Source organism: Vitis vinifera, chromosome 12 (genome assembly GCF_030704535.1).
Source record: "Vitis vinifera cultivar Pinot Noir 40024 chromosome 12, ASM3070453v1".
In the NCBI taxonomy this organism is placed as follows: Eukaryota; Viridiplantae; Streptophyta; class Magnoliopsida; order Vitales; family Vitaceae; genus Vitis; species Vitis vinifera.
Window position 1 is genome coordinate 20,086,099 of NC_081816.1, and position 144,179 is coordinate 20,230,277.

At 32.2% G+C, this 144,179-nt stretch overlaps 8 protein-coding genes and 2 pseudogenes across 16 annotated transcripts; all 10 read left to right on the top strand.

Moving 5' to 3' along the window:
* The first annotated feature begins 7,779 nt into the window (after positions 1–7,779).
* On the top strand, positions 7,780–17,554 carry LOC100254961 (glutelin type-A 3). 3 transcript variants are annotated; one of them, XM_059740958.1, is made up of 6 exons: positions 7,787–7,857; positions 8,096–8,334; positions 8,822–9,548; positions 9,645–9,810; positions 9,845–9,854; positions 17,374–17,554. In XM_059740958.1, the coding sequence occupies exons 2-4, from the start codon at positions 8,139–8,141 to the stop codon at positions 9,796–9,798; spliced, it is 1,077 nt and encodes a 358-aa protein (XP_059596941.1). In that variant the 5' UTR covers positions 7,787–7,857; positions 8,096–8,138; the 3' UTR covers positions 9,799–9,810; positions 9,845–9,854; positions 17,374–17,554. The 3 variants fall into 3 exon arrangements, with proteins under 3 accessions (XP_002269868.1, XP_059596941.1, XP_059596940.1); XM_059740957.1 differs by lacking the exon at positions 17,374–17,554 and having other exon boundaries at positions 9,845–9,979; XM_002269832.5 differs by lacking the exon at positions 17,374–17,554 and having other exon boundaries at positions 7,780–7,857; positions 9,645–9,979.
* LOC132254736 (11S globulin seed storage protein 2-like) lies at positions 16,351–17,554 on the top strand (annotated as a pseudogene).
* An 8,656-nt stretch (positions 17,555–26,210) lies between these two features.
* On the top strand, positions 26,211–36,008 carry LOC100854631 (glutelin type-A 3-like). Of its 3 annotated transcripts, XM_059740960.1 has the most exons (5): positions 26,217–26,309; positions 26,548–26,786; positions 27,282–28,008; positions 28,105–28,270; positions 28,305–28,439. In XM_059740960.1, the coding sequence occupies exons 2-4, from the start codon at positions 26,591–26,593 to the stop codon at positions 28,256–28,258; spliced, it is 1,077 nt and encodes a 358-aa protein (XP_059596943.1). In that variant the 5' UTR covers positions 26,217–26,309; positions 26,548–26,590; the 3' UTR covers positions 28,259–28,270; positions 28,305–28,439. The 3 variants fall into 3 exon arrangements, with proteins under 3 accessions (XP_059596942.1, XP_059596943.1, XP_059596944.1); XM_059740959.1 differs by having other exon boundaries at positions 26,211–26,309; positions 28,105–28,439; XM_059740961.1 differs by lacking the exons at positions 27,282–28,008; positions 28,105–28,270; positions 28,305–28,439 and adding exons at positions 34,854–35,562; positions 35,659–36,008.
* Positions 36,009–45,803: 9,795 nt separating this feature from the next.
* Positions 45,804–48,038, top strand: LOC100260054 (11S globulin seed storage protein 2). The gene is made up of 4 exons (XM_002269428.5): positions 45,804–45,916; positions 46,147–46,385; positions 46,881–47,607; positions 47,704–48,038. Exons 2-4 carry the CDS (start codon positions 46,190–46,192, stop codon positions 47,855–47,857), a joined length of 1,077 nt encoding a protein of 358 aa, XP_002269464.1. The 5' UTR covers positions 45,804–45,916; positions 46,147–46,189; the 3' UTR covers positions 47,858–48,038.
* A 14,201-nt stretch (positions 48,039–62,239) lies between these two features.
* On the top strand, positions 62,240–76,465 carry LOC100265260 (glutelin type-A 3). 2 transcript variants are annotated; one of them, XM_059740962.1, is made up of 4 exons: positions 62,240–62,453; positions 74,459–74,820; positions 75,308–76,034; positions 76,131–76,465. In XM_059740962.1, exons 2-4 carry the CDS (start codon positions 74,625–74,627, stop codon positions 76,282–76,284), a joined length of 1,077 nt encoding a protein of 358 aa, XP_059596945.1. In that variant the 5' UTR covers positions 62,240–62,453; positions 74,459–74,624; the 3' UTR covers positions 76,285–76,465. The 2 variants fall into 2 exon arrangements, with proteins under 2 accessions (XP_059596945.1, XP_002269304.1); XM_002269268.5 differs by lacking the exon at positions 62,240–62,453 and adding an exon at positions 74,251–74,343 and having other exon boundaries at positions 74,582–74,820.
* A 1,262-nt stretch (positions 76,466–77,727) lies between these two features.
* Positions 77,728–78,875, top strand: LOC100263489 (13S globulin basic chain). The gene is made up of 3 exons (XM_002269756.3): positions 77,728–77,757; positions 77,865–78,442; positions 78,542–78,875. Exons 1-3 carry the CDS (start codon positions 77,728–77,730, stop codon positions 78,693–78,695), a joined length of 762 nt encoding a protein of 253 aa, XP_002269792.1. The 3' UTR covers positions 78,696–78,875.
* A 9,032-nt stretch (positions 78,876–87,907) lies between these two features.
* LOC100246341 (cocosin 1-like) lies at positions 87,908–94,624 on the top strand (annotated as a pseudogene).
* Positions 94,625–96,378: 1,754 nt separating this feature from the next.
* Positions 96,379–106,570, top strand: LOC100242971 (kinetochore protein NUF2 homolog). 2 transcript variants are annotated; one of them, XM_019223256.2, is made up of 11 exons: positions 96,379–96,780; positions 96,944–97,162; positions 98,813–98,903; positions 98,998–99,177; positions 99,682–99,771; positions 102,530–102,637; positions 104,613–104,666; positions 105,116–105,230; positions 105,304–105,461; positions 105,523–105,654; positions 106,123–106,570. In XM_019223256.2, the coding sequence occupies exons 1-11, from the start codon at positions 96,620–96,622 to the stop codon at positions 106,210–106,212; spliced, it is 1,398 nt and encodes a 465-aa protein (XP_019078801.1). In that variant the 5' UTR covers positions 96,379–96,619; the 3' UTR covers positions 106,213–106,570. The 2 variants fall into 2 exon arrangements, with proteins under 2 accessions (XP_019078801.1, XP_002269064.1); XM_002269028.4 differs by having other exon boundaries at positions 96,400–96,780; positions 105,559–105,654.
* Positions 106,571–112,525: 5,955 nt separating this feature from the next.
* Positions 112,526–118,897, top strand: LOC100251484 (pentatricopeptide repeat-containing protein ELI1, chloroplastic). Of its 3 annotated transcripts, XM_059741232.1 has the most exons (4): positions 112,526–114,966; positions 115,068–115,127; positions 115,215–115,261; positions 118,394–118,897. In XM_059741232.1, exon 1 carries the CDS (start codon positions 112,635–112,637, stop codon positions 114,648–114,650), a length of 2,016 nt encoding a protein of 671 aa, XP_059597215.1. In that variant the 5' UTR covers positions 112,526–112,634; the 3' UTR covers positions 114,651–114,966; positions 115,068–115,127; positions 115,215–115,261; positions 118,394–118,897. The 3 variants fall into 3 exon arrangements, with proteins under 3 accessions (XP_059597215.1, XP_059597214.1, XP_059597213.1); XM_059741231.1 differs by lacking the exon at positions 115,215–115,261; XM_059741230.1 differs by having other exon boundaries at positions 115,068–118,897.
* A 3,474-nt stretch (positions 118,898–122,371) lies between these two features.
* Positions 122,372–127,032, top strand: LOC100261714 (putative disease resistance protein RGA1). The gene has a single exon (XM_059741351.1). The coding sequence runs from the start codon at positions 122,436–122,438 to the stop codon at positions 126,411–126,413; it is 3,978 nt and encodes a 1,325-aa protein (XP_059597334.1). The 5' UTR covers positions 122,372–122,435; the 3' UTR covers positions 126,414–127,032.
* The last annotated feature ends 17,147 nt before the right edge of the window (positions 127,033–144,179 follow it).

Below are 144,179 nucleotides of genomic sequence, written 5' to 3' on the forward strand. Positions count from 1 at the left end.
CCTAAATAATTTCCAATGCTAATATTATTATCACTAATATTATTTTCAACTTCCTAATCGATAACAATTTAATTAAAGAATTTCCAAATTTCCATAAAATATATGTTCTTTCCAAAAATCTATTACCAATAATCACTCATATCTATATATTTTAAACAAAAACTCCTAAAATTGTTTTCTTTTTGTCTTTTATTAAATTATTATTATTATTATTATACCAACTTTGTACTTCACCAAATTCTCAAAATTTATTTATTTTTTTTTTAATTTTTCACTCACCCATGTCAGGTTTAGTCCTCTAAACTTGACATATCTGAATCTTGAAAAAAAATGTAGATGCTTCTCTCATCTCCTCATCTAATTCCCAAGCGGCCTCTCGAATACTGTAATTACTGCATTAAACCTCTACCAACTTGGCAATAGCATAACCTAGTACCTTATCTATTGCACCTACAATTAGAACATGTACTTCTTCATTAGTCAAATCCTTTGACATTTGAATAGGCTCCAACTCTACAACATGAGAGGGATAAAAAACATACTTCCTCAAAGCTGATACATGAAACACATTATGAATCTTAAACAATTTTGGGGGCAAGGACACTTTATATGCCAAGGTGGCTACTCTTTCTAAGATTTCAAATAGTCCCACAAACCGAGGATTAAGCTTTCTGTTTCTCTCAAATCCTATTGTAGACTTTGTAGGCGAAACTTTTAAGAGAACATGATCACCAACCTCAAACTCCAAATCTCATATGTGATTATCAGCATAACTCTTTTGTTTACTTTGAGTTGCGTTCAATCTTTATTTAATCAAGTCAACCTTTTCAATAGTTAACTGCACAAGTTCAAGCTCCAAAAGTTCCCTCTCTCTGACATCATCCTAATAAATATGAGATCGACATCTCCTACCATACAACCCCTCAAAAGGTGTCATTCCAATGCTATCTTGAAAGCTATTATTATAGGCAAACTTTACTAAAGGTAATTAATCATCTCAATTACCTTTCAGGTCTAAAGTATAAGCTCTCAACAAATCTTCTAAAACCTGAATTCCCTCTTTAATTGACCATCAATTTGAGGATGGAAACCAATATTAAAACTCAACTTAGTAACCAAAGCTTTTTGTAAACTATGCCAAAATCTAGAAGCAAAATGAGGATCCCTATCGAATACTATAGAAATAGGTACCCTAGGCATTCTTACAATCTCCTTGACATAAAGAGAAGTCAATTAGTCCATGGAGAAAGTAACTTTCATAGGTAGAAAATGAGTAGACTTTGTTAATCGATCAACAATCACCTAAATAAAATTATTACTGCCTAAGTGGCAACCTTATCACATAATCCATGGTAATATGTTCACATTTCCATTTAAGAATAGAAAGTGGTTGCAAAGACCTTATTGGGCATATATGCTTAGCTTTCACTTGTTAACACACCAAACACTAAGCCACAAATTGTGTAATATCTCGCTTCATGCCTGACCACCAATAATTTTGCTTCAAATCTTTGTACATCTTTGAGCCTCCTATGTGGATTATAAGTCTAGGACAATGAGTTTCCTTCAAAAACTCTCTCCTTAAGTCTCCATCATTTGGGACACAAAGTCTAGTCCCAAATATTAAGATTTCATCATATGACAACATAAAGGCAAGCTTACCGCTCTTTTTAACTTCCTTCATAAGTTGGACCAATTACAAATCATTCTTTTATGGGGTCTTAATTATCCTAACCAAGTCTTGTTGTACTATGAAATTCACTACAAGAGATCTTGAGTTCTGAACAATGATATGGATTTGTAAACACCTCAAATCCTTTAGTAACCGCCTCTAACAACTTCTAATAGTTGCTAAGGAACCAATTGATTTCCTGCTCAAGGCATCAACCACAACATTTGCTTTCTTTGAATGATATTGAATAACGTCGTCATAGTCCATAAGTAACTCTATCCATTTCCTTTGTTTCATGTTTAATTATTTTTAGGAAAACAAATACTTCAAGCTCTTATGATTTGTAAATATCTCACAAGTTTCATTGGAAAGGAAATGTCTTTAAATCTTAAGTGCAAAAACACCATAACTAGCTCCCAATCATGAGTGGGGTAGTTTTGCTCACAAGGCTTTAACTGTCTAAAAGCATAAGCCACAACTTTCTTATTTTGCATAAGAACACACCCCAAACCCTAATGAGAAGCATCATTATACACTCATGTTCCTCTACTTCTCGAGTACACTAAAATATTATCTATAAAAACCATGACAAACTAATCTAGATAAGGTTTGAATACCCTATAAGTTCATAAAGGCAGTAGGTGCATTAGTTAAACCAAAAGGCATAGTAAAAAAATCATAATGCTATCTAGTTTCAAAAAACATTCTTGGGTACATCCTCATTTCTAACCCTTAATTGATGATATCTAGATTGAAGATTGATCTTAGAGAACACACATGCACCTTGAAGCTGATCAAACAAATCATTAAACTGAGAAAGAGAATACTTGTTTCTCACCATCACCTTATTCAACTCTCTATAATCAATGCAAAGTCTTATTAATCCATCATTCTTCTTCACAAATAAAATAGGAGCTCTCTTCACAAATCATCAATCTGAGGAAGAGAATACTTGTTTCTCACAATCATCTTATTTAACTCTCTATAATAAATGCAAAGTCTCATTGATAGGTAATTCTTCTTCACAAATAAAATATGAGTTCCTTAAGGTGAAACATTGGGCCTAATAAAACCTTTATTTAACAACTCCTAAGGTTGAATCTTCAACTCCTTAAGTTCTATAGGTGCCATCTTGTGTGAGGCCTTAGAGATAAGAGTTCTTCATGTTACCAAATCAATGGTAAACTCCACCTTCCTCTAGGGGGAAGCTAGGCAAATTGTCTAGAAAGACATAAGGATAATTCCTTACAATGGGTATCTTCTCCAACCTTAAATAATTTTCATGACTCACCACATATGCCAAAACGCCTTAATAAGCCTTCCTTATCGGGCAAATAACTAGTTTGCAAGGCTGAGATCATACACAATGGTCTATCCACATGTTTCCCCTCACAACTAAACTCGAGTTGACAAAAAATGTGAAACATCACCCTTTTTCCAAAACAATCAATAGAGGCATGATAGGAAGCTAATCAATCCATTCCCAAAATCACATTAAAATGCTAAAGGTCAAGGAATACTAAGTTAACTAACATCTCCCTATAACCAATATATCATCATAAGATAATCTTTAAGCATTCTATTGGCCACATCAGAATCTCTTAAAAGAGTAGCAACATTAATCAAATCAAAGTCCATGCTAGCCACTAACGTACGTAAAAAACTAATGAAAGATATTGAAACAAAATAGTGCATTGTGCTTGAATTCACCACTAAGAAACCAATTAGGCAATTTAAAACCATCAGGAAGAATATGTAGGATTAATTTGTACTAGATGAAGCTAAAACTTAAACTAATGTGTCACTCTTCTATCCCTAAAGTAAACTAAATCAAGTTCGCAACAAGATCATAACCTAATGCTCTGATACCATTCTATCACGCCCCAAAACCTACTCTAAGGGTGTGATGGTCATTTTACACCTCAAGATTAAAGGCTTAAAGTGAGAATGACTCAAATAGTCATCTTATAACTAGAAGGTTAACAATTACTAAATTCTTGTTCAAAGTATTAAAATAAAACATTTCTATAATCCTTAAATCTCAACTTTAAAACTAACACATCAATCAAAGTACTATTGTCCAAATAACTTCAAACTCAAATAATTCAAATAATAATTAAATTCTAACATCTAAATAATATCCAAAATAAAGTTTAAAAAAAAAATCCTAACAAAGACAATTTCCTAGCCTAACCATCACTCCTCGCTTGAATTGAGAATACTAGAAAAAAATTATCAACGAAAGGGAATGAACTCAAAACCCAATAAGAAATACTAACATAGTTTCATAAATCAAACAATTTCAATTATGATTACAAATTAGCAATGTTTTCATAACCAGACTAGTCATTGAACCGAAAAAATTACCGGTTCACGATTCACTGATAGGATCGGCGGTCGTATCGTGGTTGAACCGGTGATGCAATAAATATATAATTTATATATTATTTAAAATTAAAATAATTATAAAAAATTAAAAATATATAAAATTAAAAATTTTAATAATGTTTGATTTTTATATTTGGTATATTAAATTAAATGATAAAGTTTAATATTTTAAATTTTATTAAATAGAAATATGTAATATTTAAGAATGAAGATATATTTAAGATGAAAAAAATTTATAATATTTAATTTTATCTTTTTGTCTTTGTATTTTATTGTTTTAAAATTATTATATTAATTAATTTATATTATTTTTTATTATAATTATTATCATATTATTATTATAAAAATAAACAGGAATTTAAATATTTACATTTCTTTAAAGATTTTATATAATAAAAATTTGAGATAAAAACATTAATAATAGATTCTTAATATATATATATATATATATATATATATATATATATATATATATATATATATATATATATATATATTATTTTTATTTTTTTTTAACAACATCATTTAATAAATATGGTGCAATGCTCAATGGTTCAAAGACTTCAAACTTTAATATTTAAGAGATCTGTGCATCCAGTCCTTCAAGAAGCAATGTTTTACTTCTAATTAATCCCAATCCTAGTCCCACATTGGAAGCACATGAATTCTATGTGCTCTATAAATACCTTGCAACATCCCTTATAAGCCAAACTTGCCAGCATATTGGGCCTGGAGGCATGACCCAAATATAAGTTTTATAAGCATTTCTTGTCATTGGATTGGGCCTAGTGGTTTGGACCAAATATGGGCTTATAATTAGTTTTAGTTTTAAAAGTAGTGGGCGTGGAATGGGCCTCTTAATAGTAAACAAATATTTGTAGCAATTGAGGTCTGACCAGTTTATAAAAAATTGGACAGTTTGTCTGATTCGGTGGTTCAACCGTCGGTTTGAACAGTTTCATGCCAATTTGACCATGAAATGGTTCATTAAGATGGACTGAACTGGAAAGTTCACCAGTTGACGATTCGAACGGTCGGACCGGTTGGTTTGGTCCAATTTTTAAAACAATGCAAATAAGAGATACAATATACAATCTTTTTCATAAAATGAGTTTGAATATACTAAAGCATCCAAATCTTTTCATTTTTTTTATTATATATATATATATATATATATATATGTCAAAACAATTTCATACAAATCATGCATTCAAAATATTTTACTTTGGTTATTAGATAAGAAATGATGCCCAGTTAAGTGAGACTATACAAATGGGTGGCTAACCTCAAATTTATTTTTTTTAAGGTGGACGAAACCAAATACTACTATACTAGTAACCTCTAACCAAACCCTTAAAGGTTGAGATTCAAAGCAATTACATTCCCCACCAATAAATATAAAGGTTAACTATTATATCTCGTTGATAAGGACAATAAATGTTAACTATTATATCTCATTAATTAGGGCAAAAAATGTCAACTATTATATCTTGTTGACTAGGGTCAAACAAATCAGAATCAAACACTTCGTTTCATTTATTCAAACATACATAACATAATATCTCTATATTTTTTTGTTATAATCAAAAGAAAAATATTTTAATATATTTTTCATGCAAAATATATTTGATCCATAAAACAAAAATAATATTTTACATATTTGAAAATAACATATAAAAAGAAAGTCATTTTCTTTTACAAAATTCACATTAATTTCTCTTACCTCAAATATGCACTCAAAAACCTTAAAGAAATTAATTGTGTAGAATCTACTCCTTACATCACATAAAAAAAAAAAAAAAAAAAAAAACTATTACTATTGACTATTTATCTAAAATTTATAAATTAGGCAAACCTAATAATATTTTATGTTTGTATTAGTGATTCTAAATAATTTCCTATGCTAATATCATTATCACTAATATTATTTCCAACTTTCTAAACCATAACAATTTAATTAAAGAATTTCCAAATTTCCATAAAACATATGTTCTTTCCAAAAATCTATTGTCAATAATCATTCAATCATTCAGCCATACATTTTGTTCGATATTTTGGGACAAGAGCATCTATTTTCAATCCCATGTGTAGCAAGAAGGGAGAGCTTTGAATTTACTTCCATTATCAGATTATAAACATTGTAATCAACAATTGAATTGATTTTCAGCTAAGGTTTTGAACTTATGGAAGGTAGGCAAAACTTGATCTTTAGTATGTAAGGGATAAAGCCAAGAAAACTAAGAAAAATTATCAAGGAATATTAAGAAATAACTTGCACCAGTTGTGGAGATAACAGTGGCAGGACCTCACAAATCGGTGTGAACTAAAGCAAAAGGATGAGAAGCTCTAGATTCAGATAATGGAAAAGGTAATCTCTGGCTTTATGCATATTAGTAAGCACAACAAACATTATGTCTATGGCAATCATTAGAGATATTACAAGATGTAAGAATTTGCTTCAAAGTATTATCAACATGATGACCAAGATGGGAGTGCCAAAGTTCAGCCAAGTTATCCAAATTCATAATAGAGAAGCCATGACTGGAAGTAAATTAAGAGGGCTGAAGGTGCATCATAATATTTATTGTGTTTCCAAAAATACATTAATAGATTAAATCCAAAATCTTTTATTTATTTATTTATTAATAATTTTAAGAAGGTAGCTATGAATTGGATATTTAAAAAAAATCATTTTACAATAATTAATCCCTCTCTAATTTATTTTGCATGCAATGTGATATTTCATCCTTATTAATCAAAATAAATGTCCACAAAAATAATCAAATTAAATAATATAAACTTCAAATTATCAACTATCAAGGTGTTCATTTTGTTAGATTCATTAAATCGAGGCCAACATGTATTAAACGATAAATTTAATTATTTTTATATTTGTCCAAATAATTCAAAAAATTAATAAAATATTTACAAGCTATTGCATGGTGGTAGAACAAGAAGTTTAGGTGGACCTTATCCCATGGGGGACGTTGAGAAGCTACTTACAAAGATAAGGTTCCTGATAAACCTTATCTCACACATCATTCGTGCTTATAATTCCTTTACTTTTCAACTTTGTGAAGATATTTTTTTCATTGAATAAGAAAATGTTACGATAATAATTTCCAACGTGTGATAATTGGAAAATTCGAGAAGGAAGAACAAGGGCATCAATTTTTAGGCAGTAGACAAAAATGTCAAATTTCCACATGTCCAAAAATGTTGATTCGCGACAAAACATACGTCTCTTTTAGGTATTATCAGTTTGTTTGATTTTGAAATTTGATTTTTTTTATAGGGGCTTTTTGGATACAAAATTTTTACTTGTAGCGTTTTCTCAAGTAGAAAATTTTTACAAGATAACACTAATTTTAGATATACTTTGCCACCATCATCTCTCCAAGGGAATGTCTCATGCACCATTCAAACTTTATGGTTATATTTATCTTTTGATTAATTGTATTGCATGCAATTTTGTAAAAGCCCAATATGAACTCAAATTCTATAGAAATATTAGTTTGTAAAGAGTTTGAAAACCAGGAAGAGATGATGAATTTGCAGAAGTCAAAAGAAAAGGATAAATCTTCCAAACTCTAGAAGATGGATTGTGTGAAAAGCAAAGAGAAAAATGTATTATACAAGTAAAGTCCAGAAGATGGGCAATTTTCCTACTCAACCTCCTCCCGAACTCTATAAATACTCCCCTAATCTTCCTCATATATTCATCTCTCAAAAGTCTCTCTTCATCTCTTTCATAACATTCAACTTAGTCTCTTTCTATTGTTTCTCATAAAATCAAGGTTTGTACTCACTCTTATCTATCTATCTATCTATTTATATGTATATGTTAGTGGCCTTCAATGTACACATCTGAGAACTATGGATGAATGATATGACCTGAATTTCAAAGATGAAGGTTGAGCTTGTTTTTCCACATTAGCCCACTTTGTCTACTCTACCCCATTACTCCACCTGATTTTCATTATCTCTCTACATGATCTTAATTGTAGTCTTAACCTTTTGATCTGTGTTTTGCAGGCAGTCGTTCATTTGCTTTCTTTCAAATATACAGACATAATCCATGGAGTTGAACTTAGCACCAAAGTTTGCACAAAAGATCTTCGAAGGAGAAGGTGGAACATATTACCGTTGGTCAAGTGCTGAATATGAATTGCTCAAGGAAGCAAAGGTTGGTGGTGGAAGGCTTGTTCTGCAGCCTCGTGGCTTCGCCCTCCCTCACTATGCTGACTCCAACAGAATTGGTTATGTTCTTCAAGGTCTGTAAATCCCCGAGCTTTTTATGTCTTATTCTTAATTAGAACTCTTTTTCTATTTCTTTTTTTTTTTTCTTTAGAGAATTGTTAATTATTCCTCCCTAAAATATCCACCTCAATTTTCTTTTCTTTCTCAAAAATTAGAACAAAAAGAGTGCACACAGCCATGGTAGTCGGCTGTGACTGGTGTGAGAGGGAGAGGGAGTCGCCATGACATGCAAGAATGAAGAAGAGAAGAAAGGAACAAGACTAGAATTGAAGAAAGAAAAGGGATAAGAGAGAGATGAAAGAAGTTGAGGGCTAGGGTTATATTTGGGAAAAGGAAAAAGAAATTGAAAAGAGAGAGAGAGAGAGAGAGAAAGTGGGCCCTTCAATATTTCTCTTTTATTTTTTTTATGTTTCTGTCAAAATGATTCTCCGATATTACCCACTGTGCCATCAAACCCTATCCAGTGGCTCATTTATGAAAATATATTTTGTCCACATCCAGGCAGCTGTGGAGTAGTTGGAATCGTACCACCCAAAGCATCCCAAGAAGTGGTGTTGAGGCTCAAGAAAGGAGATATAATACCAGTGCCCTCTGGAGCAGTTTCATGGTGGTACAATGATGGAGACTCAGAACTAATTATCGTATTCCTTGGTGAAACTTCCAAGGCTTATGTTCCCGGAGAATTCACAAACTTCCTACTAACCGGAACTCAAGGAATCCTTGGAGGTTTTTCCACTGAATTTAACTCCAGAGCCTATGATATCAACAACGAAGAGGCCAAAAAGCTTGCAAAAAGCCAATCTGGCGTCTTGATAATTAAGCTACCAGAGGGCCACAAAATGCCCCACCCCTGCAAGAACAGTACTGATAAATTGGTGTTTAATATTGATGCTGCATTACCTGATATCCATGTCCAAAATGCTGGATTGCTTACTGCATTGACAGCAAAGAAGTTTCCCTTCCTTGGAGAAGTTGGGCTCAGCGCCACCCTTGTGAAGCTGGATGCCAATGCCATGTCCTCACCGATGTACGCTGGTGATTCGTCGGTTCAAGTAATTTATGTTGCAAAAGGGAGTGGAAGGATTCAAGTTGTTGGTATCAATGGTGAACGTGCCTTGGACGCGAAAGTGAAGGCTGGTCACTTGCTGCTTGTGCCAAGGTTCTTTGTGGCTTCTGCCATTGCAGATGGTGAAGGACTGGAGTACTTCTCATTGATAACAGCTACAGAGTAGGCATCAATCTAATAAATTGTTTTCTCTTTAAACATCATCGATTGTAGGGTTAATTACTAACTATTTGTTATTTGTCTTTTGTTCGTTTACAGACCTATATTTGGCGAATTTACTGGGAAAACATCAGTATGGGGAGCATTATCTCCACATGTTTTACAGGCCTCTCTCAATGTGGCTCCAGAGTTTGAGCAGCTTTTCAGGGCAAAGATCAAAAAGAGCACCATTCTTGTTCCTCCACAGAACTAGATTGATTAATAACCAAGGTCCCTTATGATGTATTATCATTTGTTTTCAGGAGTTACAGGGCTATTAAAATACAATAATTGTACTCCTAAGTGTGTCTTTTATATGTACATCTGTGAGATGGAAAATGTTGTACAACTATTAATTATATGGCAATAAGTTGTTCCTTTGTGTGATCAGAAAATCTATTGCTGCATTGATTTTGAAAAATTTCAAGAAATAGCCTATTAGAAGCCTTAAATTAGGTTGTGAACCTTCTTGTACTCATTGCGAGTGCATATTTGTCTATGAGAGTGATGGGTTCATTCCCATCATTTACCTAATTGACCAATGAATGTTGACAATGCTATCATCTCTTTGCTTCAATCAAACTCTGTATGTAAACTACACCATTCAAGTCATCATCAATAAATCTCCTAAAAATGAAAGAGAGATTTAAATGTGCCTACGCTTTATGGTCTTATACCAATCAAAACCTACACAATCATTCATGTTCTTGACACAATATCTCATGCTTCTTAATGAATATTTCAACTTCATACCGAGAGTGACAAATTATATGTATCCTCTATTTTTGTTCAAAGAATCTTTCAAGATTGGTCTTAAAATTAAACTTGAGAGGTGGGGAACTAAGGCTAAAAGGATGACTACATTCACGTGTATGCCCCTCAATTCAATGAAGTAATTTATTTATTTTCAAACGGTTGAAGATAAATTTGGAGAGCTACATCATATTGTGGACCACTAATTTTTTCCTAACATGGGATAGAATAAGAAAAGAGATACTATATCTTATCCCATGTCTGGATGGTGATAGGATAGAATCAATTATATCATCAATTATCCTATCCTATATTCAACCAAACATTGGATATGATAAGTGTTGAATATATTATTCCTGAGATATGTTAATTTCATACTAAGATATGAAATATGCATATCCCATATATCATAAATTTATTTTTTATTTTTTTATACTCATTTTGTAAAATATTTTTTTATTATAAATTAAATTCATGATTAAAAAATAAAAAATATTAATATAGAATATATAATATATAATTTATTTTTATATATCAAATAACATAATATAAAAATTTTAATTTATAAAATTTAAATAATTTAATCATGAATATTGTCAAATATAAGAGAAACTTCATTTTTTAAAATAAAAAAATTAGAATGTGATATAATTTTTATTTTAAACATTAAAAATAATACATATTGGTGACTTTTTAGTGATAACAGATGAAGAATGGGTAGAATTGTCAGGGTATAGGTAGGATAAAAAGAGGTATGAGATGACAAAGAGATGGAGTGGTCAAATGATTGGTGAAATGGAAACACCACTTCATCAAAGATGATATGCCGAGTTATATGCATTCTGCCAGAATTGTAATCTAAGCAAAACTAACCTTTGTGAATTGTGCAAAGTGATGTTAGGCATGCGATTAATAAGGAATATGACAGTATGGAACGCATAGAGCCAGAACTTCCAAGGTAAAGAAGTAGTAGCTAAGAGAGCCAAACCAGTTTCTACTATGTGCCTCATCTTTTCTGTTTTGGGGTAGAAGCATCTGTTTTCAATCTCACATGTAGCAAGAAAGAGGGTGAAAGCTTTGAATTCACCTCCATTATCAAATTATAAACATTATAATCGAGAATTGAATTGATTTTCAACTAAGGTTTTGAACTTAACAAAGGTAGGCAAAGCTTGATCTTTAGTATGTAAGGGATGAAGTGAAGAAAAATGAGAAAAATCAGGGAATAATAAGAAATAATTTGGACTAATTGTGGAAATAACGGTGTTAAGATCTCACAAATCAGTACAAACTAAAGCAAGAGGATGATAAAAAAGCTCTAGATTCAAATAATGGAAAAAGTAATCTATGACTTTTTGCATATTGGCAAGCACAACAAATATTATGTCAATGAAAGTAATTAGAGATATTACAAGATATAAGAATCTGCTTCAAAGTACCAACAATAGGATAACCAAGGCGAGAACACCAAAGTTTGGCCAAGTTATTCAAATTCCTAGTAGAAGAGCCATGACCGGAAGTAAGGAGGGCTAAAGGTGCATCACAATATTTATTGTGTTTCCAAAAATACATTAATAGATTAAAAATTAATCCAAAAAAAAAAATCATTTTACAATAATTAATCCCTCTCTAATTTATTTTTCATTACTGCGATATTTCATCTTTATTAATCAAAATAAATGTCCAAAAAAAATATCAAATTAAATAAATATAAACTTTAAATTATCAACTACAAAGAACAATCAAATTTAAGAATCTTTTATGTATCCTCTATTTTTATTGAAAGAATCTTTTAAGATTGCTTGCTTGGGTTGGGTGAGAATAAGAATGGGGTTTAATATCCTTCATTCAATAATCCCATGTCTAATAAGAATGGGGTTTAATATCCTTCCTTCCTTCGTTCAATAATCCCAAGTCTTATGATTTATGGTTTATTATGTTATTAGAATTTTGTGGGTTGCTTGATTATTATGATTTTTATGATTTGTTGGGTTATTGGGATTTTGTGGTTTGTTTAATTGTTAAAACTTAATAGAAAATAGTTTTTTTTTTTTTTAATTTAATCTTAGCGCTTTGGTGTTAGATAGAGCACTTTTTATTTTTAAGAAGTGTATCCTAATTTAAAAAATAAAATAAAAGTCTCACAAATTTTTGCATTTTATATAAAAATTATTATTATTATTATTTATTTTTAAGAAATGTATCTCTTAGTCTCTCTTGGTATGATTTTCTTTTTCATTTTGGTTTTGAATTTTTGGGAACGAGCATGTGCTAGCATGAATATGGGAAATGATCAATTATAAGGGAAATAATGAAATAGAGAGATAAGGAGATGCATAGAATTAAAAATAACAAATAAAAAATAAAAATAATCAAGAAAATGCACCATACCAAGATTCCGCCCTAATCCACATTCCCATAAATTAATGACAATCAAATATTAATAAGGATTAAATACACTTACCTTCCTCTTCATTGTTAGTGTATTTCACACTTTTCCCTCTTATATTTTTAGGTCAAAATTTTACTCTAAACTTGTTAAACACCAACATTTTGCACCTAATTGCAAACTCTTTGTAAAATTATAAAAGGGATCGTTTTTTTTTTCACTATCTCGTTCAAGCACTGATTTAAACTTGGATAGAAATAACTTTGAATTAACAACTTTCAAGTGAAATTTCTTAAATGCCTTTAAAATATAGTAGTTACTAATTTTGATTTTTAATTTTATATAGATGTTTGCATGACTAGTTGTGATTTTTATATGTCATTACACAGTTTGGCAACTTCGAATTTAAATAATAAATATTTTTTTTTTATTACATTTTCAACTTTGTTTCTTTACTTAACAACTTATTCATGAACTTTTTAATAAGTTTAAGAGGTAAATTGTTATTTTTTAACAAATCTAGGAAACAAAGTGTTGACTTTTGAATGTGAAGGGTCAAAATGTAAAATAGGCCAAAGATTAAAAGGGTAAATTGTATTTAACCCTATTAATAATATTTGTTTCTTTTAATTTTAGGGTATTCATTATTATTATTTTTATATAACTTACTATATAAAGTTTGAAAAAAAAGGGATTTAATACATTCATTATTAAATTATCAAACTTTTTAGCATGTACACTTGGGTAAATATAGACTCCTCTTTGTAGTTTATATAGGATAATATTTACGTCTTCTAGTGAATTTGATAACAAAAGGAGTAGAATAATTTTATTTTTATTAAAATAAGGATAAGTGTGATGTTTTAGATAATTTAATTAAATAAAAATCTTCTTTCTATATTGCATTTGAGGAAGAAAAATGATAGGTCTCTTCCAAGGATGCCAAGAGGCCACCTCATAATTTATCTTCTACATTGTCTTTAAGGAAAACTTGATAGGATTAGTTAACTTATGTCTAGGTTTGCTCATTGTCTTTAAGGACAACTTGATAGGATTAGTTGACTTTGGTCGGATATAATCATGTTTCAATCAAATTCATGTCCATTTATATAACATGTTTAACAAAAAAATTACAAATTATTTTTTGATCAACCTACATAATATAAATTTGAATAGAATTGATCCATTTAATAATTATGTTGGTTAACCTTATTATAACCACATCATATTTAACTTGCATTTAACTCATTAAAAATTTGATTTTAAATAACTAGATTAATTGAGTAAAAAATGTATAATATTGTTTGGAGGTTAATTTCGTCTTGATTATTAAATAAGATTTTATTGGAAATCTTTAGATTATCTTTTGAAAAAGTCTAGGATTCAATATATAAAAAAAAAGAGTTGTTTCACCGTTCAATTCTTCACCCTAGGTCGAGAATGGAACCATAGTAAAATCGGGAATCACTTTGTTTCACATCACAAAAAGCCTTTCACCTCTTTTCAGATAACTTTTCTTCTAGAGTTCTCTTTGTCTTTTTTTTTCAGAGAAGAATTAAAAGTAAGCAAGAGAGTGAGTGAGAGAGATCTCTTTTTATTATTATTATTTATTTAGTGGGTGGTTTCTAACTGTTCCAACTCCCACAAATTGCTCCCCGCAATCTCTAATTTGGTTGGATCGGGTTAGGTCAACCTAACTTAGACAACCACCCAACTCCAATAGATTTCATTACTAAATGGGCTACAAAACTTGGTATCTATTTGATAATTGGTTGATATTTGATACTTTTAATTCAATTATGGTTCGTATCCTATTTGAAATGATTTATTTATGACCCATCAACATAAATTGTCATCCTTACAACTTCCTCATTTAATTTTTTAAAATTATTTTTATTTTTATTTTATATTTTAGTTATATTAAAAGTAAATATAATTTAAAAATAAATAAGTATTATTAATTTTTATAATTTATTTTGATAATAATTTTTTATATATGTTTCTAATTTTTTATTTATGGTATATATAATCACAATAAGGCAATAGGTAAATTCGCCCTAGGTTAAAAAAAAAATTTCTAAATGAGACCTGAACTTATATATATCTCTTTGGCCAATATCATGTTTATTTTCATCCCTAATTTGTCCAAGTCTAAATAATTTAGTTTCTTTAGGCCTAGCACTTTAAAAGTTCCAATTGAATTTAAAATATTACTTTTAGCATTTGAAAAGCTCTATGAAATAAGATTTATATGTCTTATTATTTATAATGCTTAAGAAAACTTTCAAATTTAGAAAGACATTATTACATCCATCTTAGATATGATTTAACATTATTTAGAGTGTGTTTGAAAGTGATTTTAGAAAACGTTTTTAACAATTATAACACTTGAATGATAAAATTTTTTAAGTATTAAAAATATTAAAAGCTCTTCTTAAAATCATAACCAAATTAGTTTTTACAGTATGTTTAACACTAATTATAAGTTCTTTTTAACTTTAAAAGTGTTTTTGAAAAAAAATTAGATGTTTGACAAAATTTTAAAAATTACTTGTAGTAATTTTTTAGAGAAATACTTTATAAGTGATTTTCCTAAAAACTCTTTTTGAGAAAACACTTCTATTAAAAACACTTTGAGTAGAAATATTGTCAAACATACTCCTAGTATGTTTCAAAAAATATATGAAAATATTAGATCCAAAAATCTATTTTTAACATTATATTTGATTACAACAAAATACTAAAGGGAGAAAAAAAAAATTAAGAAAAATGATTTTGTTTGATTGTACTATAAAAAATATTAAAGAAAATCAAATATAATTAAAACTAATTTAGAAACTTATATATTTTAAAATTATTTAATCTTTATATCGATGAGTTGAAATAAATAAAATAAGTTTAAAGAATAAAATGAAAATGATTTATTGAGTTTTACTTTACCTTTTTTTATTTTTTTTTATTTTTCTTTTTTTCTACTTTTTCTTACATTTTCCTTTAAATTTTTTTGAACCAAACATAGCCTAAGGAATTATCTACAAAGTGGACATTTTTTTATAATTTAAATTCATTCTAAAATAAATATTCGTCGTTACTCAAAATAAGTATTGTCCACAAAAAAAATGATCAAATTAAATAATATAAAATTTTAAATTATTTGATACAATTGCAACCAAGATGTTAAGAATAAAATATTTACAAGCTATTGAAAGTCGGAGACGTGACATGTTGGGGTGGACCAAGACTTGTTCCCGCTAGAGTTGCTGACAATCTATTTATAAAGATAACGCTTATCTGCAACATCATTTCCTTATTTTTTTTTAACATCTAAAATCTTAGTTGTGAAGATATATATATATATATTGTTTCATTGACTAAGAGATTTTTTGGGAATAAAGAAAGAAGAAAACATGGTAAAAATGAAAGAGGAAAAAGAAGAAAATAAACGAAGACGACCAGAAATGAAGAAAGAGAAGGGAAAAGAGAGAGAAGCAGCGAGGAAAGTTCGGGGTTAGGGTTATATTTTGGGAAAAGGAAAGATAAGTTTTATTTTTATGTTTATTTGTTAAAAAAGAGAGTGACACACCGTGACAACGAGAGACAAAGTGGGCCCTTTAATAATCCTATCTACAAATCCAGTGGCTCATTTATGAAAATACATTTTGTCCACATCCAGGCAGCTGTGGAGTAGTTGGAATGGTATTCCCTGAAGCATCCGAAGAGGTGGTGTTGAAACTCAAGGAAGGAGATATAATACCAGTGCCCTCTGGAGCAGTTTCATGGTGGTACAATGATGGAGACTCAGAACTAGTTATCGTATTCCTTGGTGAAACTTCCAAGGCCTATGTTCCCGGAGAATTCACATACTTCCTATTAACTGGAACCCAAGGAATCCTTGGAGGTTTTTCCACTGAATTTAACTCCAGAGCCTATAATATCAGCAACGAAGAAGCCAAAAAGCTTGCCAAAAGCCAAACTGGTGTTTTGCTTATTAAGCTACCAGAGGGTCAAAAAATGCCCCACCCCTGCAAGAACAGTACTGATAAATTGGTGTACAATATTGATGCTGCATTACCTGATATCCACGTCCAAAATGCTGGGTTGCTTACTGCCTTGACAGCAAAGAAGTTTCCCTTCCTTGGAGAAGTTGGGCTCAGCGCCACCCTTGTGAAGATGGATGCCAAATACGCGGCAGATTCGTCGGTTCAAGTAATTTATGTTGCAAAAGGGAGTGGAAGGATTCAAGTTGTTGGCATCAATGGTGAACGTGCCTTGGACACGAAAGTGAAGGCTGGCCACTTGTATGTTGTGCCAAGGTTCTTTGTGGCCTCTACCATTGCAGACGGTGAAGGACTGGAGTACTTCTCATTGTTAACAGCTACACAGTAAGCATCAATCTAACAAATTGTTTTCTCTTTAAACATCATTGATTGTGGGGTTAATTACTAACTATTTGTTACATGTCATTTGTTTGTTTACAGACATGTATTTGGCTAATTTACTGGGAAAACATCAGTATGGGGAGCATTATCTCCACAAGTTTTACAGGCCTCGCTCAATGTGGCTCCAGAGTTTGAGCAGCTTTTCAGGGCGAAGATAAAAAAGGGCACCATTCTTGTTCCTCCACAGAACTAGATTGATTAATAACCAAGGGCCCTTATGATGTATCATCATTTGTTTTCAGGAGTTACAGGGCTATCAAAATACAATAATTGTACTCCTAAGTATTTCTTTTATATGTGTATCCGTGAGATGGAAAATGTTGTACAACTATTAATTATATGGCAATAAATTAGGTTATGAACCTTAGTGTACTCATTCTGAGTGCATATATATTTGTCTATGAGAGTGATGGTTTTATTCCCATCATTAACCCTAATTGACTAATGAAAGTGGACAATGCTATCATCTCTTTCCTTCAATCAAACTGTCTATGAGATGTAGATGATCTTATACCGATCAAAACCTACATAATCATTCATGTTCTTGACACAATACCTCATGCTTCTTAATGAATGAATATTTCAACTTCATACCGAGACTGACAAATTTTGTATCCTCTATTTTTGTTGAAAGAATCTTTCAAGATTGCTCTTGAAAACTTGAGAGGTGGACAACTATGACTAAAGGGACTAGTTTGCATATAAATTTCAAAAGTAGTACAATCTTCATATTATGCATGCACCGAAGCCTAATTTGCCCAAAAATTCATCAACTTTAAACACAAAAGGAGATTCACATGTTTTATTTTATGTGGACTTTAAACTATATACCAACTTTAAGAGTACTAGCTTTGCACAAAAAGAGATTCGCATGTTTTATTTTATATTGACTTTAGGAAACAAGAAATGTTGACTTTTGGGGCATGAAATTCATATTAAAAGTCACCATCGATCTTTTTTTTTGAGTTTTTGATATTTATATAGCTTTATTAAAAAAATAGTATTACAAAATTACAATTATAAGAATATTTAGGATTTCAAATTTATGACTCTTTGTGAAATTTCAATTGAAAGTTTTTTGTTTAAAGAGATAACTTCACTAGGAACTTATCTTAAAATTTAAAAAAAGAAAAAAAGAAAAAAAAAAAGAGGAAACAAAAGATTGGACAGCAGGAGATTCTTATGTTTTATTATTTTATGCCACCATTTTGTACTAAGGAAATGAGACAAGAAATGTTGACTTTCGGTATGAAATCCATATTAAAAAGTCACCACTGTTTATTGGTTACCCTAAACCCATTTTAAGGGCATGATAGTTATTTCATATCTCAAACTTGAAGCTTCAAAGTGTAAATGATTCAATCAATCATATTGTAATCCGAACGTTACTTAGTACCAAAATGTCAACTTTAAAACTAACGCATCAACCAAGATACTATTATCCATATAACTCCAAACTCAAATAATTCAAATATTAATTAAATTCTAACATATTAACAATGTCCAAAATAAAGTTTGAACCAAAATTCTAATAAAGACAATTAATTCCCAGCCTAAACATCACTTCTTGCCCAAATTGAGAGTATCTGGAAAAAAAAAATGTTAACGAAAGAGAATGAGCCCAAAGCCCAATAAGAAATATTAATACAATTTTATGGATCAAACATTTTTAAGTATGATTATAAATAGGATATATAAAGTACTTTTTTTTTATAAAAACTTTTGAGTTCAAATATGCTAAAACATCTAAATCTTTTCAACATTTTTTTTTCTTCATATTTATGTCAAAACAATTGCATATCAAATCTAAATCAAACACCTTCAATATATTTTTACTTTGGTCATCAAATAACAAATAATGTCCAATTAGGTAAGACTTTACAAATGAGTGATTGGCCTCAAATTTGTTCATTTTAAGATGGACAAAACCAAATACTACTAATTCTAGTAGTCTTTAACCAAATCCCTAGAGGTTGAGATTCAAAGTAATTACATTTCCACCAAGAAATGTGAAGGTAAACTATTATATCCACTTGATAAGGGCCGAAAATGTCAACTATTATATCCCGATGACTAGGATAAAATAAATTAGAGAGTCAAACACTTTGTTTCATTTATTCAAACTTACAAAAGCATAATATCTCCATATTTTTCTATTATAATAAAAAAGAAAAATGTTCTAATATATATATCATGCAAAATATGTTTGATCTATGTATAAAAACAAAAATAATATTTTATACATTTGAAAATAACATATAAAAAGAAAACCATTTTCTTTTACAAAATCTGCATTAATTTTCCTTACCTTAAAGAAGCACTAAAAAACCTTGAAGAAATTAATTGTCAATAATCTACCCATTACCTAACATAACAAAAAAAATAAAAATAATAAAAATAACTACTGCTATGAGCTATTTATCTAAAATTTATAAATTGGACAATCCAAATAATATTTTATATTAATATTAGCAATCCTAAATAATTTCCAAAGCTAATATTATCTTCACTAATATTATTTTCAACTTCCTAATCAATGACAATTGAATTAAAGAATTTCCAAATTTCCATAAAATATATGTTCTTTCCAAAAATCTATTACCAATAATCATTCAATGTCTATATATTTTAAACTAAAACTCCTAAAATTGTTTTCTTTTTTGTCTTGTATTAAATTATTATTATTATTATACCAACTTTGTACTTCACCAAATTCTCAACATTTATTTTAATTTTTTTTTTCACTCACCCATGTCGAGTTTAGTCCTCTAAACTTGACATATCTGAATCTAAAAAAAAAAATTGGATGTTTCTCTCATCTCCTCATCTAATTCCCAAGTGGCCTATCGAATACTGTAATTGCTCCATTGAACCTCTACCAACTTGGCAATAGCATAACCTAGTACCTTATCTATCACATCTACAATCAAAATGGGTACTTCTTCATCAATCAAATCCTTTGACATTTGAATAGGCTCCAACTCTACAATATGAGAGGGATAAAAAACATACTTCCTCAAAGCCGATACATGAAACACATTATGAATCTTAAACAATCTTGGGGACAACTCCACTCTATATGCCAAGGTACCTACTCTTTCCAAGATTTCAAATAGTCCCACAAATCGAAGATTAAGCTTTCTGTTTCTCTCGAATCCCATCGTAGACTTTATAGGCAAAACCTTTAAGAGAACATGATCACCAACCTTAAACTCCAAATCTCACATGTGATTATAAACATAACTCTTTTGTTTATTTTGAGCTGCTTTCAATCTTTATTTAACCAAGTCAACCTTTTCAATAGTTAACTGCACAAGTTCAAGCCCCAAAAGTTTCCTCTCTCTAACATCATTCTGATAAATAGGAGATCGACATCTCCTACCATACAACCCCTCAAAAGGATTCATCCCAATGCTAGCTTGAAAGCTATTATCATAGGTAAACTTTACTAAAGGTAATTAATAATCTCAATTACCTTTCAGGTCTATGGTATAAGCTCTCAACAAATCTTCTAAAACCTGAATACCCTTTTTAATTGACCATCGATTTGAGGATGGAAAACAATACTAAAACTCAACTTAGTAACCAGAGCTTTCTATAAACTATGCCAAAATCTAGAAGCAAAATGAGGATTCCTATCGAATACTATAGAAATAGGTACCTTATACATTCTTACAATCTCCTTGACATAAAGAGAAGCCAATCAGTCCATGGAGAAACTAACTTTCATAGGTAGAAAATGAGTAGACCTTGTCAATCGATCAACAATCACCCAAATAAAATTATTATTGCCTAAGTGGTAACCCTATCACATAATCCATGGTAATATGTTCACATTTCCATTTAGGAATAGAAAGTGGTTGCAAAGACCTTATTGAGCGTATATGCTTAGCTTTCACCTATTGACACGCCAAACACTAAGCCATAAATTGTGCAATATCTTGCTTCATGCCTGACCACCAATAATTTTACCTCAAATATTTGTACATCTTCAAGCCTCCTACATGGATTATAAGTTTAGGACAATGAGCTTCCTTCAAAAACTCTCTCCTTAAGTCTCCATCATTTGGGAAACAAAGTCTAGTCCCAAATCTTAAGATTTCATCATATGATAACATAAAGTCAAGCATACCACTCTTCTTAACTTCCTTCATAAGTTGGACCAATTGCAAATCATTCTTTTATAGGGTTTTAATTCTCCTAACCAAGTCTTGTTGTATTATGAAATTCACTATAAGAGCTCTTGAGTTCCGAACTCCGATATGGATTTGTAAACACCTCAAATCCTCTAGTAACCGCCTCTAACAACTTCTAATAGTTGCTAAGGAACCAACTAATTTCCTGCTCAAGGCATGAACCACAACATTTTCTTTCTTCGGATGATATTGAATAATGTCGTCATAGTCCTTAAGTAACTCTATCCATTTCCTTTGTTTCATGTTTAATTCTTCTTAGGAAAACAAATACTTCAAACTCTTATGATTTGTGAATATCTCATAAGTTTCACCGGAAAAGAAATGTTTTTAAATCTTAAGTGCAAAAACACTACAACTAGCTCCAAATCATGAGTGGGGTAGTTTTGCTCACAAGGCTTTAACTGTCTAGAAGCATAAGCCACAACTTTCTTATTTTGCATAAGAACACACCCCAAACCCTAATGAGAGGCATCATTATATACTCACGTTCCTCTACTTCCTGAGTACACTAAAATATTATCTATAAAAACCACAACAAACTAATCTAGATAGGGTTTGAATACCCTATAAGTCCATAAAGGCAGTAGGTGCATTAGTTAAACCAAAAGGCATAGTAAAAAAGTCACAATGCCATCTAGTTTCAAAAAACATTCTTGGGTACATCCTCATTTCTAACCCTCAATTGATGATATCCAGACCAAAGATTAATCTAAGAGAACACACATGCACCCTGAAGTTAATCAAACAAATCATTAATTCGAGAAAGAGAATACTTGTTTCTCACCATCACCTTATTCAACTCTCTATAATCAATGCAAAGTCTTATTAATCCATCCTCCTTCTTCACAAATAAAATAGGAGTTGTTTTCACAAATCATGAATCTGAGGAAGAGAATACTTGTTTCTCACAGTCACCTTATTTAACTCTCTATAATCAATACAAAGTCTCATTGATAGGTCATTCTTCTTCACAAATATAATATGAGCTCCTCAAGGTGAAACATTGGGCCTAATAAAACCTTTATTTAACAACTCCCGAAGTTGAATCTTAAACTCTTTAACTTTTATAGGTTCCATCCTGTGTGAGGCCTTAGAGATAGGATTTCTTCATGTTACCAAATCAATGGTAAACTCCACATTCCTTTAGTGGCAAGCTAGGCAAATAATCTAGAAAGACAAAAGGATAATTCCTTACAATGGATATGTTCTCTAACCTTAAATCATTTTCATAACTCACCACATATGCCAAAAAGCATTGATAACCCTTCCTTATCGACCAAATAACTAGTTTGCAAGGTTGAGATCATATGCAATGGTATGTCCACATGTTTCCCCTTAAAACTAAACTTGAGTTGACAAAAAAATGTGAAACATCACCATTTTTCCAAAACAATCAACAGAGGCATGATAGGAAGCTAATCAATCCATTCCTAAAATCACATTAAAATGCCAAAGGTCAAGGAGTACTAAGTTAACTAACATCTCCCTATAACCAATATATCATCATAAGATAATCTTTAAGCATTCTATTGGCCACATTAGAATCTCCTAAAGGAGTAGCAACATTAATGAAATCAAAGTCCATGCTAGCCACTGACATACGTAACAAACTAATGAAAAATATTAAAACAAAATAGTGCATTGTGATTGGATTCACCACTAAGAAACCAATTAGGCAATTTAAAATTATGAGGAAGAAGATGTAAGAATTTATACTAGATGAAGCTAAAACTTAAACTAATGTGTCACTCATCTATCCCTAAAGTAAACTAAATCAGTTTCCCAACAAGATCATAAGCTAATGCTCTGATACCATTTTGTCATGCCCCAAAACCTACTCTAAGGGTGGGATGGTCATTTTACATCTCAAGCTTAAAGGCTTAAAGTGCGAACGATTCAAACAATTATCTTATAACTAGAAGGTTAACAATTACTAAATTGTTGTTCAAAGTAGTAAAATTAAACATTTCTATAATTCTTAAATCTCAACTTTAAAACTAACACATCAATCAAAGTACTATTGTCCAAATATCTCCAAACTCAAATAATTCAAATAATAATTAAATTCTATCATCTAAATAATATCCAAAATAAAGTTTAAAACAAAATCCTAATAAAGGCAATTTCTTAGCCTAACCATCACTCCTCGCTTGAATTGAGAATACTAGAAAAAAAATTGTCAACAAAAGGGAATGAGTTTAAACTCAATACGAAATACTAAAATAGTTTCATAAATCAAACAATTTCAATTATGATTACAAATAAGAGATACAATATACAATCTTTTTCATAAAATGAGTTTGAATATACTAAAGCATCCAAATCTTTTCAATTATATATATAATTTTATATCAAATCATGCATTCAAAATATTTTACTTTAGTTATTAGATAAGAAATGATGCTCAGTTAAGTGAGACTATACAAATGGGTGGCTAGCCTCAAATTTATTGTTTTTAAGGTGGATGAAACCAAATACTATTGATACTAGTAACCTCTAACCAACCCCTTAAAGGTTGAGATTCAAAGCAATTACATTCCCCACCAAAAAATATAAAGGTTAACTATTATATCTCGTTGATAAGGACAATAAAGGTTAACTATCATATCTCATTAATTAGGACACAAAATATCAACTATTATATCTTGTTGACTAGGGCCAAATAAATCAGAATCAAACACTTTGTTTCATTTATTCAAATATACATAAACATAATATCTCTATATTTTTTTGTTATAATCAAAAGAAAAATGTTTTAATATATTTTTCACGCAAAATATATTTGATTCATGCATAGAAACAAAAATAATATTTTACATATTTGAAAATAACATATATAAAAAAATAAATTTCTTTTACACAATTCACATTAATTTCCCTTATCTCAAATAAGCACTCAAAAACCTTCAAGAAATTAATTGTGTAGAATCTACTCCTTACATTACATAACAAAAAAAAAAAAAAAAAAACTATTACTATTGACTATTTATTTAAAATTTATAAATTTGGCAAACCTAATAATATTTTATGTTTGTATTAGTGATCCTAAATCATTTCTTATGCTAATATGATTATCACTAATATTATTTTCAACTTCCTAAACCATAACAATTTAATTAAAGAATTTCCAAATTTCCATAAAACATATGTTCTTTCCAAAAATCTATTGTCAATAAATCATTCAATCATTCAACCCTACATTTTGTTTGATATTTTGGGACAAGAGCATCTATTTTCAAGCCCATGTGTAGCAAGAAAGGAATTTACTTCCATTATAAGATTATAAACATTGTAATCGACAATTGAAATTATTTTCAGCTAAGGTTTTGAACTTAAGAAAGGTAGGCAAAACTTGATCTTTAGTATGTAAGGGATAAAACCAAGAAAAATAAGAAAAACTATCAAGGAATATTAAGAAATAACTTGCACCAGCTGTGGAGATAATAGTGGCAGGACCTCACAAATCGGTATGAACTAAAGCAAGAGGATGAGAAGCTCTAGATTCAGAAAATTGAAAATGTAATCTCTGGCTTTATGCATATTAGCAAGCACAACAAACCTTATATCTATGGCAGTCTTTAGAGATATTACAAGATGTAAGAATTTGCTCCAAAGTATTATCAACACGATGACCAAGATGGGAGTGCCAAGGTTCACCCAAGTTATCCAAATTCGTAACAATAGAGAAACCATGACAGGAAGTAAAGAGGGCTGAAGGTGCATCATAATATTTATTGTGTTTCCAAAAATAAATTAATACATTAAATCCAAAATCTTTTATTTATTTATTTATTTATTAATAATTTTAAGAAGGTAGCTATGAATTGGATATTTAAAAAAAATCATTTTACAATAATTAATCCCTCTCTAATTTATTTTGCATGCAATGTGATATTTCATCCTTATTAATCAAAATAAATGTTCCCAAAAATAATAAAATTAAATAATATAAACTTTAAATTATCAACTATCAAGGTGTTCATTTTGTTAGATTCATTAAATCGAGGCCAACATGTATTAAACCATAAATTTAATTATTTTTATATTTGTCCAAATAATTCAAAAAATTAATAAAATATTTACAAGCTATTGCATAGTGGTAGAACATGAAGTTTTGGTGGACCTTATCCCACGAGGGACGTTGAGAAGCTACTTACAAAGATAAGGTTCCTGATAAACCTTATCTCACGCATCATTCGTGCTTATAATTCCTTTACTTTTCAACTTTGTGAAGATATTTTTTTCATTGAATAAGAAAATGTTATGATAATAATTTCCAACGTGTGATAATTGGAAAATTTGAGAAGGAAGAACAAGGGCATCAATTTTTAGGCAGTAGACAAAAATGTCAAATTTCCACATGTCCAAAAATGTTGATTCGCGACAAAACATACGTCTCTTTTAGGTATTATCAGTTTGTTTGATTTTGAAATTTGATTTTTTTTATAGGGGCTTTTTGGATACAAAATTTTTACTTGTAGCGTTTTCTCAAGTAGAAAATTTTTACAAGATAACACTAATTTTAGATATACTTTGCCACCATCATCTCTCCAAGGGAACGTCTCATGCACCATTCAAACTTTATGGTTATATTTATCTTTTGATTAATTGTATTGCATGCAATTTTGTCAAAGCCCAATATGAACTCAAATTCTATAGAAATATTAGTCTGTGAAGAGTTTGAAAACCAGGAAGAGATGATGAATTTGCAGAAGTCAAAAGAAAAGGATAAATCTTCCAAACTCTAGAAGATGGATTGTGTGAAAAGCAAAGAGAAAAATGTATTATACAAGTAAAGTCCAGAAGATGGGCAATTTTCCTACTCAACCCCTCCTGAACTCTATAAATACTCCCCTAATCTTCCTCATATTCATCTCTCAAAAGTCTCTCTTCATCTCTTTCATAACATTCAACTTAGTCTCTTTCTATTGTTTCTCATAAAATCAAGGTTTGTACTCACTCTTATCTATCTATCTATCTATCTATATGTATATGTTAGTGGCCTTCAATGTACACATCTGAGAACTATGGATGAATGATATGACCTGAATTTCAAGATGAGGGTTGAGCTTGTTTTTTCCACATTAGCCCACTTTGTCTACTCTACCCCATTACTCCACCTGATTTTCATTATCTCTCTACATGATCTTAATCGTAGTCTTAACCTTTTGATCTGTGTTTTGCAGGCAGTCGTTCATTTGCTTTCTTTCAAATATACAGACATAATCCATGGAGTTGAACTTAGCACCAAAGTTTGCACAAAAGATCTTCGAAGGAGAAGGTGGAACATATTACCGTTGGTCAAGTGCTGAATATGAATTGCTCAAGGAAGCAAAGGTTGGTGGTGGAAGGCTTGTTCTGCAGCCTCGTGGCTTCGCTCTCCCTCACTATGCTGACTCCAACAGAATTGGTTATGTTCTTCAAGGTCTGTAAATCCCCGAGCTTTTTATGTCTTATTCTTGATTAGAACTCTTTTTCTATTTCTTTTTCTTTTTCTTTAGAGAATTGTTAATTATTCCTCCCTAAAATCTCTTCTCCTCAATTTTCTTTTCTTTCTCAAAAATTAGAACAAAAAGAGTGCACACAGCCATGGTAGTCGGCTGTGACTGGTGTGAGAGGGAGAGGGGGTCGCCATGACATGCAAGAATGAAAAAGAGAAGAAAGGAACAAGACTAGAATTGAAGAAAGAAAAGGGATAAGAGAGAGATGAAAGAAGTTGAGGGCTAGGGTTATATTTGGGAAAAGGAAAAAGAAATTGAAAAGAGAGAGAGAGAGAGAGAGAGAGAAAGTGGGCCCTTCAATATTTCTCTTTCATTTTTTTTTTATGTTTCTGTCAAAATGATTCTCCGATATTACCCACTGTGCCATCAAACCCTATCCCAGTGGCTCATTTATGAAAATATATTTTGTCCACATCCAGGCAGCTGTGGAGTAGTTGGAATGGTATCACCCAATGCATCCCAAGAAGTGGTGTTGAGGCTCAAGAAAGGAGATATAATACCAGTGCCCTCCGGAGCAGTTTCATGGTGGTACAATGATGGAGACTCAGAACTAATTATCGTATTCCTTGGTGAAACTTCCAAGGCCTATGTTCCCGGAGAATTCACATACTTCCTACTAACCGGAACTCAAGGAATCCTTGGAGGTTTTTCCACTGAATTTAACTCCAGAGCCTATGATATCAACAACGAAGAAGCCAAAAAGCTTGCAAAAAGCCAATCTGGCGTCTTGATAATTAAGCTACCAGAGGGCCACAAAATGCCCCACCCCTGCAAGAACAGTACTGATAAATTGGTGTTTAATATTGATGCTGCATTACCTGATATCCATGTCCAAAATGCTGGATTGCTTACTGCATTGACAGCAAAGAAGTTTCCCTTCCTTGGAGAAGTTGGGCTCAGCGCCACCCTTGTGAAGCTGGATGCCAATGCCATGTCCTCACCGATGTACGCTGGTGATTCGTCGGTTCAAGTAATTTATGTTGCAAAAGGGAGTGGAAGGATTCAAGTTGTTGGTATCAATGGTGAACGTGCCTTGGACGCGAAAGTGAAGGCTGGTCACTTGCTGCTTGTGCCAAGGTTCTTTGTGGCTTCTGCCATTGCAGATGGTGAAGGACTGGAGTACTTCTCATTGATAACAGCTACAGAGTAGGCATCAATCTAATAAATTGTTTTCTCTTTAAACATCATCGATTGTAGGGTTAATTACTAACTATTTGTTATTTGTCTTTTGTTCGTTTACAGACCTATATTTGGCGAATTTACTGGGAAAACATCAGTATGGGGAGCATTATCTCCACATGTTTTACAGGCCTCTCTCAATGTGGCTCCAGAGTTTGAGCAGCTTTTCAGGGCAAAGATCAAAAAGAGCACCATTCTTGTTCCTCCACAGAACTAGATTGATTAATAACCAAGGGCCCTTATGATGTATTATCATTTGTTTTCAGGAGTTACAGGGCTATTAAAATACAATAATTGTACTCCTAAGTGTGTCTTTTATATGTACATCTGTGAGATGGAAAATGTTGTACAACTATTAATTATATGGCAATAAGTTGTTCCTTTGTGTGATCAGAAAATCTATTGCTGCATTGATTTTGAAAAATTTCAAGAAATAGCCTATTAGAAGCCTTAAATTAGGTTGTGAACCTTCTTGTACTCATTGCGAGTGCATATTTGTCTATGAGAGTGATGGGTTCATTCCCATCATTTACCTAATTGACCAATGAATGTTGACAATGCTATCATCTCTTTGCTTCAATCAAACTCTGTATGTAAACTACACCATTCAAGTCATCATCAATAAATCTCCTAAAAATGAAAGAGAGATTTAAATGTGCCTACGCTTTATGGTCTTATACCAATCAAAACCTACACAATCATTCATGTTCTTGACACAATATCTCATGCTTCTTAATGAATATTTCAACTTCATACCGAGAGTGACAAATTATATGTATCCTCTATTTTTGTTCAAAGAATCTTTCAAGATTGCTCTTAAAATTAAACTTGAGAGGTGGGGAACTAAGGCTAAAAGGATGACTACATTCACGTGTATGCCCCTCAATTCAATGAAGTAATTTATTTATTTTCAAACGGTTGAAGATAAATTTGGAGAGCTACATCATATTGTGGACCACTAATTTTTTCCTAACATGGGATAGAATAAGAAAAGAGATACTATATCTTATCCCATGTCTGGATGGTGATAGGATAGGATCAATTATATCATCAATTATCCTATCCTATATTCAACCAAACATTGGATATGATAAGTGTTGAATATATTATTCCTGAGATATGTTAATTTCATACTAAGATATGAAATATGCATATCCCATATATCATAAATTTATTTTTTATTTTTTTATACTCATTTTGTAAAATATTTTTTTATTATAAATTAAATTCATGATTAAAAAATAAAAAATATTAATATAGAATATATAATATATAATTTATTTTTATATATCAAATAACATAATATAAAAATTTTAATTTATAAAATTTAAATAATTTAATCATGAATATTGTCAAATATAAGAGAAACTTCATTTTTTAAAATAAAAAAATTAGAATGTGATATAATTTTTATTTTAAACATTAAAAATAATACATATTGGTGACTTTTTAGTGATAACAGATGAAGAATGGGTAGAATTGTCAGGGTATAGGTAGGATAAAAAGAGGTATGAGATGACAAAGAGATGGAGTGGTCAAATGATTGGTGAAATGGAAACACCACTTCATCAAAGATGATATGCCGAGTTATATGCATTCTGCCAGAATTGTAATCTAAGCAAAACTAACCTTTGTGAATTGTGCAAAGTGATGTTAGGCATGCGATTAATAAGGAATATGACAGTATGGAACGCATAGAGCCAGAACTTCCAAGGTAAAGAAGTAGTAGCTAAGAGAGCCAAACCAGTTTCTAATATGTGCCTCATCTTTTCTGTTTTGGGGTAGAAGCATCTGTTTTCAATCTCACATGTAGCAAGAAAGAGGGTGAAAGCTTTGAATTCACCTCCATTATCAAATTATAAACATTATAATCGAGAATTGAATTGATTTTCAACTAAGGTTTTGAACTTAACAAAGGTAGGCAAAGCTTGATCTTTAGTATGTAAGGGATGAAGTGAAGAAAAATGAGAAAAATCAAGGAATAATAAGAAATAATTTGGACTAATTGTGGAGATAACGGTGTTAAGATCTCACAAATCAGTACAAACTAAAGCAAGAGGATGATAAAAAAGCTCTAGATTCAAATAATGGAAAAAATAATCTATGACTTTTTGCATATTGGCAAGCACAACAAATATTATGTCAATGAAAGTAATTAGAGATATTACAAGATATAAGAATCTGCTTCAAAGTACCAACAATAGGATGACCAAGGCGAGAACACCAAAGTTTGGCCAAGTTATTCAAATTCCTAGTAGAAGAGCCATGACCGGAAGTAAGGAGGGCTAAAGGTGCATCACAATATTTATTGTGTTTCCAAAAATACATTAATAGATTAAAAATTAATCCAAAAAAAAAAATCATTTTACAATAATTAATCCCTCTCTAATTTATTTTTCATTACTGCGATATTTCATCTTTATTAATCAAAATAAATGTCCAAAAAAAATATCAAATTAAATAAATATAAACTTTAAATTATCAACTACAAAGAACAATCAAATTTAAGAATCTTTTATGTATCCTCTATTTTTATTGAAAGAATCTTTTAAGATTGCTTGCTTGGGTTGGGTGAGAATAAGAATGGGGTTTAATATCCTTCATTCAATAATCCCATGTCTAATAAGAATGGGGTTTAATATCCTTCCTTCCTTCGTTCAATAATCCCAAGTCTTATGATTTATGGTTTATTATGTTATTAGAATTTTGTGGGTTGCTTGATTATTATGATTTTTATGATTTGTTGGGTTATTGGGATTTTGTGGTTTGTTTAATTGTTAAAACTTAATAGAAAATAGTTTTTTTTTTTAATTTAATCTTAGCGCTTTGGTGTTAGATAGAGCACTTTTTATTTTTAAGAAGTGTATCCTAATTTAAAAAATAAAATAAAAGTCTCACAAATTTTTGCATTTTATATAAAAATTATTATTATTATTATTTATTTTTAAGAAATGTATCTCTTAGTCTCTCTTGGTATGATTTTCTTTTTCATTTTGGTTTTGAATTTTTGGGAACGAGCATGTGCTAGCATGAATATGGGAAATGATCAATTATAAGGGAAATAATGAAATAGAGAGATAAGGAGATGCATAGAATTAAAAATAACAAATAAAAAATAAAAATAATCAAGAAAATGCACCATACCAAGATTCCGCCCTAATCCACATTCCCATAAATTAATGACAATCAAATATTAATAAGGATTAAATACACTTACCTTCCTCTTCATTGTTAGTGTATTTCACACTTTTCCCTCTTATATTTTTAGGTCAAAATTTTACTCTAAACTTGTTAAACACCAACATTTTGCACCTAATTGCAAACTCTTTGTAAAATTATAAAAGGGATCGTTTTTTTTTTCACTATCTCGTTCAAGCACTGATTTAAACTTGGATAGAAATAACTTTGAATTAACAACTTTCAAGTGAAATTTCTTAAATGCCTTTAAAATATAGTAGTTACTAATTTTGATTTTTAATTTTATATAGATGTTTGCATGACTAGTTGTGATTTTTATATGTCATTACACAGTTTGGCAACTTCGAATTTAAATAATAAATATTTTTTTTTATTACATTTTCAACTTTGTTTCTTTACTTAACAACTTATTCATGAACTTTTTAATAAGTTTAAGAGGTAAATTGTTATTTTTTAACAAATCTAGGAAACAAAGTGTTGACTTTTGAATGTGAAGGGTCAAAATGTAAAATAGGCCAAAGATTAAAAGGGTAAATTGTATTTAACCCTATTAATAATATTTGTTTCTTTTAATTTTAGGGTATTCATTATTATTATTTTTATATAACTTACCATATAAAGTTTGAAAAAAAAGGGATTTAATACATTCATTATTAAATTATCAAACTTTTTAGCATGTACACTTGGGTAAATATAGACTCCTCTTTGTAGTTTATATAGGATAATATTTACGTCTTCTAGTGAATTTGATAACAAAAGGAGTAGAATAATTTTATTTTTATTAAAGTAAGGATAAGTGTGATGTTTTAGATAATTTAATTAAATAAAAATCTTCTTTCTATATTGCATTTGAGGAAGAAAAATGATAGGTCTCTTCCAAGGATGCCAAGAGGCCACCTCATAATTTACCTTCTACATTGTCTTTAAGGAAAACTTGATAGGATTAGTTAACTTATGTCTAGGTTTGCTCATTGTCTTTAAGGACAACTTGATAGGATTAGTTGACTTTGGTCGGATATAATCGTGTTTCAATCAAATTCATGTCCATTTATATAACATGTTTAACAAAAAAATTACAAATTATTTTTTGATCAACCTACATAATATAAATTTGAATAGAATTGATCTATTTAATAATTATGTTGGTTAACCTTATTATAACCACATCATATTTAACTTGCATTTAACTCATTAAAAATTTGATTTTAAAAAACTAGATTAATTGAGTAAAAAATGTATAATGTTTGGAGGTTAATTTCGTCTTGATTATTAAATAAGATTTTGTTGGAAATCTTTAGATTATCTTTTGAAAAAGTGTAGGATTCAATATATATATATAAAAAAAGAGTTGTTTCACCGTTCAATTCTTCACCCTAGGTCGAGAATGGAACCATAGTAAAATCGGGAATCACTTTGTTTCACATCACAAAAAGCCTTTGACCTCTTTTTAGAGAACTTTTCTTCTAGAGTTCTCTTTGTCTGCTTTTTTAGAGAAGAATTAAAAGTAAGCAAGAGAGTGAGTGAGAGAGATCTCTTTTTATTATTATTATTTATTTAGTGGGTGGTTTCTAACAGTTCCAACTCCCACAAATTGCTCCCCCTAATCTCTGATTTGGTTGGATCGGGTTAGATCAACCTAACTTAGACACCCACCCAACTCCAATAGATTTCATTATTAAATGGGCTACAAAACTTGGTATCTATTTGATAATTGGTTGATATTTGATACTTTTAATTCAATTATGATTCGTATCCTATTTGACATGATTTATTTATGACCCATCAACATAAATTGTCATCCTTACAACTTCCTCATTTAATTTTTTAAAATTATTTTATATTTTAGTTATATTAAAAGTAAATATAATTTAAAAATAAATAAGTATTATTAATTTCTATAATTTATTTTGATAATAATTTTTTATATATGTTTCTAATTTTTTATTTATGGTATATATAATCACAATAAGGCAATAGGTAAATTCGCCCTAGGTTAAAAAAAAAATTTTTTAAATGAGACCTGAACTTATATATATCTCTTTGGCCAATATCATGTTTATTTTCATCCCTGATTTGTCTAAGTCTAAATAATTTTGTTTCTTTAGGCCTAGCACTTTAAAAGTTCCAATTGAATTTAAAATATTACTTTTAGCGTTTGAAAAGCTCTATGAAATAAGATTTATGTCTTATTATTTATAATGCTTAAGAAAACTTTCAAATTTAGAAAGACATTATTACATCTATCTTAGATATAATTTAACATTATTTAGAGTGTGTTTGAGAGTGATTTTAGAAAACGTTTTTAACAATTATAACACTTGAATGATAAAATTTTTTAAGTATTAAAAATATTAAAAGTTATTCCTAAAATTATAACCAAATTAGTTTTTAGAGTATGTTTAACAGTAATTATAAGAAGTTCTTTTTAACTTAAAAAGTGTTTTTGAAAAAAAAATTAGATGTTTGACAAAATTTAAAAATTTATTTGTAGTATTTTTTTAGAGAAATACTTTATAAGTGATTCTCCTAAAAACACTTTTTGAGAAAACACTTTTATTAAAAACACTTTGAGTAGAAATATTGTCAAACATACTCCTAGTATGTTTCAAAAAATATATGAAAATATTAGATCCAAAAATCTATTTTTAACATTTTTTTTATTACAACAAAATACTAAAGGGAGAAAAAAATATTAAGAAAAATGATTTTGTTTGATTGTACTATAAAAAATATTAAAGAAAATCAAATATAATTAAAGCTAATTTAGAAACTTATATATTTTAAAATTATTTAATCTTTATATCGATGAGTTGAAATAAGTAAAATAAGTTTAAAGAATTGAATGAAAATAATTTATTGAGTTTTAATTTACCTTTTTTATTTTTCTTTATTTTTTCTACTTTTTCTTACATTTTCCTTTAAATTTTTTGGAACCAAACATAGCATAAGGAATTATCTACGAAGTGGACATTTTTTTTTAATTTAAATTCATTCTAAAATAAATATTCGTCGTTACTCAAAATAAGTATTGTCCACAAAAAAATGATCAAATTAAATAATATAAAATTTTAAATTATTTGATACAATTGCAACCAAGATGTTAAGAATAAAATATTTACAAGCTATTGAAAGTTGGAGACGTGACATGTTGGGGTGGACCAAGACTTGTTCCCGCTAGAGTTGCTGACAATCTATTTATAAAGATAACGCTTATCTGCAACATCATTTCCTTATTTTTTTTTAACATCTAAAATCTTAGTTGTGAAGATATATATATATATATATATATATATATATATTTTGTTTCATTGACTAAGAGATTTTTTGGGAATAAAGAAAGAAGAAAACATGGTAAAAATGAAAGAAGAAAAAGAAGAGAATAAACGAAGAGGACCGGAAATGAAGAAAGAGAAGGGAAAAGAGAGAGAAGCAGCGAGGAAAGTTCGGGGTTAGGGTTATATTTTGGGAAAAGGAAAGATAAGTTTTATTTTTATGTTTATTTGTTAAAAAAGAGAGTGACACACCGTGACAACGAGAGACAAAGTGGGCCCTTTAATAATCCTATCTACAAATCCAGTGGCTCATTTATGAAAATACATTTTGTCCACATCCAGGCAGCTGTGGAGTAGTTGGAATGGTATTCCCTGAAGCATCCGAAGAGGTGGTGTTGAAACTCAAGGAAGGAGATATAATACCAGTGCCCTCTGGAGCAGTTTCATGGTGGTACAATGATGGAGACTCAGAACTAGTTATCGTATTCCTTGGTGAAACTTCCAAGGCCCATGTTCCCGGAGAATTCACATACTTCCTATTAACTGGAACCCAAGGAATCCTTGGAGGTTTTTCCACTGAATTTAACTCCAGAGCCTATAATATCAGCAACGAAGAAGCCAAAAAGCTTGCCAAAAGCCAAACTGGTGTTTTGCTTATTAAGCTACCAGAGGGTCAAAAAATGCCCCACCCCTGCAAGAACAGTACTGATAAATTGGTGTACAATATTGATGCTGCATTACCTGATATCCACGTCCAAAATGCTGGGTTGCTTACTGCCTTGACAGCAAAGAAGTTTCCCTTCCTTGGAGAAGTTGGGCTCAGCGCCACCCTTGTGAAGATGGATGCCAAATACGCGGCAGATTCGTCGGTTCAAGTAATTTATGTTGCAAAAGGGAGTGGAAGGATTCAAGTTGTTGGCATCAATGGTGAACGTGCCTTGGACACGAAAGTGAAGGCTGGCCACTTGTATGTTGTGCCAAGGTTCTTTGTGGCCTCTACCATTGCAGACGGTGAAGGACTGGAGTACTTCTCATTGTTAACAGCTACACAGTAAGCATCAATCTAACAAATTGTTTTCTCTTTAAACATCATTGATTGTGGGGTTAATTACTAACTATTTGTTACATGTCATTTGTTTGTTTACAGACATGTATTTGGCTAATTTACTGGGAAAACATCAGTATGGGGAGCATTATCTCCACAAGTTTTACAGGCCTCGCTCAATGTGGCTCCAGAGTTTGAGCAGCTTTTCAGGGCGAAGATAAAAAAGGGCACCATTCTTGTTCCTCCACAGAACTAGATTGATTAATAACCAAGGGCCCTTATGATGTATCATCATTTGTTTTCAGGAGTTACAGGGCTATCAAAATACAATAATTGTACTCCTAAGTATTTCTTTTATATGTGTATCCGTGAGATGGAAAATGTTGTACAACTATTAATTATATGGCAATAAATTAGGTTATGAACCTTAGTGTACTCATTCTGAGTGCATATATATTTGTCTATGAGAGTGATGGTTTTATTCCCATCATTAACCTAATTGACTAATGAAAGTGGACAATGCTATCATCTCTTTCCTTCAATCAAACTGTCTATGAGATGTAGATGATCTTATACCGATCAAAACCTACATAATCATTCATGTTCTTGACACAATACCTCATGCTTCTTAATGAATGAATATTTCAACTTCATACCGAGACTGACAAATTATGTATCCTCTATTTTTGTTGAAAGAATCTTTCAAGATTGCTCTTGAAAGCTTGAGAGGTGGACAACTATGACTAAAAGGATGACTATTTCTTGTGTATGCTCCTCAATTCATTAAAGTAATTTGTTTATTTTCAAATGCTGGAAGATAAATTTGGAGAGCTACATCAAAATTGTAGACCACTAATTTTTTCCCACCAATATGGCATGAGCCCATTTTTATGCCTTTATTGAATCGGGCATTACACTTTGGCAGCATTCTAAAGTCATCTTTCTATTATCCTTTTATCTTAATCTCATTTATGACTTCAATCCCGTCTCCAATCTTATATATTTTGTAGATTGATGCACACATATATGACGCATGGATTCTGATACACGTACTTTCTTATTAATTTTATCTTTTATTTTTTAATTTTAATTTTTAAATTTCAATTTTTAATTTTTCAATTTTGATTTTAAGCTTTCACTTTCAATTTTTAATTTTTGATTTTAAGCTTTAACTTTCAATTTTTAATTTTTATTCTTAAATTTTAACTTTGAGCTAAGTTTTGGGGCAAAATAGCCCTTTTATAGAAAAAAAAAAAATATGGTTTAACTCATTTGTAAAATTTATGTTCAAACTAATCATTTTATTGCCACGTAGGAGTCATATTATAAAAAATATTTTTTTAAAAAAAAATAAGTTGAAACCTCAATTGTCAATTGATGCTTTATTTTTTTTAATTAAAATTGCAATTAACAATTGATGAGTCATTTTTGAATTGAAACCTCAGTTGTTGATTAAGGCTTCATTTTTTAACTGAAACCACAATTGATAATTAAAACTTTATTTTTTGATAAAGAGTGAGAATGAGATGGAGAGAAGGGGGGAAAGGTGGGGGAAAGTAAAGTAGATTAAAAGAATATATATATATATATATATATATATATATATATATATATATATATATATATATATATATATAAGGTTGACGTGAATCTAGAGGGACTATTATCCATATAACTCCAAACTCAAATAATTCAAATATTAATTAAATTCTAACATATTAACACTATCCAAAATAAAGTTTGAACCAAAATCCTAATAAAGACAATTAATTCCCAGCCTAAACATCACTTCTTGCCCAAATTGAGAGTATCTGGAAAAAAAAAAATTGTTAACGAAAGAGAATGAGCCCAAAGCCCAATAAGAAATATTAATACAATTTTATGGATCAAACATTTTCAAGTATGATTATAAATAGGATATATAAAGTACTTTTTTTTTATAAAAACTTTTGAGTTCAAATATGCTAAAACATCTAAATCTTTTCAACATTTTTTTTTCATATTTATGTCAAAATAATTGCATATCAAATCCAAATCAAACACCTTCAATATATTTTTACTTTGGTCATCAAATAACAAATAATGTCCAATTAGGTAAGACTTTACAAATGAGTGATTGACCTCAAATTTGTTCCTTTTAAGATGGACAAAACCAAACACTACTAATTCTAGTAGTCTTTAACCAAATCCCTAGAGGTTGAGATTCAAAGTAATACATTTCCATCAAGAAATGTGAAGGTAAACTATTATATCCAGTTGATAAGGGCCGAAAATGTCAACTATTATATCCCGATGACTAAGATAAAATAAATTAGAGAGTCAAGCACTTTGTTTCATTTATTCAAACTTACAAAAGCATAATATCTCCATATTTTTCTATTATAATAAAAAAGAAAAATGTTCTAATATATATATCATGCAAAATATGTTTGATCCATGTATAAAAACAAAAATAATATTTTATACATTTGAAAATAACATATAAAAAGAAAACCATTTTCTTTTACAAAATCTGCATTAATTTTCCTTACATTAAAGAAGCACTAAAAAACCTTGAAGAAATTAATCATTAATAATCTACCCATTACCTAACATAACAAAAAAAATAAAAAAATAAAAAAACTACTACTATGAGCTATTTATCTAAAATTTTTAAATTAGACAATCCAAATAATATTTTATATTAATATTAGCAATCCTAAATAATTTCCAAAGCTAATATTATCTTCACTAATATTATTTTCAACTTCCTAATCAATGACAATTTAATTAAAGAATTTCCAAATTTCCATAAAATATATGTTCTTTCCAAAAATCTATTACCAATAATCACTCAATGTCTATATATTTTAAACTAAAACTGTGATGTCCCACATCGGATAGGGGAGGAAGTTCCTGGCGCTATATATGTAGAGGCTCCTCTTAACCAAGTAGACGCGTTTTAAAGCCGTGAGGGCCCATTTCGGCCCAAAGCGGATAATATCTACATGGTTGGGTGCGGGTCGTTACAAATTTGTGATGTCCCACATCGGATAGGGGAGGAAGTTCCTGGCGCTATATATGTAGAGGCTCCTCTTAACCAAGAAAACGCGTTTTAAAGCTGTGAGGGCCCCCTTGGGCCCAAAGCGGACAATATCTACATGGTTGGGTGTGGGTCGTTACAAATGGTATCAGAGCCGATCCCCGACCCCGGTGTGGGGGTTTGTTTGGCTTTGTCTGTTTGGCCCCGCAATCCCATGGGACACAACGAGGACGTTGTGTCTGCATGGGGGGGTATTTGTGATGTCCCACATCGGATAGGGGTGGAAGTTCCTGGCGCTATATATGTAGAGGCTCCTCTTAACCAAGTAGACGCGTTTTAAAGCCGTGAGGGCCCATTTCGGCCCAAAGCGGATAATATCTACATGGTTGGGTGCGGGTCGTTACAAATTTGTGATGTCCCACATCGGATAGGGGAGGAAGTTCCTGGCGCTATATATGTAGAGGCTCCTCTTAACCAAGAAAACGCGTTTTAAAGCCGTGAGGGCCCCCTTGGGCCCAAAGCGGACAATATCTACATGGTTGGGTGTGGGTCGTTACAAATGGTATCAGAGCCGATCCCCGACCCCGGTGTGGGAGTTTGTTTGGCTTTGTCTGTTTGACCCCGCAATCCCATGGGACACAACGAGGACGTTGTGTCTGCATGGGGGGGTATTTGTGATGTCTCACATCGGATAGGGGAGGAAGTTCCTGGCGCTATATATGTAGAGGCTCCTCTTAACCAAGTAGACGCGTTTTAAAGCCGTGAGGGCCCATTTCGGCCCAAAGCGGATAATATCTACATGGTTGGGTGCGGGTCGTTACAAAAACTCCTAAAATTGTTTTCTTTTTTGTCTTGTATTAAATTATTATTATTATTATTATTATTATACCAACTTTGTACTTTACCAAATTCTCAACATTTATTTTATTTTATTTTTTTCACTCGCCCATGTCGAGTTTAGTCCTCTAAACTTGACATATCTGAATCTAAAAAAAAAAAAAAAGAAAGTGGATGTTTCTCTCATCTCCTCATCTAATTCCCAAGTGGCCTATCGAATACTGTAATTGCTCCATTGAACCTCTACCAACTTGGCAATAGCATAACTTAGTACCTTATCTATCACATCTACAATCAAAATGGGTACTTCTTCATCAATCAAATCCTTTGACATTTGAATAGGCTCCAACTCTACAACATGAGAGGGATAAAAAACATACTTCCTCAAAGCCGATACATGAAACACATTATGAATCTTAAACAATCTTGGGGACAACTCCACTCTATATGCCAAGGTACCTACTCTTTCCAAGATTTCAAATAGTCCCACAAATCGAGGATTAAGCTTTCTGTTTCTCTCGAATCCCATCGTAGACTTTGTAGGCAAAACCTTTAAGAGAACATTATCACCAACCTTAAACTCCAAATCTCACATGTGATTATAAACATAACTCTTTTGTTTATTTTGAGCTGCTTTCAATCTTTATTTAACCAAGTCAACCTTTTCAATAGTTAACTGCACAAGTTCAAGCCTTAAAAGTTTCCTCTCTCTAACATCATCATAATAAATAGGAGATCGACATCTCCTACCATACAACCCCTCAAAAGGAGTCATCCCAATGCTAGCTTGAAAGCTATTATCATAGGTAAACTTTACTAAAGGTAATTAATCATCTCAATTACCTTTTAGGTCTATGGTATAAGCTCTCAACAAATCTTCTAAAACCTGAATACCCACTTTAATTGACCATCGATTTGAGGATGGGAAACAATACTAAAACTCAACTTAGTAACCAGAGCTTTCTATAAACTATGCCAAAATCTAGAAGCAAAATGAGGATTCCTATCGAATACTATAGAAATAGGTACCCTATACATTCTTACAATCTCCTTGATATAAAGAGAAGCCAATCAGTCCATGGAGAAACTAACTTTCATAGGTAGAAAATGAGTAGACTTTGTCAATCGATCAACAATCACCCAAATAAAATTATTATTGCCTAAGTGGTAACCCTATCACATAATCCATGGTAATATGTTCACATTTCCATTTAGGAATAGAAAGTGGTTGCAAAGACCTTATTGAGCGTACATGCTTAGCTTTCACCTATTGACACGCCAAACACTAAGCCACAAATTGTGCAATACCTTGCTTCATGCCTGACCACCAATAATTTTACCTTAAATATTTGTACATCTTCGAGCCTCCTACATGGATTATAAGTCTAGGACAATGAGCTTCCTTCAAAAACTCTCTCTTAAGTCTCCATCATTTGGGAAACAGTCTAGTCCCAAATCTTAAGATTTCATCATATGATAACATAAAGTCAAGCTTACCACTCTTCTTAACTTCCTTCATAAGTTGGACCAATTGCAAATCATTCTTTTATAGGGTTTTAATTCTCTTAACCAAGTCTTGTTGTACTATGAAATTCACTATAAGAGCTTCTGAGTTCCGAACTCCGATATGGATTTGTAAACACCTCAAATCCTCTAGTAACCACCTCTAACAACTTCTAATAGTTTATAAGGAACCAATTAATTTCCTGCTCAAGGCATGAACCACAACATTTTCTTTCTTCGGATGATATTGAATAATGTCGTCATAGTCCTTAAGTAACTCTATCCAATTCCTTTGTTTCATGTTTAATTCTTCTTAAGAAAACAAATACTTCAAACTCTTATGATTTGTGAATATCTCACAAGTTTCACCGGAAAATAAATGTTTTTAAATCTTAAGTGCAAAAACACTACAACTAGCTCCAAATCATGAGTGGGGTAGTTTTGCTCACAAGGCTTTAACTGTCTAGAAGCATAAGCCACAACTTTCTTATTTTGCATAAGAACACACCCCAAACCCTAATGAGAGGCATCATTATACACTCACGTTCCTCTACTTCTTGAGTACACTAAAATATTATCTATAAAAACCACAACAAACTAATCTAGATAGGGTTTGAATACCCTATAAGTCCATAAAGGCAGAAGGTGCATTAGTTAAACCAAAAGGCATAGTAAAAAAACTCATAATGCCATCTAGTTTCAAAAAACATTCTTGGGTACATCCTCATTTCTAACCCTCAATTGATGATATCCAAACCAAAGATCAATCTTAGAGAACACACATTTACCCTGAAGTTAATCAAACAAATCATTAATTCGAGAAAGAGAATACTTGTTTCTCACCATCACCTTATTCAACTCTCTATAATCAATGCAAAGTCTTATTAATCCATCCTCCTTCTTCACAAATAAAATAAGAGTTGTCTTCACAAATCATGAATCTGAGGAAGAGAATACTTGCTTCTCACAGTCACCTTATTTAACTCTCTATAATCAATGCAAAGTCTCATTGATAGGTCATTCTTCTTCACAAATAGAATATGAGCTCCTCAAGGTGAAACATTGGGCCTAATAAAACCTTTATTTAACAACTCCCGAAGTTGAATCTTAAACTCTTTAACTTCTATAGGTTCCATCCTGTGTGAGGCCTTAGAGATAGGAGTTCTTCATGTTACCAAATCAATGGTTAACTCCACCTTCCTTTAGTGGCAAGCTAGGCAAATAATCTAGAAAGACAAAAGGATAATTCCTTACAATGGATATGTTCTCTAACCTTAAATCATTTTCATCACTCACCACATATGCCAAAAAGCATTGATAACCCTTCCTTATCGAGCAAATAACTAGTTTGCAAGGTTGAGATCATATGCAATGGTATGTCCACATGTTTCCCCTCAAAACTAAACTTGAGTTGACAAAAAATGTGAAACATCACCATTTTTCCAAAACAATCAACAGAGGCATGATAGGAAGCTAATCAATCCATTCCTAAAATCACATTAAAATGTCAAAGGTCAAGGAGTACTAAGTTAACTAACATCTCCCTATAACCAATATATCATCATAAGATAATATTTAAGCATTCTATTGGCCACATCAGAATCTCCTAAAGGAGTAGCAACATTAATCAAATCAAAGTCCATGCTAGCCACTGACATACGTAACAAACTAATGAAAAATATTAAAACAAAATAGTGCATTGTGATTGGATTCACCACTAAGAAACCAATTAGGCAATTTAAAATTATGAGGAAGAATATGTAAGAATTTATACTAGATGAAGCTAAAACTTAAACTAATGTGTCACTCATCTATCCTTAAAGTAAACTAAATCAGTTTCCCAACAAGATCATAAGCTAATGCTTTGATACCATTTTGTCATGCCCCAAAACCTACTCTAAGGGTGGGATGGTCATTTTACATCTCAAGCTTAAAGGCTTAAAGTGCGAACGATTCAAACAATTATCTTATAACTAGAAGGTTAACAATTACTAAATTCTTGTTCAAAGTAGTAAAATAAAACATTTCTATAATTCTTAAATCTCAACTTTAAAACTAACGCATCAATCAAAGTACTATTGTCCAAATATCTCCAAACTCAAATAATTCAAATAATAATTAAATTCTATCATCTAAATAATATCCAAAATAAAGTTTAAAATAAAATCCTAATAAAGGCAATTTCTTAGCCTAACCATCACTCCTCACTTGAATTGAGAATACTAGAAAAAAAATTGTCAATGAAAGGGAATGAGCTTAAAACCCAATACGAAATACTAAAATAGTTTCATAAATCAAACAATTTCAATTATGATTACAAATAAGAGATACAATATACAATCTTTTTCATAAAATGAATTTGAATATACTAAAGCATCCAAATCTTTTCAATTATATATATAATTTTATATCAAATCATGCATTCAAAATATTTTACTTTAGTTATTAGATAAGAAATTATGCTCAGTTAAGTGAGACTATACAAATGGGTGGCTAGCCTCAAATTTATTGTTTTTAAGGTGGATGAAACCAAATACTATTGATACTAGTAACCTCTAACCAAACCCTTAAAGGTTGAGATTCAAAGCAATTACATTCCCCACCAAAAATATAAAGGTTAACTATTATATCTCGTTGATAAGGACAATAAAGGTTAACTATTATATCTCATTAATTAGGGCACAAAATGTCAACTATTATATCTTGTTTACTAGGGCCAAACAAATCAAACACTTTGTTTCATTTATTCAAATATACATAAACATAATATCTCTATATTTTTTTGTTATAATCAAAAGAAAAATGTTTTAATATATTTTTCATGCAAAATATATTTGATTCATGCATAGAAACAAAAATAATATTTTACATATTTGAAAATAACATATATAAAAAAATAATATTCTTTTACAAAATTCACATTAATTTCCCTTACCTCAAATAAGCACTCAAAAACCTTCAAGAAATTAATTGTGTAGAATCTACTCCTTACATTACATAACAAAAAAAAAAAAAAAACTATTACTATTGACTATTTATTTAAAATTTATAAATTTGGCAAACCTAATAATATTTTATGTTTATATTAGTGATCCTAAATCATTTCTTATGCTAATATGATTATCACTAATATTATTTTCAACTTCCTAAACCATAACAATTTAATTAAAGAATTTCCAAATTTCCATAAAACATATGTTCTTTCCAAAAATCTATTGTCAATAAATCATTCAATCGTTCAACCCTACATTTTGTTTGATATTTTGGGACAAGAGCATCTATTTTCAAGCCCATGTGTAGCAAGAAAGGAATTTGCTTCCATTATCAGATTATAAACATTGTAATCGACAATTGAAATTATTTTCAGCTAAGGTTTTGAACTTAAGAAAGGTAGGCAAAACTTGATCTTTAGTATGTAAGGGATAAAGCCAAGAAAACTAAGAAAAACTATCAAGGAATATTAAGAAATAACTTGCACTAGCTGTGGAGATAATAGTGGCAGGACCTCACAAATCGGTATGAACTAAAGCAAGAGGATGAGAAGCTCTAGATTCAGAAAATGGAAAATGTAATCTCCGGCTTTATGCATATTAGCAAGCACAACAAACCTTATATCTATGACAGTCTTTAGAGATATTACAAGATGTAAGAATTTGCTTCAAAGTATTATCAACACCATGACCAAGATGGGAGTGCCAAGGTTCACCCAAGTTATCCAAATTCGTAACAATAGAGAAACCATGACAGGAAGTAAAGAGGGCTGAAGGTGCATCATAATATTTATCGTGTTTCCAAAAATAAATTAATACATTAATTCCAAAATCTTTTATTTATTTATTTATTAATAATTTTAAGAAGGTAGTTATGAATTGGATATTTTTAAAAAATCATTTTACAATAATTAATCCCTCTCTAATTTATTTTGCATGCAATGTGATATTTCATCCTTATTAATCAAAATAAATGTTCCCAAAAATAATAAAATTAAATAATATAAACTTTAAATTATCAACTATCAAGGTGTTCATTTTGTTAGATTCATTAAATCGAGGCCAACATGTATTAAACCATAAATTTAATTATTTTTATATTTGTCCAAATAATTCAAAAAATTAATAAAATATTTACAAGCTATTGCATGGCGGTAGAACATGAAGTTTTGGTGGACCTTATCCCACGAGGGACGTTGAGAAGCTACTTACAAAGATAAGGTTCCTGATAAACCTTATCTCACGCATCATTCGTGCTTATAATTAATTCCTTTACTTTTCAACTTTGTGAAGATATTTTTTTCATTGAATAAGAAAATGTTACGATAATAATTTCCAACGTGTGATAATTGGAAAATTCGAGAAGGAAGAACAAGGGCATCAATTTTTAGGCAGTAGACAAAAATGTCAAATTTCCACATGTCCAAAAATGTTGATTCGCGACAAAACATACTTCTCTTTTAGGTATTATCAGTTTGTTTGATTTTGAAATTAGATTTTTTTTATAGGGGCTTTTTGGATACAAAATTTTTACTTGTAGCGTTTTCTCAAGTAGAAAATTTTTACAAGATAACACTAATTTTAGATATACTTTGCCACCATCATCTCTCCAAGGGAACGTCTCATGCACCATTCAAACTTTATGGTTATATTTATCTTTTGATTAATTGTATTGCATGCACTTTTGTCAAAGCCCAATATGAACTCAAATTCTATAGAAATATTAGTCTGTGAAGAGTTTGAAAACCAGGAAGAGATGATGAATTTGCAGAAGTCAAAAGAAAAGGATAAATCTTCCAAACTCTAGAAGATGGATTGTGTGAAAAGCAAAGAGAAAAATGTATTATACAAGTAAAGTCCAGAAGATGGGCAATTTTCCTACTCAACCTCCTCCTGAACTCTATAAATACTCCCCTAATCTTCCTCATATTCATCTCTCAAAAGTCTCTCTTCATCTCTTTCATAACATTCAACTTAGTCTCTTTCTATTGTTTCTCATAAAATCAAGGTTTGTACTCACTCTTATCTATCTATCTATATGTATATGTTAGTGGCCTTCAAAGTACACATCTGAGAACTATGGATGAATGATATGACCTGAATTTCAAGATGACGGTTGAGCTTGTTTTTTCCACATTAGCCCACTTTGTCTACTCTACCCCATTACTCCACCTGATTTTCATTATCTCTCTACATGATCTTAATCGTAGTCTTAACCTTTTGATCTGTGTTTTGCAGGCAGTCGTTCATTTGCTTTCTTTCAAATATACAGACATAATCCATGGAGTTGAACTTAGCACCAAAGTTTGCACAAAAGATCTTCGAAGGAGAAGGTGGAACATATTACCGTTGGTCAAGTGCTGAATATGAATTGCTCAAGGAAGCAAAGGTTGGTGGTGGAAGGCTTGTTCTGCAGCCTCGTGGCTTCGCTCTCCCTCACTATGCTGACTCCAACAGAATTGGTTATGTTCTTCAAGGTCTGTAAATCCCCGAGCTTTTTATGTCTTATTCTTGATTAGAACTCTTTTTCTATTTCTTTTTCTTTTTCTTTAGAGAATTGTTAATTATTCCTCCCTAAAATCTCTTCTCCTCAATTTTCTTTTCTTTCTCAAAAATTAGAACAAAAAGAGTGCACACAGCCATGGTAGTCGGCTGTGACTGGTGTGAGAGGGAGAGGGGGTCGCCATGACATGCAAGAATGAAAAAGAGAAGAAAGGAACAAGACTAGAATTGAAGAAAGAAAAGGGATAAGAGAGAGATGAAAGAAGTTGAGGGCTAGGGTTATATTTGGGAAAAGGAAAAAGAAATTGAAAAGAGAGAGAGAGAGAGAGAGAGAGAAAGTGGGCCCTTCAATATTTCTCTTTCATTTTTTTTTTATGTTTCTGTCAAAATGATTCTCCGATATTACCCACTGTGCCATCAAACCCTATCCCAGTGGCTCATTTATGAAAATATATTTTGTCCACATCCAGGCAGCTGTGGAGTAGTTGGAATGGTATCACCCAATGCATCCCAAGAAGTGGTGTTGAGGCTCAAGAAAGGAGATATAATACCAGTGCCCTCCGGAGCAGTTTCATGGTGGTACAATGATGGAGACTCAGAACTAATTATCGTATTCCTTGGTGAAACTTCCAAGGCCTATGTTCCCGGAGAATTCACATACTTCCTACTAACCGGAACTCAAGGAATCCTTGGAGGTTTTTCCACTGAATTTAACTCCAGAGCCTATGATATCAACAACGAAGAAGCCAAAAAGCTTGCAAAAAGCCAATCTGGCCTCTTGCTAATTAAGCTACCAGAGGGCCACAAAATGCCCCACCCCTGCAAGAACAGTCCTGATAAATTGGTGTTTAATATTGATGCTGCATTACCTGATATCCATGTCCAAAATGCTGGATTGCTTACTGCATTGACAGCAAAGAAGTTTCCCTTCCTTGGAGAAGTTGGGCTCAGCGCCACCCTTGTGAAGCTGGATGCCAATGCCATGTCCTCACCGGTATACGCGGCAGATTCGTCGGTTCAAGTAATTTATGTTGCAAAAGGGAGTGGAAGGATTCAAGTTGTTGGCATCAATGGTGAACGTGCCTTGGACACGAAAGTGAAGGCTGGTCACTTGTTTGTTGTGCCAAGGTTCTTTGTGGCTGCTGCCATTGCAGATGGTGAAGGAATGGAGTACTTCTCAATGATAACAACTACACAGTAAGCATCAATTCAATAACTTGTTTTCTCATTACACATCATTGATTGTAGGGTTAATTACTAACTATTTGTTATTTGTCTTTTGTTTGTTTACAGACCTGTATTTGGCGAATTTACTGGGAAAACATCAGTATGGGGAGCATTATCTCCACAAGTTTTACAGGCCTCTCTCAATGTGGGTCCAGAGTTTGAGCAGCTTTTCAGGGCAAAGATCAAAAAGAGCACCATTCTTGTTCCTCCACAGAACTAGATTGATTAATTACCAAGGGCCCTTACGAAGTATTATCATTTGTTTTCAGGAGTTACAGGGCTATTAAAATACAATAATTGTACTCCTAAGTGTGTCTTTTATATGTACATCTGTGAGATGGAAAATGTTGTACTACTATTAATTATATGGCAATAAGTTGTTCCTTTGTGTGATCAGAAAATCTATTGCTGCATTGATTTTGAAAAATTTCAAGAAATAGCGTAATGGAAGCCTTAAATTAGGTTGTGAACCTTAGTGTACTCGTTGTGAGTGCATATTTCTCTATGAGAGTGATGGTTTCATTCCCATCATTTACCTAATTGACCAATGAATGTGGACAATGCTGTCATCTCTTTGCTTCAATCAAACTCTGTATGTAAACGACACGATTCAAATCATTATCAATAAATCTACTAAAAATGAAAGAGAGATTTAAATGTGCCTACTCTTTATGGTGTTATACCAATCAAAACCCACACAATCATTCATGTTCTTGGCACAATATCTCATGCTTCTTAATGAATATTTCAACTTCATACCAAGAGTGATAAATTATATATGTATCCTCTATAATTTATTGAAATAATCTTTCAAGATTGCTCTTGAAAACTTGAGAAGTGGGGAACTAGGGCTAAAAGGATGACTATATTCACGTGTATGCTCCTCAATTCAATAAAGTAATTTATTTATTTTGAAACGTTGGAAGATGAATTTGGATAGCTATATCATATTGTAGACTACTAATTTTTTCCTACCAATATGGCATGAACCCATTTTTATGGCTTTAGGCCATGTTTGGTTGGTTGGATATATAGTATGAGATAGGATAAGAGAGAGGATATTATATTTTATCCCATGTTTGACTTGTGATGGGATAAGATAAGTTATCTCATCACTTATCTTATCCTATGTTCAATCAAACATAGGATAGGATAAGTGATGACATATATTATCTACTATTTTTTTATCCCTTCCTATCCTATCCTATGAATTTGGAGAGCTACATCATATTGTAGACCACTAATTTTTGCCCACCAATATGACATGAGCTCATCCCATGTCTTTAGACGATGTTTGATTGACCATATAACATGTAATAGAATAAGAGAAGAGATACTATATCTTATCCCATGTTTGGATGGTGATAAGATATGATAAATTATCTCATCACTTATCATATCCTATATTCAACCAAACATGGGATAGGATAAGTGGTGAAATATATTATCCACTTTTTTTCTTTATTCCTTTTACATAGGATATATTAATTTCATGCTATGATATAAAATATGCATATCCCATGTATCATAAATTTATTTTTTAATTATTTTTTTATTTTTTTATACTCATTTTGCAAAATAATTTTTTTTATTATAAATTAAATTCATGATTAAAAAATAAAAAATATTAATATATAATATATAATTTATTTTTATATATTGAATGATATAATATAAAAAATTTTAATTTATAAAATTTAAATAATTTAATCATAAATATTGTCAAATATAAGAGAAATTTCATTTTTTAAATAAAATTTTTTATTACATGATATAATTTTTATTTTAAACATTAAAAATAATACATATTGGTGACTGTTTAGTGATAACGGATGAAGAATGGGTAGAATTGTCAAGGTCTAGGTAGGATAAAAAGAGGTATGAGATGACAAAGAGACAGAGTGGTCACATGATTGGTGAAATGGAAACACCACTTCATCAAAGATGATATGCCGAGTTATATACATTCTGCCAAAATTGTAATCTAAGCACAACTAACCTCTGCGAATTGTGCTAGAGCCAAGAAAGATGCAGTAGACTTAATGATATAGGAGTATAATTGTGTTTATTATATGGGAGAACATAGGGATAGTAGAGATGGTAATTTGGTGTTTTTCCAAATAGAATTTGAAAAGGATCTAGATTGAAGTTGGAGTACCTTGGAAAGCATTTGATTAATAAGGAATATGACAGTATGGAACGCATAAAGCCAGAACTTCAAAGGTAAAGAAGTAGTAGCTAAGAGAGCCAAACCAGTTTCTACTATGTGCCTCATCTTTTCTGTTTTGGGACAGAAGCATCTATTTTCAATCTAATATGTAGCAAGAAAAAGGGTGAAAGCTTTTGAATTCACCTCCATTATCAAATCATAAACATTACAATTGAGAATTGAATTGATTTTCAACTTAGGTTTTGAACTTAACGAAGGAAGGCAAAGCTTGATCAATAGTATGTAAGAGATGAAGTGAAGAAAACCTAGAAAAATCAAGGAATAATAAAAAATAATTTGCACTAATTGTGGAGATAACAGTGGCAAGAGCTCACAAATCAGTATGAACTAAAGCAAGAGGATGAGAAGCTCTAGATTCAAATAATGGATGAAGTAATCTATGACTTTTTGCATATTGGCAAACACAACAAATATTATGTCTATGATAGTCATTGGAGATATTACAAGATGTAAGAATCTGCTTCAAAGTATCAATACCAGGATGACCAAGACGAGCACACCAAAATTTGGCTAAGTTATTCAAATTCCTAGTAGAAGAGCCATGACCGGAAGTAAAGAGGGCTAAAGGTCCATCATAATATTTATTGTGTTTCCAAAAATACATTAATAGATTAAATCCAAAAATCTTTTAAAAAAAAAAAATTAAGAAGGTAGCTATGAATTGGATATTAAAAAACAAATCATTTTACAATAATTAACCCCTCTCTAATTTATTTTTCATTTACTCTTATATTTCATCTTTATTAATCAAAATAAATGTCCACAAAAAATATCAAATTAAACAATATAAACTTTAAATTATCAACTACAAAGAGCAATCAAATTTAAGAATCTTTTATGTATCCTCTATTTTTGTTGAAAGAATCTTTTAAGATTGCTCTTGAAAACTTGAGAGGACTATATTCTTGCGTACGCTCCTCAATTCAACAAAGTAATTTATTTATTTTCAAACATTGGAAGATCAATTTGGAGAGCTACATCATATTGTAGACCACTAAGTTTTTCCTACCAATATGGCTTGAACCCATTTTTATGCCTTTATTGAATCGGGCATTACACTTTGGCACCATTCTAAAGTCGTCTTTCTATTATACTACTATCTTAATCTCATTGATGACTTTAATCCCCTCTCCAATCTTATATATGGTATATATTGATGCACAAATATATGACACGTGGACTCTCATACACAGACACTTTCTTTTTATCGTATCTTTTAGTTTTTAATTTTAATTATTAACTTTCAATTTTTAATTTCTATTTCTTAAAAATTAACTTTAAGCTATCAATTTTAAGAGTACTAGCTTTACACAAATGGGTTTTTCTCACTAATTTTAAAAAATATAGGAAAAAATAATTTCAAATTTTATAAATCAATAGTTCTTTCTCTATTTAAAAGTATTTTAAAATATATATACTTTTCATAAGTTAGATAATCATTTCCTAAAATAATCCTTTTACTTGTTAGGTTAATAACATTAATTGACAATTTTTTTTACCAATTGTTAGGTTAATAAAATAAGAAAATTTAAAAATTAAAAATACAATTAAAACTTAAAAAAAATAAATAAATAAAAAACCTTTAAAGGTAAAAGTATAAAAATAAAATACAATTAACTTTCACTTCGCTAAAACACACTAGCAAAAAATATAAATTTGGAGAAAGAATTGGAAATACAATGGGAGTTAATTTTTTTTTTAATTTTCAAGTTTTTAATTTTAATTGTATTTAATTGTTAATTATTTTGGTTTAAATTGTATTTTAAATTTTTAAATTTTTTTATTTTATTGTTGATGTTAACTAATAAAATTTTTATTCAATTTTATTAAAAAAAAAGAAGAAAAAAAAAAGAAGATGAGTTGATTTATATAATACAAGATATAAAATCATTATTAATCATGGAATTAGAAAGATTTTATTTATCAACTGAGGATCATAATTTTTCCACAATGATTTTTATCTCATATTATATAATAAAAAATTTATAATATATTTATTTGTAAGGGTATTTTAGGAAATAATTATCCAACTTATGAAAAAATGCATGTATTTTAAAATATTTTTAAATAGATAAAAATAAAATTGATTTATAAAAGTTAAAGTTCATTTTCCTATACTATCACTTTTCCCATAAAAAAAATTATAAAATTACAATTTTAAGAATATTTAGAATTTCAAATTTATGACTCTTTGTGAAATTTCAATTGAAAATTTTATGTTCAATAGGAACTTATTGTTGAAAAAAAAAACGAGGAAACAAAAGATAAGACAACATGCAATCAAGTTTCATTACATTCTCTTTCAGAGTTTCTATATGCATAGGAGCCCATGGTTTTTTCTTTTTCTTTTTCCCTAAAAAAAAAAATTATGCCACAATTTTGGACTAAGGAAGCAAGACAAGAAATGTTGACTTTTGGCTTGAAATCCATATTAAAAACTCATCATTGTTTATTTGTCATGTCCCAGAAACCCTGTAATGTTCATTTCATACCTCAAACTCGAAAGTTCAAAGTGCAAATGAGTCAAACGATCATTTGGTGATTAGAAGGTTCCTAATTACCAAATTCATTTTCAAAATAGTAAAATAAAAAATTTCTATAATTCTCAAATCTCAACTTTAAAATTAATACATCAACCAAAATACTATTATTCAAATAATTTCAAACTCAAATAATTCAAATAATAATTAAATTCTAACATCTAAACAATGTTCAATGTGATTATGAATAGGAGATACAATGTATTTTTATTTTTTTTTCTAAAAAACTTTCGAGTTCAAAAAATTCATATTTATATGAAAACAATTTTGTATCAAATTCAAATAAAATATGTTCAAAATATTTTTATTCTGGGTTTAAAATAACAAATGACACCTAATTAGGTGAGACTTTACAAATGGCAAACTAACTTCGAACTTGTTCATTTTAAGATGGACGGAGTCAAACTTCTTAGTAATCTCTAACCAAACCCCCAAAGGTTGGGATGTAAGATATCACATGCAATATATATTCGATCCAAGTATATAAACATTTGCAACATGAATCAAATCTAAAAAAGACTTAGAATCGTTTACTTACCTCCAGCCATTGTTTTGAGTTACTGTAATCAGTGCAAGCCTTGATTTCCAAATTCTGATATCTTCTTTTAGATGGTGTTGAAGATAAAAACAGCAGAGAAACGAGTTCAGGACCATGAGAGATCTATATAACTGTGGCTTCCCATCATACCACGTTGCTTCTGATTTGCCACACTATGAGCAGTTTGTAGAACATGCTCCTTAACCGCAGCAGAAGTGAGAGATGGTAGAGGACATGGTCAAGGTGTTGGACCACATCAGTGTGGTGAACGTGTGTGAACATGTAGCCGATAACATTCTCCCACTTGGTCCACACTTTTAACCTAATGTCCTATCTTAGTCTATCAATTATCCGCATTAAGTAACAAATACATGAATCATGGCGATAAGTCCTCTATATAACGAGTGTTACCTTCCATGTATTACAGTGTATTCATTTCTTAACATTATTCTTTATGTGGCAATATTACGTAATGAATAAACCCTATATTCATTCTTGGTCCAATGAAGTTGAATTTTCTCAAAATTAAATAAATGTGCACATTAATATGAGAAAACATCATAATAAGAGTTTGTACAATAAAAACTAAATAAGGGAACTAAGTCCCATGTTCACTAGATGATCTTTGAATTTCAATGGTGGCATGCCCTTAGTCAAAGGATCAACAATCATCAATTCAGTGCTAATATGCTCAATAACCACTTTCTTTTCTTTAACATGTTCTCTTATGGCTAGATACTTAATGTCAATGTGCTTGCTTTGACTTCCACTTTTATTGTTCTTTGCCATAAAGACTACAGCTGAATTGTCGCAATATATACTCAATGGCCTAGATATTGAATCCATAATTCTAAGCCCGAAAATGAAACTCTTAAGCCATACACCATGTGAAGTAGCCTCAGAACAACATATGAACTCAGCTTCCATAGTAGAAGTAGTAGTCAAGGTTTGCATAATGCTTCTATAAGATATAGCTCCACCGGCTAATATAAAAATGGATCCAGATGTTGATTTACGCGAATCAACACAACCAGCAAAGTCTGAATCTAAGTAACCAACAACCTTTAAATTGCTTGTCCATCTGTACATAAGCTTGTAATCTTTGGTTCCTTGAAGATACCTCATCACTTTCTTTGCAGCTTTCCAGTGGTCCAAACTTGGGTTACTCCGATATCGTCCTAACATTCCAACAACAATTGCAATGTCAAGCCTTGTGCAGACCTGAGCATACATCAAACTTCCAACTACAGAAGCATATGGAATGTTCTTCATTTGTTCCCTCTCAATATCATTTTTTGGGCATTGGTTCAGATTGAACATATTATCCTTCACTATAGGGGAAACACTAAGTGAACAATCCTTCATCCAAAATCTCTCTAAAACTTTATTGATATAGGTTTCCTGAGACAGACCTAAGATACCTTGAAATCTGTCTCTATGGATCTTAATGCCAATGACATAAGATGTCTCACCCATATCCTTCATGTCAAAATTTTTAGAGAGGAATTGTTTCACCTCATGAAGTAAACCCTTATCATTGGTTACAAGTAAGATGTCGTTCATGTATAAAACAAGAAAACAAACTCTACTCCCACTGACCTTAAGGTATATGCATTGATCCATAACATTTTCTACAAGGTCAAATGAAGAAATTATGTTATGGAATTTTAAATACCATTGGCGGGATGGTTGTTTTAAACCGTATATGGATTTCTTAAGCTTACAAACCAATTGCTCACCATCATTAGAGGGAAATCCTTCAGGTTGTTTCATGTAAACCTCTTCCTCTAGCTCTCTATTAAGAAATGTTGTTTTCACATCTATTTGTTGCAATTCCAAATCAAAGTGGGCTACTAATGCCAATATAATGTGCAAGGAATCTTTCTTAGATATAGGAGAAAAGGTTTCCGTGTAATCGATTCTTTCTTTCTGAGTGAACCCCTTTGCAACAAGTCTGGCCTTGTATCTCTCAATGTTGCCTAATGAGTCTTTCTTTGTCTTAAAAAACCCATTTACAACCAATGGCTTTTGCACTGGATTGTAGATCCAGAATCAATCCACCATGTGTTGGTATTTACATTAACCATATTAGATTCATAACAAACAAATGAGGTAGGGTTACCTTTCTTCTCAAGCTATTTCTGAAATTTCAGACATTTCTTCTTCATGTGTCATTTCTTTTTATAGAAAAAACACTTTTCGTCTTTCTTAATGTCAAATTTGGGAGGAATTTGTTGCTTCCCTTTTTGACTGGCTTGAGATTTTCCTTTCTTTTGCGTCACCAGCATGACACTTTCTCCTTGTTCCATCAATAACCTTCCTTCCTCTTGAACACACATGGTCATCAATTCATTGATAGACCACTTATCCTTATGTGTGTTGTAAGAGATTTTGAAAGGTCCATACTGAGGCGGAAGAGTGTTAAGGATAAAGTGCACCAAGAAGGATTTGGACATTTCTACCTCGAGCTTCTTCAATTGAGTCAGTATGTCCATCATTTCCATGATGTGTTCACGTACACCTCTTACACTAGTGAGCTTCAGGGATGTGAACATAATTAGGGTGCTTGCCAAGGCTTTATCTGAAGTGACGAATTGCTCGTCAATAACCTTTAGAAAATCGCGGACATTCTCATGTTGCTCGATTGAACCATGTATATCAGCATTAATTTTTGTCTTAATGTACATTAGGTTGAGGCAATTAGATTTCTCCCAGCATTCGTACAATAGAATTTCATCAGGTGTGCTGGTATCAGTGATCTTATGTGGTTCATCTTTCCTTATGGCATAGTCTATGTCCATGCACCCTAATTGAAGAAGAATTCTCTCCTTCCATATCTTAAAGTTATCTCCCCTGAGTTCGAGAACCTCACAACAAATATCAGATATGCTAGTAAAACTGCACAAAAAGATTACAAGCTTATTAAAATTTGAGGCTTTAATTTAAATTCATGTTTTACCAATGTAGAACATGCTTAAAAATTGAATATAATTTTATTAAAAATTACATGTTGGCTAAATCTTTAATTCAATCAGATTCATTATCTTTATGATATACTTTATCAAACTATTTTACTGAATTTATGAAATTTATTATGAATATAGTTTAATATTTTCTATCTATAAGCTTTATGATAAACCTATTAAATTAATTCTTCCTAACTCTTGTGGGTAAATTAGGAAAAATCAATTTTAATATTTTATCTTAATTAATTATATAAACATAATGAAATCCCCGTGGGGTAAAATCGTCATATTTATATAATTAATTACAATTAATGTCCATAATGTGATCCTTATTTACTTAATATATAATTTTATAGAATTAAGGATGTTGTGGCTATTCCTTAATTATTTAAAATTATATGGTTCATTAGATATTAAAACTATATGATATAAATTTAACATATCTAACACAAATTTAGGCAACAATTGCATGCAACTAAAGCTACAACTTTGAGTTATCTAACTCAAATTTAGGCTACATTTTTACACATACAAACATATAAATTAGAACAAAATAATTTAATTTGCATGTATAAAAATCACATAATAATTTAAAATTAATTTAAAAGGATTTCAAATTATGATTAGGTACCTAAACCCAACAAAATTATTTCAAACAGGCCATAAGGGCCTAAACTGGTCCAATTTTTAACAATCAGTTACAAGCCCAATCAAAAAAATAATTTAAATTGGGCTATAAGGGCCTAAATTGGTCCAATTTTAACAATTACCCCATGGCCCAACAATTAAAGCCCTTTATTATTATTATTTTTTTTGCAAAATGGGCCATTGCCCATGCATTAAGCCCAATGGGCCCAATAGCCACTTATATTAAGGCCCAAAACAATAGTGGGACCAATCTCTCTCTAGGTTCCACAAATTAATAACACCTACACCGAAACCCACCATCCTAATTTTTCGCCACCCCGTAGACTGCTTCATCCCCAACAGCGCCATGCACGCTGCGACCCGCATGGACTGCATCATCACTGACAACGACGTGCTCGCTACCACCCACATGGACTGCACCATCACCGACTAGCTATGGAGCCGCCTACATCACATGGCAGGAAGAGCCCCACCACACGCGACAACATCACCAGCAAGAACAACTTCTGTTTTCATCGACCAGATCAAGATGGTTGGCCGCGACGGCGTCAACAACCATCACAAACGGGACAGTTGCATCCACCGGAGTGCAGCCCTGATTCCTCCATTCTCGCCTTTACGCGAGCTCCTCCACGCCGATATTGATACCGTGAAGACCAGTGGCGTGGGGTGGTGGGGCTGGTGTTGTGCGTGGTAGGCGATGAGCGGAGGGATTGGTACAGAGGTCGACGGACACTCACAATGGCCTCTGTACCCACACCCACCAGATTGCAACCCTAGCCCTTACCATTGTCACCTTCGGAAATGGGTGTACCTGAGGCAGACCCGCTTTAACAACTTAGATTGTCGTCTGAGTTCCATTTTATCCCATTGATGAGGAGCTTCTGGTGCAGTATTTTTTTTTTTTATTAGGGGACTAGTTAGACTACTGGTCGGAGCCTAAGCATTTATAAGGGCCTGAATGGTGATGCTTCAAGCGTTTCATATAAGTACCAGTTCACAGAAAGCATCGAAGGTTGCGACCTTTTAGCCGTGAGAAGATGCCTTGAGTTGGAACCCGAGTGGCTGCGCCTCTTGGATGTTTCTATCAAGCATGGGTATTTCGTTTTTAAAATAGTGATTTGAGATATCAACCAATGGATGTTTCTATAAAGCACACCGTATGATTGTATCTTACAACCAGAAGAGAAACCATTAACTAAGCAATTTTGGTACAAAACAAATACCAAGGCAGAGGAAATATTAAGTTTGCTCTGATACCAAATGTAAGATATTGCATGCAATATATATTCGATCCAAGTATATGAACATTTGCAACATGAATCAAATCTGAAAAAGACTTAGAATCATTTACTTACCTCCAACCATTGTTTTGAGTTACTGTAATCGGTGCAAGCCTTGATTTCCAAACTCTGCTATCTCCTTTTAGATGGTGTATTTCTAAAGATAAAAACAACAGAGAGATGAGTTTGGGACCATGAGAGATCTATATAACTGTGGCTTCCCATCATACCACATTGTTTCTGATTTGCCACACTATGAGCAATTCGTAGAACATGCTCCTTAACCGCAGCGGAAGTGAGAGACGGTGGAGGACGTGGTCAAGGTGTTGGACCACATCAGGGTGGTAAACATGTGTGAACATGTAGCTGATAACATGGGATTCAAAGCAATTACATTTCATCAAGAAATGTAAAGGTCAACTATTATATGCTATTGATAAGAATCGAAAGTGTCAAATATTATATCCCATTGATTAAGGATGAAAATGTCAATTATTATATCTCATTAATTTTTCTTACCTCAAAGAAACACTCAAAAACCTTGGAGAAATTAATCGTGAAGAATCTAATTCTCATATAACATAATAAAAATTAACTATTACTATTAACTATTTATCAAAAATTTATAAATTACACAATCCTAATAATATTTTATATTATTATTAGTAATCCTAAATAATTTCTTATTTTAATATTATTATCACTAATATTATTTTCAACTTTCTAATCGATAACAATTTAATTAAAAAAATTCCAAATTTCCATAAAACTTATGTCCTTTTTAAAATTCTATTCCAATAATCATTCAATACCTATATATTTTAAACTAAAACTCCTAAAATTGTCATATTAAATTATTATTACTATTATACCAGCTTTATACCTTACCAAATTCTCAACATTTTTTTTTAAATTTTTTATTTTTCATTAAGGAGACTACCTTTCTTCTTTCTTTTTTATTTTATTTCTTTTCTTTCCTTTATATATAGTAAAGACACCACATTCTCTCCTCATTACAATCTTTCCTTAACTACAAAAGTATCTTTTATTCATTTATTATTTTTTCCATTGCCACATGCATTAACCAATACACCATTCTTATTTTCTTGTCTTTTTTTTTCTTCCACCTTACACCCTAAACTCTCTACGTTTTTTTTTTCTTTTTCTTTTTTTCTCTTTTTTTCCCTTCAAACTGAGCCTATCATATTCAATTGCATGTGTAGCAAGAAAGAGGGTGAAAGCTTTGAATTCACCTCCATTATCAAATTATAAACATTATAATCAAGAATTGAATTGATTTTCAACTAAGGTTTTGAACTTAACGAAGGTAGGCAAAGCTTGATCTTTAGTATGTAAGGGATGAAGTGAAGAAAATTGAAAAAAATCATGGAATAATAAGAAATAACTTGCACTAGTTGTGGAGATAATAGTGGCAGGATCTCACAAATCAGTACGGACTAAAGTAAAAGGATGAGAAGCTCTGGATTCAAATAATGGAAAAGGTAATCTATGGTTTTTTTTCATATTGGCAAACACAACAAGCATTATGTTTATGACCGTCATTAGAGATATTACAAGATGTAAGAATCTACTTCAAAGTATCAACAACAGAATTACCAAAACTTGAGTACCAAAGTTTAGCCAAGTTATTCAAATTCATAGTAAAAGAGCCATGACCAAAAATAAAGAGGGCTAAAGGTGCATCATAATATTTATTGTGTTTCCAAAAATATATTAATTGATTAAATCCAAAAATCATTTTTTTAAAATTTGAAGAAGGTAGCTATGAATTGGATATTTAAAAAAAAAAATCATTTTACAATAATTAATCTCTCTCTAATTTATTTTTCATTTACTGTGATATTTCATCTTTATTAATCAAAATAAATGTCCACAAAAAAGTAATTAAATAATATAAACTTTAAATTATTAACTACAAAGACCAATCAAATTTATTAAACCACGAATTTAATTATTTTTATATTAGTAGGGCAAATAATTCAAAAAATTAATAAAATATTTACAAGCTATTGAATAGTGGAGAGTAGAACATGACATTTTGGTGGACCAAGACTAGCTCCCACAAGGGACGTTGATACACTATTTAAAAGATAAGCCTCCTGATAACCTTATCTGACACGTCATTCGTGCTTATAATTTCTTTACTTTTTCCATAATGGGGTTAAACATTGATCAACCCAACGTGCACTACACACTTGCAAGGTTTCCATCACTCTAATGCTTAAATAAACCTTTTTGTAGTAATGATTGTCGATGTGGGATTGCAAGAATTTGAATTTTGAAAAGGGAAAATCAATGTTTTCAGAACCGGACCGGTGATCGAACCGGAAAAGTTACCGGTTCACGGTTCACTGGTCGGACCGGCGGTCGAACCGTTATCGAACCGCTATCGAACCGGTGACGTCATAAATATATAATTTATATATTATTAAAATTAAAAATAATTATAAAAATTTTAAAATATATATGAATAAATTAAACATCAATAATATTATTTTATATATTTGATATTATCAAATTAAATCATATTAAATGAAATGTATACAATATTTAAATGTGAATATATTAAAAATGAAAATTTTAACTAATTTATAATTTTTAAATATATTATATTATTTTTATTTAATATTATAAAAAAATTAAAATCCAATATATATTGTTTTGTTTGGCATATCAAATAACAAATCAGTGTAGCCGAGTGGTGTCCTAATGCACTTCAAAACCTGAGGTCCCAGCTTCAAATCCCCTTCTTGCATTTGTTAAATTTTTTTCATTCATATTATCATAATACTATAATAGTTTGCAATCCCACATCGGTGAGAGAAATAAGGGTGCAAAGGATGCCTATAAAAGGCATCCTTGTTGAAAGCTACAGCACACGTCAACCTTGTGGGCTCAAGACTGAGCCTACTTAAATGGTTTGGGTGTGGGCTTTGTCATGCAAAGACATGGCCCAGTATGGTCTTTGGCCTACAACGCTTAATATTTTATACAACGGGCTTGCAAAATGATGGGCCAATATGGACTGTTCGGTTCGTTTAGAACCGTCCGGTTCTACCGGTTCACCGGTTCGACCACTGGTTCAGACGGTTCGTAACCGGTCCAATAGTTAAACGGTTTAATATGGAGGACCGGACCGAAAATGTGACCGATTGACGGTTGGACCGACCGGTCCGGTCCGGTTTTTAAAACATTGGGGAAAATCCAAGAGAAATGAAACGGGCTTATGATTGTCCACCAACACCAACTGACCAACCATGCTTCATTTGACAAAATGAAGATATTATATGTATATATATATATATATATGTATGTATGTGTGTGTGTGCATTATTAGCATTAAATATATTAATCATATATATAAACAAATATTATAAATTATATACATATATTATAAATAAATCATAATTAAATTATTATAAATAAATTATTTTTTGTTATTGTGACTTTTATATAATAATTATATATAAAACAAATATAAATTTTTTAATAAAATTATCAAAATTTTAAAATAAAAATATTTAAACAAATTATTATTATTTCTTTTATGTCATTAAATACATCTAAATTAGATGATTATGCATAAAGTATGTTTTCAAGTTATAAATATTATTGTTAAATATAACAACGGTGTATATATCATCATTTATTTTATATTATTTAATATAATTGAATTAAATTAAATCATAATTTTAATATTAAATATATTTCAAAATTAGATATATTATAATCAAATATCATAATATTATTATGAAATAATATTTAATGTGATTTAATAATAAATATACACTTATAAAATTCATATTTTTTATTGATACATATGATATTATCATCAAATATGATAAATCATATTATACATATATCAAATTCTTCAACAAAATAATTTTAAAATGTCTATTATATTTCTAATTACATTTTTACAATTCTTACATTTTCATGAATTTTGATCAATTTTAAGCCTATTGACATTTTTTTTTCAAAATATCCTTCGATATATCCAATATATCCCCGATATATCCAATATATCCCTAATATATCCATAAAATCGAATTACCGATACATCTGTGATTACCGATATTTTCATCCTTAGTCATATTTGGAAAATTCGAGAAAGAAGAGCAAGGGTATCAATTTTTAGGCAATAGACAAAAATGTCAAATTTCCACTTGCCCAAAAATGTTGATTCACGACAAAACATACATCACTTTTAGGTATTATTGCATACCATTATGTCCACCCTAGAAGATGGATCTAGTAACTTGATGGCTCAATGTGGAAAACAAAGAGAAAAATTTATTGTACAAGTAAAGTCTAGAAGATGGGTAATTTTCCTACTCAACCTCCTCCTGAACTCTATAAATACTCCCCTAATCTTCCTCATATTCATCTCTCAAAAGTCTCTCTTCATCTCTTTCATAACCTTCAACTTAGTCTCTTTCTATTGTTTCTCATAAAATCAAGGTTTGTACTCACTCTTATCTCTCTCTCTCTCTCTATATATATATATATATATATATAGATGTTAGTCGCCTTCAATGTATGCATCTGAGAACTATGGATGAATGATATGACATGAATTTCAAGATGAAGGTTGAGTAGTGACCTATGGATATGGTTTTCATTATCTCTCTACATGATCTTAATTATAGTCTTAACCTTTTGATCTGTGTTTTGCAGGCAGTCGTTCATTTGCTTTCTTTCAAATATACAGTTATAATCCATGGAGTTGAACTTAGCACCAAAGTTTGCACAAAAGATCTTCGAAGGAGAAGGTGAAACATATTACAGTTGGTCAAGTGCTGAATATGAATTGCTCAAGGAAGCAAAGGTTGGTGGTGGAAGGCTTGTTCTTCAGCCTCGTGGCTTCGCTCTCCCTTACTATGCTGACATAAGTTGTTCCTTTGTGTTCAGAAAAGCTATTGCTGCATTGATTTTGGAAATTTAATTTATAGTATAAGGCCAAATAGAAGCCTTAAATTAGGTTAAGAACCTTAGTGACAAGGAGTTGGGTTTAATTTTGTGCACAAAAATTTATCCCTTCCTAATTTTGTTATAAATGTGATATTATAAAAGAGAGATTCATTTTCTTGTAAAATTGGTTATGAATGTGGACAATGCTCCCATCTCTTTCCTTCAATCAAACTCTTCAAATGTAAAATTAATATCACGATTCAAACGATTCTTAATAGATCTACTAAAAATGAAAAAGAGATTCGGATGTGCCTACTTTATATGGCTTTATATCGATCAAAATCTTCACAATCATTCATGTCCTTGGCACAGTACCTCATGTTCCTTAATGTATATTTCAACTTCGTATTAAGACTAACAAATTATGTAAACTCTATTTTTGTTGAAGGAATCTTTAAAGATTGCTATTGAAAACTTAAGAAATGGAGAACCAAGACTCAATGGATAACTATCTTCTTGTGTATACTCTTCAACTGAGTAAAATAATTTGTTTGTATTAAAACATTAGAAAATAAATTTGGAGAAGAACATCATGTAGATCACTATTTTATATGTACATCTGTGAGATGGAAAATGTTGTACTACTATTAATTATATGGCAATAAGTTGTTCCTTTGTGTGATCAGAAATTCTATTGCTGCATTGATTTTGGAAATTTAATTCAAAGTATAAGGCCAAATAAAAGCCTTAAATTAGGTTAAGAACCTTAGTGACAAGGAGTTGGGTTTAATTTTGTGCACAAAAATTTATCCCTTCCTAATTTTGTTATATATGTGATATTATAAAAGAGAGATTCATTTTCTTGTAAAATTGGTTATGAATGTGGACATTGCTCCCATCTCTTTCCTTCAATCAAACTCTTCAAATGTAAAATTAATATCACGATTCAAACAATTCTTAATAAATCTACTAAAAATGAAAAAGAGATCCGGATGTGCCTACTTTATATGGCTTTATATCGATCAAAATCTTCACAATCAATCATGTCCTTGGCACAGTACCTTATGTTCCTTAATGAATATTTCAACTTCGTATTAACACTAACAAATTATGTAAGCTCTATTTTTGTTGAAGGAATCTTTAAAGATTGGTATTGAAAACTTAAGAAATGGAGAACGAAGGCTCAATGGATAACTATCTTCTTGTGTATACTCTTCAACTGAGTAAATTTGGAGAACAACATCATATTGTAGATCACTATTTTTTTTTTCCCGACATGAACCCATTTTAACTTTTGATTTTATGTTTTAGCTCTCAATTTTTAATTTTTAATTTCTAATTCTTAAATTTTAACTTTAAGCAATCAACTTTAAGAGTACTAAACTCTGCACAAAAGGAGATTCCCACGTTTTATTTTATGTGGATTGCCAAGATTTTGGACTTTAGGAAAATATAAGTGTCCTGTTTGATAACTATTTTTTAGAATAGTTTTTTATTTTTTAAAACAAAAAATACAGGAAACATGTTTAACAACCAAAAACTATTTTCCGTTTTATATTCTAAATTAAAAAAAAAATGGGGTTTCATATAACACTTTTTAGTTGTTTTTTTTTTATTATTTTCACTTGTTTTGTAAAGATTGTTTTAAAGAATAATTATATAAACATATAGAATGATTAAAAATAAAACACTACATATTAAAATTATTTTTAAAACATATTTTAAAATATTTAAAATAAATTAAAAATATTTTAGGTTTTCAAATAGACTTTTGTTCTACAAAAAATCATATAATAGTTTTCAAAAATTGTTCTCAAAAACTATTTTTCAGAATTATTTTTGAAAACAGATACCAAACATACCCTTAATGTTGACTTTTGGGGCATGACAATCCAAATTAAAAGTCACATTTTTATTTTTTGGAGTTTTTGATATTTATACAGCTTTATTAAATTACAATTCTAAGAATATTTTAGGATTTATAAAAATTTAAAAAGTATTTTCAAATTTATGACTTTTGTGAAATTTCAATTGAAAGTTTTCTATTAAAGAGATAACTTCAATGGGAACTTATCTTTTAAGTAAAAAAGAAAAAAATAATAAAAAGAAAAAGAAAGAAAAATCAAAGAGGAAATAAAAGATAATACAACATGCATGCAATCGATTTTCATTACATTCTCTTTTAAGGTTTCTATATATATGGGAGTTATGATTTTCTCGTAATGCCAAAAATACCCAAAGTTTTCCTATATATATAGGAAGTTGTTTCCCTTTGGATTTTTACTTCGATAGGCAATAAGTTGTAATTTCCTTAGAAAATGGGGCTCTATATTTACTTATAAAAGTCATAGATCCATCATCAGATGATATCAGTTATCTTTATGACAAAATATTTAAGATGATTAAGAAAGAAAAATCTATGTTCTACATACCAGCATTCAAAGTTCTTGATTTCAAACAAGACTTCAATTATGCATTAAGGTATGTCTAACAATTTTATTATTGTGAAATCACAAAATTCAAAGTTTCTTGAGATTATGAATCCTTTTCCATAAATTAGCAATAAATTATTGAAGAGAAAGCTTTATACAATTCAGTCCATATACTCTTATAACCACTAATTATAGCTATATACATCTCATAGGTTGGTCATAATGTAATTTTTAGAAAAAAAAAATGACGGTTCAAAATGTAAACCTAACAACGTGTTAGATTACGGTTTGTTATTTGGCTCCAAAGAAGCAAACCTAAGGTTTTGTTGACTTCAGATTTGATATCTCACAACCAATTGATTGTTAGCTAGATTAATAAATGGCTAATATTTGGGGGTAATAATCTTTTCAATGGAAAATTAATGCAACTTAGTTCAACAACTTGTATTAGGTTGCATAGTACAAGCCTCTACTTGAAGAGGGTTTAGTACATGCTTATCATGTCAAGGAATTATTTATCACTATCAACTTTAGCACATGCGTACGATGAGGTAAGAAAAATAAGCAAAGATTCCAAACTTTTTTACTTAAGGAATAATTTTAACCCTAGACTATGTAAAAATATTAATAGTGATTTTTTATTTTAATATTTTATTAAAAAAAAATGAATCAAAAAATCAATACGACCAAATAGGTGGAGCAAAGTTTTATCTCATATTATAATGTCCATGTGTTTAAATCACATCTGGGTTTTCCATTTAGTTATGAGGAAAAATTCTACTATAATAAGCATTTACTTGGTATTTGAGTATAGTTTAGATTTCACATTAAATCAAGACACATGCCTATGTATATTGAATGAGAGTAAACTATTTTAATATTACCATATAAAATATTACAAAAATTAAATAAAAATTAGACACAACTATCAAGCTTTGAAACATCTCATGTTTTTTTATTCCTTATATCTATAACTTAAAACACGAGCTCTTACTTCAAAATGTTTGTCACTCTTGCTCATGCATGTACATGATCATTTTCATCTCATAATTTTTCCCCTTCATGACCTATATATAATATTTATAAAAATATTGTTAACAACTTTCTTTACTTTATAACATTGATCGAATTTCATCTAAGTCCTTTTATCTCTCTATTATATAAAAATTTGTGATTCATATAGCCTTGTTACACATGTTTTTACTAGTGCACATGACTTCTCTAATATACCATAATTAAGGTGGTCAATTTTTTTATTCTACCTATAAACTTGCTTGAATCAGATTAATCTTGACTCCATACCATGACTTTCTTATGCACCACGGTCTCCTCATATGCCATGACCCCATCATGCATCACACACTCTTTGTTTGGCTTCTATCATATCTATTCAGATTCAAAAATTATTACCATTTCCACGTTTCATATATCACATGCCAATGAGAGAAAAATTCACTCCACCTTCAATCAAAATTTTTTGTGCAATCCTCTTGTGTGTTCCATTTGAACTTTGGATATTTTTCTTATCTTCTCAAGGAATTTTTATGATGTGCTCTTCTAGAAATCTGGGTCCTTATAACATGCAGTTAATTAAATAATAAGACACTTTTTTCTACCATGTTGCAGTGTCTGATTGCATTACCTTTAATTCACACTAACTTTGGAATCTGAGGATGTTACTTCCGAGCAAAATTGGTTGTACAATCTTGGAGAGTGTCACACTCTACTCCATGAACATTATCAACAGTACCAGAGAATATCATGGATGATTTTTTGTACGAAATAATATCTCTCAATATGGGTTAAAATCTGTTATTATCATTTGATAGGGAGAGGAGCTTTCGGATTTTTTTTATTTTTTTTATTTTTTTTTTATTAAAGTAATTAGATGATAAGGAAAAAAGATTTTTCACATATGCATACCATGAAAAACATAATAGGAAAAAAAATAGAGTAAATTCTAAAAGATTATCTTTCATTTTTTTTTTCTAAAATAATAATAATAATAAAATTTAAAAAAAAAAAAAAAACCATTCCTCATAATTTTTTTTCTTTCATTTTTTCATAAACAATCAAGTAAAATAAAAATTTTATACTTTTTCTTTTGTTCTCTTTTCTTTCCTTAATTTCTTTTTCTCAAACTTCTTGATACTTGCTGAGCATTGCCTAATGATTTTATTAACTCCTTAAATGTAGTTTTTAATTTGCTTTGTTGGAGGAAATACACCCACATTATATATTCAATGGGAGTTTGCACAAAAAATCTTTAAAGGAGAAGGTAGTTCATACAATAGTTAGTCACAATGTATTAACTCAAAATAAAAGGAAATATTCATTTTCATTCATATGTCTTAGTGAAATGATACATCAATATTTATAGGGATCAATCTCAATTAGAGTGCTTAAAATTAAGCTCTATCACCACTCTAATGACTTATCTACAACTAATATTGTACAACAAGATTAACAGTCAATCAACCTATAAATTAAAATAAAGACAATTAAGGATAATTATAATTAATCAAGAAATTCCAACACTTCCCCTCAAGTTGGTGCATAGATGTCACACATGCTCAACTTGTCTAAAAACTTTGAGAACACTCAATTTGACATTGCTTTGGTGAGAATGTCAACCAATTAGTCTTTTGATTGAATCTTGGTCAACTCTACAATTTTTTCATCTAACTTCTTCTTAATGAAGAATTTGTTTACCTCTACAATTTTTTTAAAATTTTTCATTCACCCATGTTGGGTTTAGTCCTCTAAACTTGATATATCTGAATTTTGAAAAAAATGTGGATGCTTCTCTCATCTCCTCATCTAATTCCCAAGTGGCCTCTCGAAAACTATAATTGTTCCATTGAACCTCTACCAACTTGGCAATAGCATAACCTAGTACCTTATCTATCACATCTACAATCAGAACGGGTAGTTCTTCATCAGTCAAATCCTTTGACATTTGAATAGGCTCCAACTCTACAACATGAGAGGGATAAAAAAACATACTTCCTCAAAGCCGATACATGAAACACATTATGAATCTTAAACAATCTTGGGGGCAAGGACACTTTATATGCTAAGGTGCCTACTCTTTCCAAGATTTCAAACGGTCCCACAAACTGAGGATTGAGCTTTCTGTTTCTCTCGAATCCCATCGTAGACTTTGTAGGCAAAACTTTTAAGAGAACATGATCACCAACCTCAAACTCCAAATCTCACATGTGATTATCAGCATAACTCTTTTGTTTACTTTGAGCTGTTTTCAATCTTTATTTAATCAAGTCATACTTTTCAATAGTTAACTGCACAAGTTCAAGCCCAAAAAGTTTCCTCTCTCTAACATCATCCTAATAAACAGGAGATCGACATCTCCTACCATACAATCCCTCAAAAGGTGTCATCCCAATGCTAACTTAAAAGCTATTATTATAGGCAAATTTTACTAAAGGTAGTTAATCATCTCAATTACCTTTTAGGTCTAAAGTACAAGCTCTTAACAAATCTTTTAAAACCTGAATTACCCTCTTTAATTGACCATCGGTTTGAGAATGGAAAACAATACTAAAACTCAACTTAGTAACCAAAGTTTTCTGTAAACTATGCCAAAATCTAGAAGCAAAACGAGGGTCCTTATTGAATACTATAGAAATAGGTACCCTGTGCATCCTCACAATCTTCTTGACATAAAAAGAAGCCAATCGGTCCATGGAGAAACTAATTTTCATAGGTAGAAAATAAGTAGAGTTAGTCAATCAATCAACAATCACCCAAATAAAATTATTACTGCCTAAGTGGTAACCCTATCACATAATCCATGGTAATATGTTCACATTTCCATTTAGGAATAGAAAGTGGTTGCAAAGACCTTATTGGGTGTATATGTGTAGCTTTCACCTGTTGACACACTAAACACTAAGCCACAAATTGTGCAATATCTCGCTTCATGCCTGACCACCAATAATTCTGCCTCAAATCTTGGTACATCTTCAAGCCTCCTACATGGATTATAAGTCTAGGACAATGCGCTTCCTTCAAAAACTCTCTTCTTAAGTCTCCATCATTTGGGACACTAAGTCTAGTCCCAAATCTTAAGATTTCATCATATGATAACATAAAGTCAAGCTTACCGCTCTTCTTAACTTCCTTCATAAGTTGGACTAATTGCAAATCATTCTTTTATAAGGTCTTAATTATCCTAACCAAGTCTTGTTGTACTATGAAATTCACTACAAGAGCTCTTGAGTTCCGAACTCTGATATGGATTTGTAAACACCTCAAATCCTCTAATAATCGCCTCTAACAACTTCTAATAGTTGCTAAGGGACCAACTGATTTCTTGCTCAAGGCATCAACCACAACATTTGCTTTCTTCGGATGATATTGAATAATGTTGTCATAGTCCTTAAGTAACTCTATCCATTTCCTTTGTTTCATGTTTAATTCCTTTTAGGAAAACAAATACTTCAAACTCTTATGATTTGTGAATATCTCACAAGTTTCACTGGAAAGGAAATGTCTTTAAATCTTAAGTGCAAAAACACTACAACTAGCTCTAAATCATGAGTGGGGTATTTTTGCTAACAAGGCTTTAGCTGTCTAGAAGCATAAGCCACAACTTTCTTATTTTGCATAAGAACACACCCCAAACCCTAATGAGAGGCATCATTATACACTCATGTTCCTCTACTTCTCAAGTACACTAAAATATTATCTATAAAAACCACGACAAACTAATCTAGATAGGGTTTGAATACCCTATAAGTCCATAAAGGCAGTAGGTGCATTAGTTAAACCAAAAGGCATAGTAAAAAAAGCTCATAATGCTATCTAGTTTCAAAAAACATTCTCTTGAGTATATTCTCATTTCTAACCCTCAATTGATGATATCTAGACCGAAGATCGATCTTAGAGAACACACATGCACCCTAAGCTGGTCAAACAAATCATTAATATGAGAAAGAGAATACTTGTTTCTCACCATCACCTTATTTAACTCTCTATAATCAATGAAAAGTCTTATTAATCTATCATTCTTCTTCACAAATAAAATAGGAGCTCTCTTCACAAATCATGAATCCGAGGAAGAGAATACTTGTTTCTCACAATCACCTTATTTAACTCTCCATAATCAATGCAAAGTCTCATGGATAGGTCATTCTTCTTCACAAATAGAATATGAGTTCCTCAAGGTGAAACATTGGGCCTAATAAAACCTTTATTTAACAACTCCCGAAGTTGAATCTTCAACTCCTTAAGTTCTATAGGTGCCATCCTGTGTGAGGCCTTAGAGATATGAGTTCTTCATGTTACCAAATCAATGGTAAACTCCACCTTCCTTTAGTGGTAAGCTAGGCAAATCGTTTAGAAAGACATAAGGATAATTCCTTACAATGGGTATGTTCTCCAACCTTAAATCATTTTCGTTACTCACCACATATGCCAAAAAGCCTTGATAACCCTTCCTTATCGAGAAAATAACTAGTTTGCAAGGTTGAGATCATACGTAATGGTCTCTCCACATGTTTCCCCTCAAAACTAAACTCAAGTTGAAAAAAAAAATGTGAAACATAAACCTTTTTCCAAAAAAAAAATCAACAAAGACATGATAGGAAGCTAATCAATCCATTCCCAAAATCACATTAAAATGCTAAAGGTCAAGGAGTGCTAAGTTAACTAACATCTCCCTATAACCAATATATCATCATAAGATAATCTTTAAGCATTCTACTGGCCACATCAGAATCTCCTAAAGGAGTAGAAACATTAATCAAATCAAAGTCCATGCTAGCCACTGACGTACGTAACAAACTAATGAAAGATATTGAAACAAAATAATGCATTGTGCTTGGATTCACCACTAAGAAACCAATTAGACAATTTAAAATTATGAGGAAGAATATGTAGGAATTTATACTAGATGAAGCTAAAACTTAAACTATTGTGTCACTCATCTATCCCTAAAGTAAACTAAATCAAGTTCCCAACAAGATCATAACCTAATGCTCTTATACCATTCTGTCATGCCCTAAAACCTACTCTAAGGGTGTGATGGTCATTTTACACCTCAAGCTTAAAGGCTTAAAGTGCGAACGACTCAAACAGTCATCTTATAACTAGAAGGTTAACAATTACTAAATTCTTGTTCAAAGTAGTAAAATAAAACATTTCTATAATCCTTAAATCTCAACTTTAAAACTAACACATCAATCAAAGTACTATTGTCCAAATAACTCCAAACTCAAATAATTCAAATAATAATTAAATTCTAACATCTAAATAATATCCAAAATAAAGTTTAAAACAAAATCCTAATAAAGACAATTTCCAAGCCTAACCATCACTCCTCGCTTGAATTGAGAATACTAGAAAAAAATTGAGGGAATGAGCTCAAAACCCAATACGAAATACTAAAATAGTTTCATAAATCAAACAATTTCAATTATGATTACAAATAAGAGATACAATATACAATTTTTTTTTTCATAAAATGAGTTTGAATATACTAAAGCGTCCAAATTTTTTCAATTTTTTATTTTTTATTTTATATATATATATATATATGTCAAAACAATTTCATATCAAATCATGCATTCAAAATATTTTACTTTGGTTATTAGATAACAAATGATGCCCAATTAAGTGAGACTATACAAATGGGTGACTAACCTTAAATTTATTATTTTTAAGGTCGATGAAACCAAATACTACTGATACTAGTAACCTCTAACCAAACCCTTAAAGGTTGAGATTCAAAGCAATTACATTCCCCACCAAGAAATATAAAGGTTAACTATTATATCTCGTTAATTAGGGCAAAAAATGTCAACTATTATATCTTGTTGACTAGGGTCAAACAAATCATAATCAAACACTTCGTTCCATTTATTCAAACATACATAAACATAATATCTCTATATTTTTTTGTTATAATCAAAGAAAAAAGTTTTAATATATTTTTCACGCAAGATATATTTGATCCATGCATAAAAACAAAAATAATATTTTACATATTTGCAAATAACATATAAAAAGAAAATCATTTTTTTTTACAAAATTCACATTAATTTCCCTTACCTCAAATAAGCACTCAAAAACCTTGAAGAAATTAATTGTGTAGAATCTATTCCTTACATCACATAACAAAAAAATAACTATTACTATTGACTATTTATCTAAAAGTTATAAATTAGGCAAACCTAACAATATTTTATGTTTGTATTAGTGATCCTAAATAATTTCCTATGCTAATATCATTATCACTAATATTATTTTCAACTTCCTAAACCATAACAATTTAATTAAAGAATTTCCAAATTTCCATAAAACATATGTTCTTTCCAAAAATCTATTGTCAATAATCATTCAATCGTTCAGCCCCACATTTTGTTCGATATTTTGGGACAAGACCATCTATTTTCAATCCCATGTGTAGCAAGAAAGGGAGTGAAAGCTTTGAATTTACTTCCATTATTGGATTATAAACATTGTAATCAACAATTGAATTGATTTTCAGCTAAGGTTTTGAACTTGTGGAAGGTAGGCAAAACTTGATCTTTAGTATGTAAGGGATAAAGCCAAGAAAACTAAGAAAAATTATCAAGGAATATTAAGAAATAACTTGCACCAATTGTGGAGATAACAGTGGCAGGACCTCACAAATCGGTATGAACTAAAGCAAGAGGATGAGAAGCTCTAGATTCAAATAATGGAAATGGTGATCTCTGGCTTTATGCATATTAGCAAGCACAACAAACATTATGTCTATGACAGTCATCAGAGATATTACAAGATGTAAGAATTTGCTTCGAAGTATTATCAACACAATGACCAAGATCGGAGTGCCAAGGTTCAGCCAAGTTATCCAAATTCGTAATAGTAGAGAAGCCATGACAAGAAGTAAAGACGACTGAAGGTGCATCATAATATTTATTGTGTTTCCAAAAATACATTAATAGATTAAATCCAAAATCTTTTTATTTAGTTATTTATTAATAATTTTAAGAAGGTAGCTATGAATTGTATATTAAAATAAAAATCATTTTACAATAATTAATCCCTCTCTAATTTATTTTGCATGTAATGTGATATTTCATCCTTATTAATCAAAATAAATGTCCACCAAAAATAATATAAACTTTAAATTGTCAACTATCAAGGTGTTCATTTTGTTAGAGTCATTCAATCGAGGCCACCATGTATAAAACCATAAATTTAATTATTTTTATATTAGTCCAAATAATTCAAAATATTAATAAAATATTTACAAGCTATTGCATGGTGGTACAACATGAAGTTTTGGTGGAATTTTCCCACAGGGACGTTGAGAAGCTACTTACAAAGATAAGGTTCCTGATAAACCTTATCTCACGCATCATTCCTACTTATAATTCCTTTACTTTTCAACTTTGTGAAGATATTTTTTTCATTGAATAAGAAAATGTTACGATAATAATACCAATTAAAATTTGGTTGTGATCTCTATATCTAATTGCGAAAAGCACTTTTTAATTTCCAACGTATGATAATTGGAAAATTCGGTAAGGAAGAGCAAGGACATCAATTGAAAAGGCATGAACTTTGTGGATATGCAACAAGGTTTATCAGTCTGTTTGATTTTGAAATTTGATTTTTTTATAGGGGCTTTTTGGGTACAAAATTTTTATTTATAGCGTTTTCTCAAGTATAAAATTTTTACAAGATAACACTAATTTTAGATATACTTTGCCACCATCATCTCTCCAAGGGAATCTCTCATGCATCATTCAAACTTTATGGTTATATTTATCTTTTGATTAATTGTATTGCATGCACTTTTGTCAAAGCCCAATTTGAACTCAAATTCTATAGAAATATTAGTTTGTGAAAAGTTCGAAAACCAGGAAGAGATGATGAATTTGCAGAAGTCAAAAGAAAAGGATAAATCTTCCAAACTCTAGAAGATGGATTGTGTGTAAAGCAAAGAGAAAAATGTGTTGTACAAGTAAAGTCCAGAAGATGGGGAATTTTCCTACTCAACCTCCTCCCGAACTCTATAAATACTCCCCTAATCTTCCTCATATTCATCTCTCAAAAGTCTCTCTTCATCTCTTTCATAACATTCAAATTAGTCTCTTTCTATTGTTTCTCATAAAATCAAGGTTTGTACTCACTCTTATCTATCTATCTATCTATCTATATGTATATGTTAGTGGCCTTCCATGTACACATCTGAGAACTATGGATGAATGATATGACCTGAATTTCAAGATGAAGGTTGAGCTTGTTTTTTCCACATTAGCCCACTTTGTCTACTCTACCCCATTACTCCACCTGATTTTCATTATCTCTCTACATGATCTTAATCGTAGTCTTAACCTTTTGATCTGTGTTTTGCAGGCAGTCGTTCATTTGCTTTCTTTCAAATATACAGACATAATCCATGGCGTTGAACTTAGCACCAAAGTTTGCACAAAAGATCTTCGAAGGAGAAGGTGGAACATATTACCGTTGGTCAAGTGCTGAATATGAATTGCTCAAGGAAGCAAAGGTTGGTGGTGGAAGGCTTGTTCTGCAGCCTCGTGGCTTCGCTCTCCCTCACTATGCTGACTCCAACAAAATTGGTTATGTTCTTCAAGGTCTGTAAATCCCCGAGCTTTTTATGTCTTATTCTTGATTAGAACTCTTTTTCTATTTCTTTTTCTTTTTCTTTAGAGAATTGTTAATCATTCCTCCCTAAAATCTCTTCACCTCAATTTTCTTTTCTTTCTCAAAAACTAGAACAAAAAGAGTGCACACAGCCATGGTAGTCGGCTGTGACTGGTGTGAGAGGGAGAGGGGGTCGCCATGACATGCAAGAATGAAAAAGAGAAGAAAGGAACAAGACTAGAATTGAAGAAAGAAAAGGGATAAGAGAGAGATGAAAGAAGTTGAGGGCTAGGGTTATATTTGGGAAAAGGAAAAAGAAATTGAAAAGAGAGAGAGAGAGAGAGAGAGAAAGTGGGCCCTTCAATACTTCTCTTTTTTTTTATGTTTCTTTCAAAATGATTCTCTGACATTACCCACTGTGCCATCAAACCCTATCCCAGTGGCTCATTTATGAAAATATATTTTGTCCACATCCAGGCAGCTGTGGAGTAGTTGGAATCGTATCACCCAAAGCATCCCAAGAGGTGGTGTTGAGGCTCAAGAAAGGAGATATAATACCAGTGCCCTCTGGAGCAGTTTCATGGTGGTACAATGATGGAGACTCAGAACTAATTATCGTATTCCTTGGTGAAACTTCCAAGGCTTATGTTCCCGGAGAATTCACATACTTCCTACTAACCGGAACTCAAGGAATCCTTGGAGGTTTTTCCACTGAATTTAACTCCAGAGCCTATGATATCAACAACGAAGAAGCCAAAAAGCTTGCAAGAAGCCAATCTGGCGTCTTGATAATTAAGCTACCAGAGGGCCACAAAATGCCCCACCCCTGCAAGAACAGTACTGATAAATTGGTGTTTAATATTGATGCTGCATTACCTGATATCCATGTCCAAAATGCTGGATTGCTTACTGCATTGACAGCAAAGAAGTTTCCCTTCCTTGGAGAAGTTGGGCTCAGCGCCACCCTTGTGAAGCTGGATGCCAATGCCATGTCCTCACCGATGTACGCTGCTGATTCGTCGGTTCAAGTAATTTATGTTGCAAAAGGGAGTGGAAGGATTCAAGTTGTTGGTATCAATGGTGAACGTGCCTTGGACACGAAAGTGAAGGCTGGTCACTTGCTTGTTGTGCCAAGGTTCTTTGTGGCTTCTGCCATTGCAGATGGTGAAGGACTGGAGTACTTCTCATTGATAACAGCTACAGAGTAGGCATCAATCTAATAAATTGTTTTCTCTTTAATCATCATCGATTGTAGGGTTAATTACTAACTATTTGTTATTTGTCTTTTGTTTGTTTACAGACCTGTATTTGGTGAATTTACTGGGAAAACATCAGTATGGGGAGCATTATCTCCACATGTTTTACAGGCCTCTCTCAATGTGGCTCCAGAGTTTGAGCAGCTTTTCAGGGCAAAGATCAAAAAGAGCACCATTCTTGTTCCTCCACAGAACTAGATTGATTAAGAACCAAGGGCCCTTATGATGTATTATCATTTGTTTTCAGGAGTTACAGGGCTGTTACAATACAATAATTGTACTCCTAAGTGTGTCTTTTATATGTACATCTGTGAGATGGAAAATGTTGTACAACTATTAATTATATGGCAATAAGTTGTTCCTTTGTGTGATCAGAAAATCTATTGCTGCATTGATTTTTAAAAATTTCAAGAAATAGCCTATTAGAAGCCTTAAATTAGGTTGTGAACCTTATTGTACTCATTGCGAGTGCGTATTTGTCTATGAGAGTGATGGGTTCATTCCCATCATTTACCTAATTGACCAATGAATGTGGACAATGCTATCATCTCTTTGCTTCAATCAAACTCCGTATGTAAACTACACGATTCAAATCATCATCAATAAATCTCCTAAAAATGAAAGAGAGATTTAAATGTGCCTACTCTTTATGGTCTTATGCCAATCAAAACCTACACAATCATTCATGTTCTTGACACAATATCTCATGTTTCTTAATGAATATTTTAACTTCATACAAATTATATTTGTATCCTCTATTTTTGTTCAAAGAATCTTTCAAGATTTCTCTTAAAAACTTGAGAGGTGGGGAACTAAGGCTAAAAGGATGACTATATTCATGTGTATGCTCTCAATTCAATAAAGTAATTTATTTATTTTCAAACTTTGGAAGATAAATTTGGAGAGCTACATCATATTGTAGACCACTAATTTTTTCCCACAAATACGGCATGAGCTCATTTTTATGTCTTTAGGCCATGTTTGATTGACTATATAACATGTAATAGAATAAGAGAAGAGATATTATATCTTATCCCATATTTGGATGGCGATAAGATATGATAAATTATCTCATCACTTATGCTATCTTATATTCAACCAAACATCGGATAGAATAAGTGATGGAATATATTATCTACCTTTTTTCTTTATCCCTTCTGTATGAGATATATTAATTTCATACTAAGATATGAAATATGTATATCTCATATATCTTAAATTTATTTTTAAAAATAATTTTTTATTTTTTTATATACTCATTTTGCAAAATAACTTTTTATTATAAATTAAATTCATGATTAAAAAAAATAAAAAATATTAATATATATTATATAATTTATTTTTATATATTGAATAACATAATATTAAAAATTTTAATTTATAAAATTTAAATAATTTAATCATAAATATTGTCAAATATTAGAGAAATTTCATTTTTTAAAATAAAAATTTTTATTACATGATATAATTTTTATTTTAAATATTAAAAATAATACATATTGGTGACTTTTTTAGTGATAACAGATGAAGAATGAGTAGAATTGTCAGGGAATAGGTAGCATAAAAAGAGGTATGAGATGACAAAGCGATGGAGTGGTCAAATGATTGGTGAAATAAAAACACCACTTCATCAAAGATGATATGCCGAGTTATATACATTCTGCCAGAATTGTAATCTAAGCACAACTAACCTTTGTGAATTGTGCTAGAGCCAAGAAAGATGCAGTAGACTGATTGACGTAGGAGTTTAATTGTGTTTATTATATGGGCGAATATAGGATATCATCTTTCTTGGCTATGTTCCCGGAGAATTCACATACTTCCTATTAACCGGAACTCAAGGAATCCTGGGAGGTTTTTCCACCGAATTTAACTCTAGAGCCTATAATATCAACAACGAAGAAGCCAAAAAGCTTGCAAAAAGCCAATCTGGCGTCTTGATAATTAAGCTACCAGAGGGCCACAAAATGCCCCACCCCTGCAAGAACAGTACTGATAAATTGGTGTACAATATTGATGCTGCATTACCTGATATTCATGTCCAAAATGCTGGATTGCTTACTGCCTTGACAGCAAAGAAGTTTCCCTTCCTTGGAGAAGTTGGGCTCAGTGCCACCCTTGTGAAGCTGGATGCCAATGCCATGTCCTCACCAATATACGCCGCTGATTCATCGGTTCAAGTAATTTATGTTGCAAAAGGGAGTGGAAGGATTCAAGTTGTTGGTATCAATAGTGAACGCGCCTTGGACACGAAAGTGAAGGCTGGCCACTTGTGTGTTGTGCCAAGGTTCTTTGTGGCTTCCGTCATTGCAGATGGTGAAGGAATGGAGTACTTCTCAATGATAACAACTACACAGTAAGCATCAATTTAATTAATGACTTGTTTTCTCATGAAACATAATTGATTGTGGGTTACTAACTATTTGTTACATGTTTTTGGTTTGTTTGTTTACAGACCTGTATTTGGTGAATTTACTGGGAAAACATCAGTATGGGGAGCATTATCTCCACAAGTTTTACAGGCCTCTCTCAATGTGGGTCCAGAGTTTGAGCAGCTTTTCAGGGCAAAGATCAAAAAGAGCACCATTCTTGTTCCTCCACAGAACTAGATTGATTAATAACCAAGGGCCCTTATGAAGTATTATCATTTGTTTTCAGGAGTTACAGGGCTATTAAAATACAATAATTGTACTCCTAAGTATGTCTTTTATATGTACATCTGTGAGATGGAAAATGTTGTACTACTATTAATTATATGGCAATAAGTTGTTCCTTTGTGTGATCAGAAATTCTATTGCTGCATTGATTTTGGAAATTTAATTCAAAGTATAAGGCCAAATAAAAGCCTTAAATTAGGTTAAGAACCTTAGTGACAAGGAGTTGGGTTTAATTTTGTGCACAAAAATTTATCCCTTCCTAATTTTGTTATATATGTGATATTATAAAAGAGAGATTCATTTTCTTGTAAAATTGGTTATGAATGTGGACATTGCTCCCATCTCTTTCCTTCAATCAAACTCTTCAAATGTAAAATTAATATCACGATTCAAACAATTCTTAATAAATCTACTAAAAATGAAAAAGAGATCCGGATGTGCCTACTTTATATGGCTTTATATCGATCAAAATCTTCACAATCATTCATGTCCTTGGCACAGTACCTCATGTTCCTTAATGTATATTTCAACTTCGTATTAAGACTAACAAATTATGTAAACTCTATTTTTGTTGAAGGAATCTTTAAAGATTGCTATTGAAAACTTAAGAAATGGAGAACCAAGACTCAATGGATAACTATCTTCTTGTGTATACTCTTCAACTGAGTAAAATAATTTGTTCATATATCACATGCCAATGAGAGAAAAATTCACTCCATCTTCAGTCAAAATTTCTTGTGCAATCCTCTTGTGTGTTCCATTTGAACTTTGGATATTTTTATTATCTTCTCAAGGAATTTTTATGATGTGCTCTTCTAGAAATCTGGGTCCTTATAACATGCAGTTAATTAAATAATTAGACATTTTTTCTACCATGTTGCAGTGTCTGATTGCATTACCTTTAATTCATACTAACTTTGGAATCTGAGGATGTTACTTCCGAGCAAAATTGGTTGTACAATCTTGGAGAGTGTCACACTCTACTCCATGAACATTATCAACAGTACCAGAGAATATCATGGATGATTTTTTGTACGAAATAATATCTCTCAATATGGGTTGAAATCTGTTATTATCATTTGATAGGGAGAGGAGCTTTCGGATTTTTTTTATTTTTTTTATTTTTTTATTTCAGAGCCAGAAGGGGAAATAACCAAGAATGCAGGCACCGCCATCCCTCGTAGGACCCATCTTGGCCACCCTCCCCAACAAATTCAAATTATTACTTTTGTACTTTTGTTGAGAGAGACTTGGCCACCATCCCTTGTCCAACTTGGTTGTATTTCGAAAGGAAAAACTTATAATTTAAGGGTGTATACAAGATGAATTTGAAAACCTAAAGGTTAAGAACCTCTATGGACAATAATGTTACACGTATAAATTAATTAAAATAATTAGATGATAAGGAAAAAAGTTTTTTCACATATGCATACCATGAAAAAGTGTAGGAAAAAATAGAGTGAATACTAAAAGATTATCTTTCATTTTTTTTTTTCTAAAACAAAAAAATAAAAAATAAAAAAATAATAATAAAATTAAAATAAAATAAAATAAAATAAAATAAACCATTCCTCATAATTTTTTTCTTTCATTTTTTCATAAACAATCAAATAAATAAAAATTTTATACTTTTTCTTTTGTTCTCTTTTCTTTCCTTATTTTCTTTTCCTCAAACTTCTTGATACATACGGAGCATTGCCTAATGATTTTATTAACTCCTTAAATGTAGTTTTTAATTTGCTTTGTTGGAGGAAATACACCCACATTATATATTCAATGCAAGTTTGCACAAAAAATCTTTAAAGGAGAAGGTAGTTCATACAATAGTTGGTCACAATGTATTAACTCAAAATAGAAGAGAATATTCATTTTCATTCATATGTCTGTAGTGCATTGATACATCAATATTTATAGGGATCAATCTCAATTAGAGTGCTTAAAATTAAGCTCTATCACCACTCTAATGACTTATCTACAACTAATATTGTACAACAAGATTTACTGTCAATCAACCTATAAATGAAAACAAAGAGAATTAAGGATAATTATAATTAATCAAGAAATTTCAACACTTCCCTTCAAGTTGGTGCTTAGATGTCACACATGCTCAATGTATCTAAAAACTTTGAGAACACTCGATTTGAAACCCCTTTGGTGAGAATGTCAACCATTGAGTCTTTTGATTGAATCTTGGCCAACTCTACAATTTTTTCATCTAACTTCTACTTAATGAAGAATTTGTTTACCTCTATATGCTTTGTTTGATCATGTTGAATTGGATTATAGACAATATCACATGTAACTTTGTTGTCACAATAAAATCAAATTGGTTGTTGAGATGGATAGCCCAAATCATTCAAGTGCATCCTTAGCCACAATGCTTCACAAAGTCCAAAGGTCATACCTCTGTATTCAGCTTTTGCACTTGAGCGAGTTACAACATTCTGTTTCTTGCTTCTCCCTATAATGAGGTTACCACCTACAAAAGTAAAGTAACCAGAAGTAGATCATTTGTCATCTACTACTCCAGCAAGTTAGTATAAATATATACATCTACACTTTGATTATTTGAATTTTTAGTAAATAAAATTCCCTTTTCCATAGGCAAACTTAGATACCTCAAAAAGTAAAGGTATTTTGCTTATGCATTGAGTATTGTAAGGGTATTTTGGGTAATATAAGGTAGAAATTATTCCAATGTGCGAAATGAGAATTATTTTTTTCAAAATGGATTTTCCATTAAAATGAATTTTTTGGGTTATCTTTTTAATCATATTTTGTAAACAATGCATGCTTACATAATTCCCCCTACTTGTTTCTTTTTACCATGTTGCAGTCTCTGATTCCATGACTTTTTCAATATCATAAGGAGATACTTTTCTTTTAGCTATTACCATCAATACTCTCTTTGGAAGCTGAGAATCTTATTCCCGAGCAAAATTGGTTGTTCAATCATGGATAAGCATTATCAAGAGTACGAGAGAGTATCATGGATAATATTTTGTAAGAAATAATATCTCACAATAAGGGTTGAAAGCTGATATGGTCATGTGGTAATCAGTTGATAAGGAGAGGAGGTTTTGGATTTATTTTTAGGACCACTCTGCCTACCGACCCATAAAAATTCAAATTATTCATTTGTATTTTTGTTGAGTGAGACGTGGCCACCATCCCCTCTCCAACAATTGGCAGTATCTTGAAAGGAAAAAACCATAATTTAAGGGGAAACACCAAATTTATTTTATATACACCAAATTTTAACCATGAAGATGAAGAACAGAAACTATTTTTGAAAGGTTGAATTTCACCACACTTTACTGATTGTTTTCTAAAGAATAAAAATAAACAATACATACTTTCTTTACACAGAAAATGGAATATTACACAGAATAGGTAAGTAAGATTTCCTTCCAGCCTTGATTTTCCACATTACAAATATGGAGAGGCAGATTGTGTTATCAGCTGGCTGATTTTCCACAGTACAAATATGGAGAGGAAGATTGCGTTATCAGCTGGCTATGGAGAGGCAGATTGCATTATCAGCTGCAGCTGGCTGAGTTGGAGTTTCCTTTATCAGAGTTTCCTTTATCAGCCCCCCGCAAGCTAGTGAGTGGTAACTTGTGCACTCCTAGCTTGAATCGAAAGAATTGGAATGAAGTCTTAGGGAGTGCCTTTGTGAATATATCAGCTACTTGTAAGGACGATGGAAGGAAACGAGTAATCAAAACTCCTCTTGCAACTTTTTCCCGAACAAAATGATAGTCCAACTCAATATGCTTGGAACGTGCATGGAAAACATGATTTACTATCATGTGAAGGGCACTGAGATTATCGCATAGCAATTGAGGAGGTTCACGTAGTTGAATGCCAATATCACGGAGAAGGAAAGTAAGCCAAGTTATTTCTGCGGCACTGGATGCAAGGGATCGATATTCGGCCTCAGCGCTTGATCTAGAAACTGTAGGTTGTCGCTTTGAGGACCATGAGATACAATTGGCTCCCAGAAAAATACAATACCCAGATGTGCTTCTTCTTGTGTTTATGCATCCCGCCCAATCAGCATCACAAAAACCAGTGAGACGAAGAGAACTTTGCTTGAAAAACCTAATTCCATGCTCCATTGTTCCTTTCAAATATCTAAGAATGCGTTTGACAGCTCGCAAGTCAGCTTTAGTGGGTGCTTGGAAATGTTGGCAAGCCTTGTTTACTGCATGCACAATATCAGGCCTTGTGAAAGTTAAATATTGAAGGGATCCAACAAGTTGCCTATATTGTGTAGGATCAATAGGTTGTTCATCAAAAGATGTGATGATGGACTTAAGAGCCATGGGTGTGTTGATAGGAGTACACTCCATCATTTTTGTGTGCTCTAGGAGATCTCTAATGTACTTTGTTTGAGAAACAAACAACCCATTAGGAAGATATTTAACCTCCAATCCCAAAAAATAATGCAAAGATCCTAAGTCCTTGAGAGAAAATTCACTACTCAGGGTGTTGATGAGGTCACTAATGATGTTGTTATCATTGCCTGTGACTATAATATCATCAACATAGATAAGTAGCAAAACAATAGACTGACCTTTGCGAAGAATAAATAGAGACGAGTCTGCTTTACCACAACAAAACCCCAGATGAAGAAGACATTGGGATAGTCTATCAAACCAAGCCCTTGGAGCTTGCTTAAGGCCATAAAGAGAGCGATTCAATTTGCAGACATGATTCGAAAGGTCCTCATTTATAAATCCTGGAGGTTGTTCCATGAATACTTCTTCCTTTAGAAACCCATGTAGAAAGGCATTCTTAACATCCAATTGCCTCATTTTCCACCCCAAGGTTACTGCTAGTGAAAAGATCATTCTGATTGTAGTATGCTTTATAACTGGACTGAAGGTCTCTCCAAAGTCCAAACCAGGTATTTGAGAAAAACCTCGAGCAACTAATCGTGCTTTGTATCTATCTATGGTTCCATCTTCCTTCAGCTTTGTTTTAAACACCCATTTAGAACCCACAATATTTGTAGTTGGAGGCCTAGGAACCAAATCCCATGTTCGATTTTGGATTAAAGCCTTGATTTCCTCTTGCATTGCTTTGAGCCAATGGGGAATTTTCAATGTTGTACGATACGTTTTTGGCTCACTAATATCACTTCTTGTGGCAGAAAAAGTAACCATTTGAGATTTTAAACTGGGATCATTCTTGAGTTTACTTCTGGTGATCATATGAGTTCCTTTGTTATCTGTGTGTTGGCCTTGAGGAGGAGAGATGTCAACAACAATTTGCTTGCTATTATCAGGAACTTCATCATCAGCACTATAACTAGTTGATTTGTTTTGCAGAGATGGATCAACATGCTCATTTTTCTGCCATTTTTGAGGAAAAGATAGATCAACTACTAGGTGCTTACTGATATCAGGAAAATTACTAACCTTGGCAGGCTTGTAGCTATTAGTAGACTCAATCTGGGAGAGTGTTCCAGTAGTAGTAGCAGTGTGGGAATTGTGGTCACTGGCACCAAGAGCAACATCAGTGGGAGTTTCAGTAGTAACGACAGTATTATGGTCATTTTTACTAGCAGCAACAGTGGAAATTTCAGTAGCAACAGCAGTGGGAGTTCTAGTCGAATTAACACATGATGCTTCTGTATTTTGGTTAGTATTGCAACGAGCAGAAATTCTTCCTTCAACACTGAACTGGTTTCTTTGCTCAGTAGTGCATGGGCAATGGCTGCACTTCTTAGAGTTGCTTGATTGGTTAGCAGTGTTCTCCTTCCAAGACTTAGTTTGGTGATCAAGTTTTGAAGTCTCACAAGAAGCATCTGAAGTTGAGAATGATACCATTTCTATAGGAATCTGTAAATGATTTTCCTTAACAAGAGAGTTATCATAAGGAAAACAATTTTCATTGAAAATGACATGACGAGATATGTAAACTCTTTTAGTTGAAGGATGCAAGCATCTATAACCCTTGTGTAGAGAGCTATATCCAATAAAAACACATGGATATGTCTTAGGTGAGAATTTATTCTTCCCGTAGTCTCTAAGGTATGGAAAACATTGACAGCCAAAAATTCTTAAGCTCCTATACTCTGGATATTGTTTGAAAAGCATAAAGAATGGACTTTCCATTTTCAACACCGTGGAAGGCAGCCGATTAATGAGATATACGGTAGTAAGGAATGCATCTACCCATAGACTCAATGGTAGTTTGGCATTGAAAAGCATTGTTAGACCCATTTCAACAATGTGTCTATGCTTTCTCTCTGCAACCCCATTTTGTTCTGGAGTTCTTGGACATGAGACTTGTTGCAAAATTCCACACTTGCTCAAGTGATTTTGAAATTTAATTGATTGAAACTCACCTCCACCATCACTTTGGAAGATTTTTATCCGTCTTTCAAGTTGATTCTCAACCAGAATTTGAAACTTCAAAAAACATTCAAAGAAATCTGATTTTCTTCTCAAGGGATAAAGCCATGTATAGCGAGTATGATCATCAATAAAGACAGCATAATACTTGTATCCTTGAGTTGAATTATTTGGTGCAGGTCCCCATAAGTCACAATGAATTTTGTCAAGAGGATTGCTAGAAATTTTATTTCTTAAGCCAAAAGGAAGTTTACAGCTTTTTCCTAACTGACAACTAACACATACCGTTGCTAATTTCATCCAACTGGATACCTCAATGAATTTCTTATCTAGCAGAAGCTTTATAGATTTTGTTTGCGGATGCCCCATGCGTTGATGCCACACTTCTGATGATGCCTTGCTAGACCTAGTAACAGTCATAGCTTGAATCACATTTTCCTCCAATGCATAGAGACCTCCCTTCTTAGTTCCTCTGGCTAGCACTTGCTGAAGTTGATCCTTAGTGACAAAACCAGTTGATGAGAATTCTATGGAGCATGCGTTATCAGAGGTAAGTTGTCCAATGGATAACAAATTTTTCTTAATTTCCGGAACAACCAATAATTTTTTAAGCTTTAGATCTCTATGTTTAGTTTTTAGTCTGGCTTCACCAATATGTGAGATTCTTAAAGCTTCTCCATTTCCAACAAAAATTGCATCATGCCCTTTATATGGAATTACTTGGGACATCTTACCTGGGTCATTTGTTATATGGGCTGTTGCTCCAGAGTCCACATAAAAATTAGGATCCTTTTCTTCTTCATGTAGAGCCATAGCAGCCAAAGCTTGAGGAATCTCTTCTGATTGATACAAATAGTCAAATCTGTTCCAGCAATCCAAAGCTGAATGGTTAGCTTTACTACAAATTTGACAAATAAGAGTACCTTCAGATTTTTGAAGTTTCTGTTGTGGTGGAAACTGGTTGTTGAAGCTATTTCTTGGATTTCTGGTGCTGATCTGTTGTGGTGGAAACTGGTTGTTGAAGCTATTTCTTGGATTTCTGGTGCTGGAATAAACATTCTGCCTTTGGTCACTGGTAGCATTGTTATTGAATCGTCCTGCTTGAGTGAAGCCACGACCTCTAGAAAGAAATCTTCCTCCTCGATTTCTTCCTCTTCCTCGTTGGGTAAAATAGGCTTGTTCATGGTTTATTGACTCCTTGTTCTCTTCATTTTCTGTCATAATCATTTGTTCATGCCCTTGTAGAGCCAGAACAAATTGATTGTAAGAAGGATACGGTGGCTTTGATAACATGGCCACCCGAAAATCCATGTATTTAGTTCCGAGACCTTGAGCTAGTTGAAAAACTTTGTCTAGGTCACTTACTGGTTTTCTAACTGCAGCTAATGCATCACAAATGCCTTTAAACTCTCTTAGATATTCATCAAGGGACCTTGTGCCTTTCTTTACCCCTCGGAGTCTGTTGGTCAATTGTACTTCCTTCTCTTTCGTCATTGGAAGGAGTTTTTCTCCTAGAGAGTTCCAGACATCATAGGCAGTCTCTGTTCCATCCAACAAAAGCATCACTTCTTCTGTCATGAGTCCAAGAAGCCAGGAGGTAAGTAGACCATCATTGTGAGACCATGTCTCGATTGACTAATCATGGGTCTCCTTTGTTTCAGTACCCATTGTCTCCTTTGATGCGTGTCTATTTTCAGAGAGATGATGGATTAATCCAAGGCTTCGCACAAGAGGAAGAACTTGTGAGCGCCACAAAAGGAGATTGGACATATTCAGTTTGATGGAGACGAGGCTTGAGCATTGATGAAAAGCCTGAATGCTAAGAACATTTTCTGGGTTTGCCATGGAAGCTTTGGATTGTTTTAGGTTAACCGGCTCTGATACCATGAAGAACAGAAACTATTTTTGAAAGGTTGAATTTCACCACACTTTACTGATTGTTTTCTAAAGAATAAAAATAAACAATACATACTTTCTTTACACAGAAAATGGAATATTACACAGAATAGGTAAGTATGATTTCCTTCCAGCCTTGATTTTCCACATTACAAATATGGAGAGGCAGATTGCGTTATCAGCTGGCTGATTTTCCACAGTACAAATATGGAGAGGAAGATTGCGTTATCAGCTGGCTATGGAGAGGCAGATTGCATTATCAGCTGCAGCTGGCTGAGTTGGAGTTTCCTTTATCAGAGTTTCCTTTATCAGAAGATAAGATAAGGACATCTGTGAACAATAATGTTGCGTGTATAAATTGAATAAAATAATAAGATAATGTATGTTAAACGTGGAAAAATGATCATACCTAGAAGATGGGCAGCACCACCATTCAACCTCTTTCTCAACTCTATATATACTCCTGTAATCTTCCTTGTAGTCATATGCCTCAGCCTTTCTATCTCTTCCATATTAACCTTCAGATTTCTTTCTATTGTTTTCTCATAAAATCAAGGTACTCTCTCTCCTTAAGTGAATTTTGATATATGGCTGTTGGCCTCTCATTGATCTTTTATTGATTTCTCCATCTTATCATTTCTAAGCGAGTAATATATATTATTCATTTCGGTCAATTCCGTTAATCTTTCCTAAGGTTTAGGGTTAAATGCGCCGAGTTCTTGATTAATTTAAAATTTTATCAAATACATTTTTACCCTTTTCATTTATTATTTTCACCTTTCTTCCCCCTAAAATGAGAGAGATAACAAAGGAGAGATATATTTAATCAAAACTTCATTCATGAGTGAAGATGAGTGAAATTAATCCCGTATTGACTAGCGAAACTTTTGTGGGCTTGTCCCACACCTGCCCTACATCATTTTCCCTTTTCTTTGATTAAAGCTAAGCACACCCTTTTCAGATCTACCTGAGCTTGATTTATCCTGATGATTTTCATATCTCTCTCCTCAGGGCTGACTGAAGATACTTTTGTTCTTAATTAATTTGCTTTGTTGGAAGAAATATACAGACATATACCCAATGGAGTCGAACTTATCACCCAAGTTTGCACAAAAGGTTTTTGAAGGAGAAGGCGGATCATATTACAGTTGGTCAAGTACTGAATTTGAGTTGCTGAAGGAGGCAAAGGTTGGTGGTGGAAGGCTTGTGCTGCAGCCTCGTGGCTTTGGCCCGCCTCACTATGCTGATTGCAACAAAATCGGTTATGTTCTTCAAGGTTTGTGCATACACAAGCTTTTATCTCTTATTAATCTAGCTAGTATTAGGTATGCAACAAATCAGCTCCCTAAGGAAAAAAAATGGTTTTTGAATGTGTAAGGTCAAAGATGATTGAGCATTACTATAAGCAATGAGTCAAGGCCCCAAGATGGGTGCGTTGTTTGGGACAACTCTAGTCCGAATTGTATACTTCTAGATGATTAAGCTCACGATGAGTGTAACATTGAACCACGTAAATTAAAAAGATTAGCTTAATCTTGCGAACAACCAATTGGTTTTTAGATGAGATTGCTAAATCCTTAATTCCAACACTTCAAACAACTTTCTTAAATGTTTCTCTAATATTAAATAGCATGTTGTCATATATCTTTAATATTGTCTCCATCAAGAATGAAGTGCTTGCTCACTTTACAAAACTTAGTTTATTCACAATATAGTTTGTCCACATGCAGGAACCTGTGGAATAGTTGGGATGGTATTCCCCAAAGCATCAGAAGAAGTGGTGCTGAAACTCAAAAAAGGAGATACCATTCCGGTGCCCTCTGGAGTAGTCTAATGGTGGTACAATCAAGGAGACTCAGAACTCGATATCGTATTCCTGGGTGAAACTTCTAATGCCTATCTTCCTGGAGAGTTCACATACTTCCTATTAACCGGAACTCAAGGAATCCTCGGAGGATTTTCCACTATATTTAACTCTAGAGCCTATAATATCAACAACGAAGAAGCAAAAAAGCTTGCAAAAAGCCAGACTAGTGTTTTGATAATTAAGCTAGACGAAGGCCAAAAAATGCCCCAGCCATGTGAGAACAATAGCACTGATAAAATTATGTACGATGTTGATGCTGCATTACCTAATATCGACGTCAAAAATGCTGGATCACTTACCGCACTGACTGAGATGAAGTTTCCCTTCCTTGGACAAGTTGGGCTCAGTGCCACCCGCTTAAAACTGCATGCCAATGCCATGTCCTCACCAATGTATGCTGCGGATTCATCAGTTCAAGCAATTTATGTTACAAAAGGGAGTGGAAGAATTCAAGTTGTTGGTATCTGATAAACCAGACGTTGTAATAGGCAGTTACAAGGAAGAAGTTTTAGAAGACAAAGGAAGCTTTTAGAAGATAATTCTGTTACACAATTTGTTATTCAATTTACAGCTGTTATAACAGCTTTTGTGTGTAATACTGATGCTATAAATAGATCTTCCTTAGCCTCTAGCTTCTCACTTTTTGTGACAGCAGAGTTTCACTTTTCAGTTTTTCTATCTTGGTATCAGAGCATAAATTTTTTTTTTCTCTCCGTTTCTTCTCCTTTTCTTCCGATCCAATCATGTCTTCCACTGCTTCTCAGAGCTCATCGTCTTCTGGATCTGCGCAATCTTCGTCAATGGCGTCCATTCCTTCTTATCAGATGCTCAATTACTCTCTACCTATGAAACTCGATCGGACAAATTATATCTTGTGGCGATCTCAGATTGATAATGTAATTTTTGCCAATGGTTTTGAAGATTTCATCGATGGAACTTCTGTTTGTCCAGAGAAAGAACTTCGTCCAGGAGAGATCAATCCCGCCTTCGTTGCTTGGAGGAGACAAGATCGAACAATCCTCAGCTGGATCTATTCATCACTCACACCAGGTATTATGGCACAAATTATAGGTCATAATTCTTCTCACTCTGCTTGGAATGCCTTAGAGAAAATCTTTTCATCTTGTTCGAGAGCAAGAATAATGCAACTCAGACTTGAGTTTCAATCAACAAAGAAGGGCTCGATGTCTATGATAGATTACATAATGAAAGTCAAAGGAGCTGCAGATAGCTTAGCAGCCATTGGAGAACCTGTTTCTGAACAAGACCAAATTATGAATCTTCTTGGTGGTCTTGGATCCGATTATAACGCTGTTGTTACTGCTATTAACATTAGAGAAGATAAGATCTCTCTTGAGACAGTACATAGTATGCTTTTAGCTTTTGAACAGCGTCTTGAGCAACAAGGCTCGATTGAACAACTTCCGGCTATGTCGGCCAATTATGCCTCTTCTTCTAATAACAGAGGAGGTGGAAAGAAATATAATGGAGGTCGTGGACCCAACTTCATGATGACTAATAGTAACTTCAGAGGTCGTGGTCGTGGAGGTAGATATGGACAGAGTGGCAGACAAAACTCCAGCTCGTCTGAAAGACCTCAATGCCAGTTATGTGGAAAGTTTGGCCACACAGTTCAGGTCTGTTATCACAGATTTGACATCACCTTTCAAAGCACTCAGAACAATACTGCTGGTGTTTCAAATTCTGGTAATTCAAATTCTATGCCTGCTATGGTTGCTTCTTCTAACAATCTTGCAGATGATAATTGGTACCTTGACTATGGAGCAAGTCATCATCTCACTCAAAACGTGGCAAATTTAACCAATGCTACACCTTACACTGGGGCAGATAAAGTTACAATTGGTAATGGTAAGCACTTAACCATTTCCAATACTGGTTTCACCCGTTTATTCTCTAATCCACACTCCTTTCAGCTCAAAAAGGTGTTTCATGTTCCCTTTATCTCTGCAAACTTAATTAGTGTGGCTAAGTTTTGCTCGGATAATAATGCTTTAATTGAATTCCACTCCAATGGTTTCTTTGTGAAGGATCTTCATACGAAGAGGGTGCTTGCTCAAGGCAAACTTGAGAATGGCCTTTATAAATTCCCAGTAATAAGCAACAGGAAGACTTCTTATGTTGGTATTACTAATGATTCTACTTTTCAGTGTAGTACTATCGAAAATAAGAGGGAGTTATGGCATCATAGGTTAGGTCATGCTGCCACTGACATTGTGACTAGAATAATGCATAATTGTAATGTTTCTTGTGGGAAATATAAAGCTACTGTTTGCTCTTCTTGTCAGCTAGCTAAAAGTCATAGATTACCCACTCATCTCTCTTCTTTTCATGCATCTAAGCCTCTTGAACTTGTTTACACTGACATATGGGGACCTGCCTCTATCACGTCTACTTCTGGTGCAAAGTATTTTATTTTGTTTGTGGATGACTATTCTCGGTACACATGGCTTTATCTTCTTCAATCAAAAGACCAAGCCCTTCCTATTTTCAAACAGTTTAAGCTTCAAGTAGAGAATCAATTTGATGCTAAAATTAAGTGCTTACAATCTGATAATGGTGGTGAATTCAGATCTTTCATGTCTTTTCTTCAAGAATCTGGTATATTACATCGTTTTTCATGTCCTTACAACTCATCCCAAAATGGGAGAGTTGAACGAAAGCATAGGCATGTTGTTGAGACTAGGTTAGCCCTATTAGCTCATGCTGGTTTGCCATTAAAGTTCTAGAGCTATGCCTTCCAGACAGGTACATTTCTCATCAACCGAATGCCTAGCAAAGTCCTGCGGAATGACTCTCCTTACTTTGCCCTGTTCAAACGAAATCCAGATTATAAGTTTCTTCGAGTGTTTGGCTGTCTGTGCTACCCTTTTATTCGGCCATATAACAATCATAAGTTGCAATCTCGATCTCTTAAGTGTGTCTTTCTTGGCTACAGTTTGCATCACAAAGGGTATTTGTGCCTTGATAATCTGACTGGGCGAGTTTATGTGTCACCACATGTTGTTTTTGATGAAACACATTTTCCCTTTGCTCAAAACATATCATCTTCACCATCCAAAGATGCTTCAGACGAGTCTGTTATTCCTACAATTATTGTCTCTTCTAATCCTTCCACTTTGAGCTTCCATGGCAGCAATCATTCAATGGCCTCTCCTAATCTCACGAGTGCTCTTACTCATCCCACTCCTCCTACAGATACACCAACTACTCGGTCTTTACGCGAGCCGGTTCTTGAAGCTGAGGTTACTCTTCCTGCTCAACAGCAAGTTGTTGTTCCTCCACCACGAGTAACTACGAGGTCTATGAGTGGAATTACGAAAAGAAAGCACATTTTCAATCTTGCAGCCTTCAAGATATCTGAGCCAACAACCTTGAAGCAAGCTATCAAAGATCCTAATTGGGCAGAGGCGATGCAAACAGAAATAGCAGCTCTACATAAAAATCAGACCTGGGACTTAGTTGATCCACCAAAAGATGTGAACATCATCGGCTGTAAGTGGGTTTATAAACTTAAATACAAGCCGGATGGAAGTGTTGACAGATACAAAGCGCGTCTCGTTGCAAGAGGCTTCAATCAGACTTTTGGTTTGGATTATTTTGAAACTTTTAGTCCCGTTGTGAAAGCAGCAACGATACGAATTGTGTTGACTATAGCTCTGAGTTACAGATGGGAGCTTAGGCAGCTTGATGTTCAGAATGCCTTTCTCAATGGTGACCTTGTTGAGCAGGTTTATATGGCCCAACCTCCTGGTTTTCTTCATCCGAACCACCCAAACAAAGTTTGTAAACTAAAGAAAGCTCTCTACGGTCTGAAACAGTCACCCCGAGCTTGGTTTACCAAGCTAAGCTCTGCTCTGTTGTCCTGGGGATTCAATTCTTCAAGAATAGATAGTTCTATGTTTGTTCACTTTGGAACACACTCTACTCTCATTGTCCTAGTTTATGTCGATGACATAATTGTTACAGGAAGTTTTCCTGTCCTCACTCAGCAGCTGATACACAAACTTCATTCTCTGTTTGCTTTACGCTATCTGGGCCAATTGTCCTATTTTCTAGGAATTGAAGTGACCTATGATGGTGGATCTATGCATCTCAGTCAAAGCAAATATATTACAGATCTTCTACAGAGGACTTCCATGCTTGATAGCAAAGCTGCTGCAACGCCAGGCACTGTGGGCTTGTCTCTCTCTCAGTTTGATGGAGATCTTATGGACGATGTCACTATGTACAGAAGTGTAGTCGGGGCTCTTCAATATGCAACCTTAACTCGACCGGATATAGCTTTTTCAGTAAACAAAGCCTGCCAATTCATGCACCGACCTACTTCCACTCATTGGTATTCTGTCAAGCGTATTTTGAGGTATTTAAAAGGCACAACTACTCATGGTCTGCTCCTTCAACCATCCGCTCACTTTACAGTTCAAGCCTATACAGATGCTTACTGGGGCGCACAACCTGATGACCGAAGAAGCTCAAGTGGCTACCTTGTTTATCTTGGCAATAATCTAGTCTCCTGGACAGCTTCAAAGCAGAAGGTTGTCTCTCGGAGTAGTGCTGAGTCTGAGTACCGAGGACTTGCCATTGCCACTGCAGAGATTATTTGGACACAAGCTTTGCTGAGTGAGTTGTGCATTTCTATAACTTCGATTCCTACTCTTTATTATGATAACATCAGTGCTTATTATATGGCCAAGAATCCAGTCTTCCATGCTAGGACGAAACACATTGAAATTGACCTCCATTTTATTCGGGATCAAGTTCTTCATAATAAGTTACAGCTGCAATATATTCCAAGTACAGACCAGCCCGCTGATATTCTCACGAAGCATCTCACAAGCTCTCGGTTCTTGTCACTACGGTCTCATCTATGTCTTGTGCCTAGACCCTTCAGCTTGAGGGGGGATGATAAACCAGACGTTGTAATAGGCAGTTACAAGGAAGAAGTTTTAGAAGATAAAGGAAGCTTTTAGAAGATAATTCTGTTACACAATTTGTTATTTAATTTACAGCTGTTATAACAACTTTTGTGTGTAATACTGATGCTATAAATAGATCTTCCTTAGCCTCTAGCTTCTCACTTTTTGTGAGAGCAGAGTTTCACTTTTCAGTTTTTCTATCTGTATCAATGGTGAGCGTGCCTTGGACACGAAAATGAAGGCTGGTCACATGTGCGTTGTGCCAAGGTTCTTTGTGGCTTCCGCCATTGCAGATGGTGAAGGAATGGAGTGTTTCTCCATTACAACATCTACACAGTAAGAATGGCTTCCTTTCCATTCTACACTGAAAGGACCAAATTTCATTGCTTTTACAAACTTTTATTGACCAACTTGTGATTTTACAGATATTTGCTATTTCTTAATTGCCTTATTTCCTGTTGCCCGCAGGTCTGTATTTGGTGAACTTACTGGGAAGACTTCAGTATTGGGAGCATTATCCCCACAAGTTATACAAGCTGCTCTCAATGTGGCTCCAGAGTTTAAGCAACTTTTCATGTCAAAGACCAAAAACAGCACCATTCTTATTCCTCCAAAGAACTAGACTACATATCAATGGCTCTCTTGGAGCTATCATCATTTGCTTTCAGGATTTAGAGGGCTAAAATAATAATGATAATTGTACTCCCAAGAATCTCCAGTTAAATCTCATATTTATGCAGTGGATGCATAGAATATGTTGTACAAGTACTATTGATTAATCATCTGAGAATAAGTTCTTCCATTATTTAATCAAAAGCTGCATGTTGTTGTATTGATTACAAAATTTTTCATGATATGGCACATGGATGACACATGAAATAATTGTAATGATCGTACATAGGATGAATGTGCAAAATTTTGGTGTTTATGATGTCTGAGTTTATGACCCATTTAGTCCCTACGTATACTCCAATGACTAGTTGATTGCTTCATGTTTTTTGTTGGTGAATATATGGAGAATTTAGACTGATCAACGTTATGAGTAATTTAGGCTATCTTACTAGGGATGGTAAGGGCCCAATTTGGGATGGGTCTCCCACGATCTCAACCCCATTTCATTTGTTCAAAATAATTTTAATTTCATCCCATTACAAAAATTAAACTATACGAGGGAGGGTGGGTATGAGAATTTTCTATACCCCTTGTCCAACCCCATTTAATTTTTTAAAAACAATTTTAAAGCCTTTTTAAAAAAAAATTATTTTTAAAATTTTTAATTACATTAAAATAAATATATTTTATAAATAATTAAAATATTATAATTTTTATAACTTATTTTATTAAAAAGTAATTTTTTATTATTTTACATATATATATATATATATATATATATATATATATATTATAAAAATTAAATAAAATTAATTTTATATAATGGGATCAGGATAATGTAATATCCAAACCAATCTTAAACTCATCTCACATTGAAAAAAAAAATCTTAAATTACACATCTTAACTCATTTATTTAAATTTCAAACTCTTCTCATTAAGGACAGAAAAAGACAAGTACTTGAAAAAAACCCATTCTATCATCGATGACACCTTTACCGTCTCGCAATCAATGCAACTTAATTCAATAACTTGTATTAGGTTAAAGAACCTTCCTCCAACCTTCTTCTTCAACATATTTCATAACATTCATTACTTCGTCCACACAAGTTTTTAGTTTCTTTGGTGAAAAATTAATCAAATGTAAGATCATTTCAAAAATAAAAAGGTAAAGGAAGGGTAATACGGGGGTGGCTTATAAACAAAAACTAACAAAAAATAAGTTTTATACAAAAACTTATAAAAAAATTGGCATAATGCTAATTTTTTACAATAAAATTAAACAAAAATATTTTTATATGAAATTAAAAATGTCTACTATTTAAAATCATATATATATATATATATATTAAAATAATCACATAAGTTTATTAATCATTTACATATTAATAAAAAATAAAAATTAAACTTAAATATTTTAAATGAAACAATATAATTTCATATATATATAAATGTTTTAAGACAAGTTCAAAATCGTAATCAATGACCACAAATTTGAATTTAAATTTAAATTTAAAACTATGTTTAGGGCTTTAAAATCAAATTCAAAACCATAGTTGGCTATGATTTTAAGTTTAAATTTAAAACCATAATTTATGATTACGATTTTGATTATTTGAAAATAAAATTCAAAATTATAGTTACGAATTATAGTTTTATAAAGTTGATGATATTTTTTTAAGAGTATTATTGATAAAAACTAGTCAATTAAATTTAAACTTAAAACTGTAATTAGTAATTAAGACTCAAAAATCAAGTTTAAACCGAAATCATCGCTTAAACTTAAATTTAAATTCGTAATTGATGATTGTATTTTTTTATTATTTTTTTAAAATTTAAAATTATAATTATCAACTATAATTTTATAATGTAAATGTCATTTTAAAAAAAAAAAAAAAAAAAGAGTATTATTGGTAAAAACTCGTCAATTCCACTCAAGGCGGTTCTTGAGGTGGGTCTCGTTGCTTAAAAACATTATGTCATATTGACTAACGATAATCAAATGGGAACTTATTATTTAGCAATCTCTTAAGAAACCGCCATATTTTGTAGCGGTTTCACTAAAATCAAAATCCACCCTTTAGAGCGGGAAATCTCTCTCTATCTCTTTCCATCTCTTCTATCTCTTTTGTTTCGCTGAAGAGCAATCAAACTTCACTCTTGTCTCTCTGATACATTTCAAGTTGATCTCCCAAGCAACAATGTCGAAATTCGAATACCCAATGATTCCACGCTCAGAAATTATAGCAATCCTTAACGAGTCCAAAATTGCAACGGTCTACGATGAGGATCTCATCAATCCCAACCCCGATTTCGTCTCCGATCTCTACACCAGGCTCCTCATTCACCTCGACTCTCTCCAGTACTACCCTTTTCCTCTCTTCCGTTTTTCTCTTTTCTAAGATTCCAAAAACACCCTTTAGCGACCTTCGCTCTGCTATGCTTTTCTAGGGTCTCTGAACCCTTCTTTGCTATCTGGGTTTCTGAAAATTTTGTCTTTCTGGGTTTTGTGGTGGTTTCTGTAGGGAAGATCCTGGGCAAGTCGAATTTGCCGCCTTGGAGCGGCTCGAGAACCCAGATTGGCACCGTGATTCTGTTCGTATCATGAATTTGTACAGCAAGATTAAGGAGCTTGTGGCTTCGCTGGATTGCCCTTGGAAGTTTACCCTCAAAGATCTCATACGCCCCGATAGGGACAGGACCGAGAAGTTTCTCGGCACTATACTGAATTTCTTTCTTCACAAGTATGTTGCACATTTCAATTTTGATTTTTACTGATTTATTTTAATAGAATTTTTATTTTTATTTTGAGTTTTTGGCTGTTTGGTTCCCGATGAAACTTGAAAAAAAGAAATGGGAGTTCTGTATTTGGGAAAATGAGAGTAAGTCTGGGCTTGCATGCATAATTGTGTGGGTTACTTGCGTTAGAATTATAGGTGAAGGTTTGTTGAAGCAGTTCTTGAGATTTTGTCAACAACTGAAAAATAAAAAGGAAAAAGAAAGAAAGAAAGAAAGAAAGAAAGAAAAAGATACATAATGTGGGGTGGTGAAAATAAGAATTCTTGACTTTTTGAAGAAAGAAAAATAGAAGTGATGCTTACAAATTTTTTCAGTCTGTCATAAAATAGGTCAGTGTTAGAAAGTATTAAAAATATTTTAAAAATTCATGCACTCTTATCGGTTTTAAGTGATCCAAAAATTGAACAATTTCATTGTTGAAAATGAAAAGCTTTATGAAAAAACCCATTTTTATTTCCACTACCAACAAGTCATTTGGTTTCGGTGTAGTGACAGTGGGTGATCCATCAGTGTCATTGTCTTGTTGGCATCGAGGTATTAGGCAACACATGCTCATAAAAGGGGTTTCGACACTTCACAATGTGCTTAGAAAGTGCCGGGAACTATTTACCGTTTCATCTTAAACTTTTTGTGGGAAGTGGGAACTACCAGTATATATTACTTAGTTTTAATAGGTGGCATTTAGTTTTGTAAGTGTATCTTGACTGTCTAGAAAATGGCAGAAAAGGTTTGTTTCCCTAACAAGGAAATATAACTCACCACCTGCCCACCACCCAGTCCCTAATCTCTTTGTGGATGGTTTAGGGTTCAAATCCCAATGGGGACAAAAATTTGCCTATAAAAAAATTCTTAGGTGCTTATATCTGCTTCACTCAATAGAGTAACAGATAAATTGATTTGATGGGGCTGGCTGTTCAACCTAAATGGTTCCCATTTAATTGATAGATCTGCTGTGGTTATTCCAAATATTATATGATGCCATTGATATTGCACTTATATAACCAACCTTGCTCCAAACCACAACATTTCTCATCAACTCAAATTCAATCTTAACTACCAATTTAAATGATTTTTCATATCCATTTGTAGTGGTCAGTCCAACAATCTTCTAGGTGTAGTTTGTTTTTTGTTTCCTTTTTCGTACTTTGGAGCCCTAACTTTACATTTGATTTACATACCAATTGATCTAGAGAGATACCAATCTTACATTATAAAAATAGAGTACAATTCCAACCCTCATATATGGAGTATTCTTCTAGTTTTGAATAAGGAAGATTTCCAATGAACAAATATATGGAAAAATGAATTGTGCTAATGAAATGTTAGGGTCTTTTAAATGACATAAATTTCTCTGTGTGACTCTGAATTGGTGACTACATTTTTAGATGCAGAATCTCATGAAGGAAACAAAAATGATTTCTAGGTTGACTTATAATGATGGTCTTATTGTATTACTTTTAAGGATACAAATACAAACTCATGATTTTATTACTCACACAACATAGATTCATGATTTTACTATGCACAAAACATATTTTTTTGTTCTATAATTATTCAAGCTTCATTTTATTCTTCATTGATTCTCCCACCCTCAGAGATTCAAAAATGAATGAACTAAGACCAATTGTAGAGGAATCAAATCTTCTAGATGAAGAGCGAAAGCTGTTGGAAGATAGAATTTCCCAGGTATCTCTCCTGAAAAAAGAACAGAGAAATACTTTGAATGCAAGCATTAGTTTTTATCAAATATTCATTTTGAAGTTATGCATATGCCTTGCAGTTGGATGCAGAGATTACAGACTACAATGAAGCGAGAGAAAGAGCGATGCCTCTTGTTCAAGAGATAGAGGTAAAGGTTAAAGATTTGCGTCAGGCCATTCCAAGCCTCAACAATCAGCAGATGTCATTGAGAACATCTTTCCGAAAAATGAAGGAGAAGGTTGCAGAAATGGATGAGAAGGTCAGGTTTTGACACATAGCACTTATTATTTCTCTTTGACTCAATTGAATAAGCTCCAATTAAAGATTATAGATTTTACGTCTCATCTCAAATTTGTAATTTCCTTAAGGTATAGAGTTCTCCTTTTTTATCATTTACCAAAATTTTATCAGCATCATCATTTGTGAAGTTTCGTGTCTACTTTCACAACATTTGGAAGTTTCTTCCTGTTGTGATATCCGTTGCTTAATTTTTGGAGGCCACTTTTTTGCGTTCACAGACTATTATCATATATCAACTCAGTGAACAAATTGTGTATTCAATTCAGTTTTTTTTGGGGCTTTTCTCTTGTGCATTTCAACTATGATGTTCTTTTAGAAGGGTGCTATTACCATGTTTTTGCTTAAAATTTCTTTGCTAGGTTCACCCTGAAGTTCAGTTATTGGTTTTCTTTCTTTCTTTTTTTTTAAATTGAACCATTTACTGTTGTTATTATATTTCTCTTTTGTTTTTCCTTTTGCTCAGATTTCTAGTGCGGAGTTTGCCCTTGTACAAAGTGTCCAAGAAAATGCCAATCTACGTTCGAAAATTGTACAATCACCAGATAAACTACAGGTTCTCTTGATTTCACTAAATTTATTTAGAAAGTTATAACATACAAATTTGTATTATACTATTGTTAATTCACTGCTGTTGGTTGTATGATATCCTTATATAAGGTTCGTGAACTTTTGTATTTGAGGTATTTTCAGCTACAAGTTAAAGATGATCTCCAACATGCATGTGTAAATAAAAAAAATACAATGCCTTGCACGACTATATCACTAACCTTTACTGTGTTATTGAGAATGTTGTACAATGTAATGCTAAAACTGGGGATAAAACTTAGGTATACAAAGGATAATTTTGCAATGTCCCTTAGCGAAATATGTTAAATGTATATATTATCTAGTTCCTATTAATTAACCTTTTATGTATGATTTTTTAGGAGCTTAAGAGCCCATGTCCTATGATGTTGCCATATCAAGTGGAGAATCTACTATCTATTGCAACAATAGACAAAAGTAAGAGAAGGAGAACATGGAAAAAGTTAATGCAATTCATGTTACTAAATAAAAACAGATGTAGGAATAAAATATTGATAAATCTTTTATGAAATGTTCTTAATCCTCCCAATCCAAAATTAGTAGCAAATAATCCTAATTGTAGTAAGCTTAATTATCTAAAACTAAATGGAAAATTTAAAGAGGATAAATAGTGTAAAAGATGAAAAACTAAAAAATAGAAATCAAAAAATTAAGAGGAATACTAGAAAACAATAAATTTTTTAAGGACATTGTGGACTTGCTTGGGGTCTACAGACATGCTGCAGGGATTCCTGCTGCTGCCAAAACTCTTAATGGACTAGGCTGCATCACCTACCCTTCTAAATAGTGGTATTAAATTTCTTCATAAAAATGAAGAAACCACCCATAAAAAGAAGAAAAAGTCAATAACCCAAGCAGTTGTATGATGTCAGCTTGCAATTGGGTAGCTCAGTTATGGGATCAGTCCGGGAATTTGGGTTGTTGGAACCCTGTTTTCACAAGATTCAACAATGATTGGGAGATGGAAGAGGTGGAAACTTTTTTCAGAAGGTTACATGGCCATGTGCTTAGAAGGGGGATTGAGGATGTCATGTATTGGAGGGTCTCAAAGAAAGATATCTTTACGGTTAAATCTTTCTTCTCTTCCCTAGCTCCTTGCATTGGTAGAGAGTTCCCTTTAAGATTAGTTTGGAATCCTTGGGTTCCAAAGAGAGTCAGTTTTTTTGCTTGGGAGGCTATCTGGGGAAGAATTCTAACTATGGATCAATTAAAAAGGAGGGGTTGGGCCTTACCAAGTAGGTGCTATTTGTGTAAAGCGGATGAAGAATCAGCTAATCATGTGCTTATTCATTGCCTCAAGGCAACTATGATTTGGCACCTTATTTTTGCTCTGTTTGGTGGCAATTGGGTTTTGCCCAATTCTATCAAGGAAACCATTCTTGGGTGGAACGGCACTTTTGTTGGAAAGAAAAGAAAAAAGGCATGGAATGCAGCCCCTCTATACTTATTTTGGACATTATGGAAGGAAAGAAATAGAAGAATCTTTGAAGATTCTGAATTAGTGGATCAAGCTATTTTACGCTCTTTTTTGTACATGTTCTCAGATTGGGTTGGGGTGCATGTAAATTGTGCTTCATGGTCCATTTTCGATTTCATTGATTGGTTGGGTTGTAAGTAAGGGTTTTTTTTGTTTTTTCTCTCCCTTTGGCCTAGTTGCCTTGTATACTCCGTGTATACTGTTAGGTGTACTTTAGGCTTTCTTTATACAATTGCTTTTACTTATCAAAAAAAAAAAATTTACTTCCTCCTTTTTCCAATGCTAAAAACTAAGATGATTAACAAGTTCATTAAGAAGAGGGTCTATATGCTATCTGTTTTAATAGTTGAGAGGGAAAGGAATGTTGAAAAACTTATTACGTGTCTCCTCTCAATCCCTCCTATTTCTCTAATCTTTTTTATCAATTTGGGGTGGGACAAATGAAATTGAAGCTCCCTAAAAGGGGAGAATATGCAACATGATAAAATTGAAGAATGCGGTTGGAGGAACAATGAGTCAATGACTCAGGAAGATGAACATGGGTTCTGTGGATCAGAGATGGCCATCAATTAGCATCTTTGAATGCTAATCTTCAAAGAAGTATCAACTCAAGTTCTGGATCGATGAGAGCAATACTTAATATCAAATGTAATACCTATTATATACCCTGGCACATGAGAAGATCAAAGATGATGTTGGTCCAATACTAGTTTGAAGTATACAACTGAGACCTCCAGACAAAACAAAACAGAACTAATTCCAGCATAAGTTTGGCTGTTGTGCCTGAAGTAGTTCCCAACATTCATGTGTCAGTGTGATTGAAATGGCAAAAGAATAAAAAAAAAAAAAAAAAAAATAAGCGAAATACTGAAATTGGAGTTATTTTGTTACATAGGCTTCATGGAGAAGTATGAAAAAGCGATATATTTCCCTTTTCAATCATGTGGCAGTGGCTATGATCCTTGATCTCATGTATTTCTGGTTTCTAAAGAAGGGGCCTATTATATCATTCCTTTTCATTATCATTCTTTTCTGTTTGAGTGATGTCTTTAACTTTTTGCTATTATGTTGCTCAGAGATTGTCTTTTATTTTTATTTTTTCTTTTTTTGATCAGACTCAGAGAATGTCTTTTAGCTTCAATTAATTGTCAAACCATGGATTTTCTTTTTGTTTGTTGTTTCTATTGTTTTCAGTAGTTTCTTTTTCCTCAATCACACTTCAATGGTTTACCACTTTTTTTGCTTAAAGAGGACTTTAGAGGAGAAAAAATCTGTTCGAGTTGAGGCAAAGAATGCAGAAAGATCAGCAATGCAATCTTTTCAGGAGAAGTCTGCCATTGTTGAGGTCTACACAAAGGTACTTCACTATAAAATAATATGTTAACCTTTTACTGTCTTTTATCTACCTTGCATCTTGGAGAAAAGAGCTCATATATTTTGCTAGTTTTGTTTATTTATTTGTAATGCACTCTAAGGTCCTGTTTGGTAACTATTTTTTAAAAACAGTTTTTGAACAATTTTTAAAAACTATTATATGATATTTTGTAGAATTAAATGTCTGCTTAGGTATTTGAAATATTTTTAACCTTTTTTTCTATGTTTTTAAATATATTTTAAAAATAACTTTTATATACAGTGTTTTATTTTTAATCATTCTCTATATTTGTATAATTATTTTTTTAAATAACCTTAAGAAAATAAGTGAAGACAACTTAAATAATTAAAAGATATTATCTGAAAACACCATCATTTCTGTTTTTAAGAATAGAAAACCATTTCTTATTTTTTGGTTACCAAACATATTTTTCTATTTTTTTTTGGAAAATAGAAAATTATGTTTTAAAACAGTTACCAAACATGGCCTAAACTTTCTACAGTGTACATGTCAATGTAGGTTTGCTTGATAAAAGGTGTCTTATTGCCTTAATGTGTTTAGCCATAATGTTGATACTATTAGAATACTCATTTGGTTGATATCTTTGAGATCTCTGAATTCTTGTACATAAAATTGGAAATATGGTATTGGACAAATATTCTTTAAGATTCCATTAATTTCCCTGAACTTCCATGAATTGAATCCCCTTGTATGATGATGAGGCGCATTGAACTTCAATTATTATATAACAAAATAGTATTTTAGTTATCAACTTCCATTAATATCCAAAAGTAGGAAGTGTATTCCGCTTAAGAACATCTAGAATTTGAATTTTGGAAAACCGTTTCAGTACTAATGTGATGGACAAGTTACCAAATTCTATGCAGTTGGGGAATAAGATAAGTTTATTTTATTTTATTTTTTACGAGTTTTTTTTTTTTCTTATTGATTGATGGCTAAATTGTGAATGCTGCATACTTCTGGTGGATGTTGAAACCATTTGCCCATTTGTTTACTTTCTAAATAAGAGAATAGGAAACTTGAAACCTTTTATTTGAAGGAGGAAGTACTATTAATGATGGGCTACTCTTCAAACCAAACAAGGAAAAAGGAAAAGGCTGGAGCATATGCCTACATACCCATAAGACCAACTCAACAAACTCATTAGAAGGAAATTCCTGCCTAGCCAGGTGAACCCAACATAATTGGACAACCTAGGTTTCCAAAAGAAGGAATTGTCACAACCCTATTAAGATCAATGATTCTGCATTCAGCTGCTTACAAGCCTACCCTGAGAAATCCGAAGGTGATTGATATGGAGTCACCATATGCATGTGTCTCTGTGCTAATACTTTGCTAATGAATCTGAACAATAATCCTTCTCTAAGCCTACTAAGGATTATTCAAGGGCAGGTTTTCTGAATCTTCTATCATAAAATCTCTCTTATGGGTTTCAAGATATAAAGTTTACATTTCTACTCATTGAAGGTTAACATGCCCATTAAGTTCACCTGTGCTCCAAAAGCAACACTACCTTACCCTGAACAATATTATCTTAAAGAAACAGCATGGTGAGCATCTTCCTCCAGACTGTTAAAACTTTGCCTCTGGACCATCTACATCCCATCATATACTAAGTTCCTTGTTCAAAAGCTCTAAAGACTGCCTTTGTCTTTTTGAAGCTTTTATAGTATCTGAATCCTTTTCATGTGTTTTTAGATAAATCTTTTGGAACAAACTGCTTCCTAAATATCAATTTTCAACTCGATTTTTCTCAAGAAACTAGGTGTTCAAAATCTTTTGTATTACTTACTGGTGAAACTTGGAAGAAAAATAAAAAAAATTGAGACAACATGCATGCATGAATGCTTACACACAAATATATACAAAAATTCCTCTGTATTGAATTCTAGTCAAAAAGGTTATTGATGCTGCTTTTATTCTTTGTGTTTCTCAGGCTGGCAAGAAAATGTCCAAGCATTTTGCGCAAATGCAGGCTATACAAGAACAGGTTAGCTTGAATCTTAGCTGGTCTTCCTTTCTACAATGCATGGTTTGGTTTGATGGCCATATGAAAAGAAACTTCTTAATGAAAGAAATCAAATCCTCTGTGGGCAATATGGTGCCCTTGAAACAGAGTTCAGATTTAATGTTCCTGATGGCCCTAGGAGAAGAAATCTCTTAATGAAAGAAATCAGATCCACTGTCAGCGATATGGTGCCCTTGAACTGGCATTCAGAGTTAATGTTAACCAAGGAACTTCTTGGGCCAACATCATTACTCTTTGCTATTGTTCAAAATGGTACGATAGACTGGAGAGTTTCAATAATATATTCAGGTGTGCTGATAGTCTACTTGCATTCACCAAGGTTTTCTTCCTGAGAAAAGTTTGTGCATGCCTATCTCCATTTCCTGTGATCATTATCAAAGATGTGTTATTAAGATTGGCCCCTGTAACAGGTGAACTCTGCCAAAGCCATAGAAAAAGATCTCAAGGTTCTAAAAACTAAGCTGAGTGAAGAGGGAGTCTTGGATAAGTCTTTTGAGGCCAAACTTCTTGAACGACAAAGAAAAGGTACTGTTTCATTTGGGCTACCATGGGTCATTGTCCATAATTCAGCTAGAACTTATAACACTTCTTTTCTCAGTGGAACAGTTAGATGAACTAAGAAAGCAGTTAGAAAAAGAACGAAATTTTAAGTGTGAGGAGGCTGCTAAAGAATTAAATAATGTCAAGTTGGCAGTGGAATCAAAAAGGCGTGAGTTAGAAGCAAGGCAGAGGAAGGTTGAAGCTGAGGCAGCAGAGGTACTGTTCTTGCAGTATGATTCTTACCCTGATTCAAATCATCTTTACCTGAAATTGTTAGACATCTGTGTTTTTCTTCTTGCCTTTCAATTTTCAGGTTGATGCTACAACTTTAAAGATTAATTCAGTAAAAGAATCTGGAGCAGCTAAACAGCAAAAGTTGACCCGCAAGGGTGAAGAGATTGTGAAAGAGGTACACTTCCATTGATATCCTTTCTTTGTTATGTTTGTGAAACTATGAAGTAACTGAAATTCTGACTTCGTGCTTGACTCGACCAGCACCAAGACCCAGAGATAAAATTTAAATTTTACCAAAGTTTGAAACACACATAAACACCGTTCAATATGCTCTTGGAATGGGACCAAGGAAACCAGACAAATATTTTGACTACTGTTGTCCTCCTTGAGATTTATTAGGGACTATCTCTACTCTTCACAATACTGCGTCATTTTCTATATAGGGGTTTTTGGGCTCCTTATAATCCTTACTTCCATGGTTTCATATGATGGAAGATCCCCTAGTCCTTCCTTGCATACAACTTTCCTCTTATCTCTTGACACTTCTTTTGGTTTATAAATACATACTTGTTTGATGTTTGAAGATAGTTTCATAAATATGAGAACAAAGACAATTCCCAATCTTGTGTGTACATGTATGTAGTTCCACCAATATGCAAACTCTATTGGGGTCTTGCTGCCAAGGATCCAAGTGGAGCCAGAAGTTGATCAAGATATGGGCAGATCCAACTAACCCAAGTCACTCATTTTTGAGTTAATTGACTGGCTGACGCATGCACCATCCTTTTAGACTCATATCTCCCTCTCTTTTGTAGCACAACAAAAGTGAGCAATCAGCCCAGTCTTGCCTTGGGTGCAGATGTGAAGTTGGCTTTTCCCTTAGGGTTGTAATGTAAATTGATGTTTGCTGGCATGTATCTTTATATGGGTGTAATTGGTTAGATGAAGTGTTAGCATTAGGGCTGTTCAAGGTTAAGTTGGTTTGACTTGGATCAAGTTCTTCCTTGATAGAAATATAGTATTAGTTTCTTGAGGGTTATGTTAATATGATTGTGCCAAGTCTATCTAAACTGTTCTTGAGCCTTGGTTTAGCTGCACTTTGTGTTACTAAATCTAGATTTTCAATTTTGAGTTTGGCTTGTTTAGTCTCGTTAGGATGCAAGCAAGCCAAGCTAGAGCACCAAGTCGATAGCTCTGTTCATTTTGATTATGTTTGGTTCGTGGAAAGCATAAAGAAAAGAAAAAGAATGTTTGACAATTTGATTTTTTCATATTTGGTTTTGTTATAAAAAGTATGAAAGAAAATCAAATATAATTAAAATTAATTGAAAACTTATATATTTTTAAGTTATTTAACTTTGAGGTAAAATAATCGAATTGAACATGAAGTAATATATCATAATAATTTATTGATTTTATTTTTTTTCCCCTTTTTCCTTTTTTCCTTTTTTCCTTTCATTTTTCCTCAATTTTTTTGGAAATTAAACATAGTTTTAAGGTTTGTTTGGGACTAAATTTTGTAAGGGTTTTTTAACCTATCGGGTTTTTATTGATAACACTTTTATTAGAAAAGAAACATTTTTATGAAAATATTTTAATGCAAATAAAAAATGTTTTGAAATTATTTTTTATAACAATTACGTAACAAAAGCAAAGTGACTTTTAGGAGTATATATCAAATATAGTGGAAAAAAAAATTACATTAAATGATTCTTTAGCTTTTTAAAGTGATTTTTAAAATAGGGTTAAATGTCTAATTTTATAAAACATTAAGTGAGTGTTTGATAAGGTTTAAAATGTCGGTAAACACGAATGCATTGATACTTGAATTTTATGGATATACAAAAAGTATCGGAGAAATATCAGTGGATATTTTAATAAAAATATAAAAAATAGTTCAAAATTCATGAAAATATTTAGAAAACTTTAAAACAATGATAAAATAAGTAAAAATACACATATTAAAGTTATTTTATAAGTTTAATTAACATAAGTATGATTAAAAATAATATTTATCACATTTTTATAAAATAAAAAATAGCTTAAATTCCTTTAATATATATAATTTTTTTTTAAATTGTCAAAAAAATCGGCAATAAATATTTTTTGAGACCAACCCTACTCACATGCGCATTGCCCCCATGCTCGATTATTTGTGAAATTTCGCTCTAAAATCAAATTTTTATCAATATACCAACGATTTATTATTATTATTATTATTATTATTATTATTATTATTATTATTATTATTATTATTATTATATTTGACCAATTTTTTTCTCGGTGGCCAAAATTGTTTTGATCGCCTATAACCGATTTTTTGCCGATATTTCGGGAAAAAAAAACCAATTTCTCAAACTTTGGTGTTTGATAAATTAATTGAATAGTTTAAAGTGATTTAATAACTTCATTTAAGTTATAAAATAAATTATACTTGGTAAAATAACTTAATAGTATGACTTAAAAGTGTGGACCCCGCATTTTGCTCGATGCGTTCTCACTCGATGGCGAGCTCGATTTTTATTTTGTTTGGTGAAAATTTGATCTTTAGAAAAAGACTTGGAGTCGTCACTTATTGTTGCTTTATTTTTAAAGGGAAAAACAAAATAAGAAAGAAAAACCCTAAGTGCGACTCCTGAGGAAAAAACGGGTATGTGAAAAACCGAGTCTGGGTCCGGGGGTCAGGTTACTCATTGGGAAGGTACAGTGGTGAAGCGTAACACCCCTCTAAGCCCGTATATGTACGGCCTCTACTAAACGAATTAAGGAAATTGTGGCAATTAATTAATTAATTATGAATACTATGAAAAATAATCAATATACAAGTCATGGTAAAAATTAATATGCATAAAAACAATTATGAATTCTAAATACAAATACACAAAATAAATAATAAGATAATTATGCAAAATGATTCATTGAATTAAATAAATAAAGGATATTAAAAAAAAGTTTTAAAGAAATTTCAAAGGATTTTATTAAAAATGATTTTGAATTAATGATTTTCATTTATTTACTTATAAAAAAGAATCAATTTATTTTCTCAATTTCATTTATATTCAATTTTCAAAAAGGCCATTTACACTTATTATATCAAAAAAATTTATTATAAAATTTCAATTTAGGTACAAAAATTATTTTTACTTACTTTTACTAGAAAATAATGAATTTTTACAATTTTATTTACAAAAATATTCAGATTCATTTTCTTTTAGAAGAGTGATTTTTATAAATTATTTAAAATGACATAACTTTATTTGCAAAAAAAATTTTAATTAAAAAGAAAAACAAAGATTTAAATTCTATATTTATGAAAAACACTTTTAATCCCATTTTAATTAAGAAAAAAGAATTCATTTGAAAAAATATTTTTAGACAATTTTATTAAAAATTAATTTTTGGAACAACTTTATTTACAAAACAATTTTTGGACAATTTTTATTAAACAAAGAAATTTTTGAGCAATGTCATTAAAAACAATTTTTTGAATTCTATTAAAAACATTTTTTTTTCTAAATGCATTTTTCTGAATTTTTATAAATAATAAAAAAACTTTATTTTATTAAAAAGAATATTTTAAAATTAGTATTTTATTATAACATATTTACTGAATTCTTCCTCTCATTTAAACAAAATTTCTAATTCGTTCGATGTTCAATTCTGTACACACTCAATAAATATATACAAATGAATATTTACATGAACCAATAAAATTAAAATCAAATAAAAATAGGTGATAAAACGTGTATTGCAGAATGGGTACATGCAAAAACAAAAATAGCACAAATGTAAATATCTAAAAATATATAAAATTCAAAATGGATATTCAAGCCCAAATTCAAATTTCAAATTAGCCCAATAAATTTCACAAATTAAAAAAATATCCCCAAATTAACAAATATACCTCAACAAAAATATCTCATATGCCAATAATCATAGTGCAAGATTTCCCAATTAATTACCAAAATACAAGCACAATTAATCAAGTTCAAGTACAATAAATCAAAATAAATTCAATTAGGCCTAGATTTAATATCTCATAATCCAAGCCCAAATTTAATATGCAAACCATACCCACAACCAAAATCAACCCAATTTATATTAATCCCAATTTAAATAATTCAAATGAGTATAACCATATAAATTATCAACTAATTTAGCCTAAATTAACAAATTCTAAATTATTTCACCAACAGTAAATCAACCCGAATTTCATATTAATTCTCTAATAACAAATTAACCAAAATTTTGTATTAATTTACCAACAACAAATTAACATAAATCTCATACTAATTAATAAAGCTCAAATATAAGACCACAAATAAACACAAATACACAATCCCAATTTTAACAATAATTAATATTAAAATAAAAGAAAATGACAACAATAGCAATAACAATAATAATAATAATAATAATAATAATAATAATAATAATAATAATAATAGAATGAGAGAAAATTGGAGGGGTTGCTGGCCGGCAGGGCTCGCCGGCGGCGATTGGCCGGTTACCCTACCGGGCGATAGTGAGATTGATGGCTTTTTGAAAAACAAAAAATAATAATAATAATAATAATAATAATATAAAAAAAAAATTAAAAAAAAAAAAAAAGGATAATAAGAAAATGGGGGATGAAGGGCACTAGGAATGACGTCCGCTCGGAGTTGAGTGGCAATGTGTGGGAAGTTGGGGAGGAAAAATGGAGAAAAAAAGGAAAAGGAAAAAATAAAAATAAAAAATGGGTGCCGGCGTTTGTGGGAGCTCGAAGGTGTGGTGTTGGGAGAATAGAAATGGATGGAGGAAAAAAAAGGAAAGAAAAAAAAAATATACGAAAGAGTTGGCCACTGCCTTGGAAGTGGGAGTTGGAGGAAAACCAGAAAAAGGAAAAAGAATGGGGAATGAGATCTGAGGGTGGGGTGTCGGCTGTGTGAGAGGAAGAGAGAGTCAATGGAGGGGAAGGGAAAAAGAAAAAAAAAACTGAGAAAAAAAAAATGACCCACCCTCTGCTGCTGTTGGGGAGAGTGTCAAAAATGGAGGGGGAGCTGACAAGAATCAGGGGGGTCCCCCACGTGGGAAGGGAGAATGGGGAAAATGAAAAGAAAATAATAAAAAATTAAAATTAAAATAAAATAAAAAAATGATATATGGGGTGATGGCCCGTGGTTAGGGGTATGGGATGAGAGAGGAGGAGTGGGTCAGATGGTTGGGGAATAGGAAAAGGAAGAGAGATGAGAGAGAAAAAAATAAAATAAAATAAAATAATAAATATAATATAATATAATAATAATAATAATAAATAAAATTAATAAATAAAATAAAATAAAATAAATAAATAAATAAATAAAATAATTTACAAAATAATAAAAACAAAAAATTAAAGGGTGAGTGAGTATAAAATAATATATGTAATCAGGATTTAAAATTGGACTCAAAATTAATGTAAAAATAAAATTAGGACAAATTTTGGGGTTTACAAAAAGTCAAAAATAACTTTAAGTAATAAGTAAAAACAATTAATTCATTCTTAAATTCAAATCTTTATTTTATCTTTTTACCCCATTTGTCCTAGTTACCTTCATGATCTTTTTTTTGTTACTCCACAATCTTTATTGTTACTTAAGGTCATTTGCCCTAATCATAATTTATGAGGATAAATATATCAATTTGATAATTTAGAATAAATTTTAAGTTAATTTTATTAAAAAATACTTTTAAACCTTTTAAAAAAAGTTCTCAACAAATATGTTGCAAGATTTCAAGAGTACCAGTTTTTAGGCTAAAATTCCACAATAATTTTGGTTTAGAAGTGTCTTAAAAAAAGAAAAAAAAAAAAAAGAAGAAAGAAATTGGCCTAGTACATTCCAAATTGGAAAACTGATTATTTTTTAATAAATAATATTAAATTCACATTCAAGCTTTTTTATTTTAATTTTTTTAAAATAATTTTTATGCTAAATTAAAAGAACCACTCTAAAAATATTTGGATTTTCAAAATTTTAAAACCAAATTTCAAAATGAGATGATAATACCTACTAGTTAATTATTCCAAATTATTTACCTGTTGAAAAAAATATCAAAAAACAAAATTATAAAAATACATCAATAAGATTTTACTAATTTGAAAAAATATAGAAAAGGTAATTGGAACTTTTATAACTTAATTTTATCTTCGTCCATTTAAAAATATTTTAAAATATATACATTTTTTCATAAATCATATAATTATTTTCTAAAATACTCTTTTACTTGATAATATTAAAATAAAATTATCAAAAAATTAATTTATTAGTGTAATTTGATAAAACTATCTTACAAATAAATATATTATAAATTTTTAATTATATAAGATATAAATTATCTCGTAAATAAAATCTTCTAATTCTCTAATTAATAAACATTTTATATCCTGTATTATATTAATTCATTCATCTTTTCAATTTCTTTTAATAAAATTGAATAAAAAAAATTTTAGTTGAGATCTACAATAAAATAAGAAATTTTAAAAATTAAAACTAAAATACTTAAAAATGAAATACAATTAAAATAAAAAACATAAAAATTAAATAGGATTAAAACAAAAAAACTTAAAAATTTAAAAGAAAAAATATTGACTCCTATTGTATTTCAATTTTTTTTTGGATATCTATATTTTTTATTAAGGTGCTTGATTTGAAAGTTAATATTTTATTGTTATATTTTTAGATTTAAAGTTTTTAAATTTTAATTGTATTTTTAATTTTATTTTATTGGTCTCAAATTAGTTTTTATAATAAAAAAAATTGTCAGTTGATATTATTAACTTGACAAGTAAAATTATCATTTTAAAATTGTATGTATTTTAAAATATTTTTAAATTGATGAAGATAAATTTGATTTATAGAATTTAGGGTTATTTTTTCTATTTTTTTTAATCAGTGGGTTTTCCCTAAGTTTTTTTTTTCCTACTTCTTATTATATAATTATTAAATACATTTTTTATTTTCTTAAAAAAGAGAAAATACAACAAAAATGGCAAACAAAATTTAGAGGGTAGAATTTTAAACATCCTGACATTAAGAAAATCTTATGAAGCATTGTGGAGTTGGCGAAAAACTCGTCTCTACCACCGAATGTTAACGCATTTTCTCTGCCAAAGTCCTTCAAAATCCTCAGTCAATGCAACATGGACTTCGCAGACCAGTCTCAGCAACAATCCCACCACTCAAATCTCTCCTCTCTCACCCAATTCCTCCGCCACCAGCACCTCCACCTCCACCTTCACCTGAATGTACTCCAAAACCCTCCCTAAACCTTCAGTTGCGTATCCTCCTACAGCCCATCCTCCAACACTTTCCTCACCCTTCATCCTATGCACCCATTTTCCAGTTCCTTACTCGCCACAACTTCATCAAACTAGGCCAGCAAGCCCACGCCCAAATTGTCCTCCATGGCCTCCAACCCAATGCATTCCTCGCCGCCAAAATGGTGGCAATGTATGCCAGCTCCGGGGATCTTGATTCCGCTGTGGTCGTTTTTGATAGGATTGATAACCCATCTTCTTTGTTGTATAATTCGATTATTCGGGCTTATACTCGACATGGGTTTCCTGAAAAAACCCTCGAAGCTTATGCCCGGATGCATTTTCTGGGACTTCTTGGTGATAATTTTACGCTCCCGTTTGTTCTCAAGTCGTGTGCGGACTTGTCGCGTGTTTGTATGGGGAGATGCGTTCATGGGCAGGGCTTGAGAGTTGGATTGGAGGGTGATTTTTACGTGGGGGCTTCTTTGATTGATATGTATGTGAAATGTGGTGTGATTGGTGATGCCCGTAAGCTGTTTGATAAAATGATTGTTAGGGATATGGCTTCTTGGAATGCTTTGATTGCGGGTTATATGAAAGAGGGCGAGATTGGTGTTGCTGAGGATTTGTTCGAACGGATGGAGCACCGGAATATTGTTTCTTGGACTGCGATGATATCAGGCTACACACAGAATGGTTTTGCGGAGCAAGCACTGGGTTTGTTTGATGAGATGTTGCAAGACGGTTCAGAGATGAAGCCCAATTGGGTAACTATTGTGAGTGTTCTCCCTGCTTGTGCTCAGTCAGCTGCTCTTGAGCGTGGGAGGCGGATTCATGATTTTGCTAATGGAATTGGTTTGCATTTGAATTCATCAGTGCAGACTGCACTTGCTGGGATGTATGCCAAATGTTATAGCCTTGTTGAAGCTCGATGCTGTTTTGATATGATAGCTCAAAATGGAAAGAATTTGATTGCTTGGAACACTATGATAACGGCTTATGCCTCTCATGGCTGTGGCGTAGAAGCAGTTTCAATTTTTGAGAACATGTTAAGAGCTGGGGTTCAACCTGATGCTGTAACATTCATGGGATTGTTATCTGGATGCAGCCATTCAGGTCTTATTGATGCTGGCTTGAACCACTTCAATGATATGGGTACAATTCACTCAGTTGAACCAAGAGTTGAGCATTATGCATGTGTCGTAGATCTTCTGGGCCGTGCTGGGCGATTGGTGGAAGCAAAGGAGCTGATTAGTCAAATGCCAATGCAAGCAGGACCAAGCGTTTGGGGTGCACTGTTGGCTGCTTGCCGGAGCCACCGAAATTTGGAGATAGCAGAGTTGGCAGCTAGAAGGCTCTTTGTTTTAGAACCAGATAATAGTGGGAATTATGTTCTCCTATCAAATTTGTATGCTGAAGCTGGGATGTGGGAGGAGGTAAAGAAGTTGAGGGCTCTTTTAAAATATCAAGGCATGAAGAAGAGTCCTGGATGCAGTTGGATCGAGATCAATGGGAAATCCCATTTATTTATGGGGGCTGATAAATCTCACCCACAGGCTAAGGAAATTTACAAATTTTTGGAAGCCCTGCCTGAAAAGATTAAGATGGCTGGGTACATACCAGATACTAGCTTTGTGTTGCATGATATTAGTGAAGAAGAAAAAGAATATAACCTTACAACCCACAGTGAGAAGCTGGCAATTGCTTTTGGGCTTCTTAACACCAGGCCTGGAGTAGTTCTCCGAGTAACAAAAAACCTTCGAATATGTGGAGACTGCCATGCGGCTACTAAGTTCATATCAAAAATCTATGAGCGGGAGATAATTGTGAGAGATTTGAATCGGTTCCATTGCTTCAAAGATGGTTCTTGTTCTTGTGGAGATTATTGGTGACCATGCAAGGAGGACACTAAGTTTTGAAGTTGTGTCAATTAAGATGACATCAGCACGGGTATCTTAGCTCCATTTTGTGTATTGGGTGAAATATTGGAGTTATCTGAAGGGATTTGTGGTCATCCTACACTAGCTTCGACCGTCATTTCAAATTTTGACCTCAATATTGAACTCTGTTTACTTAGACAGCTGGAATTAGTTCGTGGAAGTTTATGAAATGTATAAAACCCAAAGCCTCAAATACAGACTGGGAGTTTGTTTTACAAACAGTTCGGTTTGAGAAGATTTTCACCTTGATACAGCAACCAACATCCATGTATTATAAGTTTTCAAACACCATGGTTTTCTTGTAAATTGCTAATCTTATATCATGAAGTACTGCAAGAACTAACCATTTTCTTGCTTCTAATATTGCAGCATGATCCCAGAAAACTGGGGCAAAGTGCAGAGTCAATCCTTTTATCTGGATTCACATTTGTAAGTATCCCTGTTACCATGGTTGTTGGGCACTTTCACCTGCAAAAATTTCTAAGTATTTTGCTTGGATTATGGTTTTGTCTCCAGCTAACATTGAGAGGATCAAAGCTTGAATTCGGAATAATTCTATTTTGGTAGGGGCTATCTTAAATCCCCATTGTACCACATTTCAATCTTCTGTCAATACAGAGCTTTTCTTCTACTTCTCTTATTTGTCTTTTGTGTCCTTTACTTATATGTTTCAAATGTCTCAACACCTCATCGTGCCACCTTTCAAACTTCCTGTGAATATAGAGCTGTTTTTCTTATTTTTTTCTGTTTCCTCTTCTTATTTGCTGTAGATGCATTTCTGTTGCAGGCATAATTTATCCCATTAATCATTATCAACACAGGCTACTTATACTTGTGATTTGACTTTTACTAGAGGCACAGTTTGAATGCATGTTTTAGTGTTAAGTTAAAATGATTATAACTTGTGTGGCAAAGTAATGGACCTCCATTTCTTTTCCTAGAAGATTAGATGTTTTTTGTACTGACACATTGTTTAATAATTGTCCTATTCTCTTTTAATTCTAGGATAGCACTTCCTATTTGAATTTGATAAAAATTTTCAGGCAACAGAGAAACAAATTTGGTTAGCAGTCAATATGAACACGTGTCTACTGCACCTATAATGGTATTCAATTATATATGTATGTTTGAATAAATGGAAACACCAAGAACAAATTTCTGAACTCGCATTATCCTCAGGTTATGCAATAGACATTTGTTTTATCCCTTGCTTACAAGAAAATGAGTTCTGGATTGGTTATTTGCTAAATGGTGCATCATGTAATTTAGGAAATTGATTTCTAGACCCACATCAGTACAAATCACTACCATTATCAATGAATATTTCTTTCCCACATTTATTCCTTATCGCTATCTGATGCAAAGTATAATTAGAAAAAAAAAAAGGTTTAGAAACTTAAAAAAAATTATAAAATCCTATACAAAATGAACAATGAAAAAAATATTTATTGATAGTTCGAAATAATTATTTTTAAATCTTAAAGTTTATAAACATATACTTGTTTTGATTTCAGCTATTATGATTAAGAAATTGTACTTTTTACATTTTTTGAATATTTTTTTATCTATAAATGTATAAAATTTTTATATTTTAATTTAAACATAGATGCAATAATGGTGTAAATGTTCTTCAAAGTATTTTAAAAAATTGTAATTTTAATATTGTTAAGGCAAATGTATTGCCAGCACATCTATGCAAAATTTGACTTGTAGAGATGGAAAAAACAAGGTTATTTTTAGTGAGAATAAAAGACAGCTCTCTTCCAGTACAAGATAACTATAATCGTGTCCTAACCTTAACCTTAATTTTCTGCTTATCATATAAGGTTCATTGTATATTTAGAGATATTGGTGATTTATTCTTTGAAACAAAAATTGAGAGTTAAGTTTGTGGACATGAAATGTGCTACTAGCAAACTAGAAAAGTATGAAATGATGGTGAGGATCATCTTTGATATAGGGTTTGATTTGATTAGGATCAGTGATTCAACATACAGGAAACTTGTAGTTCCAAGGTTTATTTTTTTATTTTTTTATGAATTTTTGTATGAGTTCATTTTCCATCTAATTTAGTCTTGTTTGTCTCACATACCTAGCTATTTCCTTTTAGTGTGCAAGATTCCATTCTCAGTGGCAGCAATGATTGAGAAAATGCAAAAGGATTTTCTTTGGTTAGGGTTTGGGGAGGGAAAGAGAGATCATCTTATTAGCTGGATCCAAATGTACAAGCCTAAGGGGAAAGGAGGATTAGTGTTCAGGAACATGTCTTTGAGAAATGCAGCCCTCTAATTAGGGGAGTGATTGTGGAGATTTCTTAGGGAGTGCTACATTGATTTGGATAGTATGGTGGGAAAGAAATGCAAGGATCTTTGAGGACAAGTGGTGGACTTCCAAAACATTATGGAATCTAATCTATTTCTATTCATCTTTTGGGGCATCGACTACTACAACTTTTAAAGGCATTCCTCTCAACTTTATTCAACTTAATTGGATTTCAATATGTAGATCAAAAGGATTAAAATAGAAATATCGAGATGTTTGTAATGTCTTCTGGTTTATTTTTCTTTTCCTTTGTTTTGACTAGGTTTTGTTTTTAGGGAAGGATTCTCATCCTTCTCTTTTTTACTCGGTTAATGAAAATATTTTTGTTTCTAATAAAACAAATTGTAAAATAAAGTTAGATTAACCCTGGTTCATATGATAGCATTGAATTATGTTCTATTATTCGTTGTTCAGATCCAGTTGTTCCTATCAGTCTAATAAAGAAGTCAACAATTGAGGAGGCACATCTGGTTTTCTAAGTTATATATGTTAACTATTTGTTTTTTTTTTGGTATTTTGTTTATCATATTATAGATTCTATCATTGATTTCTTATTCAGTAAATTCATGTTTAACTTGAGCTGGGAGTGTAAATTTGAGTGCTTTTGATATATTTGAGTGTCATCATTGTTATTCAAATGATTGATTGGTCTACTGCATCATTCATTCTTTGTTTAGAAACTATTCTATGAGGAATCAAGCCTAGAATAACACCCTTCTCAACCATCACCACTTCACCCAAGTCTAAGAGGCTGTGCTAGGTGTACTTCCCTATTCATGCACAGTGGTGCTATCAGCATTTTGCAGTATATGGATCATTGAGATAATCAATACATCAGTCCATTGAAGAAATATTAAGCTGAGATGTCAAAAGTTTGGATGTCACCCACTTGCAGGGCTATCAGCATACCTGATCAGGCTTTGTGTTACATGCCACAGTCAGACAGATTTTGTGGCTGCATTAATAACAGGAGAGCAATTCTAAAACTCTCCATCACTTCTTTGGTGGTTCAGTTACAAGGAGGCAAAAGTGACCTTTGGGTTTGCGTTATGCAAGAGCTGGTCTAACCTGGGTCAGTCGCTAATTGGAGGTCAGGATCACACAAATTCTGACTGGTTACCAGATGAAGGACTCGTTGGGATTCTTGCTGTGTCTCCCCTACATACCACTGCAATAATGTTCTCAAGCAGCAGTATAACCTGATTTAATACCCAACAGTATTGAATTATGACCCATGTGTGGATTTGTCTATTTCTGTGTAGTTGTTTAGTTCAGCTTATCTTTTCGGTCCAAATTTATTTCATTTGTTCTACCAGTCTCTTAAACAGGATTATAGTTCATCAGTTATTGATTTTATCATTTACAACTTGCAGGATAGAAATGTTGGAAGAGGTGATCAATTAAAGCAGGTTACAGATTTATTTATGAAACTCCACAAATATTCTGTTGGCATGCAGCAGCAAAAGCAGCTAGAATTGGAGGAGAGGAAGGTCTCAGAGCTGTTACCCATTCTGTTCTTGCACTGCACTGGCTGTTTTTCACTCCAGCAGTAAAGCAGTGAAGAATTGATTCCAGGTTGGAACTCTGATGGAATGGCTTGAATTTTCAGACTGTCTTCAGGGAGTGGCTCAATTTCTGAATGCCTCATGGTGCCACGTTTTATTCTTTCTGTGAATATAGAGCTTGGATCTTAGAAGACCATCTCAACACCTCATGGTGCTACATCTCAATCTTTCTATTAATACTTAGATTATAGAAGACACATAGCTCTGGTCAATAGAGTTAGTACCATAAAGAAGCAATATTTGCTAAAGTTGTTGGATATGTTAAATTATACAGGAGACCTTAATGCTAAGAGGTTTATGATTGGTTATTTATTTATTTGATTTACTAGTAAACTCATTTGTTGGAGGTATACAATTACATTTTCCATGACGAAGGCAAAGTAAACGATGGTTAGTAAAGCCGTAAAGGATGTTAATGTTATTCGTTTGAAAGGCTTTGACGAACAATTTAATTTTGAAAAGGGGAGTGTATTGTTATATTGTGATAGTCAGAGTGTCATTCATTTAACAAATAATCAAGTTTTTCATGGTAAAATAAGGCATATTGATGTGAAGCATTGATCATAAAATGAAAATGAACTTAAAGGAAGGAAGTACAACTTGGTCCTATTGTAAATGAGACAATATCTACAAGTTTGAGAATTTGAACCTAGATGAAGATTGTAGAAAAGTGCCTCAAATTCCCTTTTCTAAGTAATTTCTAATTCTTTCATATTTTGCAATTATGATAATCTCACCAAGAGATCTTTCTATTCTTATAGAGAAAGTATAACTTTCTACTATAATTAGACAAATGAAAAATAGCTTCTATATATTATAATTAGACAATTGGTTTCCTAGATAGAATATTCATATGTGTATATACATATTCATACAACCAACCTCACAATTAGTTCGTTGTACTAGAAAAATATAAAAAATGATAAAATAAATAAAAATATTAAATTTATTTGTTTAACGATATAGGTATGATTAAAGAGAAAAATATCGATAAGCAAGATATGTTGGTATTAATAATTTATTATTTATCTAATCAAATTAATTTTAATTTATAAAATATTACAACTTAATTATTATTATTATTATTATTTTTCATATTTTAGTATTTTTTGAATAAATTTATATTTTTAATATTTTAAAATAAAAACATTCAAAATTAAATAAAATTAAAAGGATAAATATTTTTTTTTTTAAAGTGGAGTGATAATAATTTTTTTAAAATAGGATTAATGAGATAAATGATGATACATTTAATATTTAAACTATAATTTATTTAATTCAAATACATTCAATAATCTAAAATAAATGATGATGCATATTTGACTTTTTAATATTTAATTATCATATAAATGATATTAAAAAAATATTTGTTAAAAAAATTATAATAATGTTTTTTATATGTTTATTAATTAATTAAATAAAATTTAAAATAAAATAATTAAAATTTATTTATTTATTTTTTAATAATAAATTTTAACATATTTATTATTATCATATATTAACAAATAATAACTTGTTCTAGTGGCAACAAAGCCCGTTGGCCTGGGTTTGAAGAGTTTTGGGTCAAAATGACCCATATATATATAAAATATTGGATCTAACCACTTTATGAAACTTATATTCAAATTAGCCTCTTTGGTGCCACGTAGGAACCATGTCATAGAAATATATTTTTTTTCAAAATTTTAGTTAAAGCCTCAATTGACAACTAATGCTTCATTTTCGAACTGGAGTTGCAGTTACCAACCGAGGCTTCAGTTTTTGAACTGAAGCCGTAGTTATCAATTGAGACTTCATTTTTTAATTGAAGCCTCAATTGACAACTGAGACTTCATTTTTGAACTAAAGTCTCACTTGTCAACTGAGGCTTAAGTTAATTTTTTTTTTACTTTAAAATTTAATTAAAAATTATTAAATTATAATTTATTATTGAAATTAAAAATATATACTTTAATAATAAATTATTTATATTTAAGCTTAAGAATCTAGTATTATTTCAACAAACATAAATTGATAAATAGAAAATATTATAAATGAATATTTTATTTATTAATGAATTAATAATCTTAAAATAATAATTTATATAATATGTAAATAAGATATAAAATTGTTTACTTTATTAATTTAAGATATTTAATTTGTTGTTTTTTTTAAGATATTAATTTTTTTTTGTATTATAGCAAATTTATCCATAGGTTCTCTCATTGTGGAGACATATATATATATATATATATATATATATATATATATATATATATATATATATATATTCAGCATATAAATGTTTAATGAGTATTTTTTGTGATTTTGATGAAACTACTAAAAATTATATTTTGAAGTAGACTTTTTCTAATTAATTTCATTAACTAATTTTGTCAAAAAATCTATATATGGAAACTTAAGAGTATACTATTATTTCGATAAAGATAAATTTGTCATAATATAAATAAATTAATATCTTAAAAAATAAAAAATTAAATATCTTAAATTAATAAATTATAAAATTTTATAGCTTATTTGTATGTCATATAATTTTATTATTTTAAGATTATTAATTTATTGTATTATATTTACCAATTTATGTTTATTGAAGTAATACTAGATTTTTAAGTTTAAATATAAATAATTTATTATTAAAGTATATATTTTTAATTTCAATAATAAGTTGTAATTTAATAGTTTTTTTTATTAAATTTGAAAGTAAAAAAAAAAAAAATTAATTAAAGCCTCAGTTGTCAACTACGGCTTAGGAGTATACTATTATTTTGATAAAGATAAATTTATCATAATATAAATAAATTAATATATTAAAAAACAACAAATTAAATCTTAAAAAACAACAAATTAAATCTTAAATTAATAAATAAAATATTAATTTATAATATCTTTTTTTTATTAATTTATGTTTGTTGAAGCAATATTAGATTCTTAAGATTAAATATAAATAATTTATTATTAAAGTATATATTTTTAATTTCAATAATAAATTATAATTTAATAATTTTTAATTAAATTTTAAAGTAAAAAAAAAAAACTAACTAAAGTCTCAATTGACAATTGAGGTTTTAATTAAAAAATGAAGACACAATTGTTAATTGAAACTTCAATTAAAAAATGAAGCCTCAATTAATAATTGTAACTTTAGTTCAAAAACTGAAGTCTCAGTTGACGACCGTGACTTTAGTTCAAAAATTGAAATTTCAATTGACAACTGCAGTTTTAGTTAAAAAAATAAAATTTCAACTGCCAATTGAGGTTTTAACTAAAATTTTGAAAAAAAAATATATTTTTATGACATGACTTTCACGTGGCATAAAAGAGACTAATTTGAATATAAGTTTTATAAAGTGGTTAGATACAATATTTTAATATTTTTATATAAAGGGGCAGTTTTGACCCAAAACTGGGGTTTGAATCCCCTTCGCACCCACTTTAATTTAAAGTGACGGGCTGCCATTTTAAATTTGAAAAAAGCACAGGAACAATAATGCCTCCCAAGGCTGCACGCTTTTCCACTATTCTAGGATTCCAATTCACCGAAAGAGAAAAAGAAAGCAATGTACAGAGGAAAAAAAAAAGTCTTTTCCTCAATTATCATTTGATATATATTTGTTATGTATCATATAATTATATATTTTTAATGTAAATAATGGCAAATCTCTCTTTATAACTAGTCTTTGTAATTTGTCTCATTTATTCTAGCCCCTCCCTTTTGTATTATCTGGCAGGCTGTTAGGTGAAGGAAAGATTCTGCTTGCTGTTTTGGTCAACATTGCCATTAGAGAATTTTTCCTTCTTCTTGTTTACATCTTTGTGAAAATTTACTTAATTCCTCTGTGGAAATACAGACATGGCTGAGGCTGTGGTGGGAGGAGCATTTCTCTCGGCTTCTCTTCAAGTTCTATTCGACAGGTTGGCTTCTCGTGAGGTTGTGAACTTCGTCCGGGGACAGAGATTCACCCCAGAACTCCTAAAGAAGATGGAGATAACATTGCTCACTGTCTATACAGTGCTTAACGATGCAGAGGTGAAGCAAATTACGAATCCACCGGTCACAAAGTGGGTAGAGGAGCTTAAACATGTTGTCTATGAAGCGGAGGATCTACTAGATGAGATTGCTACTGAAGCTTTAAGATGCAAGATGGAGTCTGATTCTCAAACTAGTGCAACTCAGGTATGGAGCATCATTTCTACCTCGCTTGATTCATTTGGTGAAGGGATAGAGTCCAGAGTAGAGGGCATCATTGATAGACTAGAATTTCTTGCACAGCAAAAAGATGTTCTTGGGTTGAAAGAAGGAGTAGGAGAGAAACGGTCACAAAGATGGCCATCAGCATCTTTGGTAGATGAATCTGGGGTGCACGGTAGGGGTGGTAGCAAAGAGGAGATAATTGAATTTTTACTGTGTGATAATCAAAGGGGCAATGAGGCATGTGTAATCTCCATAGTGGGCATGGGTGGTCTTGGTAAGACCACACTTAGTCAACTTGTGTATAATGATAAGAGACTGGACACACATTTTGGCCTCAAATCATGGGTATGTGTCTCAGATGAATTTGATCTTTTGAAAATTATGAAGGCAATTCTTAGACAAGTCAGTCCACTGAATTCCAAAGTGAAGGATCCAAATCTGCTTCAAGTTAGATTGAAGGAGAGTCTTAATGGAAAGAAATTTCTACTTGTTCTTGATGACGTTTGGAATGAAAACTATAATAACTGGGACCTGCTACACACTCCCCTCAAAGCTGGCTTCAAAGGAAGTAAAATTATTGTGACTACCCGTAGCGAGAAGGTTGCGCTAATCATGCGTGCCACTCGAATTCATCATCTGGGGCAGTTGCCATTTGAAGATTGCTGGTCTATTTTTGCTAAACATGCATTTGGAAGTGGAGATTCTAGTCTACATCCGAAATTAGAAGCAATTGGCAAAGAAATAGTGGGAAAATGTAATGGTTCCCCTTTGGCTGCAAAAATATTGGGGGGGATCTTGTATTGTAAGGTAGCAGAAGAGGAATGGGAGAATATATTGAACAGGGAAATGTGGAAGTTGCCGACTAATGAAATTTTTTCCTCTTTAAGATTGAGCTACTACTATCTTCCTTCACATTTAAAGCGTTGTTTTGCTTATTGTTCAATTTTTCCTAGGAATTATGAATTCCAAAAGGAGAAGCTGATTCTTTTGTGGATGGCAGAAGGGTTTTTGCAAGAACCAAGTAGCAAGAAAAGAGAAGAAGGGGTCTCTAAACTGGAGGAAGTGGGAGATAAGTACTTTAATGAACTGTTATCGAGGTCTTTTTTCCAGAAATCAAGTAACAATAGATCATGTTTTGTAATGCATGACCTCATGAATGACTTGGCTCAACTTGTGTCCGGAGAATTTGGTATCCGATTGGAGAATGATGAGAGGCATGAAACTCTTGAAAAGGTCCGTCACTTATCATATTTTAGAACAGAATGTGATGCCTTTGGGAGATTTGAGGCCTTTAACGACATAAATTGTCTTCGGACCTTCTTATCTTTACAAATTCAAGCTTCTGGATCAGTCTCCCACTTGAGTAAAAGAGTTTCACATGATCTACTACCAACATTGAGATGGCTGCGGGTATTGTCTTTGTGTGATTATAAAATAATTGATTTGCCTGATTCAATAGGTAATCTGAAACATTTACGGTATCTGGATCTTTCCAATTGTATATTCCTTATAAGGTTACCTAATTCAATAGGTACCTTGTACAATTTACAAACAATGATATTATCAGGATGCTTTTCTCTCATTGAATTGCCTGTGGGGATGGGCAAATTGATTAACTTGCGTCATCTTGATATTACTGATACCAAAGTAACAAAGATGCCTGCTGATATAGGTCAACTAAAAAGTTTGCAGACACTGAGTACTTTTATGGTGGGCCAAGGAGATCGGTCAAGTATTGGAAAGTTAAGGGAGCTTCCCTATATTAGTGGAAAGCTTCAGATTGCGGGGCTGCAGAATGTGTTGGGTTTTAGGGATGCCTTGGAGGCTAATTTGAAGGACAAGCGGTACCTGGATGAGTTACTTCTGCAGTGGAATCACAGTACTGACGGTGTTCTGCAACATGGAACAGACATACTTAACAAGTTACAGCCTCATACAAACTTAAAGAGACTTTCCATTAATTGCTTTGGTGGTACAAGATTTCCAGTTTGGCTTGGAGATCTTTCATTCTTCAATATTGTTACCCTGCATCTCTACAAATGTAAACACTGCCCATTCTTGCCGCCTCTTGGGCAGCTTCCCTCTCTTCAAGTTCTTGATATAAGAGGGATGAACGGAGTCGAAAGGGTGGGAAGTGAGTTCTATGGGAATGATTATCTACCAGCTAAGCCTTTCACATCCCTAGAAACCCTAAGATTTGAAGATTTGCCTGAGTGGAAAGAATGGTTATCTTTTAGAGGTGAAGGTGGAGAGTTCCCTCGTCTCCAGGAGTTCTACATAAAGAACTGTCCCAAGCTTACAGGGGACTTGCCAATCCAGCTCCCTTCCTTGATAAAACTTGAGATTGAAGGATGTAATCAGCTTCTGGTTTCACTTCCAAGGTTTCCAGCAGTACGCAAATTGAAGATGCTCAAATGTGGCAACGTGCTGTCCCAGATCCAATATTCTGGCTTCACTTCTCTTGAGAGTTTGGTAGTTTCAGACATCTCACAGTTGAAAGAATTGCCCCCAGGACTGCGCTGGCTCTCCATTAATAATTGTGAGTCTGTGGAGTCTCCACTCGAGAGAATGCTGCAAAGCAACACTCATCTTCAATATTTGGAAATAAAGCATTGCTCTTTTTCTAGATTCTTGCAGAGAGGTGGATTACCCACTACATTGAAATCCCTAAGTATCTATAACTCTAAGAAACTAGAGTTTCTACTACGGGAGTTTCTGAAATGCCACCACCCATTCCTTGAACGGCTGAGCATTCATGGTACTTGTAATTCTCTTTCGTCCTTCTCATTCGGCTTTTTCCCAAGGTTGACTCATCTTGAAATCAGTGATCTTGAGCGGCTTGAATCTCTTTCAATTACAATTCCAGAGGCGGGTCTCACGTCTCTTCAGTGGATGTTCATCCGAGGCTGTACTAATCTTGTGTCTATTGGATTGCCAGCCCTTGACTCGTCATGCCCTCTACTTGCCAGCTCTCAACAGTCGGTAGGGCACGCTCTCTCATCTTTGCAGACGTTGACTCTTCATGATTGTCCTGAATTGTTGTTCCCTAGAGAGGGTTTTCCCTCGAACCTACGTTCGCTTGAAATTCACAACTGCAACAAACTGAGTCCCCAGGAGGATTGGGGTTTGCAAAGATACTCCTCTCTTACTCATTTCAGAATCAGTGGTGGATGTGAAGGCTTGGAGACATTTCCAAAGGATTGCCTGCTGCCCTCCAATCTTACCTCTCTCCAAATCTCGCGTCTTCCAGATCTCAAGTCTCTTGACAACAATGGGCTTAAGCACCTTGCTCTTCTTGAAAATTTATGGGTAGACTGGTGCCCCAAGCTTCAATTCTTGGCAGAACAGGGGTTTGAACATCTTACTTCTCTTAAAGAATTAAGGATCAGCGATTGTGCTAGTCTCCAGTCCTTAACACAAGTAGGTCTTCAGCACCTTAACTGTCTTAGAAGATTGTGCATCAGTGGCTGCCATAAGCTCCAATGCTTGACAGAAGAGAGGCTTCCTGCATCCCTCTCTTTTCTAGAAGTAAGATACTGCCCCTTGCTGAAACGTAGGTGCAAATTTAGGGAAGGGCAAGATTGGCACTGTATAAGCCACATTCCATGCATAGTGATTGATGACCAAGCTTTCTAATGAACTTTATGCTAGAACGGTTTAGAGCCAGGTACTTGTTCCATGCTCAATAATTCCCTTGAAAAGAAATTAATGTGAAATTGACCATAAACAGCCAGTCATATGGTTGAAAAATTTTCACTGGTTTTTCACCTTCTTCTCTGTTTTTTCAAGTTTAAATTAAGGCTAATTATTCCTTGAAAATTCTTGGCTGCCTTTCAGGTCTATCCCGGCAAAAGTTTAGGCTTCTGGTAAGGATTTTTCCCCTGTAACCATTTCAGTTATCAGTTCTAAGATGCATGCAACTTTGTGGAAGATGATAACAAAGATGCACTTATTACAACTGGTGATTTGCAATGCCCAAGGTCAAGTTTGATCTGGCTAACCACAACCATTTTATCCACCTTTCGCACTGAAGGCTAGGATCTTGCTAACATGCTCAAAGGACTGCAACCTCGACTCTTTTCAATAATTGTGCATTTCTCTTATTTCTTTTATTTTCTTTTCAAATGGCCTACAAATTTTTCATTTGTATGCGTCAATCTCTTTCCGATGCTTCAAAGTGAAGATTTAACTTTGGAAGTAATGGTTTTGTATGCATCAAAGTGTAGGTCACATGTTCCAAGACACTTTCAAGAACTTTTAGGATTTGCCATTGAAAATTTGAAAATCATTATATAGAATGTTTGGTTTAGATTTGAGTATTATAAAGTGGTATATAAACTCTATTTAAGAATATTGGAGGGTTTATGTATAATTGTTATTTTATCAAAAAATTGCTAAAGGGGAAGATTGTTAGTGTGTTAGGCTAGTTAGTTTAAGTTGAAAATTTTGTTCTATACATTCTTAGATTCAACTCTACGTACTTCGCTTAGTTTTGCATTGACCTTGAGGGTACTAAGTCATTGCTAATTCATTTACTAAGTTGTTTAAGTATGGTTGAGTTGTTTGGAGGATAATGACCAATATAAGGTATACCCTGTAACGCTAGAGTGCCAATAAAGAGTGCTTAAGTGTTCGTGCCTTTTTTAGTGTAGTTCTTATTTTGAGGAAATTAATTTCCAAATTGGTTTTTGTTAAGTTTTGTTTCCAAAATACGCTTGGTCCAGTAGGGTTATTTACCTATGAATTCATCTATTGGTTATGCTATTATACACTCCTATCTATGCCTTAGAGTTTATTACTATTATCTTTGTGCATTCCTAACACTCTCAAAACTCAAATCTTGTTTGAGTTTATTCATGATGATTGATCGTATCCTCCTCTAGTTGTTGAGGCTTTCACTATGGAAATAAATGGGAGTTGCATTGTCGGTGTCAAGGTTAGTGCAGGTGTCAGAAAATGAAGACGTTGTGAGAAGGTAGAGTTTAGTCTAGGTGAAATTGTGTACTCATTCTTTCATATTTAGTAAATTTTTTTTTTGTAGTTAATTAACCTATGTTTTACATGTGTAGATTTTTTAGGATACTCTATAGGTGATTTTCCACGTAAATTGTGCATCTTTTGTGGGATTGATTGCACTTGGTCCATGTATCACATACAAATGCATGAAAGAATAGGACTTTATGTTATTTGTATATTTTAATTTTGAATATTCTCCTTCAAGAAATGTTAATTTCTAATATCACCTATTATAACAATGAAAACTTCAATAGCATGTACTAGTACAATAATATAAAGATTAAAATAAATCCACACAAAAGTACAAAATGTTTTAGCATGATTCTATGATGATCAAATAGGAGATGGGAGATCAATCCACTATTTTTAAAATAGTAGTTATAGTTAGATCTATCAAATCCCATATAGTCATTACAAGCTCTTCTTAATGATCATAATCTTTTTCCCTCATGCCATGGAATATTATAAGGATATTTTTACCATCTTATCTTATTATATAAGGAAACTTATTGTCATAAGTAAATATTAATCTTTGAGATATTCTGTATGATATTTTTTACGAAAAGAAATATATATTAAATAGGAATTTGAGATACTTTCTGACAATAGTAAACTTGAACACCGTTGTTGGAGCAACTTTTCTTGATAATGATATGGAACTATGTGACATATCTAACTGGAGCTAATAGTTGTCTTAAAAGAGTCAAATAATGTCTCCCATGAGAAGGAAAGTAAAGGTGAAACAAAAAGGACCAAAGGATGGATGTGGAGTTGAGTAATTGTAATAGAGAGGAAGAAAAAAAAGAGAGTATGAATACTTTGTATTTTTGCTATAATACTCGCTTTACTTTGACATTCTATCTTCTATTTGTCTAAGGTTGCTTAATTATGAATTATGATTTAACCATGGTTAGCTTTAGTTTCATATAAACCCATTCATAGTTTTTAGCATATATAAGTGCTTGGGTTGTAAACATCCTATGGTCATGAAACTTGGCCTCACTCGTTTTCCCTAATTTAGTTAGTTTAGTGAAAGAGTCATTTCTTATTAGGCCTTACCTAGACTGGACCATTTATAGTCCTGTTGTCATACTCAATCTTTTAGGCTAGTCACAAGTTTCTTGTTTTTGGAGAAATAGGGTTGAAATGGAAACACATAAAAACAAAAGAAGGTAAAAAAATTAAGGAAACTTAAAATTTTATCATCTTCTACCACTCTCTTATTCAATATTATATAATCTGTTATTTATAGTTACTCACAGTTAACAAAATAGAAACTCTTAATAATAAAATATAGAAGCCTTCTAAGACTTGATTACTAAAAAATAGAAACTAAAATAACCACTCAAAATAAAATATTCTCATTGAATTTTAAATACTAAATTTAATTCTAATATTTAGAAAGTTTCCAAATCAAGTTTAACTTTCAAACATGCCCCCTTAAACTTGATTTATGACTCTAAGTAACGTCCTTAACCTTTTAAAATCTTCAAACTTTAGAGGCTTGATAAAAATATCCGCAATTGGATCTTGAGGTTTTGCAAATTTTAATTGCACTTCCTTCTAATAATGCACTCTTTAATAAAATGATATCTTGTAGTGATGTGTCTGGTTTGATAATGGAAAACTCAATTTTTTGATAATGCAATTGTTGATTTCTTGTTTACATAGTGGATGCCTTGTTATTTCTTATGACCTTTACCCACTAATCTTGCTTTATATTTTTTATTTCTCATTTTGGATTCTTTGTTGCCTTGTATATTTGTCTTACTCTAATTACCTTTTTTCTTTTTTGGAAGGGATTTGAGTGTGTAGTGTTAAGGTTATGACTTGTCTACATAGATGTTAAATGTAATTCCAATTTTAATTAAGTTTTGAGAAGTTGGATATCACTATGCATCCAAGTCAAACAGATTCATATGAATAAAAACCTTAACACTTAAACAACATTAAGTGCTAAAAGTACAATACCGTACAATGTTAAGGTTATGACATGCCTGCATAAGTGTTAAGTGTAGCTTCAATTTTAATTAAGTTTTGAGAAGTTGAATATTATTATGCATCCAAGTCAAACCAATTCGCATAAGTGAAGACCTTAACACTTAAACCGCATTTAAGTGTTGAAAGTACAATACCGTGTAGCATCGAAGTCATGACTTGTTTGCGTAGGTGTTAAATATAATTCAAGTTTTAATTAAATGTTAAAACTTGAATACCATTATGCATTCAAGTCAAGCCAAGTCGCATGAGTGAGGATCTTAACATTTAAGTCACATTAAGTGCCAAAAGTATAACATTGTGTGACATCAAAGCCATGACTTGTTTGCACAAGTGTTAGATATAATTCTGGTTTTAATTAAATGTTAAAACTTGGACACTTCTATGCATTTGAATCAAACTAATTCACATGGGTGAAAACTTTAGTACATAAGTGTGGAAAATACGACATTGCTTCGCGTTAGGGTTACAACTTGATTACATGAGGGTTAACTTTAAATATTCATATATTTTTTTTTATGGATATTTAAGTTTATTAAAATTTCCTGCTCAAGTGTTGATTCTTTTTTTTTTTTTTTTAATAAAATACTTGAAAGCAAATTCGTCTTTGTAAATGATGAAGATTGACATGTGTACAAGATGGTGAGGGTCCATTGGGCGACTCCACTATAACATATATTTATATATATTAAGGAGTATTCCATGTCATCATCCTCATGGCGAGTCGTCCATATAAAGTCATCTTCATTGTGTGCCATCCACTTGTCATGGTGTGGCTCCACTAGTGCTACTCCACGCATGCTCCCACATCCCTATGCTCTAAGGATGAAAGACTTCTTGAAGTGAGTTCAAGTTGGATTTTTTAAATTATTGTCCTCTTTATATAAAATATAGGGAAGATAAATTGGAAAGGAAAATGCCTATGAAAAAAGGAAAGTGGATGTTCAAATTAGAAACTTTTCTATTAACACAAGATCTTCCTTTGATACTAAGTGGAAAGAAAGAAGGAAAACAGCATAGTGTTTGGGAAAAGTGGGAAAGAGATATTTTTAAAATAGAAAACTTCCTATTAAAATATTTCTTTGAAAAAAGAGTAAATTCAAAGAAAAATGAAGGCTAAACTTCAAGACCCACCCCATAGACATGATAGGGCATGCATGTGATACGTCTTGAAGTGGAGGCATTTGTAAACATCAAAATTTTTAGTAAATTAAATTATCACTAAATTGACCTCCAAAATAATGGCTTCTAAATTCAACAAAATTTAGGCTCAACAAGTGTGGGTCATACACACATTCGACATGTGATATATATTGAAAAGGTGACATATGACAAAAATTTGGAAGGTTACAAAATTTGGTCTCACAAATAAAATCAAATATTCCAATTGAAGTCAAAAGAATTTTTTTTTTTTAAATTCTCTTATTAGCAAGTTTCCTTAATGAAGAAGATAAGTTGTTGAAATCAAGAAACTAAATTCTTTGAATTAAACAACTAAATCTTGGGGGATTTCAAATTTGATTCCTTAATTTTACTTATAAATAAGGGTAACTTGCTTTAGTGAGGAGACTTCGGATCAACAAAATGACTCCACACAGGAAAAGAGGCTTTGTAAAGAAGAAAACGATTTCACAATATCTCCTTACATGTCCAAGAAATCACAAAAGAACTACACACATGTTCCTTGCTTTTCAACAAAGTCATTCAATAATAAGTCACTCTACACCCTCGATTGGCTTTCAAAATAAAGAAAACACTTTTGTCATCTGCTTTTAGATTATGATTAAAGTCATTCGGGAATAAGACATAATAGGCCCTTGATTGACTTAAGGCTTCACAAATTCTCCTTGCAAGTTTGAGAAATCGTAAAAGAACAACACACGTGTTCTTTAGCTTGCGATAAAGTCATTCAAGAATAAACCACTCTAGGCCGTCGATTGACTTGCTAAAAAAAAAAATTGTAAGAAAATAATTTTCACTTTTGTTATGAAATAGAATTAGAGAAATGTCAAAATTTTAAACTTTGTGAATGATAATACAAATATCAATCAAAAGCTAAAAAGCTAGAAGCTCTTGGGAAAGGTAACCATAATAATGTTAGCTAATTAGTGTTGTATTCCTTTCCAGTAGTTCCATCTCCTTGACTAATAGCAAAAAATCATACCATGACTTTACTTATAGTAACTTAGCTTATGCTATATAGATATTCTTCCTACAAAAATAAATAACAAAAATCATAAATCATCCATTGAAAAAAGAAACAAAATTTCCAAATCATCTATATCTCTTCAAATATTGCTTATGCCAAATTGTGAGAAGATGCATCCCCTAAGAAGAGATGTAGAACACTCTAAGCTTTTTCCCACTAGGAGGTTTGTTGGGATCATTTCTCCTCTGAAAAACATATGTTAAAATAGTCTTTATTGGTCAATAGTTTTTAAAGATACTCAAAATCATTGTAAGATTTTCTATAAGTTCTAATTGTTAACAAGCTTATCAAATAGGGACATGATGTCATTAAGCAATATCTTAGCTATAAAGATATTTAATTTGTAAGGAATTGAGTTTATTGTTAGTTTCAATATCAATAGAAATAGACAAGAATAATAATAGGCATGCTCATATATCTTTAGGTTTTTAAAGTTTCACTTTAATTTGAATAATCAAATCAAAAACCATTGATGTAGGTTAAATCCTTAAGTTTCTTACTTCAAAAACACCAAGGATCTTGTCTCATGATGCCAAGTCCACACAAGTGCATGATTGTGAACCTAACAATCAAACAAGAGTAGGAGAGAGAAAGAAAGAGGGGTTGCAACTCCTAGGCTTCCACTTAGAGAATTATATCTCTAAACTAATGCATAGTGAAGTTTATTGCAAAAATTTTAATCTTGCCATTAATGAATAAACCAGAGCCTACACCTTCATGGTTCACCCTCATCTTATTACTCCTTATTTAGACACATGGATTAATAGCTTAAGTAAGGACCATTAGGACTCATAGAATAAACTACTAAATTTTTTCAAAAACACTATAATTAATTTTCATTCCTAGAAAATATTGATTGTAATTCAATATTTTACGTTAATTAAATTAAAGAAAATAATCAATGCTTTGTTAGGACCTGTTATACTATTATATGTTGTTCCTCATGAGTTGATATCTATAATTAAAATAGGATGAAGGCATCTACCTTTTATATTACATCTTAATTGCTTAAGTTACAAAGTAAGTCAGTCCTCACGACACATCTTGTTGCCTTTTAATCCAATATTCTATGATAAGTAAATAAAATAAAATAATTAATGTCTTGTCTAGGGCCTACTATACTACCATATGTTATTCCCTATGAATTGATACTCGTACCTTTCACATTACATCTTAATTCTTTAAGTTACAAAGTCAACATTGTCAAGATAAAGCCCTAGAAAGCATGATATGATGTAACAAAATAAGTTTTCATTAATAAATTTATTTATTATAATTTTTTATTCCCATTTAAATCCCTGGTTGCATTGATTATTATTTGAGCATTCATGCCAATATTACTTGCATTATACGTGACTTGGATGCATTAGGAGTTGTAGAAAAGTTCCAAGTCATGGGTTCCTTACAAGATGATAAGTTGCTCAATGTCGATTCATGGAATTGTGAAAAACATAAAAGGTTATAGTGCACCATCTCTTAATTAGAGGAATGACTTATCTTAGTCATCAGGGCGGTTTTTTTTTTTGTCGTGAATGCACTAATGTTTATGGTTACATATTATATAGGACCTATGATGGATCATAGTGTTAGCTATCGCTTAGTCATGATTCACTAAGCTACTATACTACATGGGCTCTCAACCTTACGAAAATATTGAGAGTGTTAAGGTCTTCAGTGACTTTGACCATTGGGTGAAACCCTAAGGTGGTCATATATTCCCTATGGATTAGGTCACTATTGATTGTAGCAAGTAGCAACAAACATTCACAAGATAGGCATCATGATATCTCATGAGATTAAGATAATGTGTCCCTTTAGGTGATTTTAAGGATATATGATCAAGAAAACTATGGTTGTAGTTTTTTCTTAAGCAAAAATTTGACTTGTACTCTTACAAAGTTAGAGTATGTCAATTGGTCATAAAATAGGAAGATTTGAGACTCAAGGTGTGGACCCGCATTTTTCATGTGTGTCCCCATTCAATGGCGAGACTCGTTTTGTTGGTGAAAAAATATTTTTGGAAAAGTCGGAGTCATCACTTATTTTATTTATTTTAAAAGGGAAAATAAAACAATAAAGAAAACCCTAAAGAAGTGACTCCATAGTTTTGGAAAAGCGTGTCTTTGAAAAACCCAAGTTTAATTAGGTTCGAAGATCAAGTTACTTATTGGGAAGGTACCTCAAAGAGGTAGAACACCTCTAAGCCCTAAAGATGTCACTACTGGCTAAGTTGAGGGAAATGTGGCAATTAATCAATTGATTGAAGGTACCTAGGTAGAGTAAGGCGATTTCAAGATTATATTAATACTAGCATGCCAAATAAGAAATCAAATCACAATCATAAAGGAGAGTTACGGTGTGTACCTGCACTACTTCTCAAGCATTATCATAAGAAAATCAAAGTTAGTTTGAATAGTATATCACTCAGCATGCATTTCATTAGAGATAATAAAAACAAGTGTCAAGGCAGTCAATGATAGCATTCAAACATGGATATAGCTCATGATAACATGCATATTCATAGAATTTTGGAATTGGAGGATAGAGAGAGCGTACCTGGTTAGCAAGCATCAATGCCTTTATGGAAAACAAGGTTAGCTCAACAATAAATATAAAACAAATTCATGTATATCATCAAAAGGAATCAAAATCAATCAATCACCAAACAATTATCTCACTTGAATCGATATCAAAGACGATGTCAAGAATGTTGGACCCTCCACCTAGGTCCAAATTACTTTTGCATGAATTGGTTTAATGAATTCCATTATTTGGAACCATGAATTTTGCTCATTCTTGTTAAAAACCAAGAAAATCATGAAGATTATCAAGAAAATGCACACCAGAAGGAAATTTGGCAACAAAAGTTGATTGAAAATGAGGATTTTATTGCCTAGAAAAAGTCTAAAGATGGATTTTTAAAACTGGAATTATTAAGTTGAAAATGGATTTGAAAAATCAATTCAAAATTGTAAATTCTCAATCAAAGAAACAAAAAGAGGAAGAGGTGTGCACCAAGGTGGCCATGATGGAGTGAGATCTAGGGTAGGTAGGCATATGCATTTTTGAATCAGATTCTCTGTACTACTACTCATTTTCCAAGAGTCTGTAAGTTGCTTCACCTATATCCACATGCAACAAATGAGTGTTACAGTTTTCTTGTTTCCCAACTCTCACCCCTTTATGCACTCCAATTCAAGATTCTCCTCCCTGCACTTTAATCTCTATCTCTGCTGAATCCCAACAATAAAAACATTCTTCAAAAATAAACTTGACAGTCTTCCTCCGAGAACTCAAGTTTTTATTGTGTTTAATAATCTTTTTTAGCAAATCCTCATAGCTAGCATTAGTTCCTACCTTTAGGATGCAATATGTGTCCTTGTCCTTAGCCATAAGGATTTTCGCATTTATTCTCATAATAGTTAAGCTTTGATCAATGCTATGTGCATGGAACCAATATGTTATTTCCAGCAAAAAGTGCCACTGTGTTGTCTTTCTAGTTTCCTTTTTGGGGGACCTTGGACCCAAAGAGTGAGAATCCATCGGATTCTAAAAGAATGACTCGCAAACCCTCAAGCTAAGACTTTGAGTATTCATTCTGAAAACTAAGTCCCGTAACCATCTGTACGAGTTGGTCATGAGTAGTATCAACATGTGGCTTGGCCTCAAACAACTCATTCTCTTTGGCATGATTTTCATGTTCCGGGACCATGATTTTGCTCGAGCGCCCTAAAATCGCTAACATCATTAACATTGCCTCTCATTTTTAGCTTTTATTAAGTTTTGGTGCGCCTTTGAGTAGGAATCAATAGCCTCGTATAAGCCATCATGAATTGATCTTGCTGACTCGGGAGTTGACTGTACACTCTTGTCGAAACTAGAAAGACTATTTGAAGCATTCTGCGTGAGGAAGACTCCATCCACTGAGTCCACAACCGATCCCTTTTCATTTGGAAAAGCTAATGATTGTATCGACAGAAGGCATGTGTTCCCATATTGGTTCTAGAGAATCTCATTGGCTGTAGTTTCAGCCTGAAATAGAGAATGGCTATAGAAAGAAAAAATGGAAGAGTAACACTTGGGAACAGAGGAGTTAAAACAGTACACAAAAAAATAGTGGACCCTTTTTCTTTCACTTTGTATTCTCGGTTTTGTTGTTTTTTTTGTACAGTATCTAGATTTCAAACCAGATGCAAAGAGATTTAAGTTGAGCAAATCTCTCCATGTGGAAGCATGACAACCACTCAAAACATAAAACAACAAAGTTATTTTTACATATATAACCTAACACAACATACACACATTATGTTACATTCTTCCCCCTAATGTGATGTTCCTCTACACCCAAAAGCTTTCAGAAGTGAACAAGCTTCTCCAAAGGCAATGCTTTAGTGAAGATATTAGCAACCCGCTCCTCTGATTTATAGTACATCAATTGAACCTCCCCATCTGAAATAGCTTCTTTAATAAAATGATACTTCACTGCAATATGCCTTTCTTCTATGAAAAACATAGTTGTTTACAATGGCTATAGTAGATTTGTTGTCACAAAGTAGATATGTTGCTTCATTTTGCTTTTCCTTGATGTCTTCTAAAATTTTTCTCAACTATATGGCTTGAGAAGTTGCCAATGAAGCAGAAATGTACTCTGCTTCAGTAGAGGATTGAGCCACTAAACCTTGCTTTTTGACACCCAAGATATAACACCTGAACCAAGAGAGCATGCATAGCCTGATGTGCTTTTCATGTCATCAATACAACCACCCCAATCATTATCATAATGGCTAATTAGCTTCACTTCAATATTCCTGAAATATTTTATTCCAAGTTCAACCGTGCCTTGCAAATATCTCAAGACTCTTTTTGCTGCTCCAAGATGTAAATGACTAAGATAGTGCATGAATCTTGAAAGCAAGCTTGCTGCAAACATGATATTAGGTCTAGTTGCAGTGAGATACAACAGATTTCCAACAAGACTTCTAAAGTGAGTTTCATCAACCATCTTCCCTCCATCTTCTTTCTTCAACTTTTCATTCATAACTAAAGGAGTAGATACAGGATTGCAACCAGCCATGCCAAACTTTTTAGGATATGTTCAACATACCTCTTTTGGCAAATAAACACACCATCTTTTTCTTGATATACTTCAATTCCCAAAAAATAATGCAACAATCCCATATCACTCATTTCATATTTTTTCATCATTTAATTTCTAAATTTTTCAACCATCTTCTTATCATTTCCAGTAAAAATCAAATCATCAACATAAAGAGCAACAATAAGGATTTGGGAATTATCTTTGCTCTTCACATAGAGGGTAGGCTCACTCTTGCTTCTAATGAAACCATTTTCAATGAAGTAGTTGTCAATTTGAGTGTACCAAGCATAGGGAGCTTGTTTCAAACCATATAAGGCTTTCTTCAACTTGTAAGCTTTGTTTTCTTCCCTATCAACAACAAAGCCTTAAGGTTGTTCAACATAGATCTCTTCTTCCAACTTTCCATTCAAAAATGTAGATTTTATGTCAAGTTGGTACAACAACCAACCTTTTTGAGTAGCCACTGGAATAATAGTTCTAATAGTATCAAGGCGAGTAACTGGAGCAAAAGTCTCATGGAAATCAACACCTGGCTGTTGTGAATAGCCTTTTGCAACCAACCTAGCTTTAAGCCTTTGAACTCTACCATGAAAATGGTATTTCACCCTATAAATCCATTTTACCCCAATGATTTCTTTGTCTTTTAGCTTTTCAACCAGCTGCCATGTTCCATTTTTCTCAATAACATCAATTTCTTTTTCCATTGCTTTCCTCCAATCTTCATCTTTTATTGCCTCTTCGAAACTTTGAGGTTCAACAATGCACAAATTGCATCTCTCATAAACATCACTCTAACTTCTTATTTTTCTTGGAGTTGAGGATGGTGATGATTAATTGAAGTTGGAGACTCCGTTGAGGGAGATAATGGAACGAACTAATCTTGGGGAGTCTTGAGGTAATGAAGTTGAAGTGTTGCATTTTCCAGTTTTAGCAGGTGTTTTTGTTTGAAGTTCATCAACAAGAATTGCTTTCTTTTGAATTTTACCTTCTTCCCAATTCCAAGCAGCTTTTTCATAAAAAATAACATCTCTACTTATGATCAGCTTGTTGGTTTTCAAATTATACAACCTATAACCCTTTGACTGTGAACTATAACCCATGAAGATGCACTTTTCACTTGCTTCATCCAGCTTACTCCTTCTTTCCTTTGGCACTTGTGAATAACATAAGCACCCAAACACTTTGAAGTGTCTAACAGATGGCTTTCTTCCACTCCAAGCTTCAATAAGAGTTTTATTTAATAATTCTTTTGTTGGGCATCTATTCAAAAGATACACAATAGTGTTAACTGCTTTAGCCTAAAAATTTTTAAGCAAGCCATTCTCATGTAAGATAGCTTTAGCCATTTCCATAACTATTTGATTCTTCCTTTCAACTACTCCATTTTGTTGAGGAGTATATGCAATAGTAAGTTGTCTTTCAACCCCTTCATCTTCACAAAAATTACCAAATTGGCTTGAAGTATATTCCATTCCTTTGTCACTTCTCAAGGTCTTTATGTAGCAATCACTTTGCTTTTCAACAAAACTCTTGAATTTTTTGAAGATAGAAAACACTTCTGATTTTTGCTTCATGAAGAACACCCAAGTCATTCTTGTAAAATCATCAATAAACAATACACAGTACTTGTTGTTGCCTTGAGAAGGTGTAGACATAGGCCCACATATATCAGTGTGAAATAACTCCAATACCTTCTTTGCTCTCCAAGCGACTCTTTTTCGAAATGATTGTCTATGATGCTTCTAAAGAGCACAACCGTCACATAATTCATTCTTTTCTTCAATGGTGTTAGGCAATCCTTGTACCATCTTCCTTTGACAAAGCATTTTCAAGCTATTGAAGTTCAAGTACCCAAATCTTCTATGCCACAACCAAGCTTCTTCAACATCTTCCATTCTCAAAGCCACATTTTCAGCATATTTGAAGACAATTGGAAAGCTTATATTTTTCTCTATCTTTATCATCTTCATTAAATTTCTTCTCTACTCCTTATCATAAATGGTGCACTCATTATCTTCAAAGTGAAGTTTATACCCATGCTCTACTAGCTGTCCCACACACAACAAATTTTGCTCCAAGGCTGGTACAAGAAGAACATCTCTGATGTACTTGTTTCCCACTTTAGTTTGGATGCCAATTGTGCCTTTCCCTTTAACATTCACTAAATCACCATTACCTATTTTGACTTGTGAGTTGATGGTTTTATCCATGTCAAGGAAAATATTTTTGTTACCAGTCATGTGGTTTGTGTAGCCACTATCAAGGAACCACACATTATTCTTTTGCTCAACAGCACTTTGACAAGCATAAAACATGTTTTCATTAGCCTCTTTCTCCTCAGCACAACTTGCTTGTTGATTGTTCTTAAATCTGCAATCTTTTTGAACATGCCCAAATTTTTTACAATTGAAGCATTGAGGCTTCCCTTTGAACCAACAATCTTTTTCAACATGACTACTTCTTTTACAAATATTACACTTTGATAATGATGAGTCTTCTTCGTTAGTGAACTTTCTCCCATAGTTGAATCTTCTTCTACCTCTTCCATCTCTTCCTCTTGCTTTTCCTCGTCCAGTTCTGCCATCTCTAGATAAATCACTTCTATTTTCATTGCTTATAGGTTTCCTTTCAACATTTCTAGAGTTAAGGCTTATTTTTTTTTTATTGGAATGCACTTTCTACTGATTTTTCAGAATGCCTCAACAATCTCTGTTATAAGTTTTTAAAGACCCAAATAGCTCTTGTACACTGAGTAGTGAGAGATCTTTTGTTTCTTCAATCACGACCACAATTGGGTCAAAATTTTCAAGTAGACTGATAAAAAATTTCTCAACAATTATTTTATCACTAATTTCTTCACCATATGACTTCATCTGATTTACTAACTCCATAAATATGGAAGAAAACTCATTTAGAGTTTCATTCTCCTTCATTTTCATATTTTCCAGCTCTCTTCTTAAAGCTTGAAGCTTTACTGACCGGGTTCTTTTTTCTCCTTGGAACTCCTGTTGAAGGATGTCCCATGCTTCTTTAGCTTTTGAAGCTCTCATAATTCTTGGAAAGATGTTGTTACCAACACCTTGTTGAATAAATAAGAGAGCTTTTGCATCCATTTTTTTCAATTCTTTCAACTGATCTTTTTCAACTAGAGTTAGTGAAATCACATTCTTAGGTTCATCAAAACCATTTTCAACCAAATCCCAAACATCTTGAGATATAAATAATGTTTTCATTTTTACGCACCAAAAGTCATAATTTTCTCCTTCAAATAATGGAATAAAAGAAGGTTGAGAACTCATACTTGTAACACTTGTGCTGGCCATTGATCTACCCTTCAAGTCCTTGGTCTGTCTACTTCAAGATTGAAGGTTTCTAGCTACACAATCTAATTGCATAGCAACATCACCAATTCAACTACATTGTAGGTTTGGATTTGGGTCTTCGGATTAAAGAAACCCTAGTATCCTTCCTTTCTAAAATAGAAGAAATTTCTTAAAATTCCACACACAGTAGGCATGTTGTATGAGATAAAAGGGCTTGAAAAGAAGAAGTGGATTAGATTAGATTGGAAACAACAAGGTGGATCGAAGATTAGATTGAGAGGTGGATTTGTGAAATGGGTTGCTCTGATACCAATTCTGTTGGCTGTAGTTTCAGCCTGAAACAGAGAATGGCTATAGAAAAAAAAATATGGAAGAGTAACACCTGGGAACAGAGGAGTTAAAACAGCCCACCAAAAAATAGAGGACCCTTTTTCTTTGACTTTGTATTCTCGGTTCTGCTGTTTTTTTTTTTGTACAGTATCTAGATTTCAAACCAGATGCAAAGAGATTTAAGTTGAGCAAATCTCTCCACGTGGAAGCATGACAACCACTCAAAACATAAAACAAAAAAGTTATTTTTACATATATAACCTAACACAACATAGGCACATTATGTTACAAATCTGATGCAATCATAATTATGTCTTTGAAAATTTCTAGGTCAAAAGGCTATATCTAAGGTAGTTCCCCACCCTTACCAAAAGCCATATCTCGCATTATAGTTACAAGAACTTGGTAAGCCTTTCACAGATCAAGTTATGTATTGGTATCGCCATTAATAATGCTCACCACAACAAAAGATAGTCAAGTACGATGACTGCCAATCCTAAGTACTACAAATATGCATGAATTTGGAATCATCCGCCACCTTTCACGTGTTTTAAATATCTCACTGCCAATGTTCCGACTAGAAGCAAAATATCTCATACAAGAAGACTTCATGAAACCATGTGCAGTCAATACTGATCGAAGATCCTGCTCTATTTCTACTGAACCATACATAAACAGCACTTTGGACAAGTCTACTGCTTGTAACAGAGGGTATTCTCCTCTTACTTGAGTGGTACATTGACCATCTAGCTCTCATGGCCCAAATGCACACATAAATGACAAGTTTCGAGAATTTTCTCTGTTCTGTGAACCAGGACCATCACATGAAAGGCGCAAAGTTGGATGAACTGCTCATTACTGATGCCTTCTGGAGCTGAATCTATTAAACTGACCATACAGCAATGGCCATCAGACAACCCGATCGACTTTTCCCACAACCTTTTTGTCATAAGCAGAAGTGTTCAGTAGCTCACATCAATCCTCATTGGCCTTCATCTCAGAAGAACCTGCGTTTTTAGGCTCTATGTCGAGCAAAATATCACAAACAAACTTTCTATATCCAATGTCACCTGAAACTGAAATCTCAAAGAGTAGTGCACTCTGAACTTTTTGGCACTTGTCTCTATTGGCACTTTGGGTATGAGTTCTGCTACTGTTACCGTAGAGATTGAATTTTGGCACTTTTTGCCTCTTGATGGTTCAATTTCAGACAAACTGGTTAAAGTAGATTTGAATTTGGGGGTAATAAAGAGTTCGTTCATTATAGAACTGAACCTTATCTCAGTTTCTCTAGCTATCGTTTCCTAAATTGTGCCAAATGCATGCTTGGGAGTGGTTTGGGAATCCATGCTCCTTCTTGGAATCTGATGTGAGAAGCTGAGGAGTATAAAGCTTCAACCGTAGGTGACTTTTGAACTAGAGGCCCATTTGCCACATGAAGTGTCTGTCATGTGCTTCACTTGTAGGTGGCTTCAGAATCAGAGGCCTGTTTGATGCCCATACGTTGCTTTTCACCAAGCTCTCGAGCAAAATAAGATATTGAGTTGAAAGAAAGATTGCATTCTATTTTCGTTGCAATATTACCACTGGGTCAAATGGTACTTGAATAAAGACACCATCTCAATAGCTGTCAAAACAGCCTCTGCATTTTTATCCTTAGATTTTCCACCAGTCCGATTTAAAGCCTGATTCATACCATCACAGTTAGGATGCCGAATAGGCATGGAATTCCTGAATTCAGTCAAGCAGAGAGTGCTCTAGATACTACTGAATTAACGTTGACATCATCAAATTGCTAGTTTATGTCTTATATACACCAATCACCATGCCTATCATGGGAGTGCAAGAATCAACTACTGAGAGTGCTCTTGTGCGCATAGGCCTACTTCTCTGTCCTTCAGCAACCCGTCAACCAAGACTGTCTAACCAATATCATCTGCATTTCATGGTCTGAACTCTGTCTCCCCACTTGGGAAAACTTTAAAGAATGAACTGGAGGTCGTTGACTTCATGCTTTTGGGGCTATCTTTTCTTATTCATCTTGCACTATTACATCATTTTCTGTTTCACCAGTGAGCTTCCAGCATTAGAAAGAAGAGTGATGCATTTTCGCTTTGAAGGAGGGCCCGGGTTCTCAGCATCTCACCTCAGGCTAAGTTTGTCTGTTCGTTCCCATGTTGAAGCAATAAAATATAAATGGCAGTAACACTTTCTGAGCTGCGTTTTGTAATTGACTCTTGAATTTCTCAGCCTTGAAGGATGCTTTCGAGATGCCTATAGAAAACTTCATTCCACTGAAATTTTGCATTTCGATGGTCGTGGAAGCCAAATAGGGGGTCGAAATGTCGGAGGGAAAAAATATCCAAAAAATCGGCGTGTTTCATTAAAATTTCGGTATTTTCCGATTAATTGGCGAAACAGGGAAAAAATCTCCAACTACTGGAATTTTATCGGTGAATTTTCACCAAAAAAAAAATCACGACCGACTGTGAGCTTCAATGCGGGTCAGACACGGTCAAACGGGCTATCAACGTGGGTCGGGCGCAGTCAAAGCTGAACCTTGCCCACCATTAGGGCAAGCTCTCCCCATGGTAAATATATCACACCACCTATATGATATATATATTAAAACTTATCATATAAACAAAATATTAATATAATATTTTAAAGAAAAAATTAATTATAATTATTTTTTAATTAAATGAAATTACCAAGAATATAAAATTATTATAATAATTTTCTTCGTAGTGTTTTTAATATAATTAATATATTAATTATATATTAAAAAATTATATATATATATATATATATATATATATATATATATATATCATAATTTATTTTATATCATTTAATATAATTAAATTAAATGTATCACAATTTTAATATTAAATATATTTTAAAATTAGACATATTATAATCAAATATCATAATATTATTATCGGATAATATTTAATGTAATTTAATAAATAATGTATACTTATAAAATTTATATTTTTTTTATCGACACATACAATATTATTATCAATATTATAAATTATATTATATTCTATTATATATATATCATCAAAACCCAATTACAAGAACCCTTGGGCTAACAATATGTATATATATTGTTAGCCCAAGGGTTCTCCTAATCAGGTTTTGATGATAACAAACCATGGTTAAGTTACTAATTGATTTGAATTGTAAAGAATCTCAGGTATTAATTTGAAAATCTATCATAGGACCTAATGGATACAAGATCAAGACGTTTGGAAGAATTTTAATCATAGGAAATAAATGTAAGATGAATGCATGGGTGCCCTTAGGTTTTACATATCATTTCATGCATCTTTGGAAAACTCGGTTTATTCTTTAAAGTTAAAGTTTCATTAAAATCTGAGTTTTATCAAATGTACCTTAGGCAAAACGTTTCAAAATTGACA

Bases quoted from the DNA above. Each gene is read 5' to 3' on its own strand.
- LOC100254961 (XM_002269832.5), top strand. From the start codon at position 8,139: ATGGAGTTGAACTTAGCACCAAAGTTTGCACAAAAGATCTTCGAAGGA. The intron at 8,335-8,821 runs GTCTGTAAATCC...GTCCACATCCAG, and splicing joins AATTGGTTATGTTCTTCAAG to GCAGCTGTGGAGTAGTTGGA. The intron at 9,549-9,644 runs GTAGGCATCAAT...GTTCGTTTACAG, and splicing joins TCATTGATAACAGCTACAGA to ACCTATATTTGGCGAATTTA.
- LOC100854631 (XM_059740959.1), top strand. From the start codon at position 26,591: ATGGAGTTGAACTTAGCACCAAAGTTTGCACAAAAGATCTTCGAAGGA. The intron at 26,787-27,281 runs GTCTGTAAATCC...GTCCACATCCAG, and splicing joins AATTGGTTATGTTCTTCAAG to GCAGCTGTGGAGTAGTTGGA. The intron at 28,009-28,104 runs GTAGGCATCAAT...GTTCGTTTACAG, and splicing joins TCATTGATAACAGCTACAGA to ACCTATATTTGGCGAATTTA.
- LOC100260054 (XM_002269428.5), top strand. From the start codon at position 46,190: ATGGAGTTGAACTTAGCACCAAAGTTTGCACAAAAGATCTTCGAAGGA. The intron at 46,386-46,880 runs GTCTGTAAATCC...GTCCACATCCAG, and splicing joins AATTGGTTATGTTCTTCAAG to GCAGCTGTGGAGTAGTTGGA. The intron at 47,608-47,703 runs GTAAGCATCAAT...GTTTGTTTACAG, and splicing joins TCAATGATAACAACTACACA to ACCTGTATTTGGCGAATTTA.
- LOC100265260 (XM_059740962.1), top strand. From the start codon at position 74,625: ATGGCGTTGAACTTAGCACCAAAGTTTGCACAAAAGATCTTCGAAGGA. The intron at 74,821-75,307 runs GTCTGTAAATCC...GTCCACATCCAG, and splicing joins AATTGGTTATGTTCTTCAAG to GCAGCTGTGGAGTAGTTGGA. The intron at 76,035-76,130 runs GTAGGCATCAAT...GTTTGTTTACAG, and splicing joins TCATTGATAACAGCTACAGA to ACCTGTATTTGGTGAATTTA.
- LOC100263489 (XM_002269756.3), top strand. From the start codon at position 77,728: ATGCCGAGTTATATACATTCTGCCAGAATT. The intron at 77,758-77,864 runs GTAATCTAAGCA...GGGCGAATATAG, and splicing joins ATATACATTCTGCCAGAATT to GATATCATCTTTCTTGGCTA. The intron at 78,443-78,541 runs GTAAGCATCAAT...GTTTGTTTACAG, and splicing joins TCAATGATAACAACTACACA to ACCTGTATTTGGTGAATTTA.
- LOC100242971 (XM_019223256.2), top strand. From the start codon at position 96,620: ATGTCGAAATTCGAATACCCAATGATTCCACGCTCAGAAATTATAGCA. The intron at 99,178-99,681 runs GTCAGGTTTTGA...CCTTTTGCTCAG, and splicing joins TTGCAGAAATGGATGAGAAG to ATTTCTAGTGCGGAGTTTGC. The intron at 102,638-104,612 runs GTACTTCACTAT...TGTGTTTCTCAG, and splicing joins TTGTTGAGGTCTACACAAAG to GCTGGCAAGAAAATGTCCAA.
- LOC100251484 (XM_059741230.1), top strand. From the start codon at position 112,635: ATGCAACATGGACTTCGCAGACCAGTCTCAGCAACAATCCCACCACTC.
- LOC100261714 (XM_059741351.1), top strand. From the start codon at position 122,436: ATGGCTGAGGCTGTGGTGGGAGGAGCATTTCTCTCGGCTTCTCTTCAA.